We start from the raw sequence: 144,179 nt of genomic DNA, 5'->3' as shown, positions 1-144,179 counted from the left end.
AGCATTCTGATCCAGGTCCTTTACATGACGTACTGAACGAGTTACTCCTAAACAGATGGAAAGGTCTAGGTACCGATTTAATTAGTGTCATATTAGAACAGCGCAACAAATACAGAACGTTTCTGAATCCACATTTTGTTCCTGTTCCACCCCCAGAAAGAAAATCATTCTACATAGACAGACAGAATCCGTTACGAGAAGTACATCCAGTTAAGGTAGAGGGGGGTGGTCTAGAACGAGTATTTGTCTACACCCCTATCACGAAAATAGAACTCTTGGAAATGAAAAAGTTAATCCCCTGTCACGATAAAGATCCAGCAGGGTTCCACCGTGAATTAAAGGACATGCTCCGTATGGGAGAATACACGTATCCTGATATCATTAAAATGTTAAAGGTCCTGTTGCCTGCGGGCACATATGAAAAACTCAAAGAAAAAGAATGGGAGGTGGGAGAGAAAAAGATAGATTGGACCGCATTAGAGACTGAAGATAATACACGAGTTCCAGGTACCGGTCTTGGGGATAAAGCTAAAGCATTGCCCGAGTTACTGATACAAGTTTTGCCAAGATTACTAGCCACGAAAAAGGAAGATTGGGATACCATCTCAGCCTGTAAACAGAAACAAGACGAAGACACTAGTGATTTTTATTCTAGATTTGAGAAATGTTTCATTATTAATAGTGGTCTGAAAACAAGTAGTGAATCGTATCCACATCTTTTTGTTACCAAGCTAGTCGAGAATTCAAGTCCACAAGTTAAAAATCGAGTATTGAAAGTCGAAAGTACCTGGCAAGCTAATACTCTGTCACAGATGCTCCAGATGTTACAGTACCACCAGAACAGAATTAGGGAGGAGCAGGAACACGAAAGGAGACGCATGAAAGACACGAAAATGAAAGTACTAGTTGCACAGTCTGTTCCACAAGACAGTCAGAAGAGGGGTACGAATCAAGCCAGTCATCCTACAGCTCCCGTTAAAGGGACCTGCAATTACTGTAAACAGCCAGGTCATTATATAAACGAATGTGCAGTTCTGAAACACAACATAGCTACTGGTAAGACAAAAGAGAGACCACGTCCGCCTAGACAAGAACAAGTTTCACAGAATTCCCAGCCACCGCAGAATGCACAACAGACAGTTACAGTACCGCAGCCTATAGCTGCAACACAACACGTTACACAGCAGATGTACCAGTATGCACAGTCAGAGTATCCAGATTATCAGCCGTATTCATGAAACAGCCTAGAGAGGGAGGTTGGCTTGCCTCTCATCGAGATTCCTGTAGATCAAGAGGGTCCCTATGTACATAGTCAAGTATTAGGGAAAGACAGAAAGTTTCTGATTGATACAGGGGCAAGTAGGACTACCATCAGTCATGACGAGGTTCCAGGGGCTCCACTCTCAGGCTCTAGAAATGTTTCCCTTGGATTTTCAGGAAAGCCTATTGTTAATGAAATATCGAAACCAGTTACTCTAGAAGTTGGTCCATTGTCCCGAACTACAGACTTGTTACTCACGAAATCATGTCCAGAGAATTTATTAGGCATTAGGACCCTGAAAGAATTAGGAGCAGTAATATGCTGCTCTCCAGAAGGGGTGCGACTGTTTTTGAGAGATTTTAAAGGTCATTATGTATTACGTGATTTTGATCCAAGATTATTGAATGTACCACAGCTTTTATCGGCGCAAGGTCCAACTGATGTAGGTTGTATGCACATCACACCCCATCGTGTCACCCTGAAGCAAGGTGTTGTATTACCACGAATCCGACAGTACAAATTGCCACCTGAGGCTGTAGCAGCCTTATCCAAAATTATTGACGAGCTTATTGTTCAAGGAGTGGTTGTAGAAACTGACTCCAATGTATATAATTCTCCTATCATTCCGATTCTGAAACGTACTGATCCAAATGCACCTCCAGTTTATCGATTAGTGATTGACCTTCGAGAACTTAATAAATGTATCATACCCCAGTACCCAGTGGTTCCAGATATTTCTTCCCTATTGACAGCCATTGATTCCGAAGCTACGTTCTTTACAGTTATCGATCTCAAGAACGCATTCTTTAGTGTCCCCATTCATCCAGACAGCCAGTTCCTTTTCGGATTCTGTTTAAATGGAAGAAGCTATAAATTCACACGAGCTCCTCAAGGTTTCACAGAAAGTCCTAGCAATTACAGTCAAGCACTTAAAAGACAACTAGACATTATTCACATGCCAACTGACACTGCTCTGCTCCAGTATGTCGATGATCTATTGATCACAGCCCGTTCTGAACGTGACTGCGAACGTGCGTCACTTACAGTATTGTATTTCCTGGCCGAGATGGGGCACAAGGTGTCCCCTTCCAAATTACAATTCTGTGTCCAGCAAGTGGTCTACCTTGGACACTTACTGTCCAAGAGGGGTAGGCAGTTGACACCAGACCGTATCCAGTTAATAGCACATCTTCCACAGCCCAAGACACAGAAGGAGGTACGAGCTTTTATCGGCCTCACTTCTTATTGCAGACAATGGATTCCTCAGTACGCATTTCTAGCCAAGCCACTGATACAGTTAACGACACAGGAGGCAGCCGTATCGACTGTCCTCCCTTGGACCCAGGAACATACACTTGTTTTCAATGAATTAAAGAAAGCTTTATGTCAAGCACCTGTTCTAGCAACACCGAACTACAGTAAGCCTTTTACACTTTTTGTCACTGAACGTGATGGTACTGCATTATCTGTTCTCACACAAGATCAAGCAGGACAATACAAGCCCTGTGCTTATTTTTCTAGCACATTAGATCCGGTGGCCCAGGCTCTGCCTGCGTGCCTCAAGTCAGTTGCAGCCACAGCTCTAGCTATCAGACAATGTGATTCCATAGTGTTAGGACACTCCCTGACAGTACAAGTTCCACACTCCGTGGAAGTTCTTTTAAACCGAACACAGACTCAGCACTTGACAATTGCACGTTTAACAGGTTATGAACTGACACTGTTTCAGCCACACATAGAAATCAGACGCTGCAACATTTTAAATCCCGCTACACTGTTACCCTCAGTTACCTCGAATCCTGCCACACATGACTGTGTGGAAGTTGTTAACACCATGACAAAGCCAAGACAAGACTTGACAGATATTGCATTACCTGATCCCGACCTGACACTTTATGTGGATGGTTCATGTATGAGAACAAGTACAGGAGAACTAGTAGCCGCGTATGCAGTGACTACTGACACCGAAGTTATAGAAACACATCGTATTGACACCCTGTCTGCTCAAGCAGCAGAGCTCGTCGCTCTGACCCAAGCCTGCATACGAGCCAAGAACCTGAAAGTAAATATATACACAGATTCACGTTATGCATTCGGAGTCGTACACGACTTTGGAGTACTCTGGCAAGAAAGAGGTTTTATGACTTCTCATGGAACCAAGATTCAGCATGGCCCCCTCATTCAAGCTCTGTTAGATGCAATATATTTACCGACAGCTATCGCTATCATGAAGTGCAAGGCACATACGAAAGTCACTGACATCATTTCCCAGGGTAACGATCTAGCAGATCGAACAGCCAAGCTTACAGCTCAAACTCCAGACATTCCAGTTAACACGACACAGACAGACATTCCAGATCAGACTACTTGTATGACAGTTAAGGACCCTACACAAGACGTAATAGATATACAGTCACATGCTACTCCCGATGAATTTAAGAAATGGTCCGAACAAGGAGGGGTCCAGACAGATCAAGGATTGTTGACGAAGGGAAAAGCCACATGGTTTCTCCCCGACTCTATGGTTCAAGTCATTATTAACACCGCACATAGTCCAGCACACTTAGGAGAAAAAGCCATGTTAGACAGTATTCAGAACCACTGGTTTAACAAGCATTTACGAGCAGCAGCCAAGCAGAAAGTGCGTACCTGTATGATATGTTGTCAGTTCAATCCAGGTAAAGGTGTCCCGGTGGAACAAGGTGGATTCCATCCTCCTGACCACCCTTTTGAAGTCCTCCAGATGGATTATATTCAGATGGAGCGATGTCGAGGTTTCAAGTATGTCCTCGTAGTTGTATGCGCTTTGTCCAGATGGACAGAAGCCTATCCAGTTCCAGATTACACCGCTGCGACCACTGCCAGGCAGTTGGTTCGTGAGTTTTTCCCCCGCTATGGATTGCCTAGGGTCGTGTATTCAGATAACGGCCAGCCATTCTCATCCGAGCTCATGAAACAAGTATCCCTTCTGTTAGGGTACCAGTGGAAGTTCCATTGTGTACGACATCCTGAAGCAGCCGGTCTCGTAGAGAGACATAATCAGACTCTGAAAATCCGCCTCGCCAAAGTGTGCGCAGAGAAAGGCGTAGATTGGATAGTAGCACTGCCAGTCGCCCTTTTCTATATGAGAATGGTCGCTCACTCCCGTTCAGGTCTGTCCCCTTTCGAGGTAGTGTTCGGTCGTCCCCCAAACATGTGGGGTACACCTAGACCACGTACAATTACAGATGTTGACAGTAATATGCTGACAGATTACCTGGCTTCCTTGATGTCTGCACTACTCTCTTGTCGTTCACAGGTTGCCGCAGCTTTTCCAGACAACACCCAAGTGAAACCGCATGAGGTCATACCAGGCGACCTCGTTTTGATTCGTAATTTTGATCGTTCAAGTCCGCTGGAGCCCCGCTGGAAGGAGCCAAGACTTGTATTGCTAACAACAAGGACGGCCATCAAGATCGAGGGAAGGAAGGGGTGGTTACACTCCAGTCATGTGAAGCGATTCCATGGACTTCGGCCAAAAACATTTTTTAAAGACTGCCCCGTTCTCAAGGACTGCCCAGACACTGAATCTAAGCTTCCCCTGTTAGAGAAAACTCCGCAGCAGGAGTATAAAGAAAAGTTAAGGTCTAGTAAGTCAGCCAGTTTAATTGTCTAAGTCCCTCTCGGGTGAAACGGTTAGACAGGTTCCTGACATGTATGAGATAGACCCACACAGTGAGAGAGTTAGTCAAAACTCTAAGAGAATACGTTATCAAAAGAATCTTCGAAGTAGATGCATTATTACTCTTGTATTCATGATATTTTTGAGTCTTATGGTTACCTGCATAAGTTATGCCTTACATTTATGTTTTCCTATTAAATCACATGTACATATGTTTTCTAATCTTACAGTAGAGCACACTTTTAGTGACCTGCCTCCTCACGAGTTATCCTATCGTCTTGCCATGCGTAATAACACGTTTATCCGAATGTTACACTATTCACACCAGACCAGCAATGCCACAAATTGTTGGGTGTGTGGTCGACTCCTCCCTTTCCAGACACCGAAGGGAGTTCTGCCACTCTTTCCTTATCCGTTTTCACACAATGGTTCGTGTGGAGCAGGGTCCACGTTAACGTCATCCTCAACTGATATGTCCCTTCTGAATAGAACATGTTTCCCAGACAAGGAAGGACTTTCCCATAGAACAGGGTTAGATCTAGAAAATGAAGTATATGATCTAGGTAATTATTCCTCGAATTTCATGGTTTTGAATGTTCAGTCCGAGACTACTCCAGATTTGCCTGCTATTTCAGTTCTACCAGTGAAAGGCGAATTATGTGTCAGAAAGAATGGTTCCGCACATGTAGGTCATAGTGATTGTACTACTGTGGTCGAGTATAGTGACAGTGGGAAATCTATTTTCAAAGTCTCACGTCATTCTTATTTTGTGTGTGGTCAGACCGCATATGTTCGTCTGCCCCTCGATTGGGATGGAACATGCTACCTTGCCTTCCTACTGCCACCAGTTTTCCTAGCCCCATCCGATTATCACAGAAACACACATCTAGTACACGTTAGACATAGAAGGGAGACTGAGTCCCCAATTGTCGATCAAACTGAAACTGCCTTAGAACAGTATCAAGACTTCAATAAAGGTTTCTTTTTCTTCATAGGTCCTGTCCAGAATAGTAAGCTAATACGTAGGCTAACCAGAACCCTTGAAGCAGTAGTGAATGAGACTACTTCCGCTCTAGGTAACTTAACTGAAGAGCAATCTGCTATGAGATTTGTCGTGCTCCAAAATCGTCTCGTCCTTGACGTCATACTGGCCGATAGGGGAGGAGCTTGTAGAGTCATCGGATCTAGTTGCTGCATTTTCATTCCTAATAACCACCGTCTGTTTATTCAGCTATAACCAGACTTCATAAAATTGCCCATCAGTTACACCAGAATCCATGCACCTGGACATGGTCCGGTTGGCTCTGGAGTATAATATCTGCCTGGGGATGGAAAGTATTGTCATTCCTAGGTATAGCAGTAATGATTATATTCAGTTGCTGTCTCTGTTTACAATGTGGCCCTGCGATTTGCGGCTTGTGTGCTACCTCTTGTATTCCTAGTTCAAAGTCCCGTTCCAAGAAAATTCGAGACGAGCAAATGATGCTATATGAACAGATAGATGGTATCATGAATATTGATGTTTCCTGATGGAAACGTAGGGCACAAGGAGGGAATGAGGAAAATTGAAATTTGCCTTGTTATATGTGCCTACGTGTTCCCCATCCTATGTTATATGTGCATGATCGATATGCATGTATCCCCCTATGATCGATTAAAGACGCAATTATAGTTGTGTCCAACTCTAGTATGCCAGTTTCCAATTCTCGTGAAAGCAACGAGTATTAGGCCTATGTTGCCACGTTTTACAGTGTGCATGTTAATTCATTGAATTGTCCCCGTTTCTAGGCCTCGAAAGGGCCTGGACACCAGATTCAAGCTCCAGTCTCCTGAACCCACTCCGAGGAGCGATGCAGCCCCCACCTGCATCCCTGACCCTTCACTTACTTCCTGCCGCGCAGCGCGGTGCCCGGCCTGGCTCTGGCTGCCTGTCTGCCAAGAATATGTTATGCCTCTAGTTATCAGTTCAGCTCTTCGTCTTCACATTCCTAAGTTAGCGAACCGCATAAACAGCTTCAGCTATAGTCTAGTCTTTCTGTCTCCATGCAAGTGAATTACTGTATTAATATTCATGGAAGATTCATAGCACACGCAATACATGTAGAATATATGCATGCACTAGCCTTAGTGTCAAGTAGCCTTTGCCCTGATAACTTTTAGATTCTATCAACATGTACTCCAAACACCAGATACCAGATATGCTATAGGTACATGTCGTCCTGACACCGCAGACTTTAGTCTCCTCTTCTAGTGCAGAAGTCATAGCCCCCAGTTCTCCCCGGTAACACGTCATTGCCCGTTTGCGCGCACCACTAGGTTAAAGGTTCCAGCTGCTCAGGTAGCCCCCTCCATGTATCCACCCATTTATGACACTTCTGTGACGTTCTCATCACATGTCTACGTGCACGCCCTGTGCACGCCTTCTTTTCACGCCCATGTATTCTTATCTTACGCTTGTCACTTGTTACGCCTACTGTATGTAATGTAATTGTGATGTTTTACTATATATACCTTGTACTGTTAATGAGACGTTGCAGCTGCCTTCTATGCCATTCTATTTCAGGCTGTTCTGATCCTGTCCCTTCCCTTGTGCCTGATTAAAGCCTGTTAGACTCAGATTCCTCGGTCCCTGCCTCTTATTTATTGAGCTATCTGTTATTATTAATGTATTCAAAAATAGTACCGGTAATTAATTATTTATTTACCACATTCTGCTCCAGGACCCCGGGGTTCCCGGGGGGGGGGGGGTAGTTGCCTTGTTTCTCCAGTGGCCTCCTTGGCTACTTTATGCCTTTCCTACCTTTCCTCTGTTTCCCGCCTTCTTGCTGAAGGCTCGGCATACAGGGGCTCTGGTGGTGGCTGTTCTCCCGCACTGGCCAGGGATATCTTGGTTTTCTACTGTTGCTGGGTCTGGCTGTGGGTCCTCCTTGGATTCTGCCCCGCTGCCCCAGTCCTCTGGGGTCCCCGTCTCACGCCCTTCTGGTTCCTCTCTCCTTGGTTGTCTGGAGGTTGGACGGTTGTCTCTTGGGGTCCGTGGTCTGCCCGACCGCGTTGTATCTGTTTTGCAGGGCCTCTCGTGGGAAGTCTACTTTGGCTTCTTGTTCCAAACACTGGACTTCTTTTTCTGGGAAGTGTTCCTCTCTTGGTCTGTCTCCTACTTCTTGCCCTATGTCTTCTGTTCTTCAGTCTTTTCTGGATGGCTTTCGGAAGCGCTTTGCTTTGTCTTCCTTGCGGGTTCAATGGTCTGCTGTCGGTGCCTTGCTATTTCTTCTGCAAGACGGCTGGGGGAATTTACGGCCTTGCGTTTTTCTTCCCCGTTTTTGCATGTTCTGGATGACGTTGTGGTCCTCTCTTTGGTTCCCGGGGTTCTCCCCGAAATCCGCTCTCATTTTCGTTCCTCTCTGGAGCTGGTTCTTCCTTCTTTGTGTCCTTCTCCTTCTTCTCCTTCTGGGCTTTTGGTTCATTCTTTGGTTCTGGAACGTGCCTTGTCTGTTTCAGTGGCTAGGTCTGCGGAGTTTCGCTCCTCTGACTCCCTATTTGTGTCCTTTGGTTTGGCTGGTCGGGGTGGGGCTGCCTCCTGTCTTCCTTTGGGTCACTGGATTGCGGCCGTCATCTCTCTGGCTTCTCTCGGTGCTGGTTTGCCTTGTCCTGCTGGGGTTCCGGCGCGTTCCACTCGGGCGTGTCTGCCTCTTGGGCTGCTTTTCACGGTGTTTCTCTTGTTGATGTCTGTCGGGCTGGCGCTTGGGCCTCTGAATCCACTTTTGTGAGTCTCTGCCGGTTGAATTGTGCCCTTTCTGACAGGACCGATTTGGCGTGGGGTGTTCGGAGCTGTGGGGGTTGCCCCCTTGCTCTGTGTCTGTGTGTTTTTACGCTGCACTCCTTTGTGTCTGGTCTGTGTTTGCTATGTTGGGTGTGCCAAAGGCCTTCTTGGGCGTTGCTTTGGTATGCCTCATGAGTGATGACTGGGTCGAGGACGAGGGACGTAGAGTTAATGCTATGATTACTTTCGGTAATCCCCATTACTCTTAGTCCTACTCGTCCTCAACCCAGTCATACTTCCCCCCCTCCCTCCCTGTCCAGGCCTTTGTTGCTTGGTGTGTCAGGATGTGCTTCAAGTGGTTGGGTGTAGTATAGCACCTGGCAGGAGGTGGGGTGGAGCCTAAAAGCATTTCCTGTTTTGTTTCCTGTCTTGTGGGATACTTCATGAGTGATGACTGGGTCGAGGACGAGTAGGACTAAGAGTAATGGGGATTACCGAAAGTAATCATAGCATTACTACAATCTAAAATTAGAGGGGCATATTATCAAGGCAGGCGATATGAGATTATCGCCGCTTTTGCGGCCGTTTTTGGACGCAAAGCGGCGATTATTTTATCATCCTATTAGCAAGCTGTCGCTAACAGCAGTTAGCGACAGCTTGTAGGCGATAGCGAGCGGTATGGGGCCCGCTTTGCATGTCAGCGATGTTTATCGCTAATGACATGCAAAGTGGGCGTACCCAATCTGTTAGCGACTGAAAGCAGTCGCTAACTCGCTATCGCCTATTAGCAAGGCAGGCGAAGCGCTAAAAATATTTGCGCTAAGTGCGAATATCGCTAAAGCCTAATGCCTGCTCAGACCACTTCTTAACCTGTATATCCAATAGGAGGTGGATATTTAGGCTAAGACCCTATTAGCGATAATGCCTGAATATCGCTGGGTTTCCAGCGATATTCATGCATTTCGCCACTATCGCCGGATATTTTATCGCTTTGGAGATAAACGTTGCTAATAGCACGTTAACTCTGCGATAAAATCTGCCGATGCGCGGCGATAAAAAAATATCGCTAAGCTCATTTAGCAATAAATATCGCTAGTTGTTGATAATATGCCCCAGAGTTCGGTGTGGCTAGCCCCCTGGTTTGATTGTATCTGTGAGTTTCTGTTGAGTTTATGCATTGTTGATTGTCGACAGCATTTCAACCTCTTTTGTATAGCTGAGGTCTGATCAGGTCATCAAAGTATAAGGGATCCCTAAATATAAAATGAAGATAGCCCTGTTGTGATCAGTCTAAGTCCTATGCATCGAGTGTGGTGAAAGGAAAGGGTATAAACACCTGTGTTTGCACAAACAGCCACTGCTCTACCTCCGTGGGCCTGAGAACTCATTTATAAAATACAAGGTACATTGTGAGGGAACGTACAGATTGTACAGGTGACACTGCCCGCAAAGCTGACACAATATACCAGAGTGTCTCACCTACGCTACAAGCCCGAAGTGCCACAAAGGGCCGGATAAGGTGATATGCACTGACTTCTGGGTCCATGGAGGCACCCATGTACAGAGAGGAGCAGACACGTACGTCAAGGCAGAGTCTCCATGTATGTACAGTATGATATCGCGCAGGACAGAGTCTCCATGTATGTACAGTATGATATCGGACAGGCCTGAGGCTCCATGTATGTATAGTATGATAACGCACAGGACGGAGGCTCCATGTATGTATAGTATGATAACGCACAGGACGGAGGCTCCATGTATGTACAGTATGATATCGGACAGGCCTGAGTCTCCATGTATGTATAGTATGATAACGCACAGGACGGAGGCTCCATGTATGTACAGTATGATATCGGACAGGCCTGAGTCTCCATGTATGTATAGTATGATATCGCGCAGGACAGAGTCTCCATGTATGTATAGTATGATATCGCGCAGGACAGAGTCTCCATGTATGTACAGTATGATATCGGACAGGCCTGAGGCTCCATGTATGTATAGTATGATAACGCACAGGACGGAGGCTCCATGTATGTATAGTATGATAACGCACAGGACGGAGGCTCCATGTATGTATAGTATGATAACGCACAGGACGGAGGCTCCATGTATGTATAGTATGATAACGCACAGGACGGAGGCTCCATGTATGTATAGTATGATAACGCACAGGACGGAGGCTCCATGTATGTACAGTATGATATCACACAGGACGGACGCTCCACGTATGGATGCTCCATGTATGTAAAATATGATATTATACATGACGGAGGCTCCATGTATGTACAGTATGATATCGCGCAGGACAGAGTCTCCATGTATGTACAGTATGATATCGGACAGGCCTGAGGCTCCTTGTATGTACAGTATGATATCACACAGGACGGACGCTCCACGTATGGATGCTCCATGTATGTAAAATATGATATTATACATGACGGAGGCTCCATGTATGTATAGTATGATAAAGCACAGGACGGAGGCTCCATGTATGTACAGTATGATATCGTGCAGGACGGAGTCTCCATGTATGTACAGTATGATATCACACAGGACGGACGCTCCACGTATGGATGCTCCATGTATGTAAAATATGATATTATACATGACGGAGGCTCCATGTATGTACAGTATGATATCACACAGGACGGAGGCTCCATGTATGGATGCTCCATGTATGTAATGTATTGTAATTTGTACTTGTAAAGCGCACTAATACCCATGGGTGTCCTGGCGCTGTAAGGCATACCGCTGTGGAACCCTTCCTGGCTTTCCTGTGAAATGCCCACTCCTGGGCACCCCCAAGGTGAAGCCAGGCATCCAAGCGCTGCTGGGGCCGTTGTGGAGATTAAGCAAGCTATAGCCCAGGGTTGCAGCGTGGGGCCCATGATTAGAACAGGCACCGAGGTGAGAATTATCAGGACCGGGGAAATTGACCCCAAGAGCCGCAGAGGCGGGAATTGAACCCTGGTCCCGGGCCAGAACTCTGCATCAGGGTCTGCCGCTCTAACCATTGAGCCACACTTCTCCACTGTACAATATGATAGCACACAGGACGGGGTCCATGTATGTACAATATGATATTGCACATGACGTGGACTCCATGTATGTACAGTATGATATCGCACATGACATGGGCTCCGTGAATGTACAGTATGATATCGTAGAGGTCTAAGGCTGCATGTATGTACATTATGATATCACATACGACGGGGGTTCCATGTATGTACAGAATGATATCACACAGGGCTGAGGCTCCATGTATGTACAGTATGATATCATAGAGGACGGAGGGTCCATGTATGGATGCTCCATGTATGTACAATATGATACGCACAGGATGGGGCTCCATATATGTACAGTATTATATCGCACATGAAGGGGGATCCATGTATGTACAATATGATATCGCACAGGACTGAGGTTCCAAGTATGTACAGTATGATATCACACAGGACAGAGGCTCCATGTATGTATATTATGATATCGTACATGAGGGGGGCTCCATGTATGTTCAATATGATATCACATAAGTCTGGGGCTCTATGTATGTACAGTATGATGTAGCACAGGACTGAAACTCCATGTATGTACAGTATAATATCACACAGGATGGAAGCTCCATGTATGGATGCTCCATGTATGTACAATATGATATCACATAGGACGGGGTCCATGTATGTACAATATGATATATCGCATGAAATGAAATGAAATGAATAAAAACTTATATAGCGCAACTTAGCCCGGAGGCATCAAGGCGCCTATCAAAAAGAATCATAAAAGGCATGGCATGGCGGGTGCTCCATGTATGTACAGTACGATATCGCACAGAATGGGGGCTCCATGTATGTACAGTATGACGGGGGCTCCATGTGTGTATAATATGATATCACATAAGACGGGGGCTCCATGAATGTACAATATGGTACCGCACATCATGGAGGCTCCATGTATGTACAGGATGATATCGCACAGGACTGAGGCTCCATGTATGTACAGTTATGATATCACACAAGACGGAGGCTTTATGTATGGAACCGCCATATATGTACAATATGATATTGTACAGGAAGGGGATCCATGTATGTACAATACGATACCACATAAGATGGGGGCTCCATGTATGTACAGTATTATATTGCACATGACGGGGGCTCCATGTATGTACAATATGATATCAAATAAGACAAGGGCTCCATGTATGTACAGTATGATATTGCACAGGACTGAGGCACCATGTATGTACAGTATGATATCACACAGGACGGAGGCTCCATCTATGGATGCTCCATGTATGTACAATATGATATCGCACATGACGGAGGCTACATGTATGTATAATATGATATTGCACATGACGGGGGCTCCATGTATGTAACATATGATATCAAGTAAGATGAGGGTCCATGTATGTACAGTATGATATCGATCAGGACTGAGGCTCCATGTATGTACAATATGAGATCACACAGGACGGAGGCTTCATGCATGGATACTCCATGTATGTACAATATTATATCACACAGGACGGGCCTTCATGTATGTACAGTATGATATCGCACATGGCGGGAGCTCCATGTATGTACAGTATGATATCGTACATGACGAGGGCTCCATGTATGTATAGTATGGTATCGCACAGGACGGAGGCTCCATGTATGCACTCCCCATGTATGTACAATATAATATCACATAAGACGGAGGCTCCATGTATGTATAATATGATATTGCACAACATGGGGCTCCATGTATGTACAGTATGATAATGTACATGACAGGGGCTCCATATATGTACAATTTATCACATCACATAAGAGGGGGGTTGCATATATGTACAGTATGATATTGCACAGGACTGAGGCTACACGTATGTACAGTATGATATCACATCGAATGGAGGCTCCATGTATGGATGCTCCATGTATGTACAATATGATATTGCACAGGACGGGGCTCCATGTATGAACAATATGATATCACATAAAACGGGGGCTCCATGTATGTACAGTATTATATTGCACATGACGGGGGCTCCATTTATGTACAATATGACATCACATAAGACAAGGGCTCCATGTATGTACAGTATATCGCACAGGACTAAGCCTCCATGTATGTACAGTATGATATCACAGAGGTCTAAGGCTGCATGTATGTACATTATGATATCACATAAGACGGGGGTTCCATGTATGTACAGTATGATATCACACAGGGCTGAGGCTCCATGTATGTACAGTATGATATCATAGAGGACGGAGGGTCCATGTATGGATGCTCAATGTATGTACAATATGATACGCACAGGATAGGGCTCCATATATGTACAGTATTATATCGCACATGAAGGGGGATCCATGTATGTACAATATGATATCGCACAGGACTGAGGTTCCAAGTATGTACAGTATGATATCACAGAGGACTGAGGCTCCATGTATGTATATTATGATATCGTACATGAGGGGGGCTCCATGTATGTACAATATGATATCACATAAGACTGGGGCTCTATGTATGTACAGTATGATGTAGCACAGGACTGAAACTCCATGTATGTACAGTATAATATCACACAGGACGGAGGCTCTATGTATGGATGCTCCATGTATGTACAATATGATATCACACAGGACGGGGTCCATGTATGTGCAATATGATATGGAGCATGACGGGGGCTCCATGTATGTACAGTACGATATCGCACAGAACGGGGGCTCCATGTATGTACAGTATGACGGGGGCTCCATGTATGTATAATATGATATCACATAAGACGGGGGCTCCATGTATGTACAGTATTATATCGCACTTGACGGGGGCTCCATGTATGTACAATATGACATCACATAAGACAAGGGCTCCATGTATGTACAGTATGATATCGCACAGGACTAAGCCTCCATGTATGTGCAGTATGATATCAGAGGACAGAGGCTCCATGTATGGATGCTCCATGTATGTACAATATGATATCGCATATGACAGAGGCTACATGTATGTATAGTATGATATTGCACATGACGGGGGCTCCATGTATGTATATTATGATATCAAATAAGACGGGGACTCCATGTATGTACAGTATGATATCGAACAGGACTGAGTCTCCATGTATGTACAGTATAAGATCACACATGACGGATGCTACATGTATGTATAGTAGCATATTAGTATGATATTGCACATGACGGGGCTCCATGTATGTACAATATGATATCAAATAAGACGGTGGCTTCATGTATGTACAATATGATATCACACAGGACTGAGGCACCATGTATGTACAGTATGATATCACACAGGACGGACACTCTATGTATGGATGCTCCATGTATGTATAGTATGATTTTGTGAAAAAGGCAATTATCTTTTGGACCTTATGACAAACAGGAATGAGGCTCCATGTATGGATGCTCCATGTATGTACAATATGATATCACACATGACGGAGGCTACATGTATGTATAGTATGATATTGCACATGACGGGGCTCCATTATTTACAATATGATATCAAATAAGACGGGGGCTTCATGTATGTACAATATTATATCACACAACTCAATATGTCCTTTACTTGTTATACATCTGTTTAGCAGTAATGGTTTAGGCGTAGATCTTGGTACCAAATACTCTGTGACCTCCGCCTCTCTCACAGATTGTGTACTGAAGTGAGCGTCGACGCGTTTCAATGGATGTATTTTTTTACCATCTTTATCAAGACAAAAACGATTTATACTCTCTAAAGTTAAAAACTATTTTTAGAGCAATGTTGATATAACAAACACCTCTTGTTGGCAATACTCTTTGTTGGTGTATAACCATACTGAATATGATATCTCAGCGCTAAATCCACTGGTATGATAATTAAAAATCTATCTGTATGAAACAATACGGTACACTAAATAGTCGCCATGTATTGTGACCAGGTAGTCTGTCACATTTCCATTAATGTGTGGAATCTTCTCCGTATCCTCCGTACCAGGACGGTTCTTTTAAAATTCTTATGTAGGGTCCCAGAACTTAGTCAAGTATCCTGACAGTGATGACGATACCGTGTGCCAGCATGTTTTAATTCCAGACCCTAATTATTAAAAGAGAGTCACTGTGGAGGATTGGTTTTACCAACCCGCCCGTGATTAGAGGTGAAGCAGTTCTGGAAGATAGGAAGTTCTGAGAGAGTATAAATCGTTTTTGTCTTGATAAAGATGGTAAAAAAATACATCCATCGAAACGCGTCGACGCTCACTTCAGTACACAATCTGTGAGAGAGGCGGAGGTCACAGAGTATTTGGTACCAAGATCTACGCCTAAACCATTGCTGCTAAACAGATGTGTAACAAGTAAAGAACATATTGAGTTTGTCTGTGTTATGTACTCTCTTTTGTCATTGTATTGTGATTTTAATGAACAGTGAATTAATTTGTTATTGCTTTTTTGAGTTTATGTGAACACTGTTGATTTATTAATATGCAACCTGATGTCTATTAGGTATAGGGTTTTTCCTTGTTTTAATTATCATTGTAATATAATCTGTTTTTTAAGTAATAAATCTATTTATATTTTTGCAAATTTGACGTCTAACGATTCTTTGTGGAAGATATATGGCATAATTCTTGCAAGCATGGATGTGGCTTTTAAATAAATTTATCCCCGATGAATGTGAGTTGTAGATGAATGGTATACTTGAAACTGTCATAAGGTCCAAAGGATAATTGCCTTTTTCACTGTATAGTGCCCTAATCCTTTGGTTCTAAGGGGCTCCTTTTCTTTCTCACGAGTAGTTTGATATTGCACACGATGGGGCTCCATGTATGTACAGTATTATATCGCACATGACGGGGGCCTCATGTATGTACAATATGATATCACACAGGACTGAGGCGCCATGTATGTACAGTATGATATAACACAGGACGGATGCTCCATGTATGTACAGTATGATTTGAATAATACATACAGGCCATTTTCCATACACTGTGTTTATTTATTGCCATATTGTTGCATTGATATCATATTAATTTGTGCAATTATAACACTGAATGATTGTCATATTGTTTTTAATATCAAATGATCAATGTGTTTGACTATCAATATATATATATATATATATATATATATCTAAAAAAATACAAAAAAATATTTTTATTCATGACTTTATTTAATAAATATCTATTTAAAATATATTTTTGATTTATTGTTATTGTTTTGGGATCGATTTGAAATTGTTTTGCCCGCATATGTTATAATCCACCCTGCCCAGGTATCTTCTTACCACCTGTCAGGGCACATTTACCTGTCTTTACCTGTCAGTGCACATTTATCATGTATACAGGGGCCCCGGTTCTTTCCCAAATTTTGTACAGTATGATATAAAATAAGACAGAGGCTCCATGTGTGTACAGTATCATGTATGCTCAGTATGATATCATACAAGAAGGAGGCTGCATGTATGTACAGTATGATATTGTACAGGACTTAAGGTCCATGTATGTACAGTATGATATCACAAGGGAAACGATTTGAACTTACCCAGGAGTCCAATCCTAAAGTCCTTAAAAGAGTGTGTCACGCAGGTGGGAAGTTGACTGGTACTGCTTGGTGTGGTGCCAGCACTGCCAGAAGCCACCAAAGTAGTCAAACAACTGTAAGGGCATGCGGAAGTGCTGTGGCGGGGCCAACATTCATGGCTGGAATGGAAGCAATGCACAATCACCTGGGTGACAAGCCTACTTAGCTTGGGCTTCGGTCGGGTCACAAGATTTCCTAGGTTGGGATTCTGTTGGGCCACAGGCTCATCTAGCTTGGACTTCAGTTGGGACAGGAGCTTACCAAGCTTGGGCTTTGGTTGGACCACAAGATTACATAGCTTGGGCTTCAGTCGGTCTAGGAACTTACCTAACTTGAGCTTCTGTCGGGCCACAAACTTATCTACATTGGTCTTTGGTTGGGCCACAAGCTTACTTGTGTGGCTCAAATGAAATGGGCACCCAGTAATGTAGAGTCAGAGCTTGAAGTGTGGAAAAGTGCAACTGTAACTGTTTCCTCAAAGGAAATCCAATGCGCAGTAGAAGGAAATATAGGCTAACCATGGCCGCTCACCATATCGAGGCTTGGAGTGTGTGTTGGACCTGAACACTTATAGCCTTTGGTTTTGGTAGTAGAACATACTCTAATCAAGTAGCTTGTGTGTCATCCAAAGGACTCATGGAATGCAATTATGAATACAAAGTGTGCAGGCTTCAAATATTCAAAATTAAAACAATAAAATAAGGTGCATTGTAATTAGTTAAGAAGTGGATACATTTAAACCCCTACTCCATTAAGATATGAGTAGGACATTAAACCTGTTCCATAGTCCCAAAATGGTAAAGAAGGCCAAACCAAATAGATGGACCCTAGACATCAAGGACTGTAGTACAGTGAAAGCATGACTAAATATTCAGAAACAAGTAGTGATGCAAATCCTAATCCACTAGAGGTATACATTGGACATTAAATAAGTTCAAAAGTCAGCAATGGAAAAGAGAAGACATATTGAATAGAAGAACATTGGGCTCTAAGGATTACAGTATACTGCAAACATGAAAATTAACAAATGTACACAACTTACACAATTATAAATACATATGTACACAGCAGCTACTCTTCCCTAAAGTGTCACATCAGCCTGTTAGTGCACTGAGTTCAAGGGTCGCAGTCCATTATATTACCAAGTGCATGATGCAATGAATCCAGCCACTTTACCATTGTATTACCCAGTCCATTTTCAATTGAGTTAAGTTAGAACTGGAGGTCTGTAGTTGGCAGAGGTAGGTACCTTTGTCTAAATAGAAACCCTTGCTTCTAGTCAGGGTAAGGGGGTACACTTCTAAAATAACCCCTGGTCACCCCCTTGGTTGCTTGGCACCAGCAGACAGGCTTATCTCAGAGGTAGTGTGTAAAGCATTTGTGAACACATACAGTGATACAGAGAAAACACTACAAATAGAAACCACACCAGTTTAGAAAAATATGTAATCTTTATCTAAACCAAAACAAGTTCAAACAACAAAAATCCACAATGCAGTAATAATGACAGGTCAGAATTTTCAAAGCTAGAGTGGCACTACCAATTACGGTTGATGCCCTTTGCATTGAAGAATGCCCCTGCCACCTTTCAGAGGTTGGAAAACCAGGTGTTGGCTGGACTGGAGGATTTCAGTGCTTCCTACCTGGATGATATTGCAGTGTTCAGTGCCACTTGGGAGGAACATCTGCACCACCTCTGGGAAGTGTTGAAGGCTCTGCAGAGGGCAGGCCTCATGATCAATGCAAGCAAGTGCCCGCTCAGGCAGGGATCTGCAGTGTACTTGGGACACCAGGTGGGGAGTGGCCAGGTGGCACCCCTACAGCCCAAGATTGATACCATTCTGGCGTGGGAACCCCCAAGATCCAGACAGAGGTGAGAGCCTTCTTGGACTCACCAGGTATTACAGGAGATTTGTCAAGGGGTATGGCACCATTGTTGCCCCCTTGACAGAGCTAACTTTGAGGAAGCAGCCCAGGAAGGTGACCTGGACTATCGCCTGCCAGAAAGCTTTTAATGCCCTGAAATCTGCCATGTGCACGGCGCCCGTGCCTCAGGTGCCCAACTTCTCAAAGTAATTCATTGTGCAGACAGATGCTTCAGAGCATGGTGTGGAGGCTGTGCTCTCACAGCTAAATGAAGAGGGCCTAGATCAACCTGTAGCCTTCATTAGTAGGAGGTTACTTCTACTGGAACAGAGGTAGGTTGCGATTGATTGTCAGGCATTTGCTGTGGTCTGGGTGATGAAGAAGCTGAGGCCCTACTATTTGAGGCTCACTTTCGGGTTCAGACCGACCACAAGACCCTTAGATGGCTGGTGCAGATGAGGGGTGAGAATCTAAAGCTGTTGAGGTAGTCCATTTCCCTACAGGGGATGGACTTCACAGTGGAACACCGCTCTGGTACAGGACATGCCAACGGTGATGGTTTGTCCAGATTTTTCCACATTAGTGAAGAGAACTCCATAGAGGGTGGGTAGTTCGCTCAACATTTCAGTCGGAGGGGACACATGTTAGACCTGACACCATTGGAGTGGGTCTTCCCTGAATTTTTTGCCTTTGCCTTCTGTGTTTTTGCAGTGTGTTGGACTCTGTTTTGCTGGTCTACTTGCTTTGGGCACTTTATCACTGCTGTTTAGTGTCAAAGGGCAAGTGCCCCCTTTGTAAATTGTTGCTATAGATTGGTGTTACCATGATTGGCTGATTTGATTTACTATAAGTATGGGCGTAAAATTAGTTCATTTCACGGAATTTGTGGATTTTTCGCGATTTCGCGATCCGCGAATCACGCGAAATCGTGGCAAAATCAGCGAATCCGCGAGCGGGACGAATTTTGCTCAGGAAGCACTTACAGGGTTACAGCAGGTGCCCAAGTTGAAGCTAATTTCTTTGTAACCATTTACAAAATGGCTACAAAGAAATTAACTTGAACTTGGGCACCTGCTGTATCCCTGTAAGTGCTTTCTGAGGCGCCTCGTTGCCTACTTGCAACTATTCTCTGACCCGGCTCTGACCCTCGAAGCAGGGTCAGAGAATAGTTACAATTAGGCAACAAGGCACCTGTCCCAACAATGAAACCTCAGCAGGAAGCACTTACAGATAAAAAAAAGCAGGTGCCCGAGTTGAAGCTCAAATTCATTAACGCATTATAATCAGCCCAAGAATCTAGTGAGCACGGTCGATGCTAGGCAGGTGTGCTTTCTCCCCAGATCTACCGTCTACAATTAGCTGTAATCCGTGATGGGGGTCTAGGCATCCACGAGTTTCTCAAGCGCAATCCCCCTGTACTTCCATTGACCAGGAGGCTGCTTTCTCCTCATCTGCTGCGCTGATCGGTCTCTGACCTTTATAAACAAGAGGCATGTGAACTCGCACAGACGCCCGGCCCCACACGCACTAGGCTATGCAACCTTTTCCCTCCCTTTCCCCCACTGTGATGGACAGCTCACTCGAGGGACCTCGGCGCCTATGGGCGCGGTGGCAAAGTTACAGACACAGGTGGTCACTGAACACAACTCTTCTGGGCATATACACAGCTGTAGTGCAGGAAAAGCACGATACATTTACCCAACGAGGTAGCACTTACAGGAGGCTTTTGAACTTGCGCAAAAGCATGGCCCCACACATACTAGGCTATGCAACCTCTTCCCGCCCTTTCCCCCACTGTGATGGACATCTCACTCGAGGGACCTCGGCGCCTATGGGTGCGGTGGCAAAGTTACAGACACAGGTGGTCACTGAACACAACTCTTCTGGGCATTTACACAGCTGTAGTGCAGGAAAAGTACGATACATTTACCCAACGAGGTAGCACTTACTGCTTTCTCCTCATCTGCTGCTCTTATCGGTCTCTGAGCCTTCATAAACAAGAGGCCTGTGAACTCGCACAGAAGCCCGGCCCCACACGCACTAGGCTATGCAACCTCTTCCCTTCCTTTCCCCCACTGTGATGGACAGCTCACTCGAGGGACCTCGGCGCCTATGGGCGCGGTGGCAAAGTTACAGACACACGGGGTCAACTCTTCTGGGAATTTACACAGCTGTATTGTAGGAAAAGCACGATACATTTACCCAACGAGGTAGCACTTACAGATTAGCCAGCAGAAAGTACTCCAGTTAAGTATGGTGCAAATCGCAAAAAAATCCACGATTTCACAGGAAAATCCGCGAATTCGCTGATTATTTTTGTGATTTTGCGCGAATTTGCGGACCGCTGATTCGCAAAATTCGCCCATACTTAATTTACTAGTCAGTCCCTAGCACAGTGCACTGTGTGTGCCCAGGGCCTGTAAATCAAATACTGCTGGTGGGCTGCAGCACTGATTGTGCCACCCATATAAGCATATAAGCAGCCTGTAAATGTAACTCAGGACTGCCACTGCAGACCATGTGTGCAGTCTGGTACTGCCATGTCAACTTGGCAAGTACACCCATTTGCCAGGCCCTACCCTTCCTTTTTATTAGATGTAAGTCATCACTAAGGAAGGCCCAAGGTACCCCTGTGGGCAGGGTAGAGTGTATGTGAAAGGTAGGACATGCCCTGGTGTGTGTGGCATGTCCTGATAGTGAAATCTGCCAATTTCGTTGTTCACTATTGCAAGGCAACCTGTTGCCTTAGGATAGAATGGGGAGTTTGCTTATAACATCTTATAAACATAACTACCCCTAGAAACACGGTAGGAAAGTAAAGTTTAGTATGTCTCAACTCATAATTTTAAAATGCATCTTTTAGTGAGGGTGATTTTTACATTCTGTGTTTGAAAATACCACTTTTAGAAAGCTTAGCCGGCCAGTGTGCCTCTGCTAGGTTTGTGAATGGCATGTCTGGCTTTGGATGACAAGGGCTGGGGAGGAGCAGTGGCTCTAGAGAGTCTGATGAGTCAGGGCTGGGCTGAATAGACCACAATAGTAGCATCATCTGCCATGGCCCTAACGGCTGATGCTTCACTCGAGGATAGATTGTAGAAGGGAGCAATGGTGGTTGTACTGTTAAGATCTTTCAGCAGAGTTTGTTCAAACGTGAGGACCTCATGTGGTACCATACCACTATTGGGTGTGAAGATGGACGGTTTATGTAGTCCCGAGTCACCCTCTTGTGGCATTAGTTTTTCTTGAAAAAAAGCTTTCAGGCGTATCTTACGGAAAAACCTTGGACCTTGCAGATATCTCGGAATTTGTCTGTTTTAGGGGTGGGTACATAACCCAAACCCTTTTGGAGTATTTTCTCTTCTATGGGTGTCATAACGATTGTATAAAGCCTTGCACCTTCTTGGAAAAGAGAGAGGACGAGACCCGGTCTTGCCTCTGGTTTGCTATGCGCACTTGTGAAATGCTGGCTGGACTTGTATCTACACTTCCGTTATTTGACAGGATTCCCCCAGGGGAGACACGCAGTACGCACTGGGGACGCATTCTGGGGCCCTTGCTTGGGCACGGAGGGGTCTTGAGAGCGTGCGACTGCTTCACCGCCCTGGGAGTCGTACATATAAACGCCAAAGGAGTACACTGTTTGCTTTTCTAGGCGGAGAGTTGTTTGGATGGGACTTACACTTACCAGGCCCCGTGTTGCTGTTTCAGCGATTGGCAAGTAGCTACACATTGGCTAGCTTGATGAATAATTATATTTTATCTTTTCAATTTCCTACTACATTGTGAGGACACTGCACTTTTCAGTGTCTACACCTGCCGGTACATGTTGCCAAATATTGGCAACCCGAATCGGGTGAGTTCATATACATGCTCCACGCATGATGATTTCTCGATTGCTGTAGTTGCCTTAGATTTTTTAGAATTTTACATCTTGCGCATGATCACAGACAATTGCCTCACTTTTTCTACATCTTTACATCTACACTCACTAGGGCCCTCACACGCACTGCACCCAATGGCAAAAGGAAAAAAGATCTCCGCCCAAATGCCCCATCATGGGTGCCGATCGGGTATTGCAGCGCCAACCCGATAAGGAGCAGACCCAATGATGATGCAAGACGCCTAGTTGTTTGGGTGTGTGAGGGTCTTTTTCCGAAAGGAGGAATCTTTTCTTCTACCCTGAGTGAGTACAGTTGTGCTCCTTGGATTTACTGTCAGCTGCATCACTCAATCAATCAATCACTACATTTATAAAGCCCCCTACATACCCATGAGGGTCTCAAGGCGCTGCACTGAGTAGGAACGGAATACCTCTTTTGTTTTGTATCACGTGTTGGGCCTGTATGCTGGATCTAATTAACTTTGGCCCTTGGTCCCCTTTTTTGTGGTAAGCTGTTGCCAGTATCTCAGATACTTTCCCCCAGTATGCTATATTGGGAGAGCACCTCCAGACCATGTGGACAAAGTCAGCGTCCGAATTATGACATCTAGGGCATACATCGGTGGAGGTCGGATACATTTGCGCCAGCCTATGCGGGGTTAGATACTTATGATGTAAATAGTTCAATTGAGTAAATTTTAGCCTAGCATGCATTGAAATGATTTTGGGGTTCTCCACGCATTGCTTTCACTGCTTGTCTGTTATTTCAGTAGAGAGCGCCATTGTCCAGTATTCGCGCAATGAGGACAGTGAGGGGATTGTGTCTATTCTTAGGGAGGTATAGATGGCCATAATAGCATTCCTGCCTGTCTTGTGTGTAAGTAGTGTCTGCAAGGTTTTAGAGGTTGGGGGTACCGTGCTTATGTTGCCCCAGATATGTGTTTTCTGCTGAGTTAATGTTGCATAGAGTAGGAACGTTCCTGGTGACACGCCATAATCATCTATCAGAGTGTCAAAATCGTTTAGGGTGGAATCAGTTAATAGGTCGCCCCATGTTGTCAGGACGATTGCCTGCTTTTCAGCCAATTCTGAATACTTCAGATGGGTATATGTCCCTGGTAGTGTCTCTATGTGGAGATCTGGAGCATACGGTGGAGAGCGGCGTTTGGGAGTTACGTATTTAGACCAGGCGTTGCGGGCTGCCCGCAGCAGGGTACGGCCCTCAATTCACTGGAGCGGGGTTTTGGAGCCTGATAGCCATTCAAGCAGGTCTGATTGCGATAGTGCCATCGACCAGGTATCTATTTCTGCTAAGTTCTTCTTTGTGAGCCAACGCATGGGCCACTGGAGCTGAGCAGCCACGTAATATAGCTCGTAATTAGGTGCTCCTAGACCTCCCTCTGATATAGGACGCTGAGGCTTCAAGAGTGCCACCCTTTCCCTGGAGTTGACCATTTCAGAGACACCAGTAACAACCTTAAATCTTCGAATAGCGTCTGAGGCGGTCTGTAGGGGAGGACGGTGAAATAATATAGGAGCCTGGGGCAGAGGAGCATCTTGGATATTGCTATCCGACCCAAGGGGGAGAGCGGTAGAGTGGTCCAAAACAGAAGTGATGTTTTGGCACAAGTGAGGACCTTACCCAGGTTACCATCCATCAAGTCTGATGGAGAATGATAGACCTGGACTCCTTGATATTTAAATGAGTCATATGCCCTGGCAAGTGGAGCGTGAGGTTGACGCTGACCGTGTTTGACTGGGATGGGTGTAATCGGAAATAAAATGGATTTATCCCAGTTGATTTTTAAGCCCAATAGCCGTGCATGGGTGTCTAGTAGAGCTGCCAATCCTTGGAGCGTCTCACCCTGGTTACGGAGGTAGATCAATACATCGTCCGCATATAGGGACACTATATGCCACTGCCTGTGTGCTCGTATGCCCCAGTCTATGACATGGCTGCGAAGTGTGTAGGCCTGTGGCTCCATGTCCAGGGCAAATAGGATTGGTGAAAGGGGGCAGCCTTGCCTGGTGCCACGCTCAATGTCCAATGGTGGTGAGATAGCTCAGCCCGTTTTCACTCGAGCACGCGGGCTAGTGTATAATATTTTCAGCCAGCGTAGGAACTTGGGACTTATGCCAAATTAAGCTAGCACCACCAGCAAGTAATCCCATCCCATGGTGTCAAAGGCCTTTTCTATGTCAAGGGCGGCTATCCTACGCTGCTCAGCCTGCCGTTTGGGCCCCTTCTAGGAGTTTGAATAAGTGACGAAGATTCCGACCTGCACTTCTGTCTGGAATAAAACCGTTTTGGTCTGTGTGGACCAATAGGGAGACAACTAATAGTCTGTTGGCCTGCAGTTTTCCCAGGTATTATAATCCCAGGTACGTAATGATAACGGATGGTATGAGCTCATAAGGAGGGGGTCCCTGCCATGTTTTGGGCGAACCACTAGTATAGCCTCACATAAAGAAGGAGGCAATGTGACCCTATCAAAGGACTCTTTATATATGGTAAGTAACCGAGGAGCCAGCTCGGTCAAGAATGTAGTATAGAATTCCGTAGGCCAACCGTCCATCCCTGGGGTTTTACCTTTGGCTAACTGTTTGATAGTGTCAGAGATTTCTTCCTCTGTGAGTGAGGCCTCTAGCTCAGTGAATTGGGCCTGCAGTACCTGCGCAAGAGACGCCTGTTCCAAGAAGAATTACATCTCCTGAGGGTCACCTGATTCTGGGGCCTTGTACAGCGCTGTATAGTATTTCTAGAAGAAGCCATTTATTTGCCCCTGTGTGGACTAAGTTACCTTCCAGGGTATATATTGCAGTAATTGATGGTTGTGGAAGATTGCTTTTCAGAAACCATGCAAGTGCTTTGCCTGCCTTGTCACCTTCCGCATGGCATCTAGCCGAATATTGCTTGTAGTCAAGAGCGCATAGTTTGTCCAGTGTTTCCTTGTGTGTTAGTCTGGCTTTGGTTAGTGTTGTTATTATGCGCGGTTCCGTGGAGGGCTTATGTTCATGCTGTTGTATTTCAGTTTCCAACTCTTGGAGTTCTCTAGTTAGTGTCATGCGGACACCGTATACTGCCTGTATGACCTGCCCGCGCAGGACCACCTTAAGGGCGTCCCATTTAAAGTTGGCATGTGTGGCTGTTCCCTTGTTGGTTTGGAAGTATGAGGTTATGGACTGTGATATAGTGGTGCTCAGAACGTGGTCACGGAGTGCCTCCAAAGGGAGGCGTCATGTTGGTATACTGGGTCTGGACACGCCCCAGTTCAATATAAGTTGCAGTGGGCTGTGGTCCGATATCGTGCAAGCTAGTCAGTCAGCGTGGGTTACATGCGTCAATGCTACCTCTGTGGAGCAAATGGCATCACTGTGCGTGTACAGGTCGTAGAGAGTAGAGTAGTGTGTATATATTCAGTCTTTGTGATGTTTTCAGCGCCATCCGTCGAACAACGGCATCTGTGTGGCCCAGGTGGACATATTGTGTGCGAGTCCAATGGCCTGAGTTCCGGGGAGTGGAGGACGGGAACGATCTAGAACCAGGTCTGGTACGCCGTTATAGTCGCTCCCCCAGTAAGTAGGGTTTCTAAGAAGTGCTGGGGTTTATGTCTGAAGGAATTTGGATTGCCCTCAGTTAGGCACATACAGAGAAACCAGGGACAGTGGCCGAACATCTAAAGAACCTTCCGATATTGCAAAACCGCCCTTGGGATTTAAACGTGTGTGCATTATCTGTAGTGGAGTGCCAGGCACCACCCATATCAAGGCCGCTCGGGCACAGCCAGAGTAGGTCGTACCAATTGCAGTGCCCCTCCATCGTTTACTAAGCAACTGCAGCGTTTGCTGTGTTAAGTGGGTCTCTTGAAGTAAAGCTATGGTGATTTTTGTATTGTGATACACTTTGTGTTGCTTGACGCAACAGGCTAGGCCGCGCACATTCCAGGTCAACAATAAATAATTATTTCTTTGCATTTTGCATCAATGAAAGAAAGAGAGTAACAGTAGATATGCAATCCCCTTATACGGCATAATTTGAAATAACGTGTAAAGGACCATTCTGCATCCCAGCACAGCATGCAGGAGTAAATTATGGACTAGCATTTTGTGGCACAACAGAAACCAAACTCCCCATCCCAGGCCTAATTACCAATGGGCAAGATGCCATGTGCCCTTATATTCAAACATAGTAAGTTAAAGAAAAGAAAAAAGAGAGAAAATATTACATCACAGAAATCGAGATCAGTCTATAACAGACAAATCGTGTGTGGAGGCGTGTAGATTCTCGCTCGTTCTTGCCATGTTCTTTATGACCACCTTAGTAGAGTGTTCATTAGTAGGCCGAACAGAGGTCAATAAAGTCTTAATTCCAGTGGCTGGTATTAGAGTACAATGATCACTTAGTGTGAGTCCCAGTAGTTCTCCGTATCATGTTTGATCAGCCCAGTTCGTCTGAGATTTGCAGAGTTCCGGTGGGGCCGTCACTCAGCATCATCTGCTGCTGTGAGTCCGATAAGGAGCATTCTTGCTCTGGGGAGGGTTCAGTTTCTGAGTCTGAGCAGAGGGGGGAAGCGGTGGCTCCATGCTTTTCGGCATGTTCAAGGGCCTGCTCCCTTTCTTGGGCTGCTTGGGCTTTGGTAGGGCGCTTTGCACCACTCAGATCACGGCGTCCGTGATGTGCGGCCTTCTTCCATTATTGGTGTAGGTCCAGCTTGGACTTTGGAGCCAACGCCACTCCGTTCTGTTCCACCCAGTTCCAGGCATCGTCAGGAGAGCGACAGAATACAGTTTTGCCTTTGTACTGATTTCGCAATGAAGCCGGGTATTGTAAGGCATATTTGATCTCATGTTCACGGGGACAACATTTAACGTCCATAAAAGATGCCCTGCAGCACTGTACTGATAGCGTGTAGTCCGGATATATGTGTACTTCTGAGTTTCCAATCGACCACGGACCCCGGGCCCTTGTAACCTGCAGGATATGGTCCCTGTCACGGTAGTTAAAAAGGCGTGCAACCACCGGTCGAGGGGGGCTCCAAGATGATAGGGGCCACTCAGAAGTCCATGGGCACGCTCCACGGAGAAGAACCTGGAGTGCCTGCCTTGGAGTATGACATCCAAGAACCAGGTCTCTGAATATAGCTCCATGCTCTGTCCCTCGAAGCGTTCCGGTAGGCCTACTAGACATACATTATTACGACGTGTTCTGCCTTCCTGGTTGTCAACACAGTCTCTAAGGTGTTCCACCTCCTCTTGTAGTGACTTGATCTGGGCCACCGTTGAGGACACCGAGGGCTGCACAGTTGCAATTTGTGGACTCCACATCATCCACTCTGTCTTTAAGTTTCTTGTGGTCCTCTCACAGGAAACTGAGCTCAGCGCACAGGGTGTCTATTTTAGGGACAAGGGTAGATTTAATGTCCATCACCGCCGTCATTAGATCATCGAGGCAGTGTGAAAGGTCAACCTGTGGCATGGGTTGTCCTGCTAATGTTGGGTAGGTATCCGTGACTCTGTGTGGTGGGCCCTGTGGGTCAGTGGTATGTGGCTGTTGTTTCTCAGGTCTTGACTTTCCCATCTTGGTGATATAAGCACTCCGTAGATCCAGGGAAAGGAGGAGGAAGAATGCATTGGTTCTAGCAGTCGCATCTCTCTGCTGGGCAGGCCTGTGGTAAATAAATAAATAATACCTCTCTTTTTGACTAGATATATATATCATAACAGATAGCTCAATAAATAAGAGTCAAGATTCGAGGTAGTAGGAGTTTTGCAGGTTTAATACAGCATAAGGACAGGAACAGGACAACCTGCATTGGAATAGGATGACAGGGCCCAGCAGCTGCTGGGGCTGGATCTGGGATGAGCGCGCTGACTTTTAATAACAATACATGAGCATATATACATAACGCAAACACATAGCATTACATTGCAGTAGGCGTAGCAGTGGGTGGAACAGAAGGCGTGACGCGTAGCAGTCGCGAAAGATAAGGGCGAAAGTAGGTGTAACTGGGCGTATACATAGACATGTGATGCAAACGTAACAGAATATGTCATGAATGGGGCGGAAACCATGGAGGGGGCTACCTAAGGAGCCGGGACCTCTAACCTGATGGTGCGCGCAAACTGGCAATGACGTATCACTAGGAGAAGCTGGGGGCTATGAACTCTGTGCTAGGAGCAGAGACTGAAGTCTGGAGGGTCGGAGCGACATGTACCTAAACCCTATCTAGTATCTGATGTTTAGGGAACATGTTGATATGAACTAGAAGTTAGGAGGGGAAAGGCTAACTTGATTCTAAGACTGGACCATGCATTATTCTACATGTAGTGCGTGATGAAGAATATGAAATGACCATTAAATGCAGTATTTCTCTAACGTAGAGACGTGAAGGCTAGACAATGACGGAAACTATTGATGCAGTTCAGTAGCTTAGGAATGCAGAGAAGGAGGACTGAACTGATAACTGGAATCATAACATATTCTTGGCAGACTCAGAGGCAGAGCCAGGCTGCACCGGGCACTGCGAGGCAGGAAGTAAGTGAAGGGTCAAGGATACAGGTGGGGGCCGTGTCGCTCCTCAGCGAGGGTTTCAGGAGACAGGAGCTGAATCTGGTGTCCAGGCCCTTTTGTGGCCTAGAAACGGGGACTTTATAATGGAATAACGTGCACACTGAGAAACGTGGCAACGTAGCTTTACATAGGCCTGATATTCGTAGTATTCACGAGGACTGGAAACTGGCATACTAGAGGTGGACACAACTGTAATTGCGTCATTAATCAGACATGGGGAATGCATATGCATATTTAATCATGCACACATAACATATGATGGATGACACGTAGGGACACAGAACATGACAAAATTTACTTTTCCACATTCCCTCCTTGTCACTACGTTTTCATCAGGAAACATCAATATTCATGATACCATCTATCATTTCATACAGTATCATTTGCTCGTCTCGAATTATCCTGGAACGGGATTTAGAACGGGGCTTGGGACTAGGAATACAAGAGGTAGCACAAATGCCGCAAATCGCAGGGCCACATTGTATACAGAGACAGCAGCTGAATATGATCGCTACTGCAATACCTAGGAAGGACAATATTTTCCATCCCCATGCGGAAATTATATTCCAGAACCAACCGGACCATGTCCAGGTGCCTGGATCTTGGTGTAACAGATGGGCAATTTTATGGAGTCTGGTTATAGCTGAATAAACAGACGGCGCGTTATTTGGAATGAAAATGCAGCAACTAGATCCGATGACTCTACAGGCCCCGCCCCTATCGGCCAGTATGACGTCAAGGACGAGACGATTTTGTAAAACGACAAATCTCATAGCAGATTGCTCTTCAGTTAAGTTACCTAGAGCAGAGGCAGTCTCATTTATTACAGCTTCAAGGGTTCTGATTAATCTACGGATTAGTTTACTATTCTGGATAGGTCCTATAAAGAAGAAGAAACCTCTGTTGAAATCTGTATACTGTTCTAGAGTAGTTTCAGTATAATCGACAATTGGGGACTCCCTTCTATGTCTAACATGTACTAGATGTGTGTTTCTATGATAATCAGGTGGTGCTAGAAAAACTGGTGGCAGTAGGAAGGCAATGTAACAGGTTCCCTCCCAATCGAGGGGTAGACGAACATATGCGGTTTGACCACAAATAAAATAAGAATGACGTGAAGCTTTAAAGATAGATTTCCCACTGTCACTATACTTGACAATAGTAGTACAATCACTATGTCCTACATGTACAGAACCATAATTTCGGACACATAATTCACCTTTGACTGGTAGTACTGAAATAGCAGGTAAGTCTGGAGTAGTATCAGACTGAACATTCAGAACCATAAAATTCGACGAATAATTACCTAAATTATACACTTCATTTTCTAGATCTAAACCTGTTCGGTGAGGGAGACCTTGCTTGTCTGGAAAACATGTACTGTTAAGAAAAGACATATCTGTTAAGGATGACGTTAACGTGGACCATGCTCCACACGAACCATTATGTGAAAAAGGATAAGGAAAGAGTGGCAGAACTCCCTTCGGTGTCTGGAAAGGGGGGAGTCGACCACACACCCAACAATTAGTGGCATTGCTGGTCTGGTGTGAGTAATGTAACATGCGGATAAAGGAGTTATTACGCATAGCGAGGCGGTAAGAGAGTTCATGAGAGGGCAGATCACTAAACGTGTGCTCTACTGTAGCATTAGCAGACTTATTTACATGTGAAACTGGGAAATACAGGAAAAATGCATAACTCGTGCAGGAAATCATAAGGCTGGAAAACAATATGAAACATAGAAAAACGATACATCGGATTGAGTTTTGACTAACTCTCTCACTATGGGGGTCTATTTTATACATGTCAGAAACAGTCTAACCGTTTCACCTAGGGGAGGACTTAGACAATCAAACTGGCTGACTTAATTTACTAGACCGTAGTTTTTGTTTATACTCCTGTTGTGGAGTTTTCTCTAACAGGGGAGGGGTTGTAACAATGTCATTTGCGGGACAGTCCTTGAGAACAATATTCTGGCAATCCTTTGAATCCTGGGAAATGTTCTTTAAGGCGGGTTTCGGTCCATTAAAAAGTTTAACATGAGAAAGGTGCACCCAGCCCTTGCGTCCTTCCAACTTCACGGCTGTACGGGTGGTGAGGAGGACCTGTCGGGGCTCTTTCCATCGAGGTTCCAGCGGACTTGATCTGTCAAAGTTGCGGACCATCACCATGGATCCTGGAACGATTTCATGCGGTGCCACCTCGGTATTGTCTGGAAATGCGGCGGCAACCTGTGAACGACATGAGTTGAGGGCAGACATCAAGGAAGCTAGGTAATCTGTCAGCATATTACTTGAAACATCGGTAATACTTCGGGGTCTAGGAGTACCCCACATGTTAGGGGGGCAGCCGAAAACGACCTCATACGGGGACAGACCTGATCTGGAATGTGCGACCATGCGCATGTAAAATAGAGCAACTGGCAGAGCTACTAGCCAGTCCACACCTTTTTCTTGACAGACTTTGGCGATGCGGATTTTCAGGGTTTGATTATGTCTCTCAACGAGACCGGCTGCTTCAGGATGGCGTACACAATGGAACTTCCACTGGTACCCTAACAAAAGGGAAACGTGCTTCATTAACTCTGAGGAGAATGGCTGGCCGTTATCAGAATATACGACTCTAGGGAGTCCATAACGAGGGAAGAATTCACGAACCAACTGCTTGGCAGTGGTCGCGGCTGTGTAATCTGGGACTGGATATGCTTCTGTCCACCTGGACAAAGCGCATACAACTACAAGGACATACTTGAAACCTCGACATCGCTCCATCTGAATATAATCCATCTGGAGGACTTCAAAAGGGTGGTCAGGGGGCTGGAAACCACCTTGTTCCACCGGGACACTTTTACCTGGATTAAACTGACAACATATCATACAGGTACGGACTTTCTGCTTAGCTGCAGCTCGTAAATGCTTGTTGAACCAAATGTTCTGGATACTATCTAACATAGCTTTTTCTCCTAAATGTGCTGGACTATGTGCGGTATTAATAATGACTTGAACCATAGAGTCGGGGAGAAACCATGTGGCTCTACCCTTCGTTAACCATCCTTGGTCTGTCTGGACCCCTCCTTGTTCGGACCATTTCTTGATTTCTTCGGGAGTAGCATGTAGCTGGATATCTATGACATCTTGAGTAGGGTCCTTAACTGTCATGCATGTAGTCGGATCTGGAGTATGTGTCTGATTAACTTGAATGTCTAGAGTCTGTGCTGTAAGCTTGGCTGTGCGATCTGCTAGATCATTACCTTGGGAAATAATGTCAGTGACTTTCGTGTGTGCCTTGCACTTCATGATGGCAATGGATGTCGGTAAGTGTATGGCATCTAACGGCTTGAATAAGGAGACCATGCTGAATCTTGGTTCCATGAGAAGTCATGAAACCTCTCTCTTGCCAGGGCACTCCGAAGTCGTGTACGACTCCAAATGCGTAGCGTGAATCTGTGTAAACATTAACTTTCAAGTTCTTGGCGTGTATGCAGGCTTGTGTCAGAGCAACTAGCTCTGCTGCTTGAGCGGACAGGGTGTCAATACGGTGTGTCTCAATAACTTCGGTGTCAGTAGTCACTGCATACGCGGCGACTAGTTCTCCTGTACTTGTTCTCATACATGAACCATCCACATAAAGTGTCAGGTCGGGGTCTGGTAACGGAGTATCTGTCAGATCTTGTCTTGGCTTTGTCGTAATGTTAACTACTTCCACGCAATCATGTGGGTCAGGATTTGAATTAACTGATGGTAACAGTGTAGCAGGATTTAAAATGTTGCAGCGTCTGATTTCTATGTGTGGCTGGAACAGTGTCAATTCATAACCTGTTAAACGTGCAATTGTCAAGTGCTGAGTTTGTGTTCGGTTCAGAAGAACTTCCACAGAATGTGGAACTTGTACTGTCAGAGAGTGTCCTAAAACTATGGAATCACTTTGTCTGATAGCTAGTGCTGTGGCTGCAACTGACTTGAGGCACGCAGGCAGCGCCTGGGCGACTGGATCTAATGTGCTCGAAAAATAAGCACAGGGCTTGTTTTGTCCTGCTTGATCTTGTGTGAGAACAGATAATGCTGTACCTTCACGTTCAGTAACGAAAAGTGTAAAAGGCTTACTGTAGTTCGGTGTGGCTAGAACTGGAGCTTGGCATAGGGCTTTCTTTAACTCATTGAAACTAAGTGTATGTTCAGATGTCCAAGGGAGAACAGTCGATACGGCTGCCTCCTGTGTCGTTAACTGTATCAGTGGTTTGGCTAGAAATGCATACTGAGGAATCCATTGTCTACAATAAGAAGTAAGGCCGATAAAAGCACGTACCTCTTTCTGTGTCTTGGGCTGAGGAAGACTCGCTATTAACTGGATACGGTCTGGTGTCAACTGCCTACCCCTCTTGGACAGCAAGTGTCCTAAGTATACCACTTGCTGGACACAGAATTGAAGTTTAGAAGGGGACACTTTGTGCCCCATCTCGGCTAGGAAATACAAAACTGTAAGGGATGCTCGCTCGCAAGCACGTTCAGAACGGGCTGTGATCAGTAGATCATCGACATACTGGAGCAGGGCAGTGTCAGTTGGCATGTGAATGTTGTCTAGTTGTCTCTTGAGTGCTTGACTGTAAATACTAGGACTTTCTGTGAAACCTTGAGGAGCTCGTGTAAACATATAGCTCCTTCCATTTAAACAGAATCCGAAAAGAAACTGGCTGTCTGGATGAATAGGAACACTGAAAAATGCGTTCTTGAGGTCTATGACAGTGAAGAACATGGCTTCGGAATCAATGGCTGTCAATAGAGAAGAGATGTCTGGGACAACTGGGTACTGCGGAATAATACATTTATTAAGCTCTCGTAGGTCGATCACTAATCGATATACTGGGGGTGCATTTGGATCAGTACGTTTCATAACTGGAATGATCGGAGAATTGCATACGTTGGAGTCAGTTTCTACAACTACTCCTTGAGCGATGAGCTCGTCAATAATTTTGGATAAGGCTGCTACAGCCTCGGGTGGCAATCTGTACTGTCTGATTCGTGGTAACACTACACCTGGTTTGAGAGTCACACGATAGGGTGTGATTTGCATATAACCAACATCAGTTGGACCTTGTGCCCATAAATGCTGCGGAACATTAGACAATCTTGGATCAAAATCTCGTAATACATAGTGACCCTTAAAGTCACGTAGGAACAATCGTATTCCCTCTGGGGAACAGCATATAACTGCACCTAACTCTTTCAGTGTTTTAATGCCTAATAGGTTTTCTGGACATGACTTAGTAAGTAACAGATCAGTAGTGCGGGACAATGGACCTACTTCTAGAGTAACTGGCTTTGAAATCTCATTTACGATAGGTTTTCCTGAAAATCCAAGGGAAACATTTCTTGAGCCTGAGAGCGGAGCCCCTGGAACTTCGGCGTGACTAATTGTGGTCCTACTTGCCCCTGTATCAATCAAAAACTTTCTGTCTTTCCCTAATACTTGACTGTGAACATAGGGACCTTCTTGATCTACAGGTATCTCGATGAGAGGCAAGCCTACCTCCCTCTCTAGGCTGTTTCATGAATACTGCTGGTACTCTGGATACTCAGACTGTGCATACTGGTACATCTGCGATGTAACATGCTGTGTTGCAGCAATAGGCTGCGGTGCGGTAACTGTCTGTTGTGCATTCTGTGGCTGAGCAGTCTGTGAAACTTGTTCTTGTCTAGGCGGACGTGGTCTTTCTTTAGTCTTACCAGTAGCTATGTTGTGTTTCAGAACTGCACACTCATTTATAAAATGACCTGGCTGTTTACAATAGTTGCAATTCCCTTTAACGGGAGCTGCAGGATGACTGACTTGATTCGGACCCCTCTTCTGACTGTCTTGAGGAACAGATTGTGCAACTAGTACTTTCATTTTCGTGTCTTTCATACGTTTTCTCTCGTGTTCTTGCTCTTCCCTGATTCTATTCTGGTGGTACTGGAGCATCTGCAACATCTGGGACGGGGTATTAGCTTGCCAGGTGCTTTCGACTTTCAGAACTCGATTTTTAACTTGTGGGCTTGAATTCTCGACTAATTTAGTAACAAAAAGGTGAGGGTATGACTCACTACTCGTCTTGAGGCCACTATTGATGCTAAAGCATTTTTCAAACCTAGAATAAAAATCACTAATATCTTCCTCTTGTTTCTGTTTACAGGCTGAGATTGCATCCCAGTCTTCTTTTCTAGTTGTCAATAATCTGGGTAAAACTTGAATCAATAATTCTGGTAATTCTTTACATTTATCTCCAAGACCAGTACCTGGTACTCGTGCCTTGTCTTCAGCTTCTAGAACTGTCCAATCTATCTTTTTCTCTCCCACCTCCCATTCTTTTTCCTTTAGCTTTTCATACACCCCTGCGGGCAACAGGACCTTTAACATTTTAATGATATCTGGGTAAGTGTATTCTCCCATACGGAGCATGTCTTTTAATTCTCTATGGAACCCTGCTGGATCTTTGTCATGACAGGGAATTAATTTCTTCATCTCGAGGAGTTCCATCTTTGTTATTGGAGTGTATACAAACACTCGTTGCATTTCACCGTCCTCTGTCTTAACTGGATGCACTTCTCGTAACGGGTTCTGTCTTTCCATGTAAAATGGTTTACTTTCTGGGGGTGAGACATGAACAAAATGCGGGTTCAGAAACGTTCTATATTTGTGACGCTGTTCTAGAATGACACTAATTAAATCGGTACCTAGACCTCTCCATCTATACTGGAGTAACTCGTTCAGGACATTATGTAACGGACCTGGATCAGAGTGCTGACCCTCATACAAAGTAATGAGGTGCTGGATCATATACATACCCGCCAGTCGTTGCTCGGCTGGGGGCAATTTCAGAAACATTTGTGCCACTATTTCGTCTGGAAAAGTGGTAGAATCAGTAATCCATCGGACTGCTGATCGGGCTAGTTCCTGCTCATGCATGGTACTTAATTCACTGTAACCGATTCGTGATTGTAGAATGTGATCGGTAGCTTGGAACACTTGTTCTAGGGAACCTTGTTCTGGTGCTGAATGATGGAAAATTGACTTGTGTTCTAGGCGTAAATGGCGATCTGGAAATCTAGATTTTCCTACATACGCTATTCTGGCGGGATTCTCGTCCTCTACCTCTTCAGTATCAGAGTTACTTTCTTTCTCGCTTACTTGTGCTGCTTTACGTTGTTCGTGTATCTTTATTATTTCTCTACGGATTTTCTTGTACATACTCTCCATGGCACTAATGGTATTGTGCTTACCCTCGGCTATATTATCACTCCACTTTGTCAGGGTTTTCATTTCGGCCGGATCTTTAGACGGGTAATCTTGTTCTCTTATTAGACAGTTAATTAAAAACTTTAATACCATACGCTGGATCTCAGCTTTCCTTTGAGACATGGCATCACTAATACTTTCTGGATCATCCCCTGTACGGATGAAACGATATATTCTGTCTAGATCTTCTTTCATATTGGGTAGGGTGACTAGATACTCGGTCACCCTCCTTACGCGTACTGAATATAAAACCATATTATTCTCGCCTGGGACTGGGTCATAGGCACATTCGCCAAGGGCTTGCCTGATTTCTGCGACAGACTTATTACTCTTGGGAGTACGCTGTGATGCTTGAGCATGTAATTCGAGTGCTGATAAACGCTTGCGTGGCGGCGGGGTCTGAGGAGGACCTCCTCCTGCGGCCCCTAGACTAGAATCGTCGACTGATATTCTTCGTGGCGGAGCGGGAAATTGAAATGCTGGCTGGACCGGGGGTACCGTAGCAGGTACTGCATGGGGTGCCCCGGTGTCTGGAGAAGCAGGATGTGCCTGATTTACTGGGACTGGCGGAGCGCGAACAGGATCTGCATATTCAGGGACTGTGTCGTCCAGATAGGACGAAATAAAAATATCAGCTGCGGTCGGTTTGTGACGTAGCTTGGTCGGAACTAATGGTGGCGGGAAATTACTGGATGCCTCCGGGGTCGCTTTTGGCAAGCCCTCGGCAAGAAGAGGATACATACCCTTAATAAGGGCATGCCTCTGTCTGTCTGACTGTTCGGCTTTGACTTGTTCACCTATCTCGATTAATTCTTTTTCTTGGGCTCGCTCTAAGGATTCTCTACTTAATTCTGACTTTCTGATTTCTTTTTCAGTTCTTTTATGAGCTTCTTTACGCCATAACTCGATGGCATCTTTCTGTGACTGTCTGGCTTTCTTTTTCCATAATGCTTCTTCTACTCGCATGATGCACTCGGCATCCCATGTACCCGATACGGGCCATCTATACTTTTCTTCTAACTGTTTGGTATACTCTACCCATAAATCTAGATACAATATGGCGCTTGTGCCATGCTTCTGATACATAAAGTGACCTGGACTGTCCCTGGGCGGGATGGGAACTGCTGCTTCCAGCAGACCCTTTCTAGTTTTTAACTGACGTAACTTGGAAAATATGGGCATGACTGAACTGTAATCTAGACACAATACAATACACAATGAACACGATACTTATTCCCCATTCATACCACGACATTAAAATACATGAATAACATTTAAAATAACAGTTCGAACAGAATACTACCTGGAAATATTGAGAACAGAACACATAAATTTTCTCGAGAACAGAAACTGACTAGAACAGAAACTAGATGCACTGCTGAAACAGTACGAAACTTACCGGTCTCATAAAGAGACACGTCAGGACCCGCATCCACCGAAGTGGACACTTCGTTTGTGGGACTGTGTACCACCAACCCACGGACCAGAGTCAATTAAATTGACCCTGTCTAGATACCACCCCAGTAACGGTACTCACCGGGCAGCAAGAACGGAAAGCCTCGGACTGGACTGGACTGCTACGACGACGGACGACGAACTTCGGACTTCAGTTACGGGTGGACCTCCGGATACCTCGGACCTTGGACTCTTGGCTTGGGCTCTGGTCGGGACTCGCCGCGTTCCTCCACCGTCTCGTTTGGATGCTGGACCGCCTCCTCCGTCTCCTCCGTGGGCCTGAGGGATACTTGAAGCAGAAATATCTGCCGGTGCACAGAAGAGTTCCGTCACAACTGCAGAGGGTCAGGGGGTCGGCGTGGCTTCACCGACGCGTGGGGAAAGGGCAGGTCCCTGTTCGGGCGCCATTATGTGGTAAATAAATAAATAATACCTCTCTTTTTGACTAGATATATATATCATAACAGATAGCTCAATAAATAAGAGTCAAGATTCGAGGTAGTAGGAGTTTTGCAGGTTTAATACAGCATAAGGACAGGAACAGGACAACCTGCATTGGAATAGGATGACAGGGCCCAGCAGCTGCTGGGGCTGGATCTGGGATGAGCGCGCTGACTTTTAATAACAATACATGACCATATATACATAACGCAAACACATAGCATTACATTGCAGTAGGCGTAGCAGTGGGTGGAACAGAAGGCGTGACGCGTAGCAGTCGCGAAAGATAAGGGCGAAAGTAGGTGTAACTGGGCGTATACATAGACATGTGATGCAAACGTAACAGAATATGTCATGAATGGGGCGGAAACCATGGAGGGGGCTACCTAAGGAGCCGGGACCTCTAACCTGATGGTGCGCGCAAACTGGCAATGACGTATCACTAGGAGAAGCTGGGGGCTATGAACTCTGTGCTAGGAGCAGAGACTGAAGTCTGGAGGGTCGGAGCGACATGTACCTAAACCCTATCTAGTATCTGATGTTTAGGGAACATGTTGATATGAACTAGAAGTTAGGAGGGGAAAGGCTAACTTGATTCTAAGACTGGACCATGCATTATTCTACATGTAGTGCGTGATGAAGAATATGAAATCACCATTAAATGCAGTATTTCTCTAACGTAGAGACGTGAAGGCTAGACAATGACGGAAACTATTGATGCAGTTCAGTAGCTTAGGAATGCAGAGAAGGAGGACTGAACTGATAACTGGAATCATAACATATTCTTGGCAGACTCAGAGGCAGAGCCAGGCTGCACCGGGCACTGCGAGGCAGGAAGTAAGTGAAGGGTCAAGGATACAGGTGGGGGCCGTGTCGCTCCTCAGCGAGGGTTTCAGGAGACAGGAGCTGAATCTGGTGTCCAGGCCCTTTTGTGGCCTAGAAACGGGGACTTTATAATGGAATAACGTGCACACTGAGAAACGTGGCAACGTAGCTTTACATAGGCCTGATATTCGTAGTATTCACGAGGACTGGAAACTGGCATACTAGAGGTGGACACAACTGTAATTGCGTCATTAATCAGACATGGGGAATGCATATGCATATTTAATCATGCACACATAACATATGACGGATGACACGTAGGGACACAGAACATGACAAAATTTACTTTTCCACAGGCCACCAGTCAAAGTGGGGTTGTTGCTGGTTTTTGCCTCCACCCTGTGTGTGGTACACCCCTACCAGATCACTGAGTGGTGGTGCCGAATGTGGTGCGGGCGTACAAGGTGAGGAGGACTTCAGGCCTCGTGGAACAGTTGTCTGAGGGACGCCATTTGCAGGGCAGTATCGTGGTATTCAGCCTTGTACGGATTTTTATTTTCAAAGAAAGGGGACCTGTAGTACAGTCTCTTCAAGTGGTCGCCATGTGTTGGGGCGATACGTCACGCCCGTTGAAAAGGTGTTGTGGGATTTGCTTGTACAACCCCTGACCAGAAATAAAGAGGGCTTTCCGGGCCCTATGATGAGGGAGTGCAGCGTTGGGTCAGAGAGCGGGCAACCATGTGCTGCTCCGTGATGAAGAGGCGCTATAGGCCATGCCCGCTGTACCCCGATCATGAAAGAGCCTCCCAGACCCATGAGCGGTGAGGGATGAAGTCTGACCAGTGTGTTGTGGGGGCCGCTTTGCTGTGTCCGCTGCCTATCCACAATCTCAGATTAGGCAGTGTCTTGTCCACAACAGGCCTGGTGGGCTGGCCTCGTAGGTCTTGCTGGAGAAGCAGGGTGCGCTGTATAAAGTATGGAGGCCCAGGCCTCTATGAGGCAGTCTGCTAGATCCTGCTCTGTGGGGGGGTGCCTACGGGTGGAGATCTGACCTCCGAGGGCCATCGCCAATGTAAGGCACACTGCCTGAAGAGTTCCGTGCAGTAATAGGCATGAACAGCCTACCTAGGTCCGTGTATAGGCTCGACCCCACAGTGAGCAGTAGAACCATTGCGGCGTCTATGAGGCAGCAAGGCGCACAGCCGGACTGCGCCCCGCTGTGTCGAGGCTCTGTTGCACCCGCGAGCCTGTGGGCATGATATGTGGTCAGAGGCGGCCGCAGCAGGTTTAGCACCCTCGGCCGGGCGTGCCCACAACAGAGGGTGAGTGGGGGAAGGGCCGCAACCCGCAGCCTGGATCTGATCCGCTTTTTCTCTCTTCCTTGTGATTGTGGATTTCTCCTGAAGGCTCAAGTTGTTTCCAGGACTCCTGGGTCTTGTCCCGCAGTAATTTCTCTGACCGCTGGCAGGTTTTCGGTGGCTAGATGCAAAATATTTGGCGGTCATGGCAGAGCGAGCTGGAGAAGCGTCCGCTCACGTCGCCATCTTGGACACGCCCCCCCCTCCTTTGCCCCCTTAGTTAAGGAAATCTGCCAGTACCCAGACATTAAGTCAAACGTACTGAGGTACCGGGCAACTCCCAACCGATATACGAGCTCATCACCTCTGGAGATGGGGTGTGCATCAGTCCTGGTGACTGAATTGAGCCCTCAGTAGTCAACACAGAACCAGAGTTCTGGAGTGGCACCGGGTGCGGCAGCCTTTGGGACCAAGACCACTAGGCTGGCCCAAGGGCTGTTTGAGGGCTCAATCACCCCTAGCTCCAACATCTTGGATACCTCCTCCTTGATGCAGGCCTTGACCCTGTCAGTCACTTTGTAAATGTTATGTTTCACAGGAAGACTGTCCCCAGTGTCCACATCATGCACACACCACTGAGTGACACCAGGGGTCAGGGAGAACAGACCAGCAAACTGCCCCAACAGTTGGCGGCAGTCACTCTGCTGTTCAGGAGTCAGGGTAAGGGAGAGTGTTACACTATCCACTGACCCATCGTGTTCCTTTGCAGACAGGAGGTCAGGATGAGGCTCAGTCTCCCCCTCCATTCCAGCATCTGTTGCTAAAAGCATGCCCACTTCGGACCTTTCCAAGTGGGGCTTAAGGCGGTTCACATGCAGGACCTGCAAAGGGTTCCTTGGAGACTGCAAGTCCACCAAGTAGGTGACTTTACTCTTGCACTCTAACACCTCAAATGGTCCGGCCCACTTATCCTGGAGCACCCAAGGTTCCACTGGGGCCATGACCCACACTTTCTGTCCAGGCTGAAACTTGATCAGAGTGGCATTCTGATTATACCAACGTTTCAACTCCTCCTGGCTGGTTTCCAGATTTGCCTGAGCAAGTTGTTTGAAGAGCTTAGTCTGGTTCCTGAAGGCCAGCATGTTGCTATATACATCCTGGGGAGCTTTACTGGGAGCTTTCTCCCAGCCTTCTTTGACCAGACTTAGAGGCCCTCATACAGGATGCCCATACAGATGCTCAAAGGGACTGAACCCTAAGGACTTCTGAGGTACCTCTCTGTAAGCAAACAAAAGGCATGGTAAGAGAAAGTCCCACTTATGCCTCATGGGTTCACCAAGACCCATAATCATGCCCTTCGGGGTCCGGTCGAATCTCTCAACCAGCCCATTACCGTAGGGGTGGAAAGGAGTGGTAAGGAGTGGTGAACTTGTAGGTAACACCACACGCCTGCCACAGGGACTTCATATACTCAGATTTGGCTGGTAGTTCTTGAGGTCTGTGGGGTCTCCTGAGGGTTTCCTGAGCAGTGATCTGGCTTCTGCGTGTTTCCAGTCATTGGGAAAGGTGCCGGTCTCGAATGTGGTGTTGATGGTGTGTCATAGTTCTGGAGCTACAGTAGCGCCCTCTACGCCGGGGTCAACAAATCTCTGCTCCACAAACCCCAGACCATACAGAACACAGCAGCCACACTCGTCCTCGGCATCCCTCGACACAAACACATGACCCAACACCTGCGCAACCTTCACTGGCTCCCCGTCGAGAAGATAGTAATTTTCAAGATACTCACCCACACCTACAAATGCCTCCACAACACTGGACCCCAATACCGCAACAAAAGAATCACCTTCCACATACCCAAGAGAAACCTTCGATCTGCCGACCTTGCCCTCACCAAAACCCGCGGATTCGCAGAACCATAACAGGTGGAAGAGCCCTCTCCTACATTGCGGCCAACACCTGGAATGAACTCCCGGACAACATCAGACATGCCCCCTCCCTGAACATCTTCAGGAAGACACCCAGACCTGGCTCTTCGGCTGACCGGAGCTGCTCACCCCCTCCCAGTGCCTTTAGACCCTCACGGGTGAGTAGCATGCTTAAAACTCCCTGATTGATTGATTGGGAACCCCCCACTCAAAGGGGAACCTGCACCACTTTGCAGAGGCACTCTGATTTGTCACCTGCAACTACTGTGGGGAATGTGTTGGGGACCACCCGCTCCTCAGGTAGCAGCCGACAACTGACAGCTGTCACACTGGCCCCGGTGCCTCTCAGAGCCTTCACACTATGGCCATTGATGATCACCCACTGCCTGTACTTTTTAGTGCTATCAGACAGGTGAGCTCTTGGGACCATCCCACTGTCTGCTAAATAGACAGGGACATTTCTGCGAGACCCACCTCTCTTGGACACCGAATCCTCCCCCAAGGCTACATTAGCCATTTCCCGGGGTGGTGCACCAGTAGGTGCGGTGGTAACTTTCTTGGGACGTTTAGGATTCCCTTGGAAGTGGCCCACCTGACCACAACCCTAACATGCCTTGAGACCCCTATGAACAGGCTTACCTGTTGGGACCCGTGGCATCTTTTCAGTGGGAGCCTGGGAACCCTTACCTTGGTTCACTTGGAAATTACTTTGGGCCCTTTTTGGCACTCCTACTGTTTCCCCTTGTCCCCCCACTCTTCTGCTGGGGACCCTGCCCACCTTCGGTGGAGTCTCCCACAAAACATTTTGGACCCTGGCACTGACCCAGCAGTCCGCCTCCACAGCAAGCTTCCTGGAGTCAGTCAGCTTTCTGTCAATCAAGTGCTGCTGGAGCTCTGGAAAACAATTATCTGACAAGTGCTCCCGTGCAACCAAATCATAGAGCCCCTGCAAATCATTCACCTTGCTACCCTTCACCCAGCCATCCAGCGCTCTGCAAAAATAGGACACATACTACACCCAAGTACTTGACACCAGCTTCTTACAGTTTCTACATTTCTGCATGTACAGCTCTGGTGTCAGCCCGTACCTTGCTATTAAGGCTTCCTTCATGGGGGCATAGGACATCTGATCTTCAGTGGGCAAGTTTAGCAATGTTTCCCTTCCTTCACTGCCAAAGCGGCACCACATCCCCTCTCCCCAATCTCTCTCAGGGACTCTGTGGGACCTCTTTGCTACCTCATAGGCCTTGAACCATTGACCAATGTCCTCATGCTTTGCAAAATCCTTAAAGCCTCTTTGGGGGTGTATATCTTCCCTTCTCCTGGGACTGATGGTGTGCTGCCACCATTGGGATTGATCTCTAGTCTTTTGGCTTTCAGATCCAACTCCCTCAACCCTCTTTCATGCTCTAAGAGCATCTTCTTCTCTTCGATGGCCAATTTCTTACTCTCCAACTCCAATTTCTTACTCTCCATGTCACACTCCTTTCCCAGCCCGAGCTTTGTAAGCTCCAACTCATGCACTCCTCTTCTCTCCCTGTCCTCCAACTCCTCTGGAGACAGACCCTTTGAAGGCACACTACTGCCCCCTCCAACCCCCCGGAAGGCAACTTCCATCCAATCAGGCCCAACCCCCCCTTCTGCTGCCCATCTAAATTCTCTTCCTCCACCATAGGCTCCTCGGTATGCTCACTGGCATTCCTTGATTCCAACCTGGCCCTAGGCACCTTTTGGTATTCCTCTTTTCTGGTGAGGCCTCTCACAGAGATTTAAACATTTCAGCAGACCGCTTTAAGTTGTGGCACAGTGTAGGCACCAACCCTTTCCTCTTCAAATTCAAAATCCACAGATGTTATGTTATGTTATGTTATAAAGGAATTTATATTGCGCACTAATACTCTGGAGTGTCCTGGCGCCTGAATGGGCCGTGGCATGCGTGAGCAGAAATATTAAGGCAGCTGTTTAAACAGGAAAGCTTTAAGAAGTTTTTGAAGATACGGAGATCCTGAGTATGCTGGAGGTCTGCCGGGAGAGCATTCCACATCACAGCTGCTTTGACCGCTAAAGACTGACCACCCATCCGCGACCAACAGAACCTAGGGACCACCAGCCGACGTTGGAGGGATGAGCGCAGAGGTCGCCTGGGTGAATAGAATGCGAAACGCGTTCTGATATAAGCCGGGCCAGAGCCATGAAGTGCTTTGTGAGTTATGGTCAATGCTTTAAAATGCACGCGCTGGGCCACGGGAAGCCAGTGAAGGTCTCATAGCTGTTGCCGGATGCTCGAGCTCCTCGAGATATTAAATAGGAGTCTTGCCACGGCATTCTGTAAAACCTGAAGTTTTTTAAGAGATAGCCCGGTAGACCGATGTAAATAGTGTTGGCATAGTCTAGGCGGGAGAGGATAAGCGCCCGGGCAACCATTTCCCTAGCAGTGCGTGTCAGCAACGGAAAGAATCACCTCAGGGCTTTAAGAGAGCCAAAGCAGACTCCTGTGAGTTTTTTTTATTTGGTCGTGGAAACAAAGATCATCCCCAAACCAGATTCCTAGATTCTTAGCAGGGCCGCCCTCTGAATTAGGGAGTGGAAAATCAGGGGGCCATAGCGTCTCTCTAAAGGCAGGAGGAAACTGCCCATAAAGGAGCACCTCGGACTTATCTTCATTGCATTTGAGTCTAGCATGAGCCAACCAGGAGAACACTGATGAAAGGTACCTATGGGCAATGTCAGTTTGTAGATCAGAGTCCTTCCATGTGAATAGGAGCTGAGTGTCATCGGCGTAGGCCATTATTTTAGCACCCAGCTCCTCAGCCAGGAAAATCAGAGGTGTCAGGTAAATATTGCAGAGCAAGGGGCTAACCCCCGTGGACAATTTCCTTACAGATGATGAAAAAGGTGGCATCCATACATGCTGGGTCCGGTCATCAAGAAAAGACTTAACCCAATCCCAAGGTAGGCCTACAATGCCGATGGCAGACAATCAGGCGAGGAGTTGCTGGTGGGGCACCGTGTCGAAGGCGGCAGAGAGGTCTAATAAAATCAGAGCTGCCCTGCCCTGCAGATGCAAGTGATGCTGGTTTACTCATGGTGAAAATTGGCAGTGCTCAAGATGCAAAAAAAGTTTTACCAAACGTATGTGGTTGTGTAATGGTCAGCACTCTACTAGTAGTGTACAGCGATCACTGTATGTAAGTCACAAATGCAATTCCAGATCCTTACCGCTGACCACCAATGTTAGAAATGGGGGTCTCTAGTTGGCAGAGGTAGGTACCTTTGTCCAAATACGGACCCTTGCTTCTAGTCAGGATAAGGGGGATACACTTCTAAAATAACCCCTGCTCACCCCCTTCGTAGCTTGGCATGAGCAGACAGTCTTTTCTCAGAGGCAGTGTGTAAAGCATTTGTCAACACATACAGTAATACAGTGAAAACACTACAAATGGACACCACACCAGTTTAGAAAAATAAGTAATCTTTATCTAAACCAAAAGAAGACCAAACAACAAAAATCCACAATACAATAATAAAAATATGACTTTCAGATAGGAGAAATAGTTCATTTCAAGGCAAATTGCAGATACAACACTTTTCACACAAAGTACCTTGGCTGCATCACACAAACAAATAAAAAGGGCTGCAGGGAAGGTGATGCGTCAGTTCCTTACACTCAGGTAATATGATGCATTGGTTCCTTGCTCAGGGGGAGGTGATGCGTTGGTTCCTTACTGCTTTGCAGGGGAGATGATGCGTCAGTTCCTTACCAGACAGGAGGTGATGCAACGGTTTCTTACTGCGTCCCCAACGATGCAACAGACTTGGCACCTTGATGCGATGCAAGGATCCAGGACGATGTGTGGATTCTTACAGCGGTACAGCAGGGTTTTCGTCGGAATCGGTACGGTGATTCGGACTTCTGAGCTCGTTGCACTCGATGCGGCGTGCAACAATTTCTCAAGCCGCGGCAGGCGCTGCGACGGTTTCTTCGGCGATGCATCGTAAACAGGTAGGGATGCGTCACGCATCTCGGTGTTGCATTGATTTTGAAGCTCCCAGCAGAAAACAGTCTTTAGAGATCCAAAACAACAGCAGGCTCCTCTTTGCAGGTCAGAACTCCCAGCAAAGAATTTCAGGGGAGCTGGTGGTGAAGTCTTTGTGTCCCTGAGGCTTCAGAACATGAGACAAGCTCAGTTTCAGGCCCTTGGGGATCTCCCCGAAGAAGGGGACACAGCAAACAGCAAAGTCCTTTCTCCTTTCCTTGGCAGCAAGTAGCTACTGCAGGCCAACCCCAGACAGCAAACAGCACAGGTGCAGTAGTCCTCCTCAGCTTCTCCGGCTCTTCTCCTTGGCAAAAGTTCCTCTTGATTTCCAAGAAGTGATCTACAGTTCTGGGGACTCGGCCCTAATATTTATACTACAGAATCCTTTGTTCTCTGGTGCCAGAGAAGCCCAGTACTTGGTCAAAACCAGTTCTGTCCTCTCGGGTGCAGCTTCCTGCCAGGAGGTGGAGACATCATTGTGGAAGGCAGACCAGGCTCATTCAGGTGAAAATAAATCTCCTCCCCCTACTCTAAATACAGCCCACGTCTATACAGCAGAGCCCTGATGCATCAGACTCTCTGGAGCCACTGCTCCTCCCCAGCCCCTGTCATCCAAAGCCAGACATGCAATACACAAACCTAGCAGGGGCACACTGGATGGCTAAGCAAGAAAAATACCTACTTTCTAAAAGTGGTATTTTCAAACACAGAATGTAAAAATCACCCTCACTAAAAGATGCATTTTAACATTCTGAATACATGCATACTAAACTTTATTTTCCTACATTATTCCCAGGGGTAGTTATGTTTTTATAAGCTGTTATAAGCAAACTCCCCGTTCTATCCTATGGGAACAGGTAGCCTTGCTATAGTGAAAAAACAAACTGGCAGTATTTCACTATCAGCAGTGCTTTAAATGGGCCGGTACTGTCCGGTACGGAGTACCAGCCCTTTTTTATTTTGGGAGGGAGAGTACCAACACTTCTCAAGAGAAATGCTATACTTTTAATTGGAGAGCACCGGCACTTCTCAGAAACAAGCAGGTACTCTGCTACAGAGTACCTGCACTTCTATTTTTCCATTCCAAACACTGACTATCAGGACATGCCACACACACCAGGGCATGTCCTACCTTTCACATACACTGCACCCTGCCCACAGGGGTACCATAAGCCTACCTTAGGGTGACTAATATGTAAGAAAAGGGAAGGGTAGGGCCTGGCAAGTGAGAGCACTTGTCAAGTTAACATGGCAGTACCAGACTGTACATAGGCTCTGCAATGGTAGGCCTGAGTTACATTTACAGGCTGCTTATGTGGGTGGGACAACCAGTGCTGCAGCCTATTAGCAGCATTTGATTTACAGGCTTTGGGCACACACAGTACGCTGTACTAGGGACTGGCTAGTAAATCAAATCAGCCAATCATGGAAATACCAATCCATAACAACAAATTACAAAGGGAGCACTTGCACTTTGGCACTGAACATGCAGGGGAGACTCAAGCCAATGGTGGCAGGTCTAACAAGTTACAATTATGGATACATTCCAGGCTTTGTAGGATAACTGTCAGGTCACCCTCCCTGTCTGGTAGACATGCTATATCTACTACCTGCCATTTGATGTTCCGGCTGACCTACTGAAGGTGGTGGTTATTGCTCTGGTCTTGTCTTGACTGGGTTATTGTGAAAGTCTTTATGTGGGTCTTCCGAATGACTCGTTTAAAAAGCTGCAGACCACTCAAAATGCGGCTACACGCTTTCTTCAAAAAATTCTTACATCTCAATCGGTTAGGGCAAGCGTCAGACAACTGCAAAGGCTGCCGGTTAAACATGGTATCACCTTTAAAGCTCTCTGCTTAGCCTATAAATCACTTTATGGGAAAGCCCTTGCCTATTTTAAGGAAACGTTTGTGTGGTACATAGCAGGTAGAACGTTATGCTCCTGCTCAGCCAGACTTATGAAGGTTGCTCCATTTAAACTCACCACTCGGGTAAGAAGTTTCCTCCTTGTCACTGCCCTTAACTGTAATTGTCTCCCTTTGGAGCTGAAAACAGCATCCTCTCTCGTTGCTTTTAGGAGGAAACTCAAAACTTGGCTTTTTAATCAGTGATTTCTTCAAATTATTTTCAGATTTATAATCAGCTCTACCCTGGTCACTATAGCACCAAGACACCTCCTCCGGGCATTCGTGCACTTTTTAAGTCACATCATTCATTCATTATGTTCCACAAAATGTGCAGCTCATAGTGCATTCAGTATCTGAAATCTGACTATGCTACAGTGACGGCCAATTCTCTGTTTGTTGTGGCGTCTGTCCTACTTAAATTAGATCGCATGGACAGAATATGTAGTATACTACATTGGTGGAACTACGGTTAGTGATTGATCTCGGGACAATCGTATTGGAAACTCTCCCAAAGGCTTGGGGCCCGATTCACAAAGGTAAACTTAGACCTGACGTCTAATTGTAGAACTTAGACTTCATTTCTAAACTTAGGGCCTGATTCACAAAGGTAAACTGAGACAAAAGACAAACTTTACGACTTTCGGTATTCCCAAAGGACATTTATGAGTAGTAAAGTTAAACTATTGTCACAGTTTGGGTCTCAGTTAAACTTAAGACCAAAACGTACGTTTAACTGAGACAATAGTCTAACTTTACTCCTCGTAAATGCCCTTTGTGAGTACCGAAAGTCATAAAGTTAGACTTTCCTATCAGTTTACCTTTGTGAATCATGGCCTTAGACTTTAGGCTAAACTTAGACTTCAGGTCTAAAGTTAGACTTCAGGAGTAAACTTAGACTTCAGGTCTAAAATTAGACTTCAGGTGTAAACTTAGACTTTTGGTCTAAAATTAGACTTCATTTCTAAACTTGGGGCCCCATTAGGATGGCGGGTGGATTGCCCCTGCCATCTGTGCCGAAATGACCCCGCCATATTATTATGGCTGGGGGGTCCACGGCGAACGGAAAGACCGTCCACCGCTTTTCCGCCCCGGTCGCCTTGCGACCGGACGGAAAAGGGTTCTATATGGTGGCGGTGTCTATCAGACACCGCCAGCCATATTAGAATGGGCATTTTCCATGCCACCACGGAAAGGCACGTGAGTCTGCTTTGGGGGCCTGTTGTGGGCCCCCCAAGACTCCGGGGGGGCTGGGGGTGCACATGGGGGGTACCCATAGTACCTCCCAGCAGTTCCATGCACAACATGACAGGCACCGCGCGGTGCCTGCCATGTTGTGCATGGAAGTGCACAGCATGCCTTCCTGGCATTGTGGCGGGCAGTGCTGAGTGCCCCGCCCGCCACAATGTCAGGCATGCTGGATGTAACCGCCACTATGGCGGGTGCATCCTAATTGCAGGCACGGGACCCGCAGCCTTATGGCGGGCGGTCAGTATATACGATGGGATGGCGGGCGAAAGTCCGCCCGTAATTTTAATGGGCCCCTTAGACTTTAGGCTAATCTTAAGTTTAAATTTTGATTTCAGGTCTAAACTTAGACATCACGTCTAAAATTAGACTTCAGTTCCAAATTTAGACTTTATTTCTAAACATAGACTTAAGGCTAAACTTGGACTTCAAGTTTAAAATTTGATTTCAGGTCTAAACTTAGACTTGAGGTCTAAAATTAAACTTCAAGTTTAAACTTAGACTTCAGGTCTAAAATTTTACTTCAGGTCTAAACTTAGACTTCAGGTCTAAAATTAGACTTCAGGTCTAAACTGAGACGTCATTTCTAAATTATGGGGCTTATTTATGAGTCCTTGCGTCACTTTTACGCCGCCGGTGCGTCACTTTTTGTGATGCAACAGTGGCATAAAAAATTCAGCATGTTGTGTCATATTTACAAAGTGACGCATCTAGGTAGATGTGCCACTTTGTAAACCCCTGTGCCACATTATACCTGCTCCAGGTATAATGTATGCATGGTGGGCGTTCCAACGCAAGTAAGCCTATAAGATTTCACTGCGTCATTTCTAGGACGCAAATGCATCAATATCTTACGCCGGACTCACAGCAGGCGTAAGACTGGCGCAGGCACATTGAAATGGGACTTGCCCATGTTAAATGGCCCATTGCTGAAGTTGCGTCACTTTTGTGACACACTCTAGCAACGCGTCATTTTTGCGCCTACAAATGCGTCACAAATACTGACGTATCTGTAACTCCTTACAACATGATGCGTCATATTGTAAATATGACGCATCCAGCATGTCGCAAGAAGGGCGCAATAAAAAGTGACGCATCGCTGGTTTCACGCAGCGATGCGTCACTTCTCATAAATGAGGCCCTTACAGGCACATGCATCATTGTAGTCATTAGCGATTTCTTAATTGCGATTTTTAAGGAATCGCAATTAAGAATTCGCAAATACCTATGCATGTAGAAATTGCAGAAAAATGTGCGATCTCTAAACATTCCTTAATTGCAACTCGCAAATTGCGAGTCGCAATTAAGGAATCCCTCCCCATTCATTCCTATGGGCCTAGAGGCCCATAGAGGCCCATAGGAATGAATGGGAAGACATTTTTATTTTGCGAATCACAATTAGCGATTCGCAAATGGAGAATGCGATTTCAAGGGTGCAGGGGTGTCCAAAGGACACCCTGTTGCACCCCTGAAATTGATATGTGCACCCATGTTACACACACACATGCCCCAGGGGCATGTGTGTGCGTAACATGGGACTTTAAAAAATGCACTTTGATGCTTTTTTTTTTTTTAAATCGCATTTTACCATCACCTTACATGTGATGGTAAATTGCGATTCCTAATTGCGAAATCGCAAATCTTTTTACTTTCTTGCATTGCATTTAAGGAATAGCAAATTCCGATTCCTTAAATGCAATCGCAATTTAAGAAATCGCAAATTTTGCGATTTCTTAAATTGCAAGGGCTACTTGTTTCATGCCTTCCAAAAGCAATTTTTGCGATGGCAAACTGCAGATTTTTGTGATTCGCACTGTTTGCTATCGCAAAATGCTTTGATGCATGTGCCTGTTAGACTTTACGCTAAACTTAGACTTCAAGTTTAAGCTTAGACTTCAGGTCTAACCTTAGACTTCAGGTCTAAACTTAGACTTCAGGTCTAAACTTAGACTTCAGGTCTAAACTTAGACTTCAGGTCTAACCTCAGACTTCAGGTCTAAACTTAGACTTCAGGCTTAAACTTAGACTTTAGGTCTAAACTTAGACTTTAGGTACATAGGTGCCCCTCACCATACAATTATAGCCAGGGAGACCCCTACGTACACAGTCGCTAAGGTCACAAGCGTTTTGAACGAGGTGGTGGCAGCGCCTTGCGATATCGCTTGGGAAAAGGCTAGCAGACTGCGAGTGATTCTCTTCTGCTCCCCCAACTCTGCGCAGTACTGACTTATTAGCCCTTTTTAGCCTTTTAAAAACGATTACGTTTTACTCACTCAATTGATTTAATAATTGTGTAGTGTTGTTTATTAATTGTATACCTGGTTGCTGCTTCCCGGTTCCCCTGTACCCCGGTCCACCGCGGCTTGCCTGTGCCGATTGTGTGGAGGGACAGGTCGGGCGCCATCTTTGGAGTCCCGGACCCCTACTGGACTCGAGTTAGCGGTCCAGTTCGGGGAGGGGCTTGGGCGTCAAATAGGATCGGATTCTGCAGCCCTGTGCGTTTGAACGAGGTGGTGCCAGCGCCTTGCGATATCGCTTGGGTAAAGGCGAGCAGACTGCGAGTGATTCTCTTCTGCTCCCCCAACTCTGCGCAGTACTGACTTATTAGCCCTTTTTAGCCTTTTAAAAACGATTACGTTTTACTCACTCAATTGATTTAATAATTGTGTAGTGTTGTTTATTAATTGTATACCTGGTTGCTGCTTGCCGGTCCCCCTGTACCCCGGTCCACCGCGGCTTGCCTGTGCCGATTGTGTGGAGGGACAGGTCGGGCGCCATCTTTGGAGTCCCGGACCCCTACTGGACTCAAGTTAGCGGTCCAGCTCGGGGAGGGGCTTGGGCGTCAAATAGGATCGGATTCTGCAGCCCTGTGCGTTTGAACGAGGTGGTGGCAGCGCCTTGCGATATCGCTTGGGAAAAGGCGAGCAGACTGCGAGTGATTCTCTTCTGCTCCCCCAACTCTGCGCAGTACTGACTTATTAGCCCTTTTTAGCCTTTTAAAAACGATTACGTTTTACTCACTCAATTGATTTAATAATTGTGTAGTGTTGTTTATTAATTGTATACCTGGTTGCTGCTTCCCGGTCCCCCTGTACCCCGGTCCACCGCGGCTTGCCTGTGCCGATTGTGTGGAGGGACAGGTCGGGCGCCATCTTTGGAGTCCCGGACCCCTACTGGACTCGAGTTAGCGGTCCAGCTCGGGGAGGGGCTTGGGCGTCAAATAGCGATGCCTCCTAGAACGCGCAGCGGTCTCGCGCAGCGGGCGCGCCGCCTTCGTGCCGAAGGAGCGCCAAAGGAGGGCCCGTCTGTGCCCGTCCGTGCCACGAACGGGCCCAGGGCCAGTTATTCTGCCCTTCCTTTTTATGGTCGATCCGGGCCCCACAGGATTACTTACTCTCGAGGGGAGCTATTGGAGCTGTGTCCCCTCGCCAAAAACGGTGGCTGTCTGCGGTCGGGACGGGAGTGTGCTACGGCGGAGTGCCCTAGCTGCGTTTTTTTCCTCCAGCCCTACCTACCTCCGCGCTCAGTTGCTGACAGAGGCCATACAACAATTAGGGCCGGCCTAATCAATGCCAGATCTGTGGTGAAACACGCAGCCGACATCTTTGATGCACTGGTGGATGGCCAGTTTGAGCTCCTTTTCATCACTGAGACGTGGCTCACTGATTCGTGTGCCCCGACTATTGAACTTGCTGTCCCCAGAGGGTTTAAGATTGTTAGAGCTGACAGACCTCTAGGTAGAGGGGGAGGCCTAGTGGTGATCTTTAAGGAAGAATGGCGCTTTGCCACTGAGCAATTAGCGGTAGGGGTGGATGGTGAAGTTCTCCATTTTTCCCTCATTATTAGTCCCCACTTTACTTTAGGAGGGTCCCTGATCTATAGACCTCCAGGCTATGCTAGTCACTTTATAGAAACTTTGGAGGAATGTATAGTGCCACGGGCCCTGAGTTTTCCAAAATTTCTTCTGGTCGGTGATTTTAACATTCACGTAGATGACACTGATTCTTCGGAAACGCGCCGACTGGGGGAAGTTTTTGATTTGGCACAGCTTAAACAATGGGTGACCTCTCCGACTCATGCCGGAGGCCATCTCTTAGACTTAGTGTGCTCCAATTTTCCCATCAAGGTGTTAGGCGTAGAAAAGGTCGCCTGGTCGGATCATGATCTGGTTAGATTCTCATGGGAGGTGGATAATGTAGGCAGATCTGCCTTGGCTCTGCCCGCTGGCCACTCCCAGAGGATCAACCTGGATATGTTCGGCCAGGAGCTATTAAAAACTTGTATGAAGCCTACCCCCGAGTTGGAAAAGGCGGTCGATGTCTTTAATGGGAGGGTGAAGCAGGCGGCGAATGCATCCACTAAACACGCTACTGTATCTAGGTTGCGGCACAGCCCCTCTCAACCTTGGTTCTCGCCTGAGCTAAGGGAGTTAAAATTGGGTTGTAAAAAGTTAGAGCGAGTTTGGAGGCGGGGATATAGTTTTGACGCAAAAGCCGCCCTGCGCGTAGCCCAAAAAAACTACTATGCCGCTATCAAAACTGCTAAAGGGACTTATTATGCAGGGAGAATCGCCAAAGCGGAAAACAACAGCAGAGAAATATTCTCAATTGTTAAAAGTTTTGTATCCCCAGTGGCTGAAACTACCATACTTCCGTCCTCGGCGGAATGGTGCGAAGATCTGTCTAACTTTTTTATAGACAAAATAGCAAAGATTCAGCAGGACTTGCTCTCTGTGTTACCGGCTGAAAGTTCAGGGGATGACTCCTCTATCGGGCCATGCCATTGTGAAACTCAGCAGCTCACCAACTTCTCGCCGGTCGCAGAATGTGATGTTTTGCTTCTTCTTCAGTCCCTTAAATCGGGCTCTCCCTCAGATCCCTGCCCTGCCCGTGTACTTGCGGATGTGGCCAGCATTGTCTGTAGGGATGTTACCCAGATAGTGAACCTTTCTCTTTCTTTGGCAGAGGTCCCTGGTAAATGGAAGCAGGCAAAGCTCCTGCCGCTTTTGAAAAAACCAGGCCTCGATGTTACTGACCCAGGCAACTATCGTCCCATTTCCCTTTTGCCCGCATTGGCGAAAATATGCGAGAAAGTAGTCTTTCGCCAATTGGAAAGGTTTGTAGAGACTTCGAATGCTCTGCACCCAGCCCAGTCAGGCTTTAGGGCGGCCTATAGCACGGAGACGGCGCTGGTAGAGATGACGGAGTCGATCCGGGAGTGTTTGGACGGGGGCGGCAGAGCGGTCCTGATTTTAATGGATCTCTCTGCCGCCTTCGACACTGTCCCTCACGCGCTCCTCACTGCCAGGCTATCCACAATTGGCATTGGTGGCAATGTCCTAGCCTGGGTGTCCTCATTCCTTTCTGGTAGGACACAACAGGTCTGGATGCCACCTTTTGCCTCTGAGCCTAAACCACTTCTCACTGGGGTATCACAGGGATCTACCCTCAGCCCCCTACTGTTCAATATATACATCACCCCCCTGGTTTATCTAGCAGAACAGTACGGGGCTAAGATTATAGGGTATGCTGATGATACGCAGCTACTCTTCACTTGGCCAGATGATCATCTAGACACTGCAACGGTTCAGCTCTGCCTGTCTTCAGTTTTTCGCTGGTTAACCTTGGCCCAGCTAAAATGTAACGAGGATAAATCAGAGGTCCTCTTCTATGGCTCCTTCCCTCTCAGTTTTAAGAATTCACTGTGGCCCCCGAATATTCCCTGCCCCAAGGTGGCCCTGCGAAAAATCTTGGGATCTGGTTTGGGGAGGATCTAAGATTTGAGGACCATATAAAGAAAGTATCTGGGACATGCTTCGCTACTTTAAGAATGCTCAGAATTTTTTTTCCACTGCTTTCTAGAGAGGCTAGGGAGACTGTCGGCCGAGCACTTATTCTAGCAAGGCTGGATTATGCGAACGCCCTGTTTAGCGGCATTCCTGCTTACTTGGTCGAGCGGTTGTTAGTCATTCAGAATGCCGCTGTCCGTCTCCTTTTTAATGTCCCGAGATGGAAGAGCGTTCGGTCTTATATGTCTAGCCTTCACTGGCTCCCAGTACCGCAACGCATTCTTTTCAAATCTCTAGTGCTTGCATTTAGAGCCACTCATGACCAAGGTCCGGCCTATCTGAAGAAGAGATTTACTCTTTATGCCCCTACAAGAGTCCTTAGGTCATCCTCGTTGTTTAAAATGACCCTCCCCCGGTTTAGGCGAGCCAGGCTGGGTGGCCAGTCCATTGCTGTAGTAGTGGCCCGAGCCTGGAACGCTCTTCCCTTGCATCTGCGCTCCAGCCAATGTGTAGCCCAGTTTAAAAATAATCTTAAAACCCATCTGTTTAGAAGTGTGACCTAAGTCGATCGTGGCCTGTTCTCCTCTGCTCTTTCCCATCGCTCCAGGATACTCCCAAGTAACAGAGCGCGTTACAAAACGATTTATACATACATACAAGTGGACCCTAATTATTAGGTATCAGAAAACTGACCAGGACAGATCCTAAACAGACGGATTGGAGGAGCCTGAGACATGAAAAAAGCATGTCCAGATGGAACTGCATGCCTGTACGCTTACTGAATATTTGAAAGCTGGTTATGATACTGCCATGCTTGCAAGTACGCAACCTTCCGGTCATCTTTAGAGGAAATAAGAAACTCAGGGGCGGTTTAAGTCATAGCATTACAACCTGCTCAAGACACTGGATGGGCTTGGCATAGAAAGTGATCTTGAACGTAATAAGAAGGAGGTAGAGGAGGTTGCACAATTGGAAAAAATACTCCTTAAGACAGATTCATTAGCCGATGCCAAACAAGCACTGGAGAATTTGGACAAAACAATAGCAGAGTTCAATGCGATAGAACTTAAAAAGAACACAGGCACCGGCCCTCCACGCCCAGCAATGGCAGCTGCTACACTTTCCTGAAGTGATGGTCAGCCAATAAGAGAGCATCGGGTCTGTGAACCTAATTATGGGTCCGCATTTCCGAAATATCTGATGCGGAAAACGTTTTTTTCAGCAGAATCAAATTTGATATATTTTCAAAAATGTCAGATCCACAGACATTCGCGAATCTGTGCTGATGGACCTCCAAGAAAGACAAGATACTTGTATAATCTAACTTCTGCTAGCCCAGATCAAAACTATTGTAAAACACCGATTTCGGCCGTTACTGACCGGTATTTTAAGTTTCAGATGTAGGGGGCCAAAATATTACCGATTCTGTAAATTTACCGAATCGGTAAATTTACTGATTCTGTAAATTACCGAATCGGTAAATTTACAGAATCGGTAATATGGGATGTAGGTGGCACTGAAAACAGTGCCACAGGCCCTTAGGAATTCGTTATTTACCATCAAATACTATTTGATGGTAAATAACAAATTCCTGTGTACATGCACATCTGTGCATGTGCACCTGTGCCATGTGGCACACATACATGCCCTAAGGGCAAGGGGGACAGGGTGACAGAGGGTGTCACTTTGACACCCTGTTGCACCCCTGATTCAGGCATGTATGTGTGTCACATGGCACACAAGCCTGAATCAGGGGTGCAACAGGGTGTCAAAGTGACACCCTGTCCCCCTTGTAAAATCTGTAAATTTACAGAATCGGTATTTACCGATTTGGTAATTGACATGAATGCCTTGAGGCCCATAGGAATCAATGGCAATTACTGAATCTGTAAATACCGATTCGGTAATTATTTCGGTAAATATACCTACATAGCATTTACCGATTTGTAAATACCAAATCGGTAAAATTCGGTATTTACGAATCTGTAAATACCATTTACCTACATGAGGCCCCTGGGGGGCTAGATGTAGGTAAATCTTATTTACCGACTCTAGAATACCGAATTTTACCGATTCGGTATTCTAGATTCGGTAAATGAGATTTAGGTAAAAATTCGGTAATTTTTGCCGAATTGGTATGATTCGGTAATTACCGAATCGGTAAAATTTGGGCCCCCTACATTTCAAAAGCCAAATACTGGTCGGTAACGGCCGATTTTCGGCCGTTACCGACCGGTATCTGGCCACCTACATCTGGCCATTTGGTCTGAACTTCAATAGAAGTCAATAGGAGAAATGCATTCCCCCGATTATTTTTTAAAAACTCTACCTTAGCTCTTCTGACATGATGGCAAACATGGAATCGGTACCTGAAGGGGGGCCTCCTCCATGCTTTGGGGGCAGAAGCAAAGTGTGCATGGCACCACAATAGAGCAGAGGATGAAGGGGGCTGTCTGAAAATAAGTCTAAATGTATCTATTGTTAATGGATTTGTTTGGGGTGAACAAATGAACTTTTGATTCAACGTAGATACACCCCCACCCCGGAGGGCCAAGGGGAGGGACACCCCTTCCTGCCCGGTACCTACTTGGAAGCAGAAAGGCACGGCTAGACCCGCGCCCATAAAACACAGCCCCAGGCAGCTCTGAAGTGTTTTATTGATCCCCTCTTAGCAACAATAAAGAGCTCTCCATGACGCGCTCCGATCCCAGAGGCGGCGTCTCTGGCTGCCATAAATTATTGTTATGTCTCTGCAGCCCCTGTCCTGAGTCGGCCGCAGTGTGTCTTTGCAGGGGTTGCCGTCGTGTTCAGAGCTGACAGCGCCGAGTTCAGAGCTGCTGGCCTCGACCCTCAGAGAGCATTGCTGTCTGTGTCCAGATCTTACTGCAGTTTCTGATTCGAACATAATGCAGAAAGACTGCTAAGCTTATAGCTTTCTAGGTCGTGGGTTTATTTCACTCTGTAGAAAAAGCTCACAGCAGCCTATGTCCTGTGCTTATTGCCATCTGTAATCAGAGCTCACAGCAGCCTATGTCCGGCGCTTATTGCCATCTGTACTCAGAGCTCACAGCAGCCTATGTCCGGCGCTTATTGCCATCTGTACTCAGAGCTCACAGCAGCCTACGTCCGGCGCTTATTGCCATCTGTAATCAGAGCTCACAGCAGCCTATGTCCTGTGCTTATTGCCATCTGTAATCAGAGCTCACAGCAGCCTATGTCCTGTGCTTATTGCCATCTGTATTCAGAGCTCCCAGCAGCCTATGTCCTGTGCTTATTGCCATCTGTAATCAGAGCTCACAGCAGCCTGTGTCCTGTGCTTATTGCCATCTGTAATCAGAGCTCACAGCAGCCTATGTCCGGCGCTTATTGCCATCTGTACTCAGAGCTCACAGCAGCCTATGTCCGGCGCTTAGTGCCATCTGTAATCAGAGCTCACAGCAGCCTATGTCCTGTGCTTATTGCCATCTGTAATCAGAGCTCACAGCAGCCTATGTCCGGAGCTCATTGCCATCTGTAATCAGAGCTCACAGCAGCCTATGTCGGAAGCTTATTGCAATCTGTACTCAGAGCTCACAGCAGCCTATATCCTGTGCTTATTGCCATTTGTAATCAGAGTTCACAGCAGCCTATGTCCGGAGCTCATTGCCATCTGTACTCAGAGCTCACAGCAGCCTATGTCCTGTGCTTATTTATTTATTTATTTATGGTTTTGTATAGCGCTAGAATCACTCCATCAGGCGTATCTCTGCGCTTTTGACCGGTAACTCCACGAACTTATTGATATACTGAAAGATGTTTAGATTTGATTTTTGAATAAAATGGTTTTTAGTTGCTTACGAAATGTTAAATGTTCATTACATTGTCGTAAGGTCAGAGGCAGTTTGTTCCACATCTTTGGTCCTAGAGTGGATAGAGCTCTACCTCCATGCCTGGCTTTTTTGACCTGGGGGACCACAAGTAAAGAGTTGGTACTAGATCTGAGGGACCGCGCTGGGACATAAGAAACAAATCTCCGTTCGAGATAAGTAGGTCCCTGTCCGTTCAGACACTTGTGGATTAAACAGCAAATTTTAAATTTGGCCCTTTGTCTGACTGGGAGCCAGTGCAGTTGCTCAAGAAGGGGTTTGGAGGGAGTTCTCGGAGGAGCATTCAGAACAAGGCGAGCTGCCGTGTTCTGGATGACCTGCAATTTGTCTAGCACTCCTTCATTGGCTGAGATTAACAGACCATTGCAGTAGTCTATCCGACTCAGTACAAGTGCTTGCACCAAGGTTTTCCTCACTGAGTTAGGTAGAAGCGGGAAGACCTTGCGAAGCAGGCCGATGGTGTGGAAGCATATCCCTGCTATGTAACTGGTATGCTGTTTAAGAGACAGGTCTTGGTCCAGTCGAATGCCCAAGTTCTTCACAATCTTCTTGGGTTCAGGGACAGCCCCCAGCTCAGCAGGCCACCAATCCGGAGTCCAGAGTATCTTAGCTTCTCCAAACAGCATGATCTCTGTCTTGCTGACATTACATTGGAGGTAGTTGGAAGACATCCAATGTGCTACTGCTTTCATGCCAGCTGAAAAAGAGTTCTTAACTTCGGCGGAAAGAGATTTGAAGGGAAACAGGAGTTGAGTGTCATCTGCGTAGGATACGGGGACAAATCCGTATCTACGCAGCACTCCTGCCAGGGGGGCCACATAGATATTGAAGAGTGTAGGGCTCAGACATGAGCCCTGTGGCACCCCCTTAGAAATCTCAATTTCCGCCGAGCGATATGTGCCCATGGTGACTCTCTGGGTACGATCAGCTAAGAAACTCTTTAGCCATTCCAGGGCTTTGTTCTTAAGGCCAGCGCTCGACAACCGTTGAATTAAGATGGAATGAGATACGGTGTCGAACGCTGCCGATAGATCTAATAGAACCAAGATGACTGATAGGCCCTTGTCCTGGTAGGCATGGAGATCATCAGTAACAGACAGCAAGGTGGATTCAGTACTGTATTTGGGGCGGAATCCAGATTGGGACTCATCCAAGGCATGAACGTGTTCAATATGTCTAGATAGATGTTGATTGACATATTTTTCTGTGACTTTCCCCAAGAAAGGAAGCAGAGAGATGGGTCTTAAATTTGTCAAGTCAGACCATGGTAGGGCGGTGTTCTTCCTCAAAGGTCTGACAAGAGCTCGCTTCCATTCTTTGGGGACAGTGCCTGAGATGAGTGAAAGGTTCACTAGTTCTGTGATCAGTAGGCTAAGGTGTTCATCCAAAGTGGGTATTAGTCTGGCTGGTATAGCATCCTCTGGGCTGCCACTTTTGATTTGTTTTATAAGTCGCGATATTTCTTGAGATGAAACAGGGGGAAAGATATCCAGAGATTGTGAGTCTGGTGTAGAGTCAGGGGGGGTAGGTAATGGGTTCACCGGAGTAATAGTTGAAGCCTGATTAGTATATAAAATTTTATCGTAGATTTTATCTATTTTGTTGGTGAAGAAACATGAAATCTCATCACACAACTGTTGGGACGAAGTATCAGGAGCTTCACATGCTGTTGGTTTAGCAAATGTCTGTACTATTTGAAAAAGAACTCGAGGGGAGTTTCCAGCTTCTTGTATTTGGGTAGCAATATGTGCTTTACGCGCGCAACGAATTGCTTTATGATAGGAGGATAGAGCGCTCCAATATTTTTCTTTGTCTCCTAGAAGATGGGATGTTCTCCAAATTTTCTCTAATTTCCTGGCACCTTGTTTGAGAGTTCTTAGTTTATCGGAGAACCAGACTTCTTGCTTCCTAATTGGCTTGGAATTAAAAAGTTTTAATGGAGCAATTCTGTCTATAGTTTTCCTGATTTCATCATCAACTTTCTTGAGAGCTGCTTCAGTGTCATTTAAATGTCGTATTGTGGGAGGGTTAAAATTATCTTTAAAAGTGGATTTAGTGACTTTGTGCCACTGTCTACGGATGCAAGGTAGTGTGCTGTGGTGCGTGGGTTTATGCGCCTGGGGGGGGGTTGTAAATTCCACAACGAAATGATCGGTCCAGCTCACCTGAGTGGCAGGCGGGCATGAAATCGCGTGAACATTCGAAAAAACTAAGTCCAAGGTATGACCAGCCTGATGCGTGGGTCCTTTGTTCTTTAATGTCAGACCTAGCATTGATAGGTCTGTTATCAGTGATTGGGCATCATTGCAGTCAAGTTTCTCACCATGGACGTTAAAATCTCCAACTAATGTGAACTCCCCATCATTATTTATATGTGGGGCAAGTAATTCAATTAAAACGTTGGAGAAATTTTTGTAGGTGCCAGGTGGCCTGTAAACTAGGGCACCTTTATAGTTTTCCTTAGAGGACTGTATCTTAAAAATCAGGATTTCTATGTCAAGGGAACAAAACGCTTCTAAGGTTGTTGCTTTTAATTCATCTTTGTATGCTACAGCGATTCCGCCACCAATTTTTATAGGGCGGTCCAGTCGCAGTAATTTGTAGTTACATGGAATTGCAAGGGTGATGGCCGGTGTGCAATGTGGTTTGAGCCATGTTTCAGTAAGAAAACACAGCTCCGGTTGACTAGAGGATATCATATCCCATACCTCCACCGTGTGTTTTGATAGGGACCTTATATTACATAGGATATTTTTCCTCCCTCGCGGGGTGGTAACTACAGCAGGCGATGGCATGGGAGTCAACAGATCCTCACAATGTATACACGGAGTCACAGTGTGAGCAGTCGTAAATTGTGCACAACAGGATTTGCAGGAGAAGGGGCCTACCACCTCTAGATGGGAGGGGCACTTAGCGTTTAGTGAGTAAGGAACATTTAAACTTCGCAGTACCTTAGAGGAGTATGTAACTCTCGTCGTTGTGCTGGACGGCGGTGGAACAGCAGGACCTGCCATAGCCCCTAGCCCGGTCTGGCGCGGACGGGCGCAGACGGGCAGGTCTTTGGCTTGTCTTAGGCGCGTCGAGGGCGCCCCCTGCGCGCAATCGCTGCGCGCTTGACTCCCGACGAGTGGCTAAACAGCCCCAGTTGCAGTAAGGCTAGAGCGCTAACCGCTCTGAACTACAACAGTAACAGGAAGTGTGTCACCAGGCTCGTACCTGACCCGCCCTCCGCTCAACGGTATTGGATACCGAGTCGGACCGGGGCGGGCAGGCAGAATGACAGAGCACTGGGTGTTTGTTTTCCTGATTCGAGCCCCTGGCAGCGCCTAAAGGGATCGAGTAAGCCTACAAAACGGGTGTTAGTATCAGTTAATCCACTCTGACTGTATTAAAATTATTTTTCCATCAATTTAAAAATCAGCGTTTTAAAAACGGTTCCTTCCGTTAGGCTTAGCGTTTCTGAGTCACCACAACAATATGTTCAGCAGTTACCTGGCGTCAAGCGGGGTCGACCGACACTGCCACTGCCAGTCTTACCGCAAATCGCCTCGCCTCCTCGCCGCCTAAATAGCCCCAGTTGCAGTAAGGCTAGAGCGCTAACCGCTCTGAACTACAACAGTAACAGGAAGTGTGTCACCAGGCTCGTACCTGACCCGCCCTCCGCTCAACGGTATTGGATACCGAGTCGGACCGGGGCGGGCAGGCAGAATGACAGAGCACTGGGTGTTTGTTTTCCTGATTCGAGCCCCTGGCAGCGCCTAAAGGGATCGAGTAAGCCTACAAAACGGGTGTTAGTATCAGTTAATCCACTCTGACTGTATTAAAATTATTTTTCCATCAATTTAAAAATCAGCGTTTTAAAAACGGTTCCTTCCGTTAGGCTTAGCGTTTCTGAGTCACCACAACAATATGTTCAGCAGTTACCTGGCGTCAAGCGGGGTCGACCGACACTGCCACTGCCAGTCTTACCGCAAATCGCCTCGCCTCCTCGCCGCCTAAATAGCCCCAGTTGCAGTAAGGCTAGAGCGCTAACCGCTCTGAACTACAACAGTAACAGGAAGTGTGTCACCAGGCTCGTACCTGACCCGCCCTCCGCTCAACGGTATTGGATACCGAGTCGGACCGGGGCGGGCAGGCAGAATGACAGAGCACTGGGTGTTTGTTTTCCTGATTCGAGCCCCTGGCAGCGCCTAAAGGGATCGAGTAAGCCTACAAAACGGGTGTTAGTATCAGTTAATCCACTCTGACTGTATTAAAATTATTTTTCCATCAATTTAAAAATCAGCGTTTTAAAAACGGTTCCTTCCGTTAGGCTTAGCGTTTCTGAGTCACCACAACAATATGTTCAGCAGTTACCTGGCGTCAAGCGGGGTCGACCGACACTGCCACTGCCAGTCTTACCGCAAATCGCCTCGCCTCCTCGCCGCCTAAATAGCCCCAGTTGCAGTAAGGCTAGAGCGCTAACCGCTCTGAACTACAACAGTAACAGGAAGTGTGTCACCAGGCTCGTACCTGACCCGCCCTCCGCTCAACGGTATTGGATACCGAGTCGGACCGGGGCGGGCAGGCAGAATGACAGAGCACTGGATGTTTGTTTTCCTGATTCGAGCCCCTGGCAGCGCCTAAAGGGATCGAGTAAGCCTACAAAACGGGTGTTAGTATCAGTTAATCCACTCTGACTGTATTAAAATTATTTTTCCATCAATTTAAAAATCAGCGTTTTAAAAACGGTTCATTGCCATCTGTAATCAGAGCTCACAGCAGCCTATGTCCTGTGCTTATTGCCATCTGTATTCAGAGCTCACAGCAGCCGATGTCCGGAGCCTATTGCCTTCTGTAATCAGAGCTCACAGCAGCCTATGTCCTGTGCTTATTGCCATCTGTAAGAAGAGCTCACAACAGCCTATGTCCAGTGCTTATTGCGATCTGTAATCAGAGCTCAGAGCAGCCTGTGTCCAGTGCTTATTGGCATCTGTAATTAGAGCTCACAGCAGCCTATGTCCAGTGTTTATTGCCATCTGTCATGAGAGTTCACAGCAGCCTATGCCCAGACCTGATGGCCTTCTGTAATCAGAGCTCACAGCAGCCTATGTCCGGAGCTTATTGGCATCTGTATTCTGAGCTCACAGCAGCATCTGTAATCAGAGCTCACAGCAGCCCGTGTCCAGAGCTTATTGCGATCTGCGGTGAGAGCTCACAGCAGCCCATGCCCAGAGCTCACTGCCATCTGTAGTGAGAGCTCACAGCTGCCTATGCTCAGAGCTTATTGCCATCTGTAATCAGAGCTCATAGCAGGCTATGTCCAGAGTTTATTGCCATCTGTATTTAGACCTTACATTAGCCTAAGACCATAGTTAATCAGCATCTGTATTCAGAGCTCACAGCAGCCTACGTCGAGTGCTTATTGCCAGCTGTATTCGGAGCTCAGAGCGGCCTATGTCTAGTTCTTTTGGTCATCAGTATTTGACGTTCACAGCAGCCTATGTCCAATGCTTATTGACATGTATAATGAGAGCTCATAGCAGCCCGTGTCCAGCGCATATTGCCACCTATAATCAGTGCTGACTGCAGTCTACATCCAGTGTTTATTGCCATCTGTAATATGTGCTCACAATAGTCCACATCCAGTGTTTATTGCCATCTGTAATCAGGGCTTACAGCAGTTTACATCTATTGTTTATTGCCATCTATAATCACTGCTCACAGCAGTCTCCATTCAGTATGTATTGTCATCTGTAATCAATGATCACAGCAGTCTACATCCAGTGTTTATTGTCATCTATAATCAGTGCTCACAGCAGTCTACATTCAGTATGTATTGCCATGTGTAATCAGTGCTCACAGCAGTCTACATCCAGTGTTTATTGCCATCTGTAATCAGAGCTCACAGCAGCCTATGTCCGGAGCTTATTACCATCTGTAATCAGAGCACACAGCAGCCTATGTCCTGTGCTTATTGTCATCTGTAATCAGCGTTCACAGCAGCCTATGCCCGGAGCTTATTGCCATCTGTACTCATAGCTCACAGCAGCCTATGTCCGGTGCTTAGTGCCATCTGTAATCAGAGTTCACAGCAGCCTACGTACAGAGCTTATTGCCATCTGTAGTCAGAGCTCATAGCAGCCTATGTCCTGTGCTTATTGCCATCTGTAATCAGAGCTCACAGCAGCCTATGTCCGGTGCTTAGTGCCATCTGTAATCAGAGTTCACAGCAGCCTACGTACAGAGCTTATTGCCATCTGTAGTCAGAGCTCATAGCAGCCTATGTCCTGTGCTTATTGCCATCTGTAATCAGAGCTCACAGCAGCCTATGTCCGGAGCTTATTGCCATCTGTAATCAGAGCTCACAGCAGCCTATGTCCTGTGCTTATTGCCATCTGTATTCAGAGCTCACAGCAGCCGATGTCCGGAGCCTATTGCCTTCTGTAATCAGAGCTCACAGCAGCCTATGTCCTGTGCTTATTGCCATCTGTAAGAAGAGCTCACAACAGCCTATGTCCAGTGCTTATTGCGATCTGTAATCAGAGCTCAGAGCAGCCTGTGTCCAGTGCTTATTGGCATCTGTAATTAGAGCTCACAGCAGCCTATGTCCAGTGTTTATTGCCATCTGTCATGAGAGTTCACAGCAGCCTATGCCCAGACCTGATGGCCTTCTGTAATCAGAGCTCACAGCAGCCTATGTCCGGAGCTTATTGGCATCTGTATTCTGAGCTCACAGCAGCATCTGTAATCAGAGCTCACAGCAGCCCGTGTCCAGAGCTTATTGCGATCTGCGGTGAGAGCTCACAGCAGCCCATGCCCAGAGCTCACTGCCATCTGTAGTGAGAGCTCACAGCTGCCTATGCTCAGAGCTTATTGCCATCTGTAATCAGAGCTCATAGCAGGCTATGTCCAGAGTTTATTGCCATTTGTATTTAGACCTTACATTAGCCTAAGACCATAGTTAATCAGCATCTGTATTCAGAGCTCACAGCAGCCTACGTCGAGTGCTTATTGCCAGCTGTATTCGGAGCTCAGAGCGGCCTATGTCTAGTTCTTTTGGTCATCAGTATTTGACGTTCACAGCAGCCTATGTCCAATGCTTATTGACATGTATAATGAGAGCTCATAGCAGCCCGTGTCCAGCGCATATTGCCACCTATAATCAGTGCTGACTGCAGTCTACATCCAGTGTTTATTGCCATCTGTAATATGTGCTCACAATAGTCCACATCCAGTGTTTATTGCCATCTGTAATCAGGGCTTACAGCAGTTTACATCTATTGTTTATTGCCATCTATAATCACTGCTCACAGCAGTCTCCATTCAGTATGTATTGTCATCTGTAATCAATGATCACAGCAGTCTACATCCAGTGTTTATTGTCATCTATAATCAGTGCTCACAGCAGTCTACATTCAGTATGTATTGCCATGTGTAATCAGTGCTCACAGCAGTCTACATCCAGTGTTTATTGCCATCTGTAATCAGAGCTCACAGCAGCCTATGTCCGGAGCTTATTACCATCTGTAATCAGAGCACACAGCAGCCTATGTCCTGTGCTTATTGTCATCTGTAATCAGCGTTCACAGCAGCCTATGCCCGGAGCTTATTGCCATCTGTACTCATAGCTCACAGCAGCCTATGTCCGGTGCTTAGTGCCATCTGTAATCAGAGTTCACAGCAGCCTACGTACAGAGCTTATTGCCATCTGTAGTCAGAGCTCATAGCAGCCTATGTCCTGTGCTTATTGCCATCTGTAATCAGAGCTCACAGCAGCCTATGTCCGGTGCTTAGTGCCATCTGTAATCAGAGTTCACAGCAGCCTACGTACAGAGCTTATTGCCATCTGTAGTCAGAGCTCATAGCAGCCTATGTCCTGTGCTTATTGCCATCTGTAATCAGAGCTCACAGCAGCCTATGTCCGGAGCTTATTGCCATCTGTAATCAGAGCTCACAGCAGCCTATGTCCTGTGCTTATTGCCATCTGTATTCAGAGCTCACAGCAGCCGATGTCCGGAGCCTATTGCCTTCTGTAATCAGAGCTCACAGCAGCCTATGTCCTGTGCTTATTGCCATCTGTAAGAAGAGCTCACAACAGCCTATGTCCAGTGCTTATTGCGATCTGTAATCAGAGCTCAGAGCAGCCTGTGTCCAGTGCTTATTGGCATCTGTAATTAGAGCTCACAGCAGCCTATGTCCAGTGTTTATTGCCATCTGTCATGAGAGTTCACAGCAGCCTATGCCCAGACCTGATGGCCTTCTGTAATCAGAGCTCACAGCAGCCTATGTCCGGAGCTTATTGGCATCTGTATTCTGAGCTCACAGCAGCATCTGTAATCAGAGCTCACAGCAGCCCGTGTCCAGAGCTTATTGCGATCTGCGGTGAGAGCTCACAGCAGCCCATGCCCAGAGCTCACTGCCATCTGTAGTGAGAGCTCACAGCTGCCTATGCTCAGAGCTTATTGCCATCTGTAATCAGAGCTCATAGCAGGCTATGTCCAGAGTTTATTGCCATCTGTATTTAGACCTTACATTAGCCTAAGACCATAGTTAATCAGCATCTGTATTCAGAGCTCACAGCAGCCTACGTCGAGTGCTTATTGCCAGCTGTATTCGGAGCTCAGAGCGGCCTATGTCTAGTTCTTTTGGTCATCAGTATTTGACGTTCACAGCAGCCTATGTCCAATGCTTATTGACATGTATAATGAGAGCTCATAGCAGCCCGTGTCCAGCGCATATTGCCACCTATAATCAGTGCTGACTGCAGTCTACATCCAGTGTTTATTGCCATCTGTAATATGTGCTCACAATAGTCCACATCCAGTGTTTATTGCCATCTGTAATCAGGGCTTACAGCAGTTTACATCTATTGTTTATTGCCATCTATAATCACTGCTCACAGCAGTCTCCATTCAGTATGTATTGTCATCTGTAATCAATGATCACAGCAGTCTACATCCAGTGTTTATTGTCATCTATAATCAGTGCTCACAGCAGTCTACATTCAGTATGTATTGCCATGTGTAATCAGTGCTCACAGCAGTCTACATCCAGTGTTTATTGCCATCTGTAATCAGAGCTCACAGCAGCCTATGTCCGGAGCTTATTACCATCTGTAATCAGAGCACACAGCAGCCTATGTCCTGTGCTTATTGTCATCTGTAATCAGCGTTCACAGCAGCCTATGCCCGGAGCTTATTGCCATCTGTACTCATAGCTCACAGCAGCCTATGTCCGGTGCTTAGTGCCATCTGTAATCAGAGTTCACAGCAGCCTACGTACAGAGCTTATTGCCATCTGTAGTCAGAGCTCATAGCAGCCTATGTCCTGTGCTTATTGCCATCTGTAATCAGAGCTCACAGCAGCCTATGTCCGGTGCTTAGTGCCATCTGTAATCAGAGTTCACAGCAGCCTACGTACAGAGCTTATTGCCATCTGTAGTCAGAGCTCATAGCAGCCTATGTCCTGTGCTTATTGCCATCTGTAATCAGAGCTCACAGCAGCCTATGTCCGGAGCTTATTGCCATCTGTAATCAGAGCTCACAGCAGCCGATGTCCAGAGCTTAATGCCATCTGCAATCAGAGCTCACAGCAGCCTATGTCCAGTGCTTATTGCCATCTGTAATCAGAGCTCAGAGCAGCCTGTGTCCAGTGCTTATTGGCATCTGTAATCAGAGCTCACAGCAGCCTATGTCCAGTGTTTATTGCCATCTGTAATAAGAGCTCACAGCAGCATCTGTACTCAGAGCTCACAGCAGCCCGTGTCCAGAGCTTATTGCCATCTGTATTCAGAGCTCACAGCAGCCTATGTCCTGTGCTTATGGCCACCTGTCTTCAGAGCTCACAGTAGCCCACATCCAGTGCTTATTGCCATCTGTAACAAGAGCTCACAGCAGCCTATGTCCAGTGCTTATTGCCATCTGTAATCAGATCTCAGAGCAGCCTGTGTCCAGTGCTTATTGGCATCTGTAATCAGAGCTCACAGCAGCTTATGTCCAGTGTTTATTGCCATCTGTAATAAGAGCTCACAGCAGCATCTGTACTCAGAGCTCACAGCAGCCCATGTCCTGAGCTGATTGCGAACTGTGGTGAGAGCTCACAGCAGCCTATGCCCAGAGCTCACTGCCATCTGTGGTGAGAGCTCACAGCTGCCTATGCCCAGAGCTTATTGTCATCTGTAATTAGAGCTCACAGCAGCCTATGTCCAGAGCTTATTGCCATCTGTATTTAGACCTTACATTAGCCTAAGACCAGAGTTAATTAGCATCTGTATTCAGAGCTCACAGCAGCCTACGTCGAGTGCGTATTGCCAGCTTTATTCGGAGCTCATAGCAGCCCGTGTCCAGCGCATATTGCCACCTATAATCAGTGCTGACAGCAGTCTACATCCAGTGTTTATTGCCATCTGTAATATGTGCTCACAATAGTCAACATCCAGTGTTTATTGCCATCTGTAATAAGGGCTTACAACAGTTTACATTGATTGTTTGTTGCCATCTGTAATCACTGCTCACAGCAGTCTACATTCAGTATGTATTGTCATCTGTAATCAATGATCACAGCAGTCTACATCCAGTATTTATTGCCATCTGTAATCAGTGCTCACAGCAGTCTACAATCAGTATGTATTGTCATCCGTAATAAGTGCTCCCAGCAGTCTACATCCAGTGTTTATTGCATCTGTAATCAGTGCTCACAGCAGTATACATCCAGTGTGTATTGCCATCTGTAATCAGTGCTCACAGCAGTCTACATCCAGTGTTTATTGCCATCTGTAATCAATAACCACACTAATCTACATCCAGTGTTTATTGTCATCTGAAATCACTGCTCACAGCAGTCTACATCCAGTGTTTATTACTAACTGTAATCAGAGCTCACATCAGTCTACATCCAGTGTTTATTGTCATCTGTAATCAGTGCTCACAGCAGCCTACATTCAGTATGTATTGCCATCTGTAATCAGGGCTTACAGCAGTTTACATCTATTGTTTTTTCCATCTGTAATCACTGCTCACAGCAGTCTACATCCAGTGTTTTTTGTCATATGTAATCAATGATCACAGCAGCCTACATCCAGTATTTATTGCCATCTGTAATCAGTGCTCAGAGCAGTCTACAATCAGTATGTATTGCCGTCTGTAATTAGTGCTCACAGCAGTCTACATCCAGTGTTTATTGCATCTGTAATCACTGCTTACAGCAGTCTACATCCAGTGTTTATTGCCATCTGTAATCAGTGCTCACATCAGTCTACATCCAGTGTTTATTGCCATCTGTAATCAATATTCACAGCAATCAACATCCAGTGTTTATTGTCATCTGTAATCACTGCTCACAGCAGCCTATGTCCTATGTCCAGAGCTTATTGCCATGTGAGTGAGTGCCTGACAGCACTGAGCTCCTGAGGCGAAAAGCCGGGAGTGCCAATTTGTTTTAACTTGTATTTTAAATATTGCATTTGAGAGTCACTGTATTCCTGTGTCACTACCTACCTACTTCACCTCCTCACTCCTGGTCACGCAGCCGATTTAGCGCTGGCGCAGCCCCTCTAAACAAACTTCTTTGCCGCCATCGCGGCGTGCCCGGAGGCCACGGCCCCTTTGCAGAGACCACGCCCCTTTTGCCAAGGCCACGCCCCCGGCCACCGCCCTTTATTTAAGACGCTGATTGCAAGCGCCCAAGACCTGACAGCACTGAGCTCCTGAGGCGAAAAGCCGGGAGTGCCAATTTGTTTTAACTTGTATTTTAAATATTGCATTTGAGAGTCACTGTATTCCTGTGTCACTACCTACCTACTTCACCTCCTCACTCCTGGTCACGCAGCCGATTTAGCGCTGGCGCGGCCCCTCTAAACAAACTTCTCTGCCGCCATCGCGGCATGCCCGGAGGCCACGCCCCCTTTTGCCGAGGCCACGCCCCCCAGCCGCCGCCCTTCATTTAAGACGCTGATTGCAAGCGCCCAAGACCTGACAGCACTGAGCTCCTGAGGCGAAAAGCCGGGAGTGCCAATTTGTTTTAACTTGTATTTTAAATATTGCATTTGAGAGTCACTGTATTCCTGTGTCACTACCTACCTACTTCGCCTCCTCACTCCTGGTCACGCAGCCGATTTAGCGCTGGCGCGGCCCCTCTAAACAAACTTCTCTGCCGCCATCGTGGTGTGCCCGGAGGTAACGCCCCCTTTTGCCGAGGACACGCCCCCCGGCCGCCCTATCTATCCATAAAACATGTGCATTTTCCGGAAGCGCAGCGGACGAGCGCAGCGGGCGCGACGTTTGCGCTCCGAAGGCGCACCAAAGGTAAGCCCGTCTGCGCCCGTCCGCGCCCGACCGGGCCTAGGGGCGACCCATCATGCCCAAACTATTCAATATTCACCGGCACAGCTTCACTATCTCCAGGGACCATGGCCCTTAGAGGACTCTGTGACTTTGCACATTGGTAAATTGGGTTTGACGGCTCCGTGCCCTCTCCCCTCTTTCCCGCTCATGTCCTCCCCCCCCCTTCCCTCTGATCCTCCTTCCGCCCACCTTGCGCCCCCTGTACCCACTACCCTTTCCGTTTATTACCTCAACACCAGGTCAGCAGTCAAGCACTGCCATGAACTTTTTGTGTTATTTGACCTGCACAAACCAGACCTACTATTTCTCACTGAGACTTGGTTCGCTGACCACTCCCTCCCCTCTTTGTTAGCTACCCTTCCCGTCACATACTACGCTCTGCGCACCGACCGTCCTTCCGGCAAATCAGGAGGCGGCGTCGCACTGATTGCTTGTAGAGAATTCTCTTTTCAGTCCTTAACCTTTTCCTCCATTGGCTCAGCCGACTTTTTAGTTGTGCGCTCAGCATCTTTTGGAGTCCCACTTACCTGCCTGCTCATGTACCGTCCCCCCCAGCCCTCTCAACTCTTTCTCCCCGGGTTCCAAGATCTAGTGGCCACCCTTGCGGTCAACAACTCCTCCATATTGGTGTTAGGAGACTTTAACTTCTGGCCCTCCGACCCTGCAGAATGCCCTACTTCCAAAGAATTCTCAGAAACCCTTCGTTCCCTCAACTTTGACTCCCACGTTCACTCTCCCACTCATAATCAGGGTCATATCCTTGATCAGATTTGGTCCCTCAACTGCCCGATAGCCTCCCTGTCTATCTCCCCTTGCACCTGGTCTGATCACTTTCTGATATCCTTCTCCCTACACCTTAACCCAGTCACTAAGCCTCTCCTTCCCAGAAACACCTGGGCGCGCTCTTGGAGCAAGGTGGATGTGGCCGCTCTATCTGTCACACTCTCCGCATCTAGCCCGGACCTAGACGGACTGTCATCTTCTGCCCAAGCCGACTCTATAAATTCCTGGCTCCTATCGGCTTGCGTCTCTGTCGCTCCCCTCAGGCGGGTGTCTTCCAGATGTCCGAATGACGCTAATCGCTGGTTTAATGAAGAACTCAAAACCCTAAAACTCTCAGTACGTCATGCTGAGCGGGCCTGGAGGCGTGACTACTCCCCAAACCTTAAAACCCAGTACTCCGTTCTCCTATCCCAGTATAAAAAAGCAATTCTGGCCACTAAGACCGCCTTTTTCTCCTCAAAAATGTTAGCCGCTGAAAATCAGCCCAGGGAAATCTTTTCTATAGTACACGATCTGGTCTACTCTGACAGAACCACCCTCAAACCTTCTCCTTCCCAGGATCTTTGCGACTCCCTTAATACCTACTTTCTAGATAAAATCTCTAATATCAAAGCAAACATCCCTCCTCCCCCCCCTACTTTTGTCGACCCCCAGTGTCCGTTAGGCGAGGCTCGCCTCGTATCCCTCCCCCCTTTGACAGAGGAGGCCTTTCTTACCCTCCTCTCGACGGTCAAATCAGGCTCACCCCTGGATCCCTGTCCCCCTCACATCCTCAGACATATCTACTCCACCTGTGTGCAGCCCCCTCTCAAACTTCTCAACAGCTCACTGTCTCAGGGCATTGTTATCCAACCCATAAAAACAGCCACCATCTTGCCCATCCTCAAGAAACCTGAAGCCGACCCCACCGCCCTTGTCAACTACCGCCCTATTTCATTATTGCCCTTCCTAGGGAAGGTACTAGAGCGCCATGTCACCCGTACGCTTAGCACCTTTGTGGAGGAGAGCGGGGTTTTAGCCCCCCGGCAGGCGGGGTTCTGCCCCGCACACTCCACGGAGTCAGTGGTGCTATCGGTCCTTGACAACCGCAGAAAGGGTATGGACACCAACCATCCCCAGGCCCTGGTCCTCCTCGACCTCTCCGCCGCCTTTGACACGGTTGATCATTCCATCTTACTTTCTCGTGTCAGGGCGGCGGGGATCGGAGGTTCGGCCCTGGTCTGGCTGTCCTCCTTCCTGAGGGACCGCATCCAGGTAGTACGCCTGGGCGACTTCTCGGCGGACTTCCGGAAAGTCCCATGCGGGGTCACCCAGGGTTCCTCCCTTTCTCCCCTTTTATTTAATTTGTACATCGCCCCTCTTATTTTCGCCCTCCACCAAATGGAAGTCACCGTTCTTAACTATGCGGATGACCTGCAGCTTATTTTCACCCTGTCCCCATCCCCAGAGTCCATGGTGAATTTTCAGGCCACCATGATCTTCATCCGGGATTGGATGAATTACAACCACCTAAAGTTAAATCCAGATAAGACCGAGTTGATTCTGACAGGTGGTTGCTCCAGTCCCTGGACCTCTCTCTTCTGGCCCCCCTCACTAGGTCCCCCTCCATCCCCTTCCTCCTCCGTAAAAACGTTAGGGATCAAACTGAATAACCAACTCACCCTGCACTCCCAGGTCAGTTCGGTGGTGTCCTCTTCTTTCCTTTCACTTCGCACCATCCGCAAAGTTTCCCTTTTTTTTCGTTCTCTGCCCTTAAACTCATTGTCCTAGCGATGGTGGTCTCCCGCTTGGACTATGGAAATGCTCTATATTGCGGAATGCCCGCCTATAGCATGCGACATTTACAGCTGGTTCAAAACCAGGCGGCCCGCCTGGTCTACAACTTGGCCAAATTCCATCACGCTACGCCTCTCCTAAAGTCCCTACACTGGCTCCCTATTCGAGAACGAGTCCAGTTCAAGATGGGATGTATCACCTTTCAAGCCCAGGCTCCCGCCTTTATCTCTGCGGAAATCAAGGCATATGCCCCCGCCAGGGAACTTCGCTCATCTTCCCAACACCTGTTGGCAGTCCCACGCTTCAGACGTAAAAAGTGGGGGGGCACAAAATTCTCCACACTTGCCCCCGCCTTTTGAAATTCTCTGCCTGCCCACCTCAGATCTTCCACTCAATACTCCCACTTCCGAAAGGCCCTAAAAACCTTTCTTTTTTCACAAGCCTTCCCTTCATAATCCACCCCTCCTCATCTTCCCCGACTTCCCTACCCTCTAGGGCTCAGTACCTCATAGCGCCATGAAACCGGCAGGTGTACGCGCGCTCAATAAATGTTTTAAACTCAAACTCATGTGTATTTGGGCCTTACATTAGCCTACGACCACAGTTAATTAGCATCTGTATTCAGAGCTCACAGCAGCCTACGTCGAGTGCTTATTGCCAGCTGTATTCGGAGCAGAGAGCGGCCTATGTCAAGTTCTTTTGGCCATCAGTAATTGACGTTCAGCCTATGTCCACTGCCTATTGACATCTATAATGAGAACTCATAGAATCCCGTGTCCAGCGCATATTGCCACCTATAATCAGTGCTGACAGCAGTCTACATTCAGTGTTTATTGCCATCTGTAATATGTGCTCACAATAGTCTACATCCAGTGTTTATTGCCATCTGTAATCAGGGCTTACAGCAGTTTACATCGATTGTTTATTGCCATCTGTAATCACTGCTCACAGCAGTCTACATTCATTATGTATTGTCATCTGTAATCAATGATCACAGCAGTGTACATCCAGTGTTTATTGTCATCTGTAATCAGTGCATACAGCAGTCTACATTCAGTATGTATTGCCATCTGTAATCAGTGCTCACAGCAGTCTACATCCAGTGTGTATTGACATCTGTAATCAGGGCTTACAGCAGTTTGCATCTATTAGTTATTGCCATCTGTAATCAGGGCTTACAGCAGTTTGCATCTATTAGTTATTGCCATCTGTAATCACTGCTCACAGCAGTCTACATTCAGTATGTATTGCCATCTGTAATCAGTGCTCACAGCAGTACACATCCAGTGTTTATTGTCATCTGTAATCACTTCTCACAGCAGTCTACATCCAATGTTTATTGCCACCTGTAATCAGTGCTCACAGCAGTCTGCATCCAGTGTTTATTGCCATCTGTAATCACTGCTCACAGCAGTCTACATCCAGTGTTTATTGCCATCTGTAATCAGAGCTCACAGCAGTCTACATCCAGTATGTATTGCCATCTGTAATCAATGATCACAGCAGTCTACATCCAGTGTTTATTGTCATCCGGAATCACTGCTCACAGCAGTTTTCATCCATTGTTTATTGCCATCTGTAATCGGAGCTCACAGCAGTCTACATACAGTGTTTATTGCCATCTGTAATCAGAGCTCACAGCAGTCTACATCCAGTGTTTATTGTCATCTGTAATCAGTGCTCAAATCAGTCTACATTCAGTGTTTATTGTCATCTGTAATCACTGCGCACAGCAGTCTACATCCAGTGTTTATTGCCATCTGTAATCAGAGCTCACAGCAGTCTACATCCAGTATGTATTGCCATCTGTAATCAATGATCACAGCAGTCTACATCCAGTGTTTATTGTCATCCGGAATCACTGCTCACAGCAGTCTTCATCCAGTGTTTATTGCCATCTTTAATCAGAGCTCACAGCAGTCTACATACAGTGTTTATTGCCATCTGTAATCAGAGCTCACAGCAGTCTACATCCAGTGTTTATTGTCATCTGTAATCAGTGCTCAAATCAGTCTACATTCAGTATGTATTGCCATCTGTAATCAATGATCACAGCAGTATACATCCAGTGTTTATTGTCATCTGTAATCACTGCTCACAGCAGTCTACATCCAGTGTTTATTGCCACCTGTAATCAGTGCTCACAGCAGTCTGCATCCAGTGCTTATTGCCATCTGTAATCAGAGTTCACAGCAGTCTACATCCAGTGTTTATTGCCATCTGTAATCAGAGCCCACAGCAATCTACATTCAGTATGTATTGTCATCTGTAATCAATGCTCACAGCAGTCTACATCCAGTGTTTATTGCCATCTGTAATCAGAGCCCACAGCAATCTACATTCAGTATGTATTGTCATCTGTAATCAATGATCACAGCAGTCTACATCCAGTGTTTATTGCGATCTGTAATCAGTGCTCACAGCAGTCTACATTCAGTGTTTATTTCCATCTGCAATCAGGGCTTACAGCAATTTACATCTATTGTTTATTTCCACCTGTAATCACTGCTCACAGCATTCTACATCCAGTGTTTTTGTCATCTGTAATCAATGATCACAGCAGTCTACATCCAGTGTTTTTTGTCATCTGTAATCAATGATCACAGCAGTCTACATCCAGTGTTTATTGCCATCTGTAATCAGTGCTCACAGCAGTCTACATTCAGTATGTATTGCCATCTGTAATCAGGGCTTACAGCAGTTTACATCTATTGTTTATTTCCATCTGTAATCACTGCTCACAGCAGGCTACATCCAGTCTTTTTTGTCATCTGTAATCAATGATCACAGCAGTCTACATCCAGTATTTATTGCCATCTGTGATCAGTGCTCACAGCAGTCTACATCCAGTGTTTATTGACATCTGTAATCAGGGCTTACAGCAGTTTGCATCTATTGTTTATTGCCATCTGTAATCACTGCTCACAGCAGTCTACATTCAGTATGTATTGCCATCTGTAATCAGTGCTCACAGCAGTCTACATCCAGTGTTTATTGCCATCTGTAATCAGTGCTCACAGCAGTCTACATCCAGTGTGTATTGCCATCTGCAATCAGGGCTTACAACAATTTACATCTATTGTTTATTTCCACCTGTAATCACTGCTCACAGCATTCTACATCCAGTGTTTTTGTCATCTGTAATCAATGATCACAGCAGTCTACATCCAGTGTTTTTTGTCATCTGTAATCAATGATCACAGCAGTCTACATACAGTGTTTATTGCCATCTGTAATCAGTGCTCACAGCAGTCTACATTCAGTATGTATTGCCATCTGTAATCAGGGCTTACAGCAGTTTACATCTATTGTTTATTTCCATCTGTAATCACTGCTCACAGCAGGCTACATCCAGTCTTTTTTGTCATCTGTAATCAATGATCACAGCAGTCTACATCCAGTATTTATTGCCATCTGTGATCAGTGCTCACAGCAGTCTACATCCAGTGTTTATTGACATCTGTAATCAGGGCTTACAGCAGTTTGCATCTATTGTTTATTGCCATCTGTAATCACTGCTCACAGCAGTCTACATTCAGTATGTATTGCCATCTGTAATCAGTGCTCACAGCAGTCTACATCCAGTGTTTATTGCCATCTGTAATCAGAGCTCACAGCAGTCTACATCCAGTGTTTATTGTCATCTGTAATCACTGCTCACAGCAGTCTACATCCAGTGTTTATTGCCATCTGTAATCAGAGCTCACAGCAGTCTACATTCATTATGTATTGCCATCTGTAATCAATGATCACAGCAGTTTACATCCAGTGTTTATTGTCATCCGGAATCACTGCTCACAGCAGTCTTCATCCAGTGTTTATTGCCATCTGTAATCAGAGCTCACAGCAGTCTACATACAGTGTTTATTGCCATCTGTAATGAGAGCTCACAGCAGTCTACATCCAGTGTTTATTGTCATCTGTAATCAGTGCTCACATCAGTCTACATTCAGTATGTATGCCATCTGAAATCAATGATCACAGCAGTATACATCCAGTGTTTATTGTCATCTGTAATCACTGCTCACAGCAGTCTACATCCAGTGTTTATTGCCACCTGTAATCAGTGCTCACAGCAGTCTACATCCAGTGTTTATTGCCATCTGTAATCAGAGCTCACAGCAGTCTACATCCAGTGTTTATTGCCATCTGTAATCACTGCTCACAGCAGTCTACATTCAGTATGTATTGCCATCTGTAATCAGAGCCCACAGCAGTCTACATTCAGTATGTATTGTCATCTGTAATCAATGATCACAGCAGTCTACATCCAGTGTTTATTGCCATCTGTAATCAGTGCTCACAGCAGTCTACATCCAGTGTGTATTGCCATCTGCAATCAGGGCTTACAACAATTTACATCTATTGTTTATTTCCACCTGTAATCACTGCTCACAGCATTCTACATGCAGTGTTTTTGTCATCTGCAATCAATGATCACAGCAGTCTACATCCAGTGTTTTTTGTCATCTGTAATCAATGATCACAGCAGCAGTCTACATCCAGTGTTTATTGACATCTGTAATCAGTGCTCACAGCAGTCTACATTCAGTATGTATTGCCATCTGTAATCAGGGCTTACAGCAGTTTACATCTATTGTTTATTTCCATCTGTAATCACTGCTCACAGCAGTCTACATCCAGTGTTTATTGCCACCTGTAATCAGTGCTCACAGCAGTCTGCATCCAGTGTTTATTGCCATCTGTAATCAGAGTTCACAGCAGTCTACATCCAGTGTTTATTGCCATCTGTAATCACTGCTCACAGCAGTCTACATTCAGTATGTATTGCCATCTGTAATCAGTGCTCACAGCAGTCTACATCCAGTGTTTATTGCCATCTGTAATCAGAGCTCACAGCAGTCTACATCCAGTGTTTATTGTCATCTGTAATCACTGCGCACAGCAGTCTACATCCAGTGTTTATTGCCATCTGTAATCAGAGCTCACAGCAGTCTACATCCAGTATGTATTGCCATCTGTAATCAATGATCACAGCAGTCTACATCCAGTGTTTATTGTCATCCGGAATCACTGCTCACAGCAGTCTTCATCCAGTGTTTATTGCCATCTGTAATCAGAGCTCACAGCAGTCTACATCCAGTGTTTATTGTCATCTGTAATCAGTGCTCAAATCAGTCTACATTCAGTATGTATTGCCATCTGTAATCAATGATCACAGCAGTATACATCCAGTGTTTATTGTCATCTGTAATCACTGCTCACAGCAGTCTACATCCAGTGTTTATTGCCACCTGTAATCAGTGCTCACAGCAGTCTGCATCCAGTGCTTATTGCCATCTGTAATCAGAGTTCACAGCAGTCTACATCCAGTGTTTATTGCCATCTGTAATCACTGCTCACAGCAGTCTACATTCAGTATGTATTGCCATATGTAATCAGTGCTCACAGCAGTCTACATCCAGTGTTTATTGCCATCTGTAATCAGAGCCCACAGCAATCTACATTCAGTATGTATTGTCATCTGTAATCAATGATCACAGCAGTCTACATCCAGTGTTTATTGCGATCTGTAATCAGTGCTCACAGCAGTCTACATCCAGTGTTTATTTCCATCTGCAATCAGGGCTTACAGCATTTTACATCTATTGTTTATTTCCACCTGTAATCACTGCTCACAGCATTCTACATCCAGTGTTTTTGTCATCTGTAATCAATGATCACAGCAGTCTACATCCAGTGTTTTTTGTCATCTGTAATCAATGATCACAGCAGTCTACATCCAGTGTTTATTGCCATCTGTAATCAGTGCTCACAGCAGTCTACATTCAGTATGTATTGCCATCTGTAATCAGGGCTTACAGCAGTTTACATCTATTGTTTATTTCCATCTGTAATCACTGCTCACAGCAGTCTACATCCAGTCTTTTTTGTCATCTGTAATCAATGATCACAGCAGTCTACATCCAGTATTTATTGCCATCTGTGATCAGTGCTCACAGCAGTCTACATCCAGTGTTTATTGACATCTGTAATCAGGGCTTACAGCAGTTTGCATCTATTGTTTATTGCCATCTGTAATCACTGCTCACAGCAGTCTACATTCAGTATGTATTGCCATCTGTAATCAGTGCTCACAGCAGTCTACATCCAATGTTTATTGCCATCTGTAATCAGTGCTCACAGCAGTCTACATCCAGTGTTTATTGCCATCTGTAATCAGAGCTCACAGCAGTCTACATCCAGTATGTATTGCCATCTGTAATCAATGATCACAGCAGTCTACATCCAGTGTTTATTGTCATCCGGAATCACTGCTCACAGCAGTCTTCATCCAGTGTTTATTGCCATCTGTAATCAGAGCTCACAGCAGTCTACATCCAGTGTTTATTGTCATCTGTAATCAGTGCTCAAATCAGTCTACATTCAGTATGTATTGCCATCTGTAATCAATGATCACAGCAGTATACATCCAGTGTTTATTGTCATCTGTAATCACTGCTCACAGCAGTCTACATCCAGTGTTTATTGCCACCTGTAATCAGTGCTCACAGCAGTCTGCATCCAGTGCTTATTGCCATCTGTAATCAGAGTTCACAGCAGTCTACATCCAGTGTTTATTGCCATCTGTAATCACTGCTCACAGCAGTCTACATTCAGTATGTATTGCCATATGTAATCAGTGCTCACAGCAGTCTACATCCAGTGTTTATTGCCATCTGTAATCAGAGCCCACAGCAATCTACATTCAGTATGTATTGTCATCTGTAATCAATGATCACAGCAGTCTACATCCAGTGTTTATTGCGATCTGTAATCAGTGCTCACAGCAGTCTACATCCAGTGTTTATTTCCATCTGCAATCAGGGCTTACAGCATTTTACATCTATTGTTTATTTCCACCTGTAATCACTGCTCACAGCATTCTACATCCAGTGTTTTTGTCATCTGTAATCAATGATCACAGCAGTCTACATCCAGTGTTTTTTGTCATCTGTAATCAATGATCACAGCAGTCTACATCCAGTGTTTATTGCCATCTGTAATCAGTGCTCACAGCAGTCTACATTCAGTATGTATTGCCATCTGTAATCAGGGCTTACAGCAGTTTACATCTATTGTTTATTTCCATCTGTAATCACTGCTCACAGCAGTCTACATCCAGTCTTTTTTGTCATCTGTAATCAATGATCACAGCAGTCTACATCCAGTATTTATTGCCATCTGTGATCAGTGCTCACAGCAGTCTACATCCAGTGTTTATTGACATCTGTAATCAGGGCTTACAGCAGTTTGCATCTATTGTTTATTGCCATCTGTAATCACTGCTCACAGCAGTCTACATTCAGTATGTATTGCCATCTGTAATCAGTGCTCACAGCAGTCTACATCCAATGTTTATTGCCATCTGTAATCAGTGCTCACAGCAGTCTACATCCAGTGTTTATTGCCATCTGTAATCAGAGCTCACAGAAGTCTACATCCAGTGTTTATTGTCATCTGTAATCACTGCTCACAGCAGTCTACATCCAGTGTTTATTGCCATCTGTAATCAGAGCTCACAGCAGTCTACATTCATTATGTATTGCCATCTGAAATCAATGATCACAGCAGTATACATCCAGTGTTTATTGTCATCTGTAATCACTGCTCACAGCAGTCTACATCCAGTGTTTATTGCCACCTGTAATCAGTGCTCACAGCAGTCTACATCCAGTGTTTATTGCCATCTGTAATCAGAGCTCACAGCAGTCTACATCCAGTGTTTATTGCCATCTGTAATCACTGCTCACAGCAGTCTACATTCAGTATGTATTGCCATCTGTAATCAGAGCCCACAGCAGTCTACATTCAGTATGAATTGTCATCTGTAATCAATGATCACAGCAGTCTACATCCAGTGTTTATTGCCATCTGTAATCAGTGCTCACAGCAGTCTACATCCAGTGTGTATTGCCATCTGCAATCAGGGCTTACAACAATTTACATCTATTGTTTATTTCCACCTGTAATCACTGCTCACAGCATTCTACATGCAGTGTTTTTGTCATCTGCAATCAATGATCACAGCAGTCTACATCCAGTGTTTTTTGTCATCTATAATCAATGATCACAGCAGCAGTCTACATCCAGTGTTTATTGACATCTGTAATCAGTGCTCACAGCAGTCTACATTCAGTATGTATTGCCATCTGTAATCAGGGCTTACAGCAGTTTACATCTATTGTTTATTTCCATCTGTAATCACTGCTCACAGAAGTCTACATCCAGTCTTTTTTGTCATCTGTAATCAATGATCACAGCAGTCTACATCCAGTATTTATTGCCATCTGTGATCAGTGCTCACAGCAGTCTACAATCAGTATGTATTGCCATCTGTAATAAGTGCTCACAGCAGTCTACATCCAGTGTTTATTGCATCTGTAATCAGTGCTCATAGCAGTCTACATCCAGTGTTTATTGCCATCTGTAATCAGTGCTCACAGCAGTCTACACCTACTGTTTATTGCCATCTGTAATCAATAACCACACTAATCTACATCCAGTGTTTATTGTCATCTGAAATCACTGCTCTCAGCAGTCTACATCCAGTGTTAATTGCTAACTGTAATCGGAGCTCACAGCAGTCGAAATCCAGTGTTTATTGTCATCTGTAATCAGTGCTCACAGCAGTCTACATTCAGTATGTATTGCCATCTGTAATCAGGGCTTACAGCAGTTTACATCTATTGTTTATTTCCATCTGAAATCACTGCTCACAGCAGTCTACATTCTGTGTTTTTTGTCATCTGTAATCAATGATCACAGCAGCCTACATCCAGTATTTATTGCCATCTGTAATCAGTGCTCACAGCAGTCTACAATCAGTATGTATTGCCATCTGTAATCAGTGCTCACAGCAGTCTATATCCAGTGTTTATTGCATCTGTAATCACTGCTCACAGCAGTCTCCATCCAGTGTTTATTGTCATCTGTAATCAGTGCTCACAGCAGTCTATATCCAGTGTTTATTGCCATCTGTAATCAATAATCACAGCAATCTACATCCAGTGTTTATTGTCATCTGTAATCACTGCTCACAGCAGTCTACATCCAGTGTTTATTGCTATCTGTAATCAGAGCTCACATCAGTCTACATCCAGTGTTTATTGTCATCTGTAATCACTGCTCAAAGCAGTCTACATCCAGTGTTTATTGCCATCTGTAATCAATGATCTCAGCAGTCTACATCCAGTGTTTATTGCCATCTGTAATCAGAGCTCACAGCAGTCTACATTCAGTATGCATTGCCATCTGTTTTCAGTGCTCACAGCAGTCTACATCCAGTGTTTATTGCCATCTGTAATCAGAGCTCACATCAGTCTACATCCAGTGTTTATTGCCATCTGTATTGATTGCTCACAGCAGTCTACATTCAGCGTTTATTGCCATCTGTAATCAGTGCTTACAGCAGTCTACATCCAGTGTTTATTGCCATCTGTAATCAGTGCTCACAGCAGTCTACATTCAGTGTTTATTGCCATCTGTAATCACTGCTCACAGCAGTCTACATTCCGTGTTTATTGCCATCTGTAATCAGTGCTCACAGCAGTCTTCTTCCAGTATGTATTGTCATCTCTAATCAGTGCTCACAGCAGTCTACATCCGGTGTTTATTGCCATCTGTAATCAGAGCTCACAGCAGTCTACATTCAGTATGTATTGTCATCTGTAATCAATGATCACAGCAGTCTACTTCCAGTGTTTATTGCCATCTGTAAAGAGTGCTCACAGCAGTCTACATTCAGTATGTATTGTCATCTGTAATCAATGATCACAGCAGTGTACATCCAGTGTCTATTGCTATCTGTAATCAATGCTCACAGCAGTCTACATTCAGTATGTATTGCCATCTGTAATCAGTGCTCACAGCAGTCTACATCCTGTGTTTATTGCCATCTATAATCAGAGCTCACAGCAGTCTACATCCAGTGTTTATTGCCATCTGTAATCAGTGCGCACTGCAGTCTACATTCATTATGTATTGCCATCTATAATCAGAGCTCACAGAAGCCTACGCCCAGTGTTTCTTGCCATCGGTAATCAGAGCTCACAGTAGCCTACGGCCAGTGTTCATTGCAATCTGCAACCAGAGCTCTCCGCAGCCCACGCCCAGTGTTTACTGCCATCTGTATTCAGAGCTCATAGCAGCCTACGTCGAGTGCTTATTGCCAGCTGTATTAGGAACTCAGAGCAGCCCATGTCCAGTTGTTTTGCCCATCAGTATTTGGAGTTCACAGGAGCCTATGCCCACTGCTTATTGTCATCTGCATTCAGAGCTCACAACAGCCTATGCCCACTGCTTATTGACATCTGTATTCAGAGGTCCTAGCAGAATGTATTACAGCCTGTTCTAAGAGACTAGTAATTTCAGAGCCTATTGCAGTGTTTGTTCATAGTTTATGACAGCCCCTGTATATTGAAGTCTATGTTCACAGATTATTTGTCATTTATATTAGTGTATTGCAGTCTGTGTTCAGGGAGTATTGTTCTGCTTCATGTGTAAAGTTGTTTGCAGTCTGCGTTCACAGTTCATAGTAGTTGTATGCCATTATAGACAATGTTTGGAGCCTATTTCAGGCAGTGTTCACTGTTTGTTTCAGTGTGTGTTCAGAATTATTGCTATTTATGTTCAGAGTTTATAGCAGTCTGGGAAAGTGTATAACAATGTAACGCTATTGTAGTCTGTTCAGACCACAGTGCAGTTTTAGATCAGATCTCATGTCAGGCTGTGCTCAGAGTTTATAAGAGTCCAGGGGGAATATTCTCAAGAATCTATCGCAGAGCTATCGGCACTTCAGTGCAGCCAAAGTCGCGATAAATGTATCGCCCCATTCACAAGCAGGGGCTAACATCTGGAATCTCCAGTTTTCCGGCGATAGCATCCTCAAAAAACATCACCACGGATGACCCCGGCAACTATCGCTAATGAGATACAGAGTAGGTGTTCCTGAGCAAAAAGCCACGACAACACCACATCTCAACATTCTCAACGACCAGCCAGATCGGCGATAATCGCACAAAACAGGTGATAAGACGTGTTACCTGAAGGAAATTAACACCTGCTCTGACCTGGTGCAAAGTCAGCCGACACCCAGCACCAGACAAGAGAGCCCAGACCACAGCCACACCTGAAGACCAACAGATGCCATGGAGCCACTGATCATGCAGCTCGGAGCCCCAACAGGGCCACAACACCCATCGCCACACAGATTGAAATAATTTCTGGACAAAGCATGCTATGCGATCTGAACTCAAACTGCAATACGTTCTAAGCACAGACTACAATAACCTCAAACTCCTATAAACTGAGCACAGACTGCAATATACTTTGCACATAAACGGCAATTATTTCAATCTGTGTTCACAGCTTGTTTCAGTTTATGTTACGGGCTATTGCTGTAATTTTAAGAATTTATTGCGGTCTGTGCTCAGAGTTTATAGAAGCTACAGGTTATTGTAGTCTTTGTTCAATGTGTATTACCGTCTAATTTCAGATCTCACAGCAGGTTGTGTCCCGAGATTATTTCAGTCTGTGTTCACAGTTTGTTTCAGCGTGTATTAGGGGATATTGCTGTTGATTTTAAGAGTTTATTGCAGTCTGTGCTCAGAGTTTATAGAAGTTTCAGGTTATTGTAGTCTTTGGTCAGAGTGTATTGCCGTCTAAATTCAGATCTCACAGTAGACTGCTTTCAGAGATTATTTCAGGTAGTTTAAATCTGTATTGGGGGATAATTGCTGTTTATGTCTAAAGTATATTGCAGTCTGTGCTCAGTTTATTGTAGTTTGAGATTATTGCAGTCTATGCTCAGAAATATTGCACTTTATGTTTATATTGAATAGCAAGCTGTTTTCAGAGATAATTTCAATTTGTGTTCAGTTTGTTTCAGTCTGTGTAAATGACTTATTGATGTTAATCTGCAGAGTTTATTGCAATCTGTGCTCAGAGTTTACATGTGGTAGATTATTGCAGTCTGAGTTCAGACCTCATTGCAGTCTGTATGGAGCTTCTAACTGTTTAAGTGTTTTGCAGTCAGTGTTAAGAGATTTTTTCAATCTGTGTTCACAGCTTGTTTCAGTCTGTGTTCAGAGCTTTTAACTGCCCAGGTGCATTGCAGTCTGTGTTTAGAGATTATTTCAGTCTGTGCTTATGGCTTTTTTCAGTCCGTGTTCCAGGATAATTGCTGGTTCTATGCAGCGCTTGTTGTAGTCTGTGCTCAGAGTTTTTTTTACAGTCCAGTCATATTTCTGTTTATATGCAGATCGTCTTACAGTTCACAGCCTATTTTCTTGGCTCATTGAAGACGCTGCTAACAGTTATTACAGTCTCTGCTCAGAGTTTATGGCAGTTTGATCTTCATTTCTAGGTCACAATCAGTATGTATCATTTTGACCCTTAAATCTAGTTTTAGGTCATGCCTGAGCCAGGGGGCATGCACTGCTGTGAGTGACATTTAGTAAGGGCTTTAAACTTTGGAACACACGCTTGTGTGTGTGCTTTTGTTTTCTTCACCTGCTATTGGCCTTTGCATGCTTCTTTCTTAGAAAGACAGCATGCAATTGGCCAAAGGTGGGTGCATGTCCCTCCTTCTCTCTGTCCTGGCCTAGGTTCCACGGGAGCGAGCGCAGCTTTCCTCACTCGTCATGGCTCATTAAGCACAGCGTGCACTTTCAGCTCCAAACGCGGTCGCTTTCTCTTTCGCGTACCGTTCTTGTTTTATTTATTTATTTACTAGAGCGCCGTAATGCCTTTCTACACAGAACACACCTCCCAAACATCAACTAAAACGATGCCATGGCTTGTTTCTAATATTTAGCCTTTTTCTGCTCTCCCATGTGCACCCTGTGAGATCCTCCTCTTCTTCCACATTCTGCCAGCACCCTCCTACCCAATAGGCATCCACCACCACATCCACCACCACCACGTCCACTACCACGTCCACCACCACGTCCACCACCACTACCAAGTCCACAACCACCACGTCCACCACCACCACATCCACCACTACCACATCCACCACCCCATCAGGCTCACCACCCCTACCTCCACCACCACCACGTCCACCACCATTATGTCCACCATCTCCACCACCACAACGTCTACCACCACCACCACATCCAATACGTCCACCCCCACCACCACGTCCACCACCACCACATCCACCACTACCACGTCCACCACATCCACCATGGCCACATCCACATCCACCACCACGACCACGTCCACCACCACCACGTCCACCACCACCACCACAATATCCACCAAGTCCACCACCACCAAGTCCACCACCACCATGTCCACCACCACATCCACCACCACCATGTCCACCACCACATCTACCACAACCACCACCATGTCCAACACCACCACCACGTCCACCACCAAGTCCACCACCACTACGTCCACCACCACCACATCCACCACCACCAAGTCCAACACCACCATCACCACGTCCACCACCACCATGTCCACCACCACCAGGTCCACCACCACCAAATCCACCACCATGTCCACCACCACCACCACGTCCACCACCACTACGTCCGTCACCAGCATGTCCACCATCACGTACACCACCACCATGTCCACCACCACCACATCCACCACCACCATTACGTCCACTGCCATGTCAACCACCACCACCATATCCACCACCACCATGTCCACCACCACGTCCACCACCATGTCCACCACCACCACGTCCACCACCACCACGTCCACCAACACCACGTCCACCAACACCACTTCCACCACCACCACCACATCCACCAGTTCTACCACCACCACCACATCCACCACCACCACATCCACCACCACGTCCAACATGTCCACCACCACCACCACGTCTTTCACCACCACCATGCCCACCACCACCACGTTCACCACCACCAAGTCCACCACCACCATTACGTCCACCACCACCATGTCCACACCATGACCTCCACCACCACCACCAGGTCCACCACTACCACATCAACCATGTCAACCACCATGTCCATCAGGTCCACTACCACCACATCCACCACCATGTTCACCACCACGTCCTCCACCACCACCACGTCCACCACCACCACGTTCATCACCACCATGTCTACCACAAACCACATCTACCACCACCACTTCCACCACCACCACGTCCACCACGATGTCTACCACCACCACCACATCCACCACCACGTCTACCACCGCCATGTCCACCACCACCACAACGTCTACCACCACCATGTCCACCATGTCCACCACTTACACCACCACGTCCATCACCACATCCACTACCATGTCCACCTCCACGTCCACCACCATGTCCATCACCACCACATCCACCACCACCACCATGTCCTCCACCACCACCACCACCACCACCTGTGACGGGTAAAGTGTCACTGGAGGGCAGGGGTAATAGGAGTGTCAACCCCGGCTGTACATGGGACATTTAAGGAAGCCATGGGTGTGAGAAGACAGGAATAGGGGCTAGAAGTATTACACCCGACCCAAGAGGCGCAATGTTACAGGGGCTCCTGTAAAAGCACTCAAAGCATCTCTACCTCACAGTGGCATACCTGCACGAGCCACTCACTCAAAACAAGCATTGGCATAGCCAATAGGTCTCGCCTTTGGGACCTTATAAGTGTTGGCTCAACACTTGATGTTGTTGCACCAAGGATATTGTGCTGGATAACTAAACACTTATAAGGTCCCAAAGGCAAGACCTATTGGCTATGCAAATTTATCATTGGCAGACTGTTTTCTGCCCCTGTCTCTGATGTACACTGCGTGATACAAGGGTCTTAGGTCATAAACATGCAGATTCTTCACACATCCCTAATGTCCTTATCTCTTCCTACGCCTCCTTTATTCTGCTGCTGAAACCATCACTGTTGGCCAGAGACATGCATCATCTGCCATTTATCCAGGGCTGGAGGTCTGATGTGTATTTAAAGCTGAACCAGCTCAGGGTCTGTACTCATGGACATTCACATACACCAGCCCCTGATGCTGCTTCACTGCCCAAGCCCCTTCCAGCATTAATAGAGGTGACGCTCCACTCCACTGCCTCCCTATCCTTGTACTGTCCCACATCGATGGAGGTAACACTCTACTTCCCTGTCTTCACTACCCTTGTACTGTCCCACATTGATGGAGTAACACTCTACTTCCTTATCTTCACTACCCTTGTACTGTCCCACATTGATGGAGGCAAGACTGTACTTCGCTGTCTCCACTACCCTTGTACTGTCCCACATCGATGGAGGTAACACTCTACTTCCCTGTCTTCACTACCCTTGTACTGCCCCACTTTGCTGGATGTAACACTCTACTTCCCTGTCTTCACTATCCTTGTACTGATCCACATTGATGGAGTTACACTCTACTTCCTTGTCTTCACTACCCTTGTACTGTCCCACATTGATGGAGGTAACACTCTACTTCCCTATCTTCACTACCCTTGTACTGTCCCACATTGATGGAGTAACACTCTACTTCCCTGTCTTCACTACCCTTGTACTGTCCCACTTTGATGGAGGTAACACTCTACTTCTCTATCTTCACTACCCTTGTACTGTCCCACATGGATGCAGGTAACACTCTACTTCCCTGTCTCCACTACCCTTGTACTGTCCCACATTGATGAAGGCAACACTGTACTTACCTGTCTCCACTACCCTTATACTGTCCCACATTGATGGAGGTAACACTGTACTTCCCTGTCTCCACTACCCTTATACTGTCCCACATTGATGGAGGTAACACTCTACTTCCCTGTCTTCACTACCCTTGTACTGTCCCACATTGATGGAGGCAACACTCTACTTTCCTGTCTCCACTACCCTTGTACTGTCCCACATTGATGAAGGTAACACTCTACTTCCCTGACTCACTGCTCTAGTCATTTTCCACTTTGATGGAGGTAACTCTGTACATCCGTGTCCTCACTACCCTTGTACTGTCCCACATGGATGCAGGTAACACTCTACTTCCCTGTCTCCACTACCCTTGTACTGTCCCACATTGATGAAGGCAACACTGTACTTCCCTGTCTCCACTACCCTTATACTGTCCCACATTGATGGAGGTAACACTGTACTTCCCTGTCTCCACTACCCTTGTACTGTCTCACATTGATGGAGGTAACACTCTACTTCTCTGTCTTCACTACCCTTGTACTGTCCCACATTGATGGAGTAACACTCTACTTCCCTGACTCACTGCTCTAGTCATTTTCCACTTTGATAGAGGTAACTCTGTACATCCGTGTCTTCATTACCCTTGTAGAGTCCCACACGGATGGAGGGTGCACTCTAGTTTCTGGTCTCCCACATGCACCCTGGAGCCGTCCGTCAAGCACTCACCCACATGATAATCAGTGGATTTTTATGAGCTCATCCCTACCCTGAGGCAACGGCACTCACTCCAGCTCCCATCCCCTTCAGATGCATAAGATTCAGGGATGTCAACCCCAACAAAGACACACCCCCTGGTTTACAAACCTACAGCCGCCTCCGCTACTCATGCGGCGTCCTACTCACATGGGGGGAGATTCAGAAACCCCACACCGCCTGGATTTAGGTCCTTGGTTTGTTGAGAACACCCCGCTGCCTCTGAGGGCAAGATCAATGCGATGTAAATCACCCAAATAAAATGAAATAAAAAACAGGATTTCTGCGGAAGGGGCTGTTGCCTGCTCTTTTAAGAACCAGCGACCACCTGGACCTCTCTGGACCATGAGTTGGTTGAAGGAAGCCAAAGACGAGATCCTGGTCAAGAAACACGCTACATCCAAGTCACCTTCGTCTGAGCCTCTCGTCCAGGAGAGCCCCATACACCATGAATCATGAGTGCTATACCACTGTACCTCTTCCACTGTTCCCCAAGTCAACAGTGCGCTCAAGAGCATCAAAATACATCTTTCCTGGTCTGGAGGCTCCACCATCATCTCTGACCCGACTGCTGAGTAGAGGTGACACCATCCCTGCTGATGGTACCGTCAGAGTGCTGTCCGTCATCTACATGGAGTCCCAAAGAATCTCATTGGCTGTCTCAAGAATGGGCTGAACCTGTGGCTGGATGAGTGCTCAAAACTTGCTTTGGAAGCACGTCAAGGGATGAGATGATCACATTCCAGGTTATTTGCACTGACTGCAAACCCAGAACGTCACAAATAGTATAACAACTCTGTTCAATTAAATTAAGGTCCATACTGTGTGAAATATTTTAAAAACTCAGGAATTAATGTCAACAATTTTATTAAAGCTGATTATTGTGCAAAGCAAAAAAAGTAGGACATGTTGAACAGTACCAGGGACTGTGGGCCCGATTCACAGAACTAACTTAAGACAAAATCCTATACTTACTACCATTTTGATATTCACAGAAGGCACTTACTCATTTTGGTATTCACAGAAGTTAGGACTCCTACCTTTAGGACTCCTAAACTGACAAAAATCCTAACTTTAAGACTTTCGGTATTCACAGAAGGCATTAGGACTCCTAACCTCTGTGAATACCAAAATGAGTAAGTGCCTTCTGTGAATACCAAAATGGTAGCAAGTTTAGGATTTTGTCTTAAGTTAGTTCTGTGAATCAGGCCGACGGTTCTCAACTCTTAAAAATGTCCTAATACTTTACAAAGGACATCAGGTGTAAGGTCACTTTAGGTTCAATTAAAAAATGTGAACCTAAAAAGGTAGAAATCTATTCTTTTAGGCACCCTTCAACTCTTGGAGGAGATATCACAGGTTTTGTGGATACCCAGAATTTCAGGGGTACATATGGAAAACTAAGATAGTTAAAAGATTTCCACAACTATTATTTCTAATCAATTTCTGCCCATGCTGATTTTCCACCTACTGCATAAGAAAATAAGACCAAAATGTACATTTGCACACAACATCATCATTTTTCTTTAATGTGGATCTTTTCCCTGTAGATAATGAAATTTCCTTATGCTGCAATAAAATATCCTAACAAAATGTTAGTGGTCCTATAAAATGCTTTACCATATTTTACAAGGTTACTCCTCCCCCAGTAACGTCCGCTTAGTGCCTGTACGTAATTGGACAGTGGTGGAAATGACACACAAGCTGGTTTTCCATCCTCATAAGTGGAATTTATGATCCTAAACTTTTTCAAATCCTGGTTCTGTGAATCAGAATGTAGACTGGAATGTTGAATTTACATAATTGGATTTTTTGCACACTCCAGCAGCAGTTGACTTCACTTAATGCGGATTGTTGAAAATATTATGATGCTAGAAATAGTGACGCTGATCACAGCGAATCACACAAAGGTAATCCGAATGAGCAGCACACATTTTCTTCTTCCACTCTCATGTTTCTTCAAAAACTGCTTAACTCTCATGGAACCTTTCATACACTCTCCTCTTTTTGCCTTCTCCACATCTCACCTTTGACGTAATGCCTTTTGTTACTTCCTGTATCTGCTTCTCTCTGCTCTTATGACTTTCATCCACCCTCAGGAGCATTACTCCTTGGAATCCTTCCCAGACACATTTCGGTATTTTGATGTTCTTCCACTCAGGACCGCATGGGGTTCCACCCCTAAAGCTCTGAATAGTATTATCTTTTCAATTAACAATATCCTGTTAATTTCCTCTTCGGAATATCTACCTGCCCTCAAAACAATGATTACTCTCTTAGTTATTGTTGCATTGAGCCGATCCATCAAGCCATTCATCTTTGGATGGTATAACCAAGATTTTCATGGCTCGATACCATGGTTCCTCAAATATTCCTGTATTCATCCAGCAAGTTTGTCTCTAGCAATTGGATTACTGGGACATCCTTTATGCCGGGATCATCAAGCAACTCGCTATAAGACTACAAATAATTCAGAATTCTGCAGCCAGACTAATCCTCAACCTCCCCCGGAGAACTCAGATCACAACACACCCCAGAGAACTACACTGTCTTTCAATACACAAATGAGCTCCATTCAAACTCCTCACATACATTTTGAAGGCACCTCAGAACTTAGGCTCCGTCTACCTCAACAGTTGCATCTCCTTTCACCAGCCACCCAGACATCTCCTCTCCGCAGGACTCCTACTTCCACGCGTACGAAGAACCAGATCAAAAGGACAAATGTTCTCTTGCATCGCTCTTACAGCGTGGAAGGATCTCCCACTCCACATAAGAGCCTGCTCCTCTCTTCCTAAATTCCCCATGAATCTGAAGAACTGGCTTTTCAATTAACCAACCAATCATAGGCGGGGCTAGGTAGACACACCAGCTGAGCGCCACGATACCCTCGCGGGTGATCGTGCGCTTTACGAATACACATAGATTTCCCCTACAGATGCGTTGCTGCATATTCTTTTCAAGCACTCCATGTGAATATCTTTTCAGATAGGCCATCACTACACATCATGTAATAACACAAGCATGAAGTGCAACTCTGTCCCCTTTGAATGCAATGAAACAATGTATTCCACCCTTCCTCCAAATGGTTCTAGGCACATTTAACTCGTTTGAGCTCCAGGAAACAGCAGACAGATAAGACTTTTCCATTTTTCCACTTCAAGTACATAATAGCAGTATTCTGGCACCAATCAGTCAATTTCCTGATCCATCACTTGCCACCAATCATCGACGTTCACTCGCTGCTTAGTGCCGGCGATCGCCTTATGGGATATGTAACTATTAGAGCTCTGCGAATAGGGTCATCCTGCACTACTTCATGGACTGCAAGTTGGAAAATTTGGGGTGTTGAATATTTGGAGGGTTCTGTACTCAGGAATGGTGAGTCTCTGAGGTAATGAGACATATGTACCCCATATACAGTTTGGCTATAATCTGTTGACTAATGTTCACAGTAGGTTCCTTAAAAGGATCCCATTGTTATTTCAGCTACTCCTAAGGCTCTCGGTACATTAAGGCGAGCTCGCGCAGGCGTCACACCGCAATGGCTCTTAAGCAGGCAGCACTAACTACCAAGTCAATAAGGGAGAGCATAGACAGGTCTTCAGCGACGGACTCGCCTTCGGTTTAGGGTTTCTTCAGCTCTTTCCCTGCAGGGCTGTCAGTCTTACTCATGGTGACAACTGTTCCTTCAAGCTTAGCCTTGTGAGGCTTTTGAGAAAGGTCTCAGGTCTTTAGGGATCCTCTGGTTTATAATAGGGCTTCAAAAGCACCACACCCTTCAGTTCAAGGCAGATTCAGGACAGTGTCACACAGAAGGAAAAGCAAGCCAAGCAGAGCAAATGTAAATGAAGCATGTGGCTATTTATAGTGAGGCACCCCGCACAAAAGGCTGCTCCCGCCACCATGTTAGGAATAGCTTTGGGACAAACAATAGCAGGAGTACTGCTGTGCCATGCTAGCGGGGCACAACTTTGGGCTTTTTGTTTTCTCTGAAAAAGCAAAAGTATTGTTTGCCACATGCTGAGGGTGTTTGCCTACTTTCCCAATAGGACCTTCATTGGGGCGAAAGACAGGAAATACGCAGAATGGACGTCATCAGAAATTCTGATCTAAGTACGTCTGACGTCATTTCCGCCTGGCTCCAAATCCATGCCACAGTTTGCTACTGGTGGAGCAGGTGGTGGCTGTACCACATGAATGCCATTTAGGGGTCACCAGGGGTCACAGCAGCGACCACTGGCTTGCCACTTGCGACCCCTGGCACTGCCTTTGTGACACCTAGCCTCAGAGGTGGCAAAATCAGTGTCAGGTGGACAGGGGCAACTCATGCTTATGGACGTTGGTTGGGGCTCCAATGTCCTTGTTTTCTGGCACTTGTGTATTACTCTAATAGTGAATAATATATTATGCTATACTATATTATGTTATATTATATTATATTATACTCTATTATATAACACTATACTATATTATAATATATCAAATTATATTATATTGTATTATTATTATTATTATTATTATAGTATACTATATTATATTATATTATATTATATTATAATATATTGTATTGTTTTGTATTATATTATATTATATTATATTAGTGTAATAAAAGAATGGAGTACAAATAGCTGTAACATGACTGTCCTTGGCAGATTAGGTAAGTCAAAAAATGCTTTTAAATGTATGTTGTGTGCATGGGTGAAAGATGCAGGGTGTGTGTGTGTGTGTAAGCACCTGTGTGTGAGTGAAAACAAATTTCAAATGGGGTGTTATTTCACTTCTGCTACTCCTGGCATTTTGGTGACTTCACGTTCATGCCGCGCCATTTTGGAAACCATCAACTGCCGCATTCTAAATGAGTTGGGGGGCTGTGGAACGCCAGCGGCCAGAATATTTGCCAATTTGTGGTAAATGTCCAGTTATCGAAAACCTCCTAATCAGTCCCAAAACAACAATCAAGTGGAGTAAGGCGGTGCTGACACAGATAGTGTGGAATTTACTCCCAGGCGCTCATTTTGAGTACATGATGATCATGCCTACAGTGGCCATCACACACTACACAATTATTGTAACCCATCCATCGCCCACCTTTCTGGTGTCCGCTTCACCCTTTAGTATGACACTGTTTTGTTAAACCGCCCTGCTTTCTACATGAGTGTACTTTTTGTTCCCAGCACCGTCCTGTACATCACTGTTGTTTTACCTCCAACTTACTACTCAAGTGAAAGATGGCCCAACACCATTATCTATGTGTAGTTTTCTTTACCCACCATTTAAGTGAGTGGCCACCCCTGTACCATGCTTTACTGCATGTTTTCATGTACGTCCACCCTGTCTGCTGGAGTTAAGGGAGACTTCCACAAACTTGTATGTTTGTTTAAGAATTTGTAGAGCGCGTGGCTGCCCGATGGCTTCGCAGCGCTAAAGAGTACTGTTTACAAGCTCTTATCCATAGGGCGTCTACAAGGGAAACAGCAACGTTTTGAGATGTTTCCTGAAAACGGTTTCTTTGGGTAGGATTCTTATTTTATATGGGAGGACATTCCACATCTTTGGTACCAGGTGGCCAAATGATCTGCCCACCCCCCACCTGGCTCTTTTCGCTCTCGTTGTCCTAAGAAGCTGTTGCTGGGCTGATCTTAGATGCCTGGTCTGGATATACCTGGACATCGTTTGTCTCAGTGTTATTGGACCTTTTCTGTTAACAGCCCTATACACTTCTATACAGGATTTTCTGTTTTGCCGCTTCTCCACTTCCTTCTTCCGTGAGTGGTGGCACTTGCACTCTTTAAGACACCATTCCTTTGTTTATACTTCCAATCACCACCCTCTGCTTCAATTAGAGGTTTCCAAGTGAATAGAATAGAATATCTTTATTCGATTGTTTGCATATAACAATCATAAAAGAACATTTCATAAAAGTTAATCCATACAGTAATAATGAAATGGGGAGAATAGAAGTACAACTAGATATTCACAAGCATCTACACAGTAATATAGTTAAAAAGGATAAAATACATTAAAAGTGGGAGTACAATCAGCAGCAGAGTTAATTACCCTTCCATGCTTTTTCTATGTTTAACTGCAAGTTTTAGGAAACTACATATAAACATGGTACATTCACTATTTAGCATTTGAAGGTGACACAGTGCAGGTCTGAATTGTACAAAATTCAGGTGCTTAAGTAAAGGTTTTAAAAACAGGTTACGGGGGAGTGTATAAAACTGACAGAAAAATAAAAAGTGTGCCAGGTCTTGCGGAGACTTATTGTCGCAGCCGCAAGCTGGCAGCACTTGTCCTCTATGCGCTCCACTTGGTACAGCTAATAAAAAATGGAACATGTTAAATCGGAACCTTGTTAATAAAAAACGGTCATAACCAGACATGGGCCAGGACAGGTAGGGTTCCATATATAAACAGGTTTTGGTTAAGGCATACTGTCTCACACTGCTTTTCTTGTATTCATTTTCCTCCCGTGTCATGCACCTGGACAGCATAAAAGTGTTCCTGACAAAGATTACATCAGTTTTGGTTATTGTTTCGGGGGATAAAAATAAATCTGGTCGGCCTAATTCAAAAAGCCACATTCTTACGTATTTTAACCATGGGATCTTGAGTCTACCATCCCACTGTAGTGCCTCTTGAAGAATGTTTCTGGTAAGGGGTACGGCTGGGTTTAGCCAGCTATTCAGCCAGCATAACAAAGGATTCACGGCCAGCTTATCACTTAGATGTGGGATGCCAAGTTCCTCGTGTACCGGGAAGTTGGCCGTCCCCCTAGGTAACCTTAGAACCTGTTTTAAGAAGTTGTTCTCAGTAACTTCAAGGGCACCTAGTGATTCTGATCCCCATATTTCACTTCCGTAACGTGCAATTGCGGTGCTTTTGGCTTGATATAACTTCAAGACAGCAGCCACCGGACTATTGCCCATTTTCCTGGTGAAGTCCAGTATTGCCGCATTGGCCCGCACTACCTCGCCCTTTTTCTTTTGTATTGCTGGTGCCCAAGTTAATTTGTGGTCAAAAAGAACACCAAGGTACGAGAAGGTCTTTGTAGTGGGTATTTTATCTCCATTTACAAAGTGAGGATATATTTTTTTGGGGGATACGCCTGTCGTCATTGTAAAGGATTTCGAATTATTAATACTCAGGCCACGGGAGTTCATGAAGTCATTAAAAGAATCTAGCAAAATTTGGAGACCGAGCGCCGTTCTGGATATTAAAACGGCATCGTCCGCATATAATAGGACAGGTATGCCCTTCTTGCCAATGTAAGGAAAATCTGTACCAGTTTTTAATAAGTGCTCCTCCAGCTCATTAATATAAAGATTAAAAAGAAAAGGGGCGAGGATGCACCCTTGTCTGACACCTCGGGTTATTCTAAAATCTCTGGTTACCTTCAAGTCATGGGTGTAACGGACGTTTGCTCTTGTGTCCGAGTGGAGGTCAACAAGGAGATTGACCAGGTTTTGTTCCACCCCCATTTTTAACAGTACCTCCCATAGCCTGCCTCTGTCTACACAGTCAAACGCGGACGATAAATCCATAAAGGCCATATGGATCGTCCCTTTTCTTGCTAGAGTGTATTTGCTGTTTATTAAATATAGATTCAGACATTGGGTTATCGTGGAGTGGCCTGGTCTGAATCCATATTGTATTGGAGACAGTATATTATTATCGTTGGCCCAGGCTGTTAATCTGTTTAGGATAATACCCCCCACCACCTTTGTGACTGAGTTGATCAGGGATATGGGTCTGTAACATGTAACACTACCACGATCACCCTTCTTGAAAACAGGGACAATGGTAGAAGACCCCCAGGCTTTTGGGCAACCAGCCAAGATTCCTGCATTTACAACTGCTGTGATGACTGGAGCCCATAAGAGAATGTTTGATTTGAATAGGTCGGGTGGTATACCGTCGGGGCCAGGTGCTTTGTTACAGGTTAATCCTTGTATCCCCTTTTCTACCTCTCCCACTGTGAAACACAACACATTATCATCAGAGGATTTAAAAACAAAGTCTGCTTGCGAATTATCACTTTTAAAAATTGTGCTGTAATGTGACATCCACTCTTCCTCAGGTATATTAGTCCCGACCATGGAATTTAAGGGGACGTCAAACATAGGTTTGTTTACAATGCTCCAGAACTTGGAGCTATTACCCAGAATTGCAGGATCACATAGCTTCTCCCAAACACCGGCTTTTACTTCTTTTTTCCGGGCTGCCAGGACTGTCTTGTAATTAGAACGCAGTGACTTGACAAGGGCAGGATCTCTTGGGGTAGCCTTAAGTGCTTTTTTTAAGTCTCGTCCGGCCTTTGAGCAGGCTTGATCGAACCACCCTGGTTGGTGTTCATGATGTCCCTTTATTGGTACTGACAACATTTGGCCGATTTTCTCAACAACAGCAGCAAAGGCAGTCAAAGTCGCTTCGGGCAAAGTAGATGGAGAAACACAAAGATCTAGGTCATTACCACAGCTAGTAGTAATTGAATCATACAAGGAATCGCTGTTGACCTTTGACCACTTCAGGCGACGATTTCCGTTGATGGGTTTTAAGACACCATGATCAGGTCGAGGCTTCCTGTGATCAAAAAGGTCACCTCCAATCCTGATCGACAAAGGATTATGGTCGCTGAAGATGCTTGTTAGAATTTCAAAGTCAGTGGCTAAATCAACTAGATCTCTAGAAAGAAACATGTGGTCTATGTAGGAGCCTTTACCGTGGCCTTTGTACGTGGGGACGTTGAACTGGTGTGAGTCCTCCAGTGTGGTCATTGCAACGGTTAGATTCCTACCATCTATTAAGTTATTAATACAGGTGCCTCGGGGCGAGTGATCAAAATGGAAGCCAGACCTCCTGTTGCAGCCTAAGAGGCCAATAGGTGTCGTTTCAGGGTTGCCACAGGGGTAAGCGTTAAAGTCTCCAGCGATAAGGATATTTCGAGGTAGACTATCCGCTTTTGTTTCTAAGAGGTTTTGTAATTTGAGAATATTACACTCCTTATTCGATAACACGGCATTGTAAAAGTTAATAAGTGTCAGTGCCTTTTTACCATTCCTGAGCACTAAGATTTGAATATGTTTGTTGTCCGATGCTCTGTTTGTGACCTGGCAGCTGAGTGCGAGGCTTATGTAAGTTACCAGGCCCCCTTTGGATCTTCCGCTATTTGATGGGGTTGCTGGTAGGTAGAAGCTTTGAAAGCCCTCAATGTGTGCATTTTCATCTGCTAGCCAGGTTTCTTGAAAACATAGAATGGTATAATTTTTTACATAGGCTAACCACGCTGGATCATTAACCTTAACGGCTAAGCCGGCTATATTCCAAGATAAAAGATGTATGGAGCGTTGTTCAGTAAGACCCAAGCCAGCTGTCTGGGCCTGATCTGCGGGAGGAGAGATTGCTTGAACCCCGTGATCCATTATTAAGTGTTCTTGCAATGCATTACTAGTGGTTAGAGGGTTTTTTACTCCACTGGGCACTATGCGTTGAGTTAAGTGGGTGGAACCTGAGTGACTGCGCCCACTCACATTCAATGTATTTTCGTGGAGTTGTACTGAAGGAGCTGCCCTAGACGCTTCACTGGCCTCCGGGTAGGAAACACTTATGCACTCTGGGCAGATGCTTAATGCTCTATAAAGGGAAGCTGCCTTAGTTGGGGGCTCAACAGGAATAGAGTAGGAGGATAGAGATACGATTTGTCAATCGATCTCGTCTAAGTAGTCGATATTATGAAAAGCATCAAACCTATTAGAAATAGGTACCCCATATTGTGTATCTAAGTATTGGGGATGTGAGAAAAGCTGCTGCTGGGGACGGGTAAAAAGCTCGCTTCTCTCCTGATATCTACTAGGATGATTGCTAGGTCTGCTCTGCCATGGCTGTTCATGCCTATAGTCGGTATGATTTGTTCGGGTAAATGGACCCATGGGCAATGTATAGGCCCCTAATGAATTATCAGCTATTGGCTCAAGCAGCCCCTCCTGTCCGTAAGTTGACTGCACTTGTGTACGACAATGACCATGGTTATTTGGATAAAAGTAACTTAAGGCCATGGTACGGATCAAGCTGTTTGTCACACCGCTTTTCCAGCTACTTATAAAACTGGCAGCACGACTATCCCTAAGGGTTACCACTATACAATCACCCTCAGTCGATTTAAATCTATTTCCCACCCAGTCTACTCTTCTTACCTGTGCAATATGACCGTTAATGTGTTTAGGGATCGGTCTATGAATTGTGAGCCAATGGCTCACCTTATTTTTTAAGTCCCCATGTGATTCTACCCTGTCCCCCACTAATTTAGGTACACCAATCATTACAATGGTGTACGGGCTAGATTCAGGCGGGAGGTTAACATGAAGTGGTCTCTTATCTACCACTGGTTTTGTCGTGGTCGCACCTAATTGTTTTGAAGATATGCCCTGTTTGTGGTTTTTAGTTGGTCTCGTTTGTTCTACCTGGGTAGTTGCTATTTTAACTGGGGAGCTTTCAGCGGCCCATTCACAATCTTCTGTCTCTGCATCATGTAGGGTTTGAGAGCTGCTTGGTATGACTGCCACTGGGTGGGATATGATGGTACCTCTATCTTGAGTTGTCGCTGGGGTGGTTAGGGGAGTCTTTAGCTGATTTTGCTTACTAGCAAGGGTAGGGGTAGCTACGGCTTTTTTTACCCTGGGGTTTTTATTGCTAATCAAAGCAAGAGAATTACTGGCTGGTGTGAAGGTAGAAATTGGTTGTGATACCTTCAATGTTTTAAGCAAGGTGGTTGTTGCGTCATGTTGAGCCCTTTCAAACTTCCCTAAGGCATTCTCAATGTTAAGGACTCTCTCACTAATAGGTGAAAGAAGGGACTTAATCAGGCTTTCAAGGTCACTCAGAAGTGATTTCGTATTTATCGTTGTATAATCAGCCCTGGCTGTGGTGTGTTTGGACGTGTTTATGGGTACTGTCGTCTCTTTATTCAAGAACAGGTCTGGATCTTGACTGCTTATAAAAGGACATAGGGTCGCCTTCTCTGGGGCAGGTTTAGCCAGTCTAAATGTAGACCATATGTCTTTAGCTAAGCTGAGGTGTTTGGCCTTGAGGTGAGATTTTTGTTTTTTTACAATAGATGACTTAAGTTTACCTCGTGTGCCAGTAGTCCTGACTTTGCTCTTTATCAAGCGACTGACTTTGGTAACCGGTTTCGTCGTTGTAGATGTCAAACCACCCGAGGAAGGGGCTACTGAGTGTAAGTGAGCTATAGGTGACAGATGGGTGCTACTGCTGTTTTCACCGGTAGGTGCAGCACTGATATTCCTACTGTTGCCTGATGGTGAGATAAGCAAAGCTGTTTGCGTGTTGTCTCTTGTTTGGGGACTAGGAAGCCCTGTAAATGACAACGTTAGAATAGACTCCTCAGAGTTTATAGTGTTATCCAGAATGTTTATGTTACCTGTGGTGTGTAAAGAAAGGTCGGGGAAGCATAAATCTGGAGTAAGTGAGAGGCGTCTTTCGGAGTCCTGAATTGCATCCGCCACGACATTGATCGTTTTTTGTAGCATCAAGTCTATGGCGGTTATTGTGGGAAGAGGGCTGTTGGTGACAACTTTCAGTCTGGTAGCCGACCTTGTGGTCACAGGGGTATTTCGACTTTTACTCATCCTCGCAAAGTTATTTTCAGCTGTAGGCAATATTGCTGATAAAGAGGTGATAGCTTGCGAGTGCAGATGATTTAAATTTTCATTGGCATTTACCTTAGTGGATGACAGCTAAGCAGGATCTCAGGGGGGTGGCCCCGTCCCGGACTCCTCGGTCCCCGGAGGGCCACAGAGGGCCCGCCCTTTGCCCGGGCTTAGCCCCGGCGCTCCCGCGCGCTCCCGCGACGCGGGGGTGACGCCTCCTTTATGCGCCGCCTGGCGCGATGGAAATGCGGCTGGCGCCGCTAGGCCTGCTGGGGGATGTAGTTTCAAGGTCCCCCTCCGCTCGGCAGCCGCAGTTCTTGCTCAAAAGCGGCAGCGGGAGGGGGACGCTGCAGGCGGCAGTACAGCAGGTGAGAGGGAGTCAGAACTCCGTCGTGGGGGTGGATTAGGCTCACTCGGGCTCCGTCGTGCAGCTCTGGCAATTTCTCCGCGTCACCCGCTCTGCCGGGGTGACGCCTCCTTTATGCGCCGCCTGGCGCGATGGAAATGCGGCTGGCGCTGCTAGGCCTGCTGGGGGATGTAGTTTCAAGGTCCCCCTCCGCTCGGCAGCCGCAGTTCTTGCTCAAAAGCGGCAGCGGGAGGGGGACGCTGCAGGCGGCAGTACAGCAGGTGAGAGGGAGTCAGAACTCCGTCGTGGGGGTAGATTAGGCTCACTCGGGCTCCGTCGTGCAGCTCTGGCAATTTCTCCGCGTCACCCGCTCTGCCGGGGTGACGCCTCCTTTATGCGCCGCCTGGCGCGATGGAAATGCGGCTGGCGCCGCTAGGCCTGCTGGGGGATGTAGTTTCAAGGTCCCCCTCCGCTCGGCAGCCGCAGTTCTTGCTCAAAAGCGGCAGCGGGAGGGGGACGCTGCAGGCGGCAGTACAGCAGGTGAGAGGGAGTCAGAACTCCGTCGTGGGGGTAGATTAGGCTCACTCGGGCTCCGTCGTGCAGCTCTGGCAATTTCTCCGCGTCACCCGCTCTGCCGGGGTGACGCCTCCTTTATGCGCCGCCTGGCGCGATGGAAATGCGGCTGGCGCCGCTAGGCCTGCTGGGGGATGTAGTTTCAAGGTCCCCCTCCGCTCGGCAGCCGCAGTTCTTGCTCAAAAGCGGCAGCGGGAGGGGGACGCTGCAGGCGGCAGTACAGCAGGTGAGAGGGAGTCAGAACTCCGTCGTGGGGGTAGATTAGGCTCACTCGGGCTCCGTCGTGCAGCTCTGGCAATTTCTCCGCGTCCAAGTTTCCAAGTGCCCCATCTCACCATGCAAGAACCCTCCCAAGTGAGTGTTTGGTGATGCATTCTGAAGCACTCTAGGTACCCACAGAAGTCCTGCCCGGTGTGCCAAAAGCGAGTGAGTGATGGTACCTGCAGAAACACTAGGTGTCTGTGTCCCCAAACTCTGCCGGCCTTAAGAGCAGGTTTTCCATCATCTTGAGGTATGGCTCACTCAACTACCTCCCTGTTCCTCTTCCCTAACCCGAGTTTCAAGCCTCCTGGACATATCCCATTATGCCGCATCCGACATGACCAATGATATCTTATTGGTGGTGTACTTATAACCCCCTTCCTACATCTACCTGCAGCCACTCACAGTAGCTGTGGCATCTTCACCCATCCTGCAGCCACTCACACTGGCAGTGGCACCTTCAACTGCCTGAAGCCACTCACACTGGCAGTGGCACCTTTACCCATCCTGCAGCCACTCACACTGGCAGTGGCACCTTCACCCACCTGCAGCAACTCACACTAGCAGTGGCACCTTCACCTGCCTGCAGCCACTCACACTGGCAGTGGCACCTTCAACTGCCTGAAGCCACTCACACTGGCAGTGGCACCTTTACCCATCCTGCAGCCACTCACACTGGCAGTGGCACCTTCACCCACCTGCAGCAATTCACACTAGCAGTGGCACCTTCACCTGCCTGCAGCCACTCACACTGGCAGTGGCACCTTCACCTACCTGCAGCCACTCACACTGGCAGTGGCACCTTCACCCATCCTGCAGCCACTCACACTGGCAGTGGCACCTTCACCTACCTGCAGCCACTCACACTGGCAGTGGCACCTTCACCCATCCTGCAGCCACTCACACTGGCAGTGGCATCTTCACTTTATCCACCTGCAGCCACTCACACTAGCAGTGGCACCTTCACCTACCTGCAGCCACTCACACTGGCAGTGGCACCTTCACCCATCCTGCAGCCACTCACACTGGCAGTGGCACCTTCACCCACCTGCAGCCACTCACACTAGCAGTGGCACCTTCACCTGCCTGCAGCCACTCACACTGGCAGTGGCACCTTCACCTACCTGCAGCCACTCACACTGGCACCTTCACCTGCCTACAGCAACTCACACTGGCAGTGGCACTTTCATCCATCCTGAAGCCACCCACACTGACCATGCCACCTTCGGCTGCCTGCAGCCACTCACATTGGCAGTGGCACATTTGCCCCCTGCTGCCACTCACAGTGGCACCTTCACCTTCCTGCTGCCACACACAGTGGCTGTGGCACCTTTACCCTCCTGCAGCCACTCACACTGGCAGTGGCACCTTCACCCATCCTGCAGCCACTCACACTGGCAGTGGCACCTTCACCCACCTGCAACCACTCACACTGGCAGTGGCACCTTCACCCATCCTGCAGCCACTCACAGTGGCTCTGGCACCTTTACCCTCCTGCTGCCATTCACAGTGGCTGTGGCACATTTACCCTCCTGCTGCCATTCACACTGGCAGTGGCACCTTCACCCATCCTGCAGCCACTCACACAGGCAGTGGCACCTTCACCCGCCTGCAACCACTCACACTGGCAGTGGCACCTTCACCCGTCCTGCAGCCACTCACACTGGCAGTGGCACCTTCACCCATCCTGCAGCCACTCACACTGGCAGTGGCACCTTCACCTGCCTGCAGTCACTCACGCTGTCAGTGACACCTTCACCCATCCTGCAGCCACTCACACTGGCAGTGGCACCTTTACCTGCCTGCAGCCACTCACACTGGCAGTGGCACCTTCACCCATCCTGCAGCCGCTCACACTGGCAGTGGCACCTTCACCTGCCTGCAGCCACTCACACTGGCAGTGGCACCTTCACCCATCCTGCAGCCGCTCACACTGGCAGTGGCACCTTCACTTGCCTGCAGCCACCACACTGATCATGCCACCTTCAGCAGCCTTCAGGCACTCACACTGTCAGTGGCACCTTTACCCCCTTGCTGCCACTCTCAGTGGCTGTGGCACCTTCAACCATCCTGCCTCCACTCACACTGGCAGTGGCACCTTCACCCATCCTGCAGCCACTCACACTGGCAGTGGCACCTTCACCCGCCTGCAGCCACTCACACTGGCAGTGGCACCTTCACCCATCCTGCAGCCACTCACACTGGCACCTTCTCCCGCCTACAGCCACTCACACTGGCAGTGGCACCTTCACCTGCCTGTTGCCACCCACACTGACCATGCCACCTACAGCTGCTTGCAGCCACTCACACTGGCAGTGGCACCTTCACCATCCTGCTGCCACTCATAGTGGCTGTGACACCTTCTTCTGCCTGCAGCCACTCACACTAGCAGTGGCACCTTCACCCACCTGCAGCCACCCACACTGGCCATGCCACCTTCACCCACCTGCAGCCACTCACACTGACCATGCCACCTTCTTCCGGTTGCAACCCCCCACACTGGCAGTGGCACCTCCTCCGCAGCCACTCACACTGACCGTGCCGCCTTCACCCACTCATTTCAGTCTTCCGATGAGGACCAGAGAGCAGCCCTTCTTACTGAACATGAACAGAGCTTGATTGCTACTGTCACTACCCTGTTTTACATAAATTGTTGACATCTACTGTCCATGTGGTCTCTCAGACTATTACTTAACGGACCTTGATGACATCTTAGATCAACTGCACAATAAAAAGTCATTAGATATGAGAGACTCACACATACCGACTGCACCCTCGCCAACCTCCCAACCCATCTACCTGCTCCCATTATAACCCCTCCTCCTCATTCTGGTATCTGCTCTCTTCTCTCCCTTTCAGTCCTCTATGTCTACTTCCCTACTCTACCATCCTTAATATGATCCTTCATTACCTGCCCACGTCACTCCATTGAGTACCAACGGACCAATCTCGAGCCACAAAATCTGCTGTGATGCTTCCACCGTACACCGGTCCAGTGCATGGCACACTCATCCCTCACTCCATCTTAATTCTTCTGATGACCTAAAAAATACAGCATGCTTAGTCTTCACCTCATCCTTTCATTTACCCGACCCAATAACATAACATAACATGTGCATTTTTAAAGCACCCTTTCACCCTCAAAGGGGCATCTTGGCTCTGAATAGCAGATGTTTATTGTTACCCAACGGTTCTCATTTTATCGACCTCAGATGGATGAATGGCTCAGTGGGCCCACCAGGGTTTGAACCTGTGACCATGAGGTCGAACACCGTCCCCTGCAGTGGATGCATTTTTCCACTGAGTCACCAGACATGTGCACAGCATGGATCTCCCGTGGCATCCAATTTCTGAGCACCTACTGCATGTCTCAATGGCAGGACTAGAAATTCATCCCATCACTTCCTGGAAAAATCCAGACAATCTCTCCTCACCATGATCAGGGCTCTTGATAACTTGAATACTATCACTAGAACCACATCATCTCATTCCAGACTCATTCATAATGTTTCTCTCATTCCTTATCCCTTTAATCACAACTCTAACTGGCTGTCCCTTGTGTCACCTCATCAACTCTCTCAGTGGACAACCGCTAAGTGTTACCCCTGTAACATTCCCACCCCTCTGGGCCACACTCGCCATCCTGCGGGCAACACCAACCTGCCTCCTTCATCCCCCCACCACCCTAACCACTAGCAGGGATTCCTGCACATCCTTCTCCATCCCCTCGTCTACAGATTGGCTTCCAACTCAGAAATTGACCACACCTTCATGTGCCTCCCTGACCCAATCTCCTCCACTCCCAAATTGTCACCTCTGATCCTGTCCAATTTCAGTGGAGTATACCACCTGCTTTTGGACTGCATCTCTTGAAAATACCCATCTTCTCTGTCAAATTACTGAGACATCTCTCTACTGCCTTTCTTTTTCCTACATCCTTGAGTACCTTGCTCAACACTGTAACCAAGTATCGTTCCTCCAACAACATCCTTGCTTCCAAGCAATTCACTTCACCGCAGTGCCTCAGACTCATGCTTCCAGCTTCATCCCCTTATAACTCATTTCCCCCATTAAAACAGACACTTAAGAATAGAAACTCACAGAGATTTGTATTCATTTAATTATTTAAAAAATTGTAAGAAATAGGACACTGAATAAACAGAGACATTTTGCTACCTCCATTCTTGTGACTTACTGATCGATTATTTCACTTTTCCACTTTTATACTCAGTTTCCAAACACGGGATGTGGATCCACTTTTGAGGTTTCAAAACTGCTTTGGGATGATTGCCCATCAATTATGATTTTCTGACCGTAGATCAGATGCAGCCTTTGTGCTAGGTGATGCCTCTCACGGCAGTTGCAATAGTGCTGACTCCAAGCAGAAGTGTCCAAAGCAAGGACCAATGAACAGAGAGGATGTGGCGTAACAGCCAGGGCTGACGACCTTTTAAGCTGGGGAGCCAGGTTCAAGCCTCGGCTCAACATCCTGTGATTCTGGGCAAATCACTTGGGCCCAGATGTAGGTAAATCTAATTTACCGACTCATAAATACCGAATTTTACCGATTCAGTATTTATGAATCGGTAAATAGGAAGGAGGCAGATGTAGGTAATTTTAAATTCACAATTGTAAAATTCGGTATTTACCAATTCGGTAAATACCGAATCGGTATTCCCCATTGATTACTATGGGCTTTTAAGCCCATAGGAATCAATTGAAAATACCGATTCGGTATTTACCGAATCAGTAAATACCGAATCCTGGCAGGGGGAACGGGATGTCACTTTGACACCCTGTAGCACCCCAATTGCAGGCTCGTGTGCCATGTGGCACACGTACATGCCCTAAGGGCATGTCTGTGTGTCACATGGCATAGGTGTACATGCACAGATGTGCATGTACACTGGAATTCGGTATTTTACCACCCAATAGGATTGGGTGGTAAATACCAACTCCTAAAGGGCCTGTGGCACTCTTTGAAGTGCTAGCTATATCTAGAATTACAGAATCTGTATATTTTCCGATTCGGTAATTTACCGAATCTGTAATTTTACCGATTTGGTAAATATACCGATTCTGCAATTTTAAGCCCCCTACATTGCAAAACCCAAATACCGGTCGGTAACGGCCGAAATCGGCCGTTACCGACCGGTATTTGGGCTCCTACATCTGGCCCTTAATCTCCCCATGCTTAGCAAAAATGAATGGGTGCTTGTGTAATGTAACTGGTGCTCATGTAAAGCGCTCCAATACCGGGTTAAGTTCATGCTATGTAAAAACTGCAACAAAAAAGCACACGAGAGCTCAGCACCTGACCGTCATCAGCCTTCCTGAGCAGTCATCTGGCACAGACAAAAGGGCAGCTCTGCTTATAAACTTTGATACCTTTAACAAGAGAAACCTATGGCCTAGTCCTTACTCCTACAATTCGCCCTATATCGATACTCAGGAAGAAAAATTCAGCAGCCTTTTGCCTAAAAGGAGCTCATAAAATGTTTGGAGAGCCTTTTCTCCATTTTCCCTCACTTCCGTTCACTTCAGTTCTGAGTCTGTCAAGCGCTGTTGTCCTGGCTCTCCTAGTACTGTGACTCTGGGTCTGCCTGGTTTGGGTCATCCTGGTTCTCCTTGCCATGGTCTTTGTAGTCCACCTGGCACTGAATCCTCTGTTCCTTGTCCTCCATTTTAGGTCCTCTGTGGCTGGTGGTGGTCATTTTGGTCCTGGTCTGGTTCCATTGGCCTCCTGCTTTCAGCGGTCTAGGTTCCCCTAATCCTCGCCTGTCTGGTCCTAATACCCCAGTCTCTAGTCCTCCTGCTCCACTTGGAACGTCGGGTCCTGGTCCCCTTGGTTATGTCCTCTATGGTTCTTTTACCCCTGTTCCTGGTCCTGATTATTCTCATCCTTCTAGTTCACCTAAACCATCACCATCTAAACCCTGGTATTAAAGGTCCTAGTTCACCCACTCCTGACATGACTAGTTCTCCAGGTCCTCCTCTAACATGTTATGATGCTCTTGCCCTGGGTCTCCTGCTTGCTGTCATTCTGAACTATCTTGTCCACTTTGTTGTGATCCTCCTTGTGCAGGTCATCCTGTATTAGCCACCCGGTGTGGTGATCATGGCTCTTGCCATCCTGGCCTTTCTTATCCTGGTCTGCCAGGTCCTGAAACATCTGGGCCCCTGTGGGTTTCCTTTTCCCCCTGGTTGTGGTCCCTTACGTCCTCCTTTCCTAGGTCCTCTTACCTCTTCTTTTGCTGGCTCTGGTTGCCTGGCCAGCTCCTCCTGATTTTCTTGGTTCTCCTAGTCTTGGTCAATCTCCGTCTGGTGTGCCTAGCAATGATCTTCCTATTTCTGGTCCTCACAGTCCGTGTTCTCTTCCTGGTATTGTGCCCACTAGACCTGATCTTTTGTTTCTGGTCCTACTTGTTTTGGTCTTTGTATGCCTAATCCTCTCTGTCCTGGTACTTCTGGCCTCATTGATCATTTCAGGGCCCCTTCTCCTTGCTTTTCCTTCTCTTTCCTGGTCTTTTTGACTCTTGTACATCTGACCTGGCTCTTCTGTTCCTTCTCACCCTGCTCATTTGGTTCCTGGTACATTGCCTTAATATGTTTATCCAATTCCACAAACACTCTAGGGACATATAAAGGTTTTTAAATTATTTGAGCTCCTGGATTCTCATTCATCTCCTCTGTTTCTCCACTTCCTGGAGATATTGCCTCCCTTCAGGGCCCGGGCATCCAGATCTAAACACCCAGTAGCTCCCTGAGGAATCAGTGTTGTGAATACTACGGTCGGTTCTGAAGCTATGGTTCCTGTAAACGGATTGGGATTCCATACAACTACTTGTGAACTTTAAGTCATGGGAACACTAGGGTAGCAGCACTTTCAGCAGTTGCATCAGAGATAAAGGGAGTCAGGGATATTGAAGTTGGGACTATGTTGTCAAGAACAGTCAAAGTCCGGGACGTTATAACAGGTTTGGTCATTACCGGAACTTGTCACAATTGGTAGTATCTGAATTGGGATATTCACAATCTGGGCTGTTGGAGCAGGTCCTGCTACCGGAGTGCGAGTGATAAGAAAGGGTGCAGTCATGACTCTGCCAGTACATGGGGACTCCCGAGCAGGCTGGACTATATTGCAAGGAGGTGCTTGAGAGGACAGCAAATCCTCCAGGAATTCTTCACTAGAGTCGCTATCGGGCTAGATTAATTCTGAACATCCATATCCTACTCTCCCTGGTGTAAAACTGGACAAAGGGAAAGGGTTGTAACCACCCTCTTCCCTGGTCCCACGCATAGGAGGGACCTAGCAGGTAATCCAGCCCCTAAATTTGGTATATAGGTAGGAGCTGAGTCCCAAGACTTGAGATTTATCCTGACTGAAACTTGAAACAAAACTCTGGACCTTCGACGTTCTACTTGAAGATAGAAGACAGACGAATCTCGCTTGTGGTCAAGAAGTTACTACCCTGTGTAAGCCGGCACCATCAAGCGATCAACGGTTTGCTTTGTCGATGCTCCCGCCGGAGCCCGAGCACAGAGCCTGACAAGACCCGGACTTCCAGACTTCCAACAGCTCGTTCCACAGTCACAGCAGAGATGAGACCCGTGGAGGCGACGAGAGACTTGGGACCGGCCATCTTGGAAAGACAGCAAATTGCTTTCCGTGCAACTTCTGAGGGACCCTCGAAGTTGTGCATTGGGGATTGAGAAGCCCCAGCCCCGAGCACCAACTGCACCGAAGATCAGCCCTCCACACTCCACGAGTTCTGCGTGGGGCACTTCTGCATTTTCCTGCTCGACGCAACTGTCCGGTCACTTGCCCATTGGTTAGCGGCCTCTGTGACGACGAACCTTTGAATTTATACCGCTGGTCTGGTTGCTCCAGACTACCCCTGCTTCCCTGAAAAGGAGAAGCTCATCAGACCTTGCTGGTCTGATCCGTAAGCCATCTTCGATTCCTGCGTGGGTTGCCTTTGCCAAGGCTTTTTGACTCCAATCCGGAAGCCGAAACCGCTGACAGCGAGAGCCTTCGTGGGACAGTCCGTATTCAGCTCCTGGTTGTCGTCGACACCTCCTGGTCCACGTGGCTGCAGAGACAAGCTTCACAACATCACCTGATTGCTTCGCGACATCGCCTGGTTCCTTCCTGGTTCCTTCCTGGTCACTGGCTAGTGACCCAGACTCAGTCCCCTCTGCTTTCAGGTACTCTTCATCCTCGCTCCGCCCTTGGATCCAACCGGACACTTACCTCCTGGTCGCCTGCTGCATCTTTCTTCAAAGCTCCATAGGATTCAGCGACGAAACCCTACACACTTTGACACATATGCACCCACTTCCTGTGGGTGAGGTAACGCGAGTACTTCGGTGCTCCTGTGGGTATTTACTATCCTAGTGTATAACTTTCAAGTAGCTTTCTCCTTGTCCATCCGGAAGTGACCTAAACGAACTAGTTTCCAATTCTTTCGTTCCCATTCTAACTCTATGGTAACTCACGTGTGTGTAAAGACACTGCACACGCATCCCGTGGGCCTCCTGCTCCCTATCCTTTGGTAGTACAGTGAAGCCCCAGCGATTCTCCAGGCCCTAGGCCTATCCTTTGTTCGTGACGTGGTTCTTATACCACTATTTTAGTATATGGTTCGAAGTGCCCCTAGGGCTTTACTGTATTTTGTGCAACTTATTGTATGTTAATTAAGTAACTTGTAATGTGCTTGTGCCACTGACCTCATAAAGAGTTCAGAGGATTAATTTAGTACTAAATACATATATATTTTATATATATCCTGTGTGGTGTCCTTTGTATTAAAGGGGTTACATATGGTAAAACAGCTGGCTTCACATGCCCTCTTGAGTTTAGCCTAAGACTGCTTTGTCCATGCTACCACTAGGATAGCTGGTCTATAAGGTTGACTTTACAACCATCACCATAAGGGTTGTTTGGACTGGTGCAAGGTGCTCACTAGAATAGTGAACATCATATACCAGGCCAACTTCTCACAGGTAGCATATCTGGGAAAATACAAAGATCTTTCTTTCTCAGTGATCTTGTTCCGTTGGTTAAGCCTCCAGCCAGACATTTAAGGCCATATAATAACCTGGCTTTCTTCCCAGAGGTGCTTTTTTGCCCTCACAGACAGTGACCCTCACATTGCCTCACGTTAAATCTAAAACATTTTGGGGCATATTATCAAGAAAGGGCGATACATTATGGCGGCTTTTATCGGCAGGCAACTGCCGCTAAAGCGGCAATAATGGGCTTGATAATATGGCCTTGTGAATTCCCATAGAAGCCCAGTTTAACACCACAACCTAGGCTGCTATGGGAATTCACAAGGACATACTATCAAGCCCATTATCGCCGCCTTAGCTGCAGTTTCCTGCCGATAAAAGCGGCGATAATGTATCGCCCTTTCCTGATAATATGGCCCGCCATTTTTAAAGTGATGTGTAATAATCAGGAATAAACAATTTCAATTTAAACAACGGACGGTACGCAACCAACAACAATTTAGTACGTAGCAAGGCCAGTGTCCAATCTCCGCGGCACCTTCTCTGCTAACCTTTCACAGCGGGGCACTTAAGGGCTCATGAGCATACCAGCGCAGCACTCGCCCCAACCAACTAATACCAGCACGGCGCTTGATGACGTAGGTTGCAGCACCCCGCAGCGGCTCGCCTTCCTTTAAAATTGCTTCGCACAGCCGGCACCTTTACAATGACTCTAAAGCAATCACAATCATTTTCTATTCTATTCTTTTCGGATTCTTTGTATAGCTCATAGCTACCCAACCGGGCCTCCCAGTGCCAGTTCACTAGATTCACTTAAAAGTGAGCGAAAGAGGGCTAAAGTGGATTAGTTTTTAAGAGTTTCCGAAAACTGGGTTCCCGATTGGTTCATTCTGAGGGTGGCGAGGAGTTTGCTTCAAAGTATGGGGGCAAGGTAAGCAAAAGAATGACTCCGCACCTTGACTTGTTAACCCTATGCACTATCAGCAACCTTGGATTCCTGGACCGCAGGGACCTCTTGGGAATGTAAGGATTGAGTAGTCACTATATGAGTGGCCCCTATGCATAGCCCGATGGGCAGGGCACAGTACCGTAAAGTCAATTTTTTTTCTGCATCGGAAGCCAGTGCTGGACTGAGTTGCCATATTCTGGACAACTTGAAGTTTTTTATCACTGACTTGGGGCTTTCCAGATTAAGGGAGTTTCTATAATCTAAGCAAGAGTTAATCGATCCCTGCTCGACCACACTCCTCGAGGAGAGTGATAGCCAGTGTCACAGTTTTCTTAAAGTTATCAGAATTCCATGCACAGTCCCAACATGTTTCCTGGTCTGGGTTTCCATGGATAGTTTATTATCAACCCAGAATCCCAGGCTTTTCACTACTAGATCAGGATTAAGGAAGTTCTTCAACTTGGTCTAGCCATGAAAGTTCCATCCACTGTGAAAGGTTGTTTCCATGACTAGTACTTCTGTCTTTTCGCCATTCAGTTTTCAGCTACTGTATAGGTCCCACTAATTTGTAGGATCTGCACGTTTGTTAAACAACATAAACTTGGGTGAGGTGCCTAAACTGATTCCTGGCACGCTCACAGGATATGTTGGCCTAAAGACCAGTTAGCCCACAGTGCTACGATAAGCCCCCCTAACCCAACCAGGGAGCGAATAGCTTCTGACAATCCCTTCAGGGATCATGGTAACAGATCAGAACCTCTCGCTCAGTCACTCATGCTCTTTCGTTCTCAGATAGATATAGAGAGAATACACAATGGGACGCTTTCAATATATTTACCCCCTGTAAATCTCCCCCCGGAGTGCCACCCATACATCGCTGTTCTTGTAAATGTCCCTCCCCTGAAAGATGCCCAGTTTGAGACCCACCAGACCCTAAAAAATAAAACTCTGCATTGGTTGAAATCTAACAAACCACTACCTAGGGGTATGGAGGGAGTAATCCTGGGAGTCCGCAGGGTAGGCTGGATAGGACAGAGTAGGAAAGGACTGGAAGGGGACTGCGTGGTAGTTAATTTCCAAGATAGTAGAGTAGCACAAACAATTTCTAACCTGAATCAGCATGTGGGTGGCCTTGGCATTAGCGTGGTGGACCTGTCCTACTTCTACCCCCGCCCCCCTATGAATCACGTCAGTTCAGTAATTGGGGAAACAAACTATAGCTCTAGCGACCGTCCATGGCACTCGGTGGGACCCCAGTTCTACCCCCAGGCAGTATGGCCAGGATCGATCTGGGGTACAACAGGGTATTGACTTGAAGATCCCCGTGGGCTGGTCCCTGGGGTCTCTAAAGTGAGAAGGGCTACTAATTCTACTGAAAGGCTGACTAGCTTGCCCCCCCCACCCGCTACACCCGCAGTAAATATTGTCTGGAGCGACTCTGAGGGTGGGCAGGTTACCAACAGTGTGGGCGATGGCCCATTTGTTCCGCTTGGGGGCGTTGCCGACTGCGAAGTAGAATCCAGTCGCATCCCAGTTGTAACGGACCCAGCCTTTAGGGTTTTCAGCTGGAACGTGGCTGGATTGGCTAGAAAGCTTGCCCTGCCTGACTGGAATGCTCTCGTGGAGGAGCACTCGATTTGCATCTTCCAGGAGACGTGGAGTAGGGAGCCCATCCATAAGGCCGGATACTCCTCTTACTCCATTCCAGCTGTCTACCGAGAAGCAGGGAGGGGACGCCCCTCTAGCGGTCTTCTCGTCTGGGTGGCTGCTTCATTAAACTGTAGGGTAGAGGTCCACCAGACCAACAGCCCTGACCTCCTCAATATCATACTGAAAGATGCCCGGGGTCGTCCCATTCTGAATATTTTTAACATCTATGCACGGGGCACAAAGGGAGGTAGACAGTCGCCCACAATTGCCCACTTGGAGGGCTTGTTAAGGACAACTCCCTATAAGTCATGTACCTTAGTTGCAGGCGATCTAAATTGCACGTTCGAGCCATTGGGCTCGGACGTCACTTTGGATTTGGAGGAGGCGGACCAGAGAAGAGGGATCCCAGCCTTAGAACTAACCCCGATTAAGAGGTGGACTGAAGTGGTGCTTCAAATTAACACCCTTAGTGTGGAGTTTGATCTGAGGGCACTCAATGGGAGGTCACGATCAGACAGGGCGGTTGTCCACACATACAACAGGCCTAATCACACGTCGAGAATTGATTACATCTTGCTCGACATGTGCCTATGGCCCTTGGCAAGGGACATGGTAATTATTCCGTCCGTAGAGAGCGATCACAACTTGCTCTCGCTGACCCTGACTCCCTGGTGGTCAGTTAGTAGAGGGGGTCCCTTGCCTATTGTCACTGCCATCTCTGGGGACTCAACTGTTTCACATTGTGGCAGGCGGTTGAAGTGGCCAAAGCTTAAGCTCTCTTTCGAGAAGGTCGAGGCAATAACGCTACTCCTGGCTGCAGCCCAATGTGATTTGGTTAACTCAGAGGGAGGCCCGGTGGGGGTGTCAGGGAAATTTTGCGACCTGACCAAGGCCATAAGTAATTTGTTTATTCTACCAACGAGACATAAGGGGGTTAAAACAAGGCCTTTGAGAAGACAGGGATGGTATACCCACAACTGCAGGGTATGGAAGAAAATGTTGGTGGGTGCAGTCAAGTCAAAATCCCAAACTAGGATTAGGGAGGCCCGGAAGCTCTACTACCAGAGTCTACTAATAGCAAAAAAGAATGGGAGGATAAGTTTTGGGAGGACCTATTAGCCGCCAGCAAAGGAAGAGATGCCAGGGGCTTCTGGAACCTGGTGGGTTCTAGGAGTCGTCCCGACGACACACTGAGGACTTGTACCATCCCGTCCCAGACCTGGTCCAATCATTTTGGGGCTTTATACTCCCCGGTAGAAGGGCCCCTTAATGAACCTTTCGTACCCTCCTCCTTAGGTTGGAATGGAAATACTGAACCTTTCACCGTTCGGGAGGTAGTAAATGTAATAAAGTCCGTGGTAACCTTGAAAGCAGCCGGCCCAGATGGGCTTCCGGGGGACTTACTTAGAGCATACCCGTCCGAATGGGCCACCCTGATCTCCACCCTTCTGAATGCCATCATGGAAGGTGGACCTGTCCCAGAATCTTGGAAGGGGGCGGAGGTGGTCCCCATATTCAAAAAGGGATGCTGGGAGAACCCAGGAAATTACAGGCCAATAAGTCTGATTGACTCAACACAAAAAGTGGCGGGGAAGGTGATTTTAGGGAGGATCCTCCACTGGGTGGATGAAAACTATATCCTATCGGACTTCCAGGCAGGATTCCGCTCAGGAACGGGCACCATAGAACAAGTCTTTAGACTTATGCTTCTGCACTGGAAGGTGGTGGAACTGGGTAAGGGCAGTCTCTATTTGGCCTTCATCGACCTAAAGACTGCCTTCGACCTGGTTCCAAGGGAGGAACTTTGGAGGGTTCTCCAGGGCCTTGGGATCCCTCCCTACATTCTGTCGCTCCTGATAAAACTCCACACTGACAACTTTGCCCAGGTACGGTGGGGCCAGAGTGGGGAAACGACCAAAAGGATCCCGGTGTGTAGGGGCGTCCGCCAGGGCTGTGTGCTGGCTCCCACCCTATTTTCCCTATATGTAAATGGTGTGGTAGAGCATCTGCTTCAAGAACCTGTGGATGCACCCTCCCTGGGGGGCGTACGGATCCCCACATTATTGTTTGCGGACGACACCTTCCTCATCGCCAAGCCTCCACAGGGTCTCCAGAAGCTTTTGACCCGATTCCAGGACTTCTGTTTGGCAAGGGGATTGGTGATCAATGTGGACAAAACAAAATATCTGATCATGCATCCACCACGGAAACTAGGACGCCCTCCAGTTTTGAACTCTATCCCGCTTGAGAAAGTTTCCGAATTTGATTATCTGGGAATACGCCTGTGTGACACTATGAGCTGGACGTCACATATCAACAAGATGGTCCTCAGCCACAAAAGGGTAGGGGGTGCGTTGCTAAAGGAGTATCATGCCTCATCTAAAGAGTCTGTGGCACCGGCAATAGAGATTTATAAAGCAAAAGGAGTCACCTCCGCACTTTATGGGGCGGAGTTATGGGGCTTTTTTAATCTGGAGTCCCTATCCAAGTCAGAGAGCAAATTTTTGAAAGACTTACTTGCTCTCCCCTCGAGTACTCCTACAGTCCCGGTTTGTTTAGACGTGGGCTGTAAGACAATTAAGGACCAGGCTCGTCTCCGGCCGTTGCTACTATGGGCTCATTTGTGGAGGGTGCCAGAGCTAAAATCTTATGCTGACGGGCTGTCTGAGGTGATGGAAATGGGGGGCTGGCATAAGATCAAGTGGCTGAGGGAGATAAAAAACCTTTTGGGGGAGCTGGGCTTGGGAGACTGTTGGACCACAAAATCTGCCCCACCCAAGGTTATCCTGAAAAAACTGTATTGGGACTGGGTTTCCTCCCAACTTATTGGTAACCCACATCACTGCAATTCGACCGCAGCATTTCTTAGAATCAAGGACGTGGTGGCCTACGAACCCTACCTGGATTTGATCACCATGCCAGTTGATAGGGCTCTTTACATCAAGTTCAGAATAGGCACTCTCCCGATTGGGGACCTTATATCCCGAAGGAAATCGCCAGTGCAGCTTTCGCCCTTTTGTGCTTTCTGCCCTAAAAGGCCTGAGACGGTGGCACATATCCTTTTTGAGTGCCCAGACTATATCCGTCCAAGGAGGTGCTGGCTCAAACCCCTATTCAAACGCCTTGGGACACACGAACATTTGGTAGCGCTATGTATTTTGTTAACAGACACATCTCCTCCTATAGTGTGTGGTATCTCTAAATGTTTAAAATGGTCGTGGATACTTCGCAGAAACAGACTGTCTATTTCAATTTAATCTAGTTTTAACTCATTTATTCCATGCATAAAATGGCATTTTTATTTGTTCTTAACTTGCGAGACACTTGTATTGTTTATCTGCAGTTTCCTACTATTTGTAATGCTTTTAAGATACAATTGTTTATCGAAATAAAGCTTTTCAACAGCAATATATTTATTGAACCAAAGTTATTCTTGCATAAAATACATGTGCTGCGATAATCAATAAACAGACTCACATGAAAGTGATTGCGAGCACCAAAACAGTAAATAGGAGATATAGTTTTTTCAGGCATATAAAACAAGATAGTAACCAGGTGTTGGGTCCTACTATGCCAACCCTACTCTGTGTGTAGCTAGAGTTTGTGTAGGTGTAAAGCCAAGAATCCCCCCCATGGGACGATCCAACCCCATTACCTGGCAGGAGAGAATGTAAGACCCTCTATTGGTCACAAACTCTACACCCCTCATGAAGATGTCAAACCGCTGAGTGCTGTCGTCTCGGCATGCAGGGACCCTCGGTGTCCGCTGAAATGCCTCCTCTGCTAATCTTATGAAATGCTGATTATTCATAACAAAAAAGCATCCTTGTGATGTAGTATAGATTAGCAATGTTATGGGTATGTAGATGTCCCTGTCGCTCCGTAGATGAAGATAGAACGACACTTGTACATTTCGGCGTAGATGCCTTGTACTTGGTGTTCGAGGCATCGTGATAATGTTATGCGAAGCCAGATGTGTAAACGAAAGTAGTTTCAGAGAAACAAATCCAACATTGTCACGCATGCAAATATGTGCAAAAGGTCAGAGCACTAACGTTTTTGTGAAAAAGAGGACAATGTAAGAAAGGAGCAGTTTTGCTCCATGGGCCTAACCCGGGCACATAACACTACCTGCGGACATCCCGTCTGTTACCTGTTTTAGACAGGAGTTCCGTTGGTTGGAGGTTTCCCTATTTCTGGCATGAGCGATATGATGATTTAAGTGTCGTCTGCATGAAACACAAGTGCGAGGCCACGTGATTGCACAATCTCAGCTAAAGGAAGCACATTTAGATTAAATAATGTGGGGCTAAGGGAGGAGCCGGTGGGACCCCGCATTTTAAGGGGTGACTGGCAGAAAAAAGGACCTTTTCGCAGATCTGGATGCTCCTACTTTCCAGGAAGGCTACTAGACATTTTAGTGCAGCCCCTGGAGTCTCCGGTTTCCATCATCCTCTGAATAAGGACAGATGTGAGGCTGCATCAAAGGCTACTCTCAGGTCAAGCGATATCATAGCTGCTGAGCCGCCTTGGTCCAGGATTGACCTGAGATCCTCTGTGGCGGCTAGAGGGGCAGTCTCGGCACTGCTGCAGGGGTCTAAAGCCGGTTTGGGTGGGATGGAGAATAGCTTGAGTTTCTAAATAGAAGGAGAGTTGTGTATTCAAATACTTTTGTAATACTGTGTTCAGTGCTAGGAGTAAGGATTTTGGCCTGTACTTTTCTGCAAGTAGAGGGTGGGCCATGGGCTTTTTTAGTGGGGGTTTCACAATAGCGCATTTCCATGCAGAGGGGATATGGACACTATCCAAGGAATGGTTGAAAATGTCCATTTACTCCTTCCATGCTCATGACGAGCTCGGCTCGTCATGAGGCACACTGGAGTTGTGCTAATGACGAGCTGACCTTGTCATGAACAATGGGAAATCAGGGAATGCAGCACAGGAGGAAAATATCTCTAACAGCCAAGGTGTTAAGATGGGCAGGAATGCATGGCCCTTTCCTCAGGATATCTGGGCAAACGATATTGAGTGGCAAGCTAGATTTTATAGTCTTTAGGGTTTTTTTGAGTGCCTCCTTCCCTTAAGGTGGGAAATGATGTTAATTTGGGTAAGGTCGAAGAACCTGCATATAAGGTCTGTATGTTTTGGCAGAGAGCTAAGGATTTTGTTTACTTTTCTGAGAAAGAAATTAGCAACTATATTACATTGTGCTTCCGATGGTGGGGGACTGTAGAACTTGTGGGTGCTTTCATGAGCTTATTCACCACCTTAAACAATTTCTTGGACAAGTTAGGGGCGTTTTTTATCTTTGCACTAAAGGACATCAGTCTAGCCTGCCTTATAGCATAGCAATAGTTTTTTCGTTGCTTTCCTGTAGATTTATTTATTAGGTTCATCGTATGTCTTTCTTCATATTCTTTATTTTTTTTTTGCTTCCCTGTTTAATCCCGCAAACTCAGGTGTGAACCAAGGGCCCAGCCACTGGTCTGGTTGGAGCCTTCAGTGGACCAGGGTATTTAGGGAATTGTTTATCCAACTCTATAATTTGTTGCATCTCTCCATGGTATCCACCTCCATCATGGAGGCAGAGGCAGCGAGTGTGCTTTTCCACTCCACAGCGTTGAGTTTTGACCAACACCGTCTGAGTCTGGGGGGAGTCCTGGAGCGTAGAGACAGAATGGGAGAGAGCAGTGGCCAGACCCCAGCATTGGAAGCGCGTCGTCTGTGGTCATGTTTGTGATGTTGGTAAAGACAGGGTCAAGAATGTGGCTTAGTCAGTGTGTTGGTATCTTAACAAGTTGTGTTAATTTTATAACAGCTGGATCTTGGCTAACATTTGAGCATTATCACAGCTGTCTCCTAATTGAAGGGCAGGTTTAAGTCCTCTAACAATGTAAAGTTGGCTTTCTGGAGACCACATTGTCGGGTGGGCTCGAAAAATTGAGAGTCTGCCCCAGGGGGGCGGTACATCAGAATACCCGAGAAGGTGAAAGTACGGGGAATCTTAATTGAGAATCACAGGATCCCACTCCCTGGGAAGTCAGTGGGTGGGAAACTTCCCTTCAATTTTTCTTCTAAAATGATGTCAACACCACTGCCTCCACTGTCCTTCCTATCTCACTCTGCTATAGAGTAACCCTGAGGTGGGTCATCACTAGGTCTGGCAATGAATCCTCTCTAAGTTTCTGTGAGAAACAGAGCCTCCAGCTTCTTATCTTCTAGGACGATGCATAGCTCTGAGCTGTGTCTTGGCAATGACCTGCAGCTGACCAGCTACATGGGCACCTTATGACTGTGGGTGCTCTTTTCTGGTCTGGGGTCTGCATAGTGTGGTTGAAAATTCCCCACATTAAGAGTGCATTCTCTGCAGATTAAGGGTCCTTCAGCGGATGGATGGCATGGATGCAGCTCTTACCCATGATCTGATTGAGTTGAAGAAGTTCCTCCGTGGTGTAGGCTTGCAGCGTGGTGGAAAACTGGCAGAGTGTGTGGCCCAGGCCCCGGAAGGACACGGACGGGCACCGACGGGCTTGCTTTTGGCGAAGATTGCGGCTCTAGTTGTCTCAACATGAAACAAGAAGTGGCACTAAATGCGGCCCAACTTCCTCAGAGAAAAAGTAAAAACAACCCTTGACCTGTACTCCACAAACGCAGAAACTTTCAAGTAATATTATTGGTTAAAAATGTATAAAACATAGAATTTTGCAAGTAAAGTGCATTAACTTAACTTAACCTATAAAAAAATAATTCTTGTCTGTATCACTAAAGAAACTCAAAGTTACCACTCACTCAAGAGGATAAATAAGAACTAATGCTTTCCAACGTTATCATACACACAAGTGAAATCTCAACTAACGGGAAATCTCCCTGACTAGTTAGCTAATCCTTTGCTCAACAGGATCTACCAACACCACTCGCTATTAGTGCACTCACAACAGTCTGTTACAGTTCGCTGTTTTAATTGTGCGGCCAATGGTACCTCATGGCCTGACACCTCAAATCTTAACAGACAAGTTAAACCACAATATACTTATTATGTATCCTGGGATATTGGACTGTGATGAGCCTGATAACTATTTGAACGTTTCAGCAACAAGCATTTATGCTTTTACATGCTTCACATCCTTCTGAGACTTATAGTAGACACCACAACATGATACACACACAATATCAACACAAACACTGCAAGCTTGGCACATGCCATTTGCAACACACAACCCTACTTATACTTACTCCTCGAACATCACAACCGCCTTCAGAACCCCTCAAACACTGCCGACACTCCAAACTGGGCCATGGGCTTTGCGGTCTTTGGGCTGAACTTGGGCAAATTCTAGATCTTTTCTGAAATGTAAACTTCAGTGACAAACCATCCTCTAATGCCACCAACTGACCCAGCTGATTTGTCTGTACCTAAATATTTAAGTACCATCGATGACCAGAATCCTCCTCTGGTCGTATGGACCTGTGGTTGTCGAATGAAAGAGTACAAAAGAAGGTGGCATCCTCAACACATTTCAATTTCAGTGAAACCAGTGTGGCTCCACAAAAACAATAGAGGGGATGGTGCCCAAACCATGAAGGTTTATTAGCAAATTTAAGTAAAGGTTACAAATAAATTATTCAATAAGTCAGTTTATCCAGAAGGTAGGTATGTCAATATAATTGTGCAGTCTGAATTTGTATATTATAAACAAGAAGATGCAAAATATAAAAAAAATGGCAAGGGGAAGTTCTCAAGAAGGTGTCAGCATCAGATGAACCGAGTTAAGGTTGTGAAACATAGACACAGATGTTGACAACAACACAGACCAAGCTTTGTCCCACCAGCTCCCTCTGGACATGAGGTTCTGTGATTTGCGAACCAGACTCCATTTTGTTTGAGTTGTTCGTGACGCCATTTTGTGTTGCCCTCACGTAGGCCTGTGGAGGTAACCGAACGAACAAAGTTGCATGGGCTTCGTTGTTCATGTACGCATTAACTAGTCCTTTTCTGACTTGTGAGTGAACTGCAGGACGCTGACCCCTTCACCTGAAACTGACCCTTTCACGAAGCAAATTTCCCTGGCTGATCGTTGTCTGAGATTGCCAATCAATGTTCAGGATATCGTTAACTTTAGTTCTCTTGCACATATCTTATCCTATTCAGCATCTGAATTGTTCCTTTTCTTATGTCTTTTCATTACATGGGTAGTGCTTTCAATTATGGGTTTGTCTGGCTTGTGGAAATCGAATTTGGGACATTCCTAATAATTAACTTGTGGGTTGGTACAATGCAAAGCGAGCTTTTACGATGTGATAATGTGTGGGAAAATGTATTTCATTCGTCAGTGTTTGTCGCAGTGGGTGTGCATTAATAATGAGCAAAATGTGGATAAAAAATGATGTCTTGCTCTACGAAAGTTGAGCAGTCTCCTGAGTTGTACACCGTGTTGTATTGCTGGGATTACTGTTACTAGCTGCAGCTAATAAACTTGACCTCTGACGCCACCCAGAAGTATTCTGTATCTCTGTATACCAAGACAGGTGAATCCGAAGACTTTGGGTGTGCCCCTGGCGCCACTGGGTTCTATAACCCGGTTCTTCAGACAGACGAGTCACGAGGCAATGTTCTCTGGAAGCAGGTAGCCTCCCCAGGCCCCCACCGTTCATCAAAGAAGGATGCAGCCGTAGGACCTTAAAGTAAGCAACAGTCCAGTCTGCCTGGTACAGACAGCTCTCTCCCATCCCCACACATGACACATCCAAGGCCGAGCTTCAATCGAGCCCTGTCTATTCTAATAGTTCCCACAGTAAATATATTAATCTAGCCAATGAGTACTTTTTGATAGGCACCTGCAGAGAAAAGAACATGAAAGTCACTGTGCATGATATAATGAGGCACTTCGAGTGGCTTAGCCTGGTCACAATCCAGCTATCAGAGAAGAAAATGGCAGCCTAATGAATGCACTTAGCATGAGCAAATACATGTTGTAATTCAATTGTATAAGTGTGGCTTTCAATGTATGTAATACAGCCACACACTAGCAATTTTGAATAATACAGTGCACATGGATTAAAAATTGATTACGTATGCTAACATTTAGGTCCTCATTAACAAAGAATTGGCGTAGGGCAGCACCGCGAGCCATTTTGCTGCTTCACCTCATGTTAATTTGAAAGGGCAGAATGCACGGTATATACAAGATAGGGCGCATTCCTGTCCTTTCAGCCAGTGCAGCCGAGCACCATCGCGGGCACCCTTGTAAGGGTGTCTATGTTGTTGACATGATAGTTTTTGTGCAGGAAGAGGTGCCTTCCTGTACATAAAACAGTCCTTAGAGGTGTTTTCCTAGTTCTAATTATGCTGCAGAATACAAAATTCTGCCTCCCCAAAAGGCGCACAAGGTTCATGTGGTGATGTAAATCTGGGGCAGTGTCAAGATCCATGGGTGTTGAGTGTTATCATCCACAGCAACACGCATGTACTACCTCGTTGACTTACTCCATTTCTATGAGGACATGAAACGCCAGGCAGGGCGTCATTGCGTCGCCTCGTATATATGAATGAGAGGCCTGCGCCGCTGGAGCGTCTTAAACAGTGGGGTTCTGGCGACGCGAGCCTCTTGTAAATGAGGGCCTTAATGAATAAATGTATGAAGCACTAAATTACGCTGGTCCACCCCTTAACCAGAACTTCTTTCACAACTGACAGCTACCCGCACCACAGTCCCCCGCATCCGAAGAACGACTGCCGGTGGCAGATCCTTCTCCCACCTTGCCGCCAAGTCCTGGAACGCCCTCCCCTCCAACCTACAACAGACCCAAGACCTACTCACCTCCAGAAGACTCCTTAAGAGCTGCAGCACCCCCTCCCCAGCCCCTTGAGACCCTCACGGGTAGGTAGTGCGCTTTACAAGTACTCTGATTGATTGATTGAATGAGCCACCCTGCGAGATATTTTTGCCTTCTTCCTTCTAGAGAACTGTGTCACCACAAAGTATAATAAAAACACAATAGTGACAGTTCTAAGCAGAGAGACTTTGAGGTTCCAAAAGGCTGCTGTTGGGGGGGAGAGGCTGAGTGTTCATTAGGGATGTATGACGGTACGATGCGTGGTATTACCACATGTACCGTTACAACGCAGGTTTTTCAACGCAAGTCGTTACAACGACTTGCGTTGGGGGCGCTGGATAGTGAATAGTTTAATTTACTATTCCAACTCCAGTTCCCGTGGATAGTAGGGAAGGTGTTGGATAGTAAATTAAACTATTCCCTATCCTAGAGCGCCCTCCACTGAAAGTCGTTGTAACGACTTGCGTTGTAAAACCTACGTTGTAATGGTACTGCATTGTTAGGGTTTCGTTGTAACAACGCGGTACCGTTCATTAGAGGGCCATGCACACCCACCCCAACACCACCTTTGCAAGGATGAGTCACCAGAGATAAAATGAGGGGAAGTGACGCTTCTCACGCTTCTTGTTGTTATTGGACCTGTGTTAAGGTCCTGGCTGAGGAGTGTGGGCATCGAATGGGCACGCTTGTTTGCGTTGCGCCCCTGCCATCTAGCTGCATCATGCCGCAGTGACGAATGGATGCCTCGAAAAAGAAACATAATTCATCAAAGACTAAAGGCCTATCACAGCCGCCTCCTGCTCCCTCATCTGATGCTGTTAACCCCCCACATGCAGGGCTGGACTGGGACTAAAAATAGGCCTCCGTGCCAAAATAAAAGTGTCCCCTTTAGCAAATCAGGTAACTAAAAAAGTGGCCCACATTTGGAAACCAGGCCAATTATAAACTTTAAAAGACACTCTGTCTGGGTGTTTTGCAGGGTACGGTAGACTGCATGCTACAGGCAATTTGTGCGATAATGTCAGCAAAATCAACAGTAAAATTCGGCCCACCTTGCCATAAAACAGGCCACAAACTGCAAAAAAGCGGCCTACACACAGATCTATCAGAGCAGCACATTGGGCACTGCCTGACTGCCCTATATGCCAGTCCGACCCTGCCCACAAGTGCGTCCCTTCGCCCAGTGTGTCACTTATCATCTGACTCAGAAATAGAGCATACTGCCGGCCATCCCACTGAAACCAGCGAACCGCAGACCTATTGCGCACCTCCCCTTCATTTGCGACAGTGGTGACTGCTCCCGGGAAGCTGTAGTGGGGCGGGAACAGGGGCAGGGGGGAGGCTGCCTGCTGGCCGCTGGCTAGCTGGCTTCTGCCTCTCCGCCATCCTCTCCGTCCTCTTCCTGGCTTCTGTGCAAACAGGAAGCAACCAGGCGATGCAGCATTGTGATTGGTTTGAGCGCTGTGGTTCGACGCTCAAACAGGATATGGATCCTGGGCATGAATGTGTGGCCAGCTCAAGACCGTCAGCCAAATATTCATGCGCACTTACAGAGTGCCACCACTCTTCCCCCCATGCTGTCCCGCCCCGCCCCGCAAAACTGTCTCAGCATGGAAAAAGAAAATGATAATAACCTTGTGCATTTATCATTTTATTTTCTCTTTATTGCAGTGCTGAAAGGTAGTGGGGCTACGCTCCTCGGCCTTAGCAGAGGAGCCGACACTGATAAGCGACATTGTGGGAGGAGAGACGAGCCGCCAGGTGCCAGAATCAGTGGATTAAAATGTTGTGCGTCATGGTCCAAATAAAAGGTACTGTTGATTTTAATCAATGTAACCTGAAGATATGGTTTCCATACACAAGAATGACTAAAATCGCAAATGATACAGAATAGAATGGAAAAAAGCATTGGCAAGTGGATGTATGGATGACCCACCATCCTAGGGTTTGAGGTGCGCTTCCTTTTAGGCGGATATGCACAAGTATTAAAAGCAATCATCCCGCTCACAGTACCGGACAGCCAATGGATGGAGCCGACTGCACTGCCCCATGCCCAATGATGCATGCTATGAGGCGGAAGGAAAATATGAATGACAGCTGAATGAACCAATGGATGAAGAGGGCTGATCTTAAGCTCTTCTATGCATGCATGTATTTATCATTTGACATTTTGTTGATGACATAAGGTCATGAAGCTAAAGCTGCCTCTAGGCTAGAACTAAAACTGTTTGCATCTTCCTGGAGTTCTGCATTTTATATGTTTTGTCAACGTGGTTTCTTCTTTGGTGTCACCTGTGTCATTGATAAGGAACATTGCCTCACTTGGATAAGCTGTTGCCTAGTGGCTGAGAGAACCAGTAGAATGATAGGGTTGAATCCTGGATCACCCAGTCACTAAACTGTGTAATCGTAGGCACATCACTGAAAACCCCTGTGCATCGACTCCCCACCTGCAGATATATGGGGAGCGCCTGAAGGCGGTGGAGTCTGAAGCTGAGGCGTCAGCACCACACACATATTGCAATGAACAGTGACGCCAAACTCTCCAGAAGGTGTGGGGGCAGGGGGGGGGGTGCCCCTTCAAGACAACGTGGACAACAATGGCACCACACTGTGCTTTCACACCACTTTTTAGAGACATTTACAAGTGACCAGATCAGGTTTTCAGAGTGTCTTAAAGGGAAGTGGAGCATGCCAGAAGCGGTATTTATCGCCATCAGTAAATCTTGGATGTGACTTTCAGACACTTGTGTGCCCAATTACTACACTTGGGGGCATTTTAACAAGGGCCAGCGATAATTATCGCTGGCCCCACATAGGGATAGCAAAATTATCACGTACTATCGCTAAATATTATCGCCATGATAAGGCTATATTTACAACGCATAGCGCGATGGCGATAATATTTCAGCGATAGCGATGTTTTCAATGGAACATTGCTGGTTTTCCATTGAAAACACCAATAACATTGCTGATATGACCCTGTGGTCGTATCAGCATAATCCACCTCCCATTATTAGTATGCCTTAGTCAGGAATTTAACAGACGTTAAATTCCTGAGTTAAGGCTGAGGTAGCGTGATTTTTTTTTATCGCTGCAGCTCCTTGTTATTATCGCGAAGCTGCCTTCACGATATTAACAAGTGTTGTTTTCACAGCCACGCCTTTTTTGCATCTCATTAGCGATGCGAGGGGAGGCTGTGAAAAAACAAGGCCTGGGAGGTAAATTTCTTTCCGCTCGCCGAAATTGCGATAATTGGAAATTTTCGTGTTCCGCAAGAGCACGAAAATGTCAAAACTTTCGCAAATTGCTGCGAAACGAAAGTTTTTTCTTGCTCGCGCTTTAAAAACATGTTTGTGCACACGTGCTAGCGTCCCTGCGTTCGCTGACGAGTTTTCCTATGTTGGATTGTTGGTAGCTGGTCGCGCTATTCCACGTAAGTTTGCGATCGCGAACATGTCATTCGATACCCCGAACAGGAAATAAGCATCGCGAGCGGGCTGGACAATTGAAAACATGATGGCGACCGCATGGGCAAGTTGGCGAGACTTTTTTTAACGCGATCATGCAGAAAATATCGCGAAGAGGCGGGGAAAAACAACGTCCGCGTCTTCGCGATATTTCCACGTGTTTGCGGAGATTTTTGACATTTTCGCAATAATTTGCAAAAGTGAATTTCGCAAATTCCGCCCACCTCTAGAAAAAACGGGCTCTACATCAAGCAAACTAGCGCTAGCATGTCCTTGATGATATTGCGATATAATTATCTCTGCTTTTTGCCCAAAAATGGACGCTAAAGTAGCGATTATTATATCGCCAGCTAATATGCCCCTAAATGAATAAAAGACACATATTTGTTCAGGTTTTAATGCTGTCAGCCACCAAGCAGAGATCCACATTTTATCAAACTTAGTTGGGCTTTTGGAGTACAGTCCTGCAATGGTTCACCTCATAGCCTGCCCAGTGGGGTAACAAAGGCCCCTCGCAGCCCCCGCGGTGACAGGGGGGAGGATGGGTCTCAGTACAGTCCTGCAATGGTTCAACACATGGCCTCTCCAGTGGGGTAACAAAGGCCCCCTCCAGCCCCCGCGGTGCGAGGGTGGAGGAGGGGGTCACAGCACAGTCCTGCAATGGTTCAACTCATGGCCTCTCCAGTGGGGTAACAAAGGCCCCCACAGCCCCCGCGGTGCGAGGGTGGAGGAGGGGTCTCAGCAAAGTCCAGCAATGGTTCACCTCATAGCCTGCCCAGTAGGGTAACAAACGCCCAGGCAGCCCCCGCGGTGACAGGGGGGAGGATGGGTCTCAGTGCAGTCCTGCAATGGTTCACCTCATAGCCTGCCCAGTGGGGTAACAAAGGCCCAGGCTGCCCCCGCGGTGAGAGGGGGGAGGAGGGGTCTCCGCACAGTCCTGCAATGGTTCTCCTCATAGCCTGCCCAGTGGGGTAACAAAGGCCCAGGCTGCCCCCGCAGTGAGAGGGGGGAGGATGGGTCTCAGTGCAGTCCTGCAATGGTTCACCTCATAGCCTGCCCAGTGGGGTAACAAAGGCCCTCTGCAGCTCCCGCGGTGCGGGGGGGGAGGGGAGAGGCCTCTGCACAGTCCTGCAATAGTTCACCTCATAGCCTGCCAATCTGCACCAACTCATCCTGATGGATGGCTCCTGAGTCTAGATACGTCTAGGTTCATGGGTAGACCAGAACCTAAGAAACACATGAAAGAGAATACTAACAGGGCCGCGCCAGAAGCAAGAGCATAGTCAGATCAGAAACTAAGAAACGCAGGACAGAGAATACTGACAGGGTCACACCAGGAGCCAGAGCATCGCCAGACCAGAAACTAAGAAACGCAGGACAGAGAATACTTACAGGGCCAAACCAGGAGCCAGAGCATCGCCGGACCAGAAACTAAGAATACCAGGAGCCAGAGCATCGCCGGACCAGAAACTAAGAATACCAGGAGCCAGAGCATCGCCAGACCAGAAACTAAGAAACGCAGGACAGAGAATACTTACAGGGCCAAACCAGGAGCCAGAGCATCGCCGGACCAGAAACTAAGAATACCAGGAGCCAGAGCATCACCAGACCAGAAACTAAGAATACCAGGAGCCAGAGCATCACCAGACCTGAAACTAAGAAACGCAGGACAGAGAATACTTACAGGGCCAAACCAGGAGCCAGAGCATCGCCGGACCAGAATCTAAGAATACCAGGAGCGAGAGCATCACCAGACCAAAAGCTAAGAAACGCAGGTCAGAGAATACTTACAGGGCCATACCAGGAGCCAGAGCATCGCCGGACCAGAAACTAAGAATACCAGGAGCTAGAGCATCACCAGACCAGAAACTAAGAAACGTAGGACAGAGAATACTTACAGGGCCGCACCAGGAGCCAGAGCATAGTCAGATCAGAAACTAAGAAACGCAGGACAGAGAATACTTACAGGGCCATATCAGGAGCCAGAGCATCACCAGACCAGAAACTAAGAATACCAGGAGCCAGAGCATCACCAGACCAGAAACTAAGAAACGCAGGACAGAGAATACTGACAGGGTCACACCAGGAGCCAGAGCATCACCAGACCAGAAACTAAGAATACCAGGAGCCAGGGCATCACCAGACCAGAAACTAAGAAACGCAGGACAGAGAATACTGACAGGGTCACACCAGGAGCCAGAGCATCACCAGACCAGAAACTAAGAAACGCAGGACAGAGAATACTGACAGGATCACACCAGGAGCCAGAGCATCGCCGGACCAGAAACTAAGAATACCAGGAGCCAGAGCATCACCAGACCAGAAACTAAGAAACGCAGGACAGAGAATACTGACAGGGTCACACCAGGAGCCAGAGCATCACCAGACAAGAATCTAAGAAACGTAGGAGAGAGAATACTGACAGGGTCACACCAGGAGCCAGAGCATCACCAGACAAGAAACTAAGAAACGCAGGACAGAGAATACTGACAGGGTCACACCAGGAGCCAGAGCATCACCAGACCAGAAACTAAGAATACCAGGAGCCAGAGCATCACCAGACCAGAAACTAAGAAACGCAGGACAGAGAATACTGACAGGGCCATACCAGGAGCCAGAGCATCGCCGGACCAGAAACTAAGAATACCAGGAGCCAGAGCATGACCAGACCAGAAACTAAGAAACACAGAACAGAGAATACTTACAGGGCCATACCAGGAGCCAGAGCATCGCCGGACCAGAAACTAAGAATACCAGGAGCCAGAGCATCACCAGACCAGAAACTAAGAAACGCAGGACAGAGAATACTTACAGGGCCGCACCAGGAGCCAGAGCATAGTCAGATCAGAAACTAAGAAACGCAGGACAGAGAATACTTACAGGGCCATATCAGGAGCCAGAACATCACCAGACCAGAAACTAAGAATACCAGGAGCAAGAGCATCACCAGACCAGAAACTAAGAAACGCAGGACAGAGAATACTGACAGGGTCACACCAGGAGCCAGAGCATCACCAGACCGGAAACTAAGAATACCAGGAGCCAGGGCATCACCAGAACAGAAACTAAGAAACGCAGGTCAGAGAATACTAACAGGGTCACACCAGGAGCCAGAGCATCACCAGACCAGAAACTAAGAAACGCAGGACAGAGAATACTGACAGGGTCACACCAGGGAGCCAGAGCATCGCCGGACCAGAAACTAAGAATACCAGGAGCCAGAGCATCACCAGACCAGAAACTAAGAAACGCAGGAAAGAGAACACGGACAGGGCCATATCAGGGTCCAGAACATCACCAGACCAAAAACTGAGAAACACAGGACAGAGAATACAGACAGGGCCGTATCAGGAGCCAGAGCATAGCCAGACCAGAAACTAATGTCATGTCATGTCAAATGTTTTTATAGAGCGCAGCTTATCACCGTGAGGTATCAAGGCGCTAAGATGCAGAGGACAGAGAATACTAACAGGGCCATACAAGGAGCCAGAGCATCGCCGGACCAGAAACTAAGAATACCAGGAGCCAGAGCATCACCAGACCTGAAACTAAGAAACGCAGGACAGAGAATACTTACAGGGCCATACCAGGAGCCAGAGCATCGCCGGACCAGAAACTAAGAATACCAGGAGCCAGAGCATCACCAGACCAGAAACTAAGAATACCAGGAGCCAGAGCATCACCAGACCTGAAACTAAGAAACGCAGGACAGAGAATACTTACAGGGCTATACCAGGAGCCAGAGCATCGCCGGACCAGAAACTAAGAATACCAGGAGCCAGAGCATCACCAGACCAGAAACTAAGAATACCAGGAGCCAGAGCATCACCAGACCTGAAACTAAGAAACGCAGGACAGAGAATACTGACAGGGTCACACCAGGAGCCAGAGCATCGCCGGACCAGAAACTAAGAATACCAGGAGCCAGGGCATCACCAGACCAGAAACTAAGAAACGCAGGACAGAGAATACTGACAGGGTCACACCAGGAGCCAGAGCATCACCAGACAAGAAACTAAGAATACCAGGAGCCAGGGCATCACCAGACCAGAAACTAAGAAAGGCAGGAAAGAGAACACGGACAGGGCCGTATCAGGAGCCAGAGCATAGCCAGACCAGAAACTAATGTCTTGTCATGTCAAATGTTTTTATAGAGCGCAGCTTATCACCGTGAGGTATCAAGGAGCTAAGATACAGAGGACAGGGAATACTGACAGGGTCACACCAGGAACCAGAGCATCGCCAGACCACTTGCTGCTTAGTCTTTCAAAATGGAATAGTTGTTTACTTTTCCCTTATCCGGCTGCACCAGGAGGGAAACTTATCATGTGAATCAAGTGACAATCTTACTGGGGTACTGTGAAAGGAGTGGGTATAGAATAAATAAATAAATAAATCCAGGATTTGTAAAGTGCGACAACACACCTGTGAGGATCGCAAAATGCTGAATTGTACACACCAAATGGACAATCATTTCATTTTCTTGCAACGCAATTAGAGACTCGTGAAATGAAATGTACTAATTTGTCTCAGACCAATTAGCGCTTCCTGATGAGATCAGGATTGAGCTGCCTGATCAACCCTGTTTTGCGAGTTGGTAATAGGTTAGCGACTCGCACATTAGGGTTTGTCAACTGACACATGCATATGGCCATTTATGAACAGTAAAATGCATCGTACTTCCGGCCCCATGTGATTTTCCGAGAATCACAGGGTGTTGACACTGACGCTCCCACTCGAACCTGGTTCTACTGGCTCCAAAAGTCAGCAGCTCAGGCCGTTACACCATATCCTCTCCGCTCCATATGATGAACAATGTTTCGTAACAAAATGTAAATAGCGGTAAATAAACTATCTAAATATTTCAAATTATATCAGCAGCTTGCAAAGAATAAATGAGGCATGTCGTGTTTTCCGAAGTATGATGGATATAAAAATGTTAATGGGCTCACAATGAAGCAAACCACTTACCTTGAGTAGACAGCAAAGGATAAATATGCCCTGACACTAGGGGGTCCATTAGGATGTAGGGTGGATCCCACCACCCGCATGGCGGTGGCGATCTGCCCTACATCCTTCCCCACCTACCACCCATTTCCCCCCCACCATATTAGTATGGCGGGGGTTACCGCGGCGGATGGGAAGACCGTCCGACGCTTTTCCACCTGGTCGACAAGTCGACCGGGCGGAAAAGGGTTTAATATGGTGGCGGTGTCTGCTAGTTACCGCCATTCATATTAGCACAGGAGTGGGCACAAGCCTTTCCGTGGCAGCAACAACATGCGGAATTCGCTCAAGGGGGCCCGTTGCAGGCCCCCAGGGTATTGGGGGGTAGGGGTGCACATGGGGGCATTGTCATGGACATGGTGGCAGGCAGGCACCTCGCGGTGCCTGTTACCTTGTCCATGACAATGCACACAGTGCATTCCCAGCATTGTGGCGGGCGGTGCTCACATGGAGGATGCCGCCGCCACGGTGGCAGTGGCATCCTAATCGACGGGGCGGGACCGCCGCACCACTGGTGGCTGGTCCCAGCACCGCTACGGTGGCGGGCAGACAAAAGTCCGCCCCCCATCCTAATGGGCCCCTAGATGTCCGCATTTTATTGGTTGTGCACCTTAGTGGTTTAATAATAAAACTGCACATCTGATGCAATTGTAGGGGTCATTTCAAGGGGACATTTCAATGTAAAATGTGATTGTTTTAAATGGCAGCCTCCCAGCACACCATCCTTTAATCATGTATTAGGGACAGTGTGCTGCAGAGTGCACCACTGAACACACTGCTCCGCAGCACTCTCCTGGTGAATGAACATTGTGCACTTGTTCTTTGTGTGGCCCCTGGGTGCTCCACTGTCTCTGTGATGCCAGAGCCATAACATTGATGACCGCACCCTCACCCTAAAACTAGTCACAGCATGCTTCCACTCTCCAGTGCCTTTGAGACAGCCAGGTGACCTGCTTGTGTGTGTTTTGAGTCTGTGTGCTCAAAAGTATTGAAGAACTCATGGCTAGTACTAGATACAGTGTGAACCCGGGTCCCTGTAGCGGAGAACCCTTTAAAACATGTTTATCTCAGCAGGAGCATCATAAATGTAATATGCTGTACATAATACGGGATGTTGCATGTGTGTGCGTGTGTGTGTGTGCTCGCGTACGTAGGCGCGCATGCGCACTTGTCAAAAAGAGGCGGTATTTAGTACTAAATAGTTTATGGATTTAGAACAGAACTTTAAGTGGGCCGGGTCTTGCCGGTGCTGAGCAACGTAAATGTTACTTGTTGTGTTATTTATCTGGATGAAGGGACAGAAGCAGCAAAATACCAGTGGGGCCCCACACTATGCTGAGTACTGATTTCGAGCTTAAGTGTTTTAAGCCACGTTCTTAATTACAGCGGGCACGCCCCTTTGAGATACCCCCAGTTCTTTCATCCCACTTAAAGCCCTGAGTCAGAGGATCACATTTCTGGGCGCACCATTGTTTTAGAGTCCATAGACCAAACCTACAACAGTGTATTAATAAGGGCAGTGTTACGCCTCAGACCGTAATGGGACAGAATATCGAGGGTAAAAAATGAGAACTACCATAATATCAAGTTAAACATATCATGGAATGGAAATATCGAGTGCAAGGATATCTTTGTCAAGAATATTGATTTTAAGGTAAGTAATATCGATATTACAAATATACAAATTATTATTATGGTTTGCAAAATATAGTGGTTTAAAAAAGATTTGTTAAGTAGTGTTATGTATTTTAGTATATATTTTAAATGTATGTGCTGTATTTTTTGTATAAGTATTGTTTATGTTTTTTAATATATGTGTTACATTTTTAGCAGTTATTAACTTAATATTTAGTTTAGCATTTTTAAGTTCTGTAGTGGGTTGCGGGTTTATAGGGGAATAGGATGGGAAGTAATTTAATTATAATAAATTAGTGAATATTTTTTATTTATTAATATTTATTTGATTGAGACTTTATAATGTTAATTATGCTTTTACTTTTTTGGGGTAAATTTTAGGTGCGGGATGTGGGGTTTATAGGGGTGGAGGGTGTCAAGTAATTTATTTTCAATTAATTAAAAAATACTTGTTAATTAACATCAATCAATCAATTGACAATTAATTATGGTAATTGTGTAATTCATTTTAGTTGCTGTTTTTGAGGGTTTTTAAGGGTAAAGGGTGAGAAGTAATTTATTTTGAATGAATTAATAATTTGTCGTAATTATTATTAATTAATTGATAATTATTTAGAGTAATTGTTAAATCATTATTTTTTGTGTGTGAGTTTTGGGTTTATGGGGTGAAGGGTGGGGAGTAAACTAATTTTAGTTAATTAATAATTCATTGTTAAATTCTATTAGTAATTTAATTGATTTTTTTTATTGTGTACATTTTTTTTACAGTTTAATTTTAGATGTGGGCTCTGGAGATTATAGGGGGAAAGGCTGGGAAGTTAATTTAATTTTATGTATTTCATTTGTAATTAATAATATTTGTTTAATTGAAAATTAATTATGTTAATTATGGGGAAAAATTCAATGTGGGTTGTGAGTTTTGTGGTGCTGTAGAGAAGGAAATAAATAGACTACATTTATGTAATAATTAATGTTTTTGTTAATAAATCATTTCTAAATAAAAATATTTATTTGCTTGATAATTATGGGGCTGATTACGATTGCAGGTGGATTTGAGTCCACCCACAATCGATGCGGAGACAGGGACTGGCTGCCTGTAAAGGGGCTGAAAGTGGGAGCGGCCGCCTGTAAGGTGCCGGTCCTACATCCCCGATTACGATGCAACCGCCACCGTGGGGGTCGCATAATGCAGGTTTAACATTGCGGCAGGTGCTACTGGCTGCAGCACCCGTCGCAATGCTATAAAAGCATGCTATGCGTTTCCCTGCCCTACGTGGCAGGCACCATTCAATGCCTGCCACTGGGTGCAAGGAAATGTAGGGGGGTACCATGGGCAACCCCCAGTGCACAACTCCATTCCTCCAACACAAAGGGGGCACGCAACAGGTCCCAGAATCCAATCCCCGCCATCCAACACTTTTCCTATTGATGCACTGACTGGAGTGGGAATAGTACATTGTATCACTCCGCTATCCAACACTTTCCCAAATGTTGCACTCACTGGAGTGGGAATAGTAAATGTTATCCCTACTCTAGCCAACACTTTCCCTATTGATGCACTGACTGGAGTGGGAATGACACATTTTATCCCTCTGCTATCCAACACTTTCCCTAATGTTGCACTCACTGGAGTGAGAATAGTCATTTTTACCCCTCTGCTATCTAACACTTTCCCTAATGTTGCACGCACTGGAGTGGGAATAGTAATTTTTACCCCTCTGCTATCTAACACTTTCCCTACCGTTGCACTCACCATAGTGGGAATAGTAACTTTTACCCCTCTGCTTTGCAACACTTTCCCTTCTGTGTGTGTGTTTGTGTGTTTTTACATTTCTAAAAGGAAGCTTTTTTTGTTGTATTTGTAAAATATACATTTAATTATTTTTTTTATAAATTAAAGTTAGTATTTCAGGTATGTTTCTTTTAATATTTTAAATTATATATTTATTTTTACATCAATATTTAATACAACTATATTTTTGTAAACAATATTTTTTTTCAATATTTTGTACTTACATGTTTAAGTATAGAAAGACAATGTTTATGTATCCTATATTTTTGACTCAATCATTTTTACATCAATATTTACATTGTCGATGTTCTGTCAGTGAACCGCCAAAAACACTTCTCCTGCAGGAACACCCTTGCATAGACCATGTGGTAAATAGTTCTATGTATTTTCCCTCTCTACCACTTTATGAGAATGTCCTATGACATCATGGAATGTTGGTGTGCCTCCCTGTGTGGAGATTGTCAGTTGGTCATCTGAGGCTGAGGAGCTGGTAGCTCTCTCCTGGTGGGGTTTTCTACTTATATCTTACTGTCCTGTAACCTGCTACCTAACTACCTGTCAATAAAGAGGGATCTACAACTACACCTGAACTACTCATCATTGTTTGTGTACCACAGTTTGGCGACGTTTCTTGGACTAACCTACGCTGTCAAGAAGGAATACCGATACTCAACTATAAGGAAACCAAGGACTGTTTTGGGACCCAGTCAAAATTAAAAAAGAAGTAAGTTTATTTCCTTTTGTAATTGGAGAAACGCCCAACAAACCCTACCAGTGTCCTCTTCACCCTGGACAGCCTCCACCCTGGGCGTTTGATAAGTGAAGGAGTCCACTGCGACCTTACTGTCATCTGGAAATTTAATTTCTCCAGCCACAAAAGCGTGTGAGATTCATCTGGCCTGATCACCCTACTGTTTCTCTATAACTTTTGCACCTTGACAGTTCGCCCAACGCTAGCAGTTTTCACAACTGCCAACATCAGTCAGTATCCTTTTACGACTGCCCAGAGCTGGCACTACCCTTCACTTTTCCAAATTTCGTTCAGTGTTATTTCAGTGAATTCGAGAACAGCATCCTCGCTATGAGTCTTGAAAGCCGGATTGCATTTTGTGGTGAGTGTCCTTTCAACTTCATTTATTTGAAGTGTTTCCTCACTGCTTTTACGGTCGTTGGTTGCCTTATCTATCAGATAAAAGCTTGTGTCTCTGCCCCTTCATCACTGTTAAACCGACATATTTCAATTTCAAAATCTCCACGAGGCGCGCGCTCCTCACCTCTCCTCTGGCATCACCCGTCTCGACTCTATGACGTCTGTCTTCGTTTGTACTACTTCTACTGCCTTGACGAGTTTTGGTGCAGCAGCGTGCCTTGAACCACTCGGTGAGCGCCAGGCGGAGCGTCATGCTGTCATACCGCCTTCGTGGGTTTACATGTCAATCTACGGCAGCTTCGAGTACTATTATTCTCACACAGGCGACAGCAGTTTTGGTTCTACGAAGCTACAACCTTTAAGCAACGTGGTCGTTTTCACTAGCGGACGTCTATCGCTCTGCCTCCTATATGGTTACACTGTCCTTTGCAGAGTCTGTGCAGAAACTGTGGATATTTTAACTTTTGACGAACTCCTGGGACTGTCGGAGTCAATGTGTAGTTCTCGCACATCACACAGTTCTCCTCCTCTCCAATACTGGCACACAGGCTGTCAAGGTCTCCACATTGTATGTTCTTCTTCAGCGACGTTTTCTGCTGACCAGACCAGGGAAGAAACCATCAAACACAGCCTGAGCTACACCTCGCTAAAAGAACCCACAACGGTCAACTTATCTACTGCCAGTAACATTGTCAGAGGAAGCTTGAAACCAGATGATTGAGGAAAAACTCAAAGGAATTTAAAGCAACAAAAGAATTGTGAGTACATTACTCATTTCTGGCAGTACGGCGCAATTTTAACTGTGGCAAGTAGTAAGCTGTAGGAAAATAAAAGCGGTGGTTTAACCAGAAACTTTGAAGCGCAGTAAAAAAAAAAAGTAAGAAACCAGCCGCAAGCATTTGTAGCGCCTCGAGATTTTAAGAAACCTGTCTAAAGTGGCAACTAAAGTTGAACTAAACTACACCTCAAATAGCTGCAGTTAAAACCACGTACAGAAGCAACTGACAATGCTGTGAAACTCTTATCAAAATTAAAAGGAACTAGTAACTGCACGAAATCCGTCCAATGAATTTCTCCTGTAATATTATAAATGAAGTGTTAGACACGGGAAACAGCACAGATTCAAACGAAGTACTTTTGAATGCAAACCAGCTGCTAAATATAAACGAGAGAATCGGATAAACGGAAGCATGCTGCCATAAACGAGTGAACAATACACTAAATCGGAGAAAGGGAAAAGAAGCTACACTCAAGTTTTTTTACCGTGAGTTTGACACCCAGTTAAATGTTTGTTGACTGAGAGTACCGGTTGACTGTGGTTCTGTGTGTCTGTCTCCACGCTGATCTGGTCTTCACCATGGCACTCTCTCTAATGATGACGTGTTCGAATCTCCGTGGGACTCAGCGGAGAACCAGCCTGTTCTAAGAGGTCGTCATGACAGAGTCATTACAGTCTGTGGACGAAGCCTGGGTACATCATCACGGCAGCGTGTGACGTTTTTCTGCGACGTAAAGCAGCCATTTTGTAACTCCACGCATTGTGTTCTCATCGCAACTGGTTTCGTGAACATAACGCAACGCAATCCAGGAGCAGCATGTAGTGCTGCTTCAACTGAACTGACAACAATATCTTGGTGTCTAGCCTGCTCTCAACGTGACGCCAACAGAGGGGAAAACGGTCACGAGCATACTGAATGTTGTTCAGATGGTGAGAGAAGCGGAAAGGTTGCTGTTTTGTTTAGGTATGATGCGTGTCAGAAATCATAAACACGTGGAGAAATTAGGTTTTGTCAGTTTCACGTTGAATGGAGGAATATTAATTTCAATGTGTAGTTGAATACAGTTTTGGTGTCAATTCATTAACGATAGTGCCATCTTGTGGTCTTATTTAGTATTTTTGTTGGATTTAAGATCCGAGCAAGACATTTTCCACTGCAGTATTGTGAGTAGTACAATGCAGCGCAGAATTGTACCTGAAGTCAAAAAAAATAAAAAAATAAAAAAATAAACACAGAGAACCTATTGACAAATGCACGACTAATAACTTTTAACAGATACCGCAGGAAGAAAGTGTTTATGAATCAGAAAGGTGCCTTAGAACTAGAATGGAGTCTGTTTACCTAGAGGAGGGGAATAAAGACTTTTCCAACATATTCTCCAGCTGACATATGTCCAATAACTAACAGTGTACAGAATCTACAGGAAGTAATTAATCTATCAGAAGCGTGTTTGTTGACTCTTCCACAGCTAACACTTGTCATCGGAAAACTAGTACAAAAGTGTTCCGAAGAAGCTAGAAGTCAGAGGTAAAAGATACAGGACTGGACAAACGTCGTTGCTAAAGGCAAAGTATGGACTGTGGTTGTGCTAGAGGAGACATGGTTGTCCCGGAACAAGGAGCGGAATGTCTCAGTCCAAAGATTGAGTGCATGGACAGTAAGTCCACAACAGGGACAAAAGTCCCAGGGAAGACTCTAGACATGATGTTCACAATGGGGACAAAGGTCCCAGGTGAGAGTCTAGACAGTAAGTCCACAGCGGGGACAAAGGTCCCAGGGGAGACTCTAGACATGATGTTCACAATGGGGACAAAGGTCCCAGGTGAGAGTCTGGACAGTAAGTCCACAACGGGGACAAAGGTTGGTAAGTCCATAACGGAGGACGAAAGTCCCAAATGAGAGACTCTGGTCAGCAAGTTGTAAGTGAGTCTCTGGACTGTAGGTCCACAATGTTGACGAAGAAGAGACTCTGGTCAGCAAATTGTAAGTGAGTCTCCAGAGACTCTGGTCAGCAAATTGTAAGTGAGTCTCTAGACTGTAAGTCCACAACGTTGATGAAGAATCCAGGTTAGTTACAGAGAAAGGTCGATATGTGTTTCGGGACCGGAAAGAGACATGAATTTCAGTGTCTAGCTGTGAGAGGACAAAGTTTACCGTCAAGTGTCCGGGACTGAAATTGTACTGATGGTGACTTCAAAACTTAGTTAAATCTGAATTGGGACTGTGAGTCCTGGAGCATGTCACTGAAGCAAGGTGAGGATTCTGTGTCGGAACGAATCCAAGAGGTAAATTTGAGACTGAAGAGTTTCAAGATTTTCCAGGTCTAAGGATTGATGACAGCGAATTGTTACAGAGAGGTTCTGAGAAGAACCAGGACTACGAGCTGTTGTGTCTTGTTGTTAGGCAGCTCCTTAGCTTGTATTTTGGGGGTCAATGTGGAAAGTGTGTGGCTGTTCTTTCCCATGGTGGTGTCTTTTACCCAATAGTGTACCCTTCTTTGGGGAGGGGGTGGGGCCAGTTGGTACCCATGGTATACTCTATGTAGGGTGTGTTGGAGTATAAATTCTAAAGTGTGAACCTTGTACAACGTTTGTTGTTGCTTATGTTTTGGGGGTCATTGTGGAAAGTGTGTGGCTGTTCTTTCCCATGGCGGTGTCTTTTACCCAATGGTGTACCCTTCTTTGGGGAGGGTGTGGGGCCAGTCGGTACCCATGGTGTACTCTATGTAGGGCATGTTAGAGTATAAATTCCAAGGTGTGAACCTTGTGCAACGTTTGTTGTCACCCTGTTTTGTTGTGTTGTTGGTGGTTAGGTCACCGAGTTTGTTAGTAAATGTTGCATTATTGTGAGAGGTCAACACCAGGTGTGTGATGACGGTTTCAACAGGTCTCTTCTCCTTTTGTATTCTTTATTATGAGGTTGCACTGATATTTGGTGTCTCATTCTAATCTGAAGGGCCATTTCCTCCGTTGTACTCTGTCTAGGAGGGCTTATGTGTTTTCCCTGGTTGGAGTTAACCTTTTGAGTGTTTTGGGGGTCAGTGTGGAAAGTGTTTTGAGAGCTGTTGTGGCTCTACTTTCCTATGCCGGTGTCTTTTACCCAATGGTGTACCCTTCTATGAGGAGGGTGTGGGGCCAGTCAGTACCCATGACATACCCTATGTAGGGCATGTTGGTGTATAAGTTCCAGGGTGTGAACCCTGTGCAACCTGTGTGAGTTGTTGTTGTTGTACTTTCCTATGGTGGTGTTTTTACCCATTGGTGTACTCTTCTTTGGGGAGAGGGTGGGGCCTGTTGGTACCCATGGCATGCTGTAGGTTTAGTTTCAGGGTTTGTACTCTGTGTTGTACCCTTCTTTGGAGCAATAGTGTTGGAAGTTAGTCAATCTTCAGGTTAACCATCCTGTGCTGTCGTGTGGTGTAGCCTACTTTGGAGGGTGTAGAGTTGGTGAGTAATCAATACCTATATTAGTTCTCCAGTTGTCTGGATTAGTTTTTCTGAAATGGGTTGTAGGGTTAGTGCTGCTCTTATTAGTCATTGCCCATGTCAGTTCCCTGGTTGTCTATACTGAGGTGTACCCTGTTTAAGGAAAGTTGTGTTATTTACCAGGTTTGGTTCCTTATGTTGTTCCTTATTTTGAGGGGTCATGATTACACTGCCTGTGTGTCCGTAAAAAGGGAACTTTTGGGTTTCTTTAACTTTCTTGGGGTATGTTGTGTTTCTCCCAATTTCTAAGGGAGGGGATGGAGTGTATTGATATTTCGGACTTATCCTGTTATTGTACAACATGGAGTAGGTGTTGTTTGAGTGTTTTGTTTCATCTAAGAGTTTCATTTCATTCTGTGTCTCTGAATACTCTTTTGTCTTTGTGGTTGTCGTTGCAGTCTTTTGCATTGTAATCTTTGTTTCCTTTATTTCTTTTCTTTTCTATAAAGGAGGGAGATGTGTTGTACATTGATTCTTCAAGTAATATGGTTGTCTTTTGTCTTAGTCCTTTCTTTGTGTTTTCTTGTTCTCTCTCTACCACAATGCCTATGTATGTTCTGACTTCTACCTGGAGAATTCCACTAGTGTCAGTTGGTGGTCTGGTCAGCTGGCGAGGCTTGTGCTCGGCTGTGTCCTACATTAAATCTATATGTAACCAACATGAAGTATCCTGTCATCTGTTCGCATCAACAATACAACACAGTTCTTCAGCAGTTTTCCTCCCTTGGTTGGATGTTTTGTTTCCTGGAGCGGAGGGTCTTGTGGACTACTTTCCTTGTCTTGCCTGCACGTCGCCTGGTGTCAAGTAATTCATCAGTGTCTATAGACAATCCTGGCCATGAAGATCTCGGGTAAGAAATCGCTCACCGGAGCTAAAAAAAAACAAAACAAAAAAAAAACTCTTGTTTTTTTTTAAATTCATTTGCCTATGCTTTACCTTATGTGTATTTTGCAGTATGTTGAAGATTGATATGTGTGTTGGCCATAATGGATTGTTCCATTTACTTTTGGAGGTTGTGTGGTGAACTTTTTAGTATCTCTGTGCATGTTGTGGGTGGTTGTATGTTTTGAACATAATTTCTCTCTGGTTGATTTTGTAAAATGTTGTTGTTCTCTTTTGTGGGGAGTTTAGTTTCCTAAGGTAACATCCTACCCTATGGTGTATCCTTACTTAGGGCAGGGCGTGTGGCTTGTCAATGCCATATTTTGAAACTAGGGCGATGTTGTACCTTATGGTGTACCCTTTATATATATAGGGGATGTTGTGGTTTTAGTCTCACAGGGTGTGTATCCTGTGTTTCACCCTGCTTGGGCGGCTAGGGTGTTTGTGTCTTATCTTACTCCATCCATGTACGTAGGGTTAGTACTTATGGTGTACCCTTATTTAAGGGAGGTTGTGGGGTCATGGTGCTAGTCAGTGCCTACTTTTTGTTTGCTAGGGTCTTGTTGTTACTCTTTGAAGAAGTTACGTTGCGCACTATCACGTGGTGTACCCTTTGATTAGGGGAGGTTGTCTGCATGTAACTATTCTGCTCCAAAGTTTCAAAGATTGGTTTTCTTTGTGTACCCTTTTCTGGGGAAGGTGGTGTGCGTTGTCAGCGCCACCATTTAGTTATGTTGTCTTGAGCAATTACTACATTGTTCAATGTGGTGTGCGTTGTCA

The sequence above is a fragment of the Lissotriton helveticus genome, chromosome 3_1, assembly GCF_964261635.1.
Source record: "Lissotriton helveticus chromosome 3_1, aLisHel1.1, whole genome shotgun sequence".
Classification (NCBI taxonomy): Eukaryota; Metazoa; Chordata; class Amphibia; order Caudata; family Salamandridae; genus Lissotriton; species Lissotriton helveticus.
This window is presented reverse-complemented; position numbering follows the sequence as displayed.